Below are 114,779 nucleotides of genomic sequence, written 5' to 3' on the forward strand. Positions count from 1 at the left end.
AGTCAACTCTTCCAACCTCGGTGTTGAGCTGAGTAGTAAAAGACATCCATGACCCTCAGGAGTCTTTCTGGCTGTGGTGATTGCAGGTACATGGGCAGGCAGTGGTGCGGCTCTCTCCTCTACCTAGGATTTCAGTTTAAGTCGGCCACGTGAAGATTTCCAATGTCATTTCTACACAAACATTCAAAGTACTGCCTTCCTTGTCAATTCTGACCAAACACAATATGCTCAGATGTCAGGGAATTTTTCTTGCTGTTTTGGCCTCTAAATACTATCTGGTCTGAAGGCAAAACTGCTATTGCTTACACAGGTCCTTTACGCACCTTCATGAAACCAAACTACCAGTGAAGTTGGTATGTCTTCCCATGTGGAAAGAAACAGCAAGTGCTGTGCTAAAGTACAACCATGTACTACTTGAACTTTAACATAAATACCAATATTTAGTACCCTGTAGGCACTAAAAAATACCTACACTGGTTGGCAGGAAGACTTTTGATTATCACATATCAAATCAGAGAAAAACACAGACAGCAAAATGAGAAATGAGAATTTCTGTATATCTTCTTCAGAAAAAGTTGGAAGCCAGTCATATCCTGGGATAGACCAACATATTTAAATCAATAATGCTGTCCAGTGGTATTTCCACTACAGAACATGACAAAGAGCACAGGAATTTTTTTCCTCCAATGATATCACATTATTTATGCTTTTGCTGACTGAAAAAGTTTAACTGGGAAAACAACCATGTACAGAAGTACAACACCTTATTTGTATTTTGAAAAAAAGTTGGAACAATTTTGAATTTAAATTACTGAAGGCTTGGCTAGAGCTGACCATGCCTTGTGCACAAAGAATCAGAGAAATATTTCTAATTTTCCCTCCCTTCCTTTTTCATCTCTAGAGGCTTCTAATGTTTCCAAAAAAGAATCTGGCCCATTTTGAAAACTGAAGCCTGGGATAAACTAGGTTGTAGCAGAGCACTAAGGATTATACCTACACTGAAGAGGTACTAAAATGAATGTGTTGTGCACAGTTTGACTGGGAGGGAGGTGCGAAGCATAGCATATAAGAAGCAAAACATGTGAAATACTGTGGCAGTGACAGAGGGAGAGTTTAATTATCTAGACCTCAGAGTAGATTAAGGAGAGGAAGCAAAGCTTGATCTGGTAGAGGACTGCTTTCTAATTTAATGTGTACATAAACCAACAAGGAAGGGAAGAATGCCAGATGTGGTATTAAGCAACACAGAGAATATGATTTAGGACATTAAGGTACAAAACCAAAAAAAGAAAGGTAGAAGATGCAGTTACTGCTAAGCTAAAAGAGCTTCTGCAGCAGCACTCTCTATGCCAGCTTCAAGGTGTACATACCCTCCAAAACAGAGGGGACAGGTACAAGCTGCCATGGCTACACATCCTTGCTGGAGCAATAGCTGGTCCTACAAAAAACCCCTCACCCCACTACACAGCTCTGCTCCAGTGCAAAGTGCTGGTACAAGCAGCGTGCCCTCCCAGCCCAGTGGCAAACCTGGTCTCTGAAGGAGGCTACAGAGACCTCCTAGATAAACTATGGTCATTTTACATCACCTCTGCCCTCTCTTGGTCTGCTGAATAATCTGCAAAAGCAGGCATGCAATGCCTGCAGGCTTGGGGGCCTGTTTATGTTTTAGCTGCCTCTCAAAGGTCACAGAGCTGTCAGGAGTCACCTCAGTTGCACACCAGAAATATCCCTCCCAAGGCAACTCCCTCGGTGCCCTCCCTGCATATGGGGAACCTCCCAGCAGGTCTCTGGTGTGTAACACATTCATGTGCGAAAGAAGAAGTTTAGCAGAAGGGAACTTGAGCTTGTAATGACAGTGGGATGGACACAACACAGTAAATCAAACACAGCCATGTAATCAAACACAAAAATGTACAGAGGTGTCACACAAAAAAATAGCATAGACATACAGCAGTTATAATCTAGGAAGAAAAAGGGATTTATTTCAGAACTTGCTCAGATATTTTCTTCATAAGGAAATAAAAGCTTTCTTCCAAAACGTATTCTGGCAAGTTTCATGTTTCTATGTGATTACCCTACAAAACATTGTTTAGAACCCCTAACACGAGGCAGCATCACCACTGTGCTGTGCTAAAAGCCTTGGGTAATTTATGAGCTATTTCACGTCCAAGGCCAGATTCTGGTCTTGCAGCACACTCTGTAAAAGTAGCACCACTTCCACTTCAGTATAGCCAGATCCAGGGAAGTTTGCCACCCAGGCCCCAGCCACGGTTTCAGTTTCCTCTCTTGCACTGTTATTATATTACTTAGCAGGTCTGCCAATGACATTGCATTCAAAATGGAGCAATTATAAACACTGGCAGGAAACGCTGGAGTAGCAAATGCTTTTTTAAAAATGGCAAGGATGTGAAGAAACTCAATGGAGATCTTTCATCTGACATATGAAAAGCAGATGACCAGGGGTGGAATCAGTGAGGCCATGAAAGGGAATGAGTGAGAAGTCAGTGACAGATGAGACTGATGCTGCACTGAGCCTGAATTAATATCCTTTGCCTGAGTATTTACAGAAGAAGTTGAAGGTCACATCCCGGAAACAGGGATCCATTTTCATGAGGGGAAAAAATGAAATGTTAAAAGGCTTTATCATCCAATCTGGACAGGTAGTTAGTTAATTAGAACTATTAAAAGTTGACAGGACCTGAGACTTAGATTAACTGCATCTCTGAATTTGGAAGGAAATAGCAAGGGAAATTGGCAAACCTTTAGTAATACTGCTTGATAGCTTCCTGAGGATGGTGTATCTGGAGATGCCTAGAAAGTAACTACTCCAAAACTTTACCTTTTAAAAATAATAGTATCTGAAACCAAAACAAAACAATTTTTTTTTCTTTTTTAAGTCAAGGGAGGATTTAGGAGTCCATTCACCAGTAATACCAGCTGCAGCCACAGAAGGATATTGGAAACATTAATACAGGATGGGGTTATGCAACATGCAGAAATGGCCATCTGAGGGAGGAGAGGCAGCCGGATTCATGTCATGTCTGTCAAATGTGCAGCAAGTCCTCTCAATACATTTCTCAACAGAGAGTCAAAAGTGAAGTGATGGGCGTAATTTATCCAGATGGGAGAGATTCATTTGGTGCTGCACCCGACACAGTGAGATTGCTCTGTAGAATCAGTAAAGCACAGTACAGAAAAAGCACAACAGCAAATGCCTTCCAAATTATCTGTGGGACAAGAAGCAAGGTGTCAGCAAAACAGCACAGTTCAGGGTGACTAGAGGGACAGGAACAAGGCAGTTCTCCCAAATTTAAGCACCCTACCCATTTTTATTCAACTTTTATATAAATGGCCCACAGGGGATATAATTTTTAAAGTGGAAATTTTTGCTGATAGCACGTAAGTGTAAAATCGTACACAGAGCAAGCAAATATAAAATGATTTGAATAAATTAGGCTTATGGACAGATAAAGGGCACATCCAGTTCAGTGCAGCAGAGTAAGACATAATGACTGCAAGGCACCAAATATAATCATAGGCAGGAAAAAGGAAGGAGAAGAGGGAATACTGGCCAGGGGAAAGGATATAAGGTAATTACTGATCAAATACTAAATGAATGCTTAGCATAACTGAGGAAAAAACAAAGGCAAATTCTTCATGCTTAAAAAGACAAACAAATTCTTCATACTACATACTGAGTTGTCTCTTCAGTAAAGTTGAATTGAGACATCTTTTCCAGCACTCTAATAATGCTGAGATAAAAATTCAAGAGTTTGTAAGTAAAGAACTGGATTGTCTCAATAAAGATGCAACATGATAAGACTTATAAAATACATTGTCCCCTCCTCCCAGCAAACAAACATGCAAAATTACTTTCTTGCATTTTGAATGTTAATTTGGGGTCTATTTCTGTAAAAAGAGAAAAAAAAACATGCATAAATAAATTGAAAGGTAGTTATTACCGGTGAAAACAGCCTTTTTACTGCAAAGGTTATGACATTAACCCAGGGAAAAATTCATGAATATTCACAATCACCATTTGTCATTAAGAATGATAAAATTAAATGTGGAGTAGGGCTTTAGAAAACTCCTCCAGCCTACTAAATTCCCTCTTCACTACTTGCTATTATGCTAGCATATATCACAACTTCTTTTTTTTTTTTTTTTGCATGCATGCATTTTAGCACATTCCTGCAAGTTTTCCTTATCCACCTCCACATGGAAAAGAGAATGAAGATAGAAATCACAAAGACCTGTAGAAACCTGCTAAAAAATGAACAACTAAAAATTCAGCCAAGGTTGTCTTCAGGTGTTTGTAACAAAAGAAAAGAATTCCCTCAAAGAAACACAAATATTAAAAGTGTACAAAATTACTGGGTTTGCTCTTAAATACCTCAGAAACTATTTTGTTTGCACATTTGCACCTGCCAGACTTACTACAACCACCAGGTGCCATGTAATGAGTGTGCAAACACAACAGAGAGCCTTTTGCAAGGAAATAAAAGGGCTAGAAACCTGACTGGGGGAAAAAACCTAGGAAGCAGATGTTTCTCAACCAGGAGCAGCCACTGGCAGGTAGAAGAACTGAATAAAAAAGATGAAATTAGGTGAGATGCTTCAAATGCAAACTCCATAGGCAAATGGCTTGCTAATATTCCACCAAGCAAAGCAATGGCAGGGGTGTGGAGCACAAAAGTGGGGGTCTGCTTACTGAGCAAGAGCAAATTCTGTGGAAGGTGGCTCTAATGCTGGAGGGAAGTGAGGAGAAGCCACAGCAAAAAATGAAGAGCCACAGTGAAAGCAGAAACCATCTGCATTCAGAGAGCAAAGTGGTCTCCCACAAGCAGCAAGAAGTCCATGTGTGGGTACATACACAGAGACACACAATAGCTCCTGAAACATTTAGGAAAGCTCCACTGTTTATCTGACATATCCATTGATACATTCACTGACATATCCATTCACCCTCATACCACAAAACCCAACGTGCCAGTGGAGGCCTGGCTGTCAATCAGCAAGGAGAATAGCTGTCCCCAGTGCTAAAACATCCCAGGCCATTTGCATGTTTACTGTGCTCACTGAGAGGGTGACAGAGCCAGGATAATCCACAGAAAGGGAACAGCTACACTGCCAGAGAGATGGGGAAGAGCACCAAGGCATTCAGATGAGGACAGGAAATAGGGAGTGCCTTCCTACCTGTGCCTATGTTTTAGAAATAAGGAAAAGCACGAGGCAGGCAGTTTAAATTCTGGAAGCCTGAGCTGTGTCACATGAGCTGAGACTGGTTGTCTGGCCTCCAGGGGCCACAGTGGCCCAGGTTTGCTCACCAGGGGCAGGGGTAGCTCCCTGCTATGGTGCCCAGGAGAGCAGCTGGAGCCCTGGAGTCATTGCTGCAGGCTGCTCTCTAACATGGCCAATAAAGGCCATCCTGATGATATAACATCTGTCCCCAATGGCTGCAGAGGCTCAGCTCCCCTGGGTAATTTTGTGCTGTTAGCTGCATGTTACCTAGCCCCACCATCACCATCCCCTGCTCCAACCTCAGAATACCTGGGCTGTCTTCAGCAGGCACATTTCCAAATTATCTGAACAGCCCCCTTTCCCCAGAGAGAGCGAGCAGTGCAACCAGATGTCAATTTCTCACCCTACTTCCACATACTGCTGATGATCAGGCTCACCTTCAGTAGCTTGCACTCCTGTTGCATTCACATCTTCCCTCTGGCCTATTAATATATACAGCCACTTGTGCTCATTGGCATGGTGACTGTGCTTATGTCAGTCATGCTTCTTTGTATTCTCCCTGCCTAGCCACTCGCTGTTGTGCAAAGGATGTGTGCATCAGGCTCAACACCTGCTAGAAATCTCTGAGCTCTCTGTGCCTTTCCACCCTTTCCAAACACTCTGTCCTCACATCAAGTATTTTGCATTCTTTTTCCAATCTGATCCTCATTTTTATTACTTTCCTCACACTTATTTTCCAGCTATCCAGCTTTCCTGGTATCTCTTTCTTTGTTATGTTTGCTGTATTGCTGCATTTGAATGGCTGCCACTCAGAGCCTCATTGATGGACAAAAATTTTAAAAATGCCTAAAAAATCCCAGTTCTCTTTCCTTTTTTCCTACATCCCCTTGCTTCCCAGAAAAAATAAAATTCTAAAACCCTGCAAGAGCAAAAAGTGAAAGACGAGCAAACTGAAATTGTTGTCTGGCCTGTCTGATTCATCAACATGATGAGCACTGAAAGCACTTCACACAGTGGTAACTGGGGGGGGTCCTTGCTGCTGCCATTGGAGCAAGAATACCCTGTCCCCTCCAAGGTGCCTTCTTGATCCCTCTCCCTGGGACCAGCATGCATGCAATGGTACAAATAAGCCCAAATCCTGCTCCAAAACTGGATTCAGCTTAAAACCAAACCTGACTAAAACCAAACTTGTCACCTATTTCCAGCTATAATTCAATTCTTACTGTGGTATAGGTCTAACCACAAATATATTCTCAGTCATAGATAACCAGAAATCGGCATTTCAGTAAAAAATTCTGGCAAAACCTTGACAAAGCTTAAATGCCCTGCAGAGACACCTGAGATTTTGGCAGTGTTTAAGCTGGTAAGGTTTCTGGGATTCAGGGAAGAAATCTTAGGTTACTTAGAGGAAGACTCCAATTGAAAACATAGCCCCTGCTGTGTAAAGCAGATGGTTTGGGATGAAGCAACATCAGGCAAACATTTGGGCTAACTGCAGTAGGAAATTAAAGTACATTTTAAACCCTTACCACTTGTTTTGTCCCCTGAATTCTGTGTTCCTTCTTTTCCTGTATTAATTTAGATCCTAAATGGCACAGTGCTACTGGTATGAGTTTACACAGTATATATCATTATGGTATTTAGTACTATTAATGTTTAAACATCTTATTAACTCCCAAATAGAATTTGCCTTCCCACAACAAAAACTAGAAGTGCCTGGCAGATATATCCATGTAAATCTTCCCCCTTCACAGCCATTCTGAACTGCCCAGAGAACAACATGGAGACACAAATCACAACACAGGGTTCAAAGCTTAACTTTCAGGAATTCACTTTGCACTGCTCCTATCACCTTGAGAAGAGCTGCACCAGGCCACCTGCCACCATTCATCATTTCCTTTTTCTGAAAGATTTTTCTTTGCTCCGTTCACTTGCTGCGTTATTTCCCAGAGGACTGCTCCTGGATTGACTGGGCTTTAATTGCTCAGCCCTGCCAGGTTCAGGGTGGAATTTCACCTTCTCTTCTTCCCCTCCCTTGTCCTCTGGAGCTGCCACAGCTCTTGGTGATTTCTGGGGAGCAGTGATTAGCAATTCACTAAGCTTGTCCCTTTATTGCTGTCCTGGAGTGACTTTATGATGCTGAATTGGATGTATCCACATGCCTTGATGTGGACACACATGATGCAGGCCAGCTGGTTTGCATATATTCCCTCTATCCCCTCGATGCTTTCAAAGAGCTGTCTTCCTGAGATCTGTATTATTTTCCAATCTTCCTTTATTTTAAAATTATAGTGTTGCTATGACTTTCCTCATCACTCCTTTCCTCCTCCTCCTCACTTATTAATGGACATGCTCTTTGTAAGCATCTATCTTCCTGCTGATGCATTTATGCACTCAGTTCTCATTCCCCAGACCAGCTTTAACCAACTTTGCTGCTTCCCTCCATCCTCATCCACACAGCTTTTTCCAGGCTGTACTCTTGCTTTCATCTGCCTGCTTCTCTGTTGACAAAAGGGTACCTTATGCCCTCATATACAGAAGTCATCCTTCATGTGTCTACAACAGGTAGAAATTTGCTGCCACATGAATCTTTGGCACAAAGCCATCAGGAAAGCAGGTAAGGTGAACAAGGAGGATCTGCATTATCACAAGCCCTGATACCTCAAAAGCATCCATCAGAAGTTGCCTGCATCCTTTGCTATTAATCATTCCTCAGACTTCTCACAATGAGGCTGCGTTGGAGGCAAGGGCTCTACAATGGGTTAAAGGTGCTCATGTGAAGAGGGGCTGAGCCATCTTGGTTTTGCCTCTTTCCTGTCTTGTCAGAACAGCTCAGCACTGCCAAGAGGCCAAAAACCTGGGCAAAGTTTCCTTGCACTTCCCTGTTTCTGACTAGTTCCAGTTATCGCTACTTACTGTTGCTCAGTGGGTATTCGTTTCACCTGTGCTCACCTGTCCCTGTGCTGTGCCCTGGACTCTTCTGCCCCAGAACACACCGATTGTTCAGCCACTTCCTTTTATTCTCCCACTGCTACAGGCACAGCATGTCTCCCACATGACCAAGCAGGTCCAAATCAAAGGTACACCAGCAGTATTTTATGTTCTCACATGGTCTTAAACTAGTGGTCTTCTCTAGTTGGAAACACAACTCGAAATATAACTTTGCCACTATTTCCTCAGAGGGAATTAGTTCCAGTGACTGTCTACAAGAAAGTGAACTGTCCTTTGCCAACTCTTCCTCTTTTTTTTTTTTCTGGCTGCTTTGCCCTCCCTTGAAGGTATATCATGCCTGCTAAGTACACAAGAAAAACACAGGGATAAGCAACAAGAACAAGGGGATGCTGAACCTAAGTCTAACATATGAGTTTAATGAAGAGCTTGCCAGCTTCTTGCTCTTAATCCAAACCTGCAAGCTCCTTTATGAAGGGGGAGGGAGCACAACACACACTGCTCATCACCAAGGCATCTGTGCCCCAGGGCCCCCCTTGTGCAGAGCACCCTCACTTCCTCACAGTAACACAAGAGTCTTACAGCTGCGCATGAGAACTTCAGGATCACAGCTGGATAGCCCGGACCTGGTGTCATCACATAAAGCTCCATGTGCTGTGCATGTTCAGTGGAGCAGGGAAATAGCCAGTAAGGAGTAAATGGGAAAGAAAGGCATCTGCATGAAAGAAAAATTCAGCTGAAAGACCTGCAGAAGGCAAAAAATACGGGCTTTGGTTGCATAGTCTCTGCTGATGGGTTTGCACAAAGGACCTCAGTGTGCAGCAGGTATTCCAGCTCTGTCAGTGTGCAGATAATTAAAAACAATAATGAAAGGGAGGTTTTCAGTGCCTGCGCTCTAGGCACAGACACAGCTCCTGAGCTGCAGAAGCTGAGTGGTCCCTCTGCAGCAGCATTTGCATTACTGCTAATCTGTAATTGGGATCCCCACTTAGCTCTCTGACTCTTTCTGACCATTTTCAGACCTTTACCATTCAAGTCAAGAGGCTCCTTCCTCTAGAAATTACATTAAGATTTGAAAGCATGTTTCCTAATTTGTTTTAACAGGCAGCAATGATTTCTGTTCATATCTACATGAGTGCATTGTTTTCCCAGCATGCAACTCAAAAATAAAAGAAGAATCATATCTACTTCATAATTCCCTTCTAAAACCACATACATATGAATTTAAAAATATTGATATTGTTACAACTGTCTCATCTAGCAACAGGAAATAACAATGAGGCCTTGCTTTCTCCCTCACAGAGTAAGGGCCAAATTCACATAGGAATCTAAGTGAATCTGAATTATAAATAAGCTACCCCTTACTTTAGTTTCTATCTTCTTATATCCTTCTGATTGCTGTCTTTCTTGCTACACATCTCTTTTCAGACCCTCATCCATGTAAATTATTCCATGTTAGACTATTTCAGATTCAGTTAGAGCAAGAGGATTAATTTCAGAGCAGATGTGTAAGAAAGTGTAAATTCTACACTGGTGTGAGAAGGGACAAGATTTTCCCTCAAGGCTTTGTCCTCCTCCTGGATTTACACAGAAAGGAATCCCAATCCCTTTATCACTGCCCGGAAGAGGCTGAGGAATCTAGAAATACACAAAATAGTAGCTTAGATTTATTCAGACTAATTTCTTAGTTTGAGTCTGATATGAGCATTGCATGGACTTGCCCCTTCCAAATTTAAGGCTTTGTCTGGAAATTGCGAGAGATGTGCTCTCTTAGGGAGATAATTCTGGAGTTAAACAAAAAACCCAAAAGGATATATAAAGATATACAGCCCTCAGTACAACTTAGGATATCCTTAGATCTCTAAATGCAAGCCACGTGAATGTCCAGTGACACCTAACTTCATTTTTATTCCCTCAAATGGAAAGCCCAATGACGAGAGCTGCTGTGTAGCTACAGCTTCCACTGAGTCCCGACAACACTCCTGAGAGCAGAAAAAAAATCAAGGCATTTATTTAGGTGACTCCTTACAAATGGATGCTTGTATTTTCAGTTTTGCAAGTTCGAATCTTTGAAGGTCATATAAAAATATGTGAAACAGGTAATAGCTAAAATCACCCCAACATTTACCTAGCTCCTGAATGTAATAAAATGTCCATTACTCAATGATCAATTTTTGTTGATGCAAATTCAGCGTGGAGAGAAACAAACACAACTTCAGAGATGCCAGTGCAACTAGCTCCAAGAAAAATTTGGACCTATAAATCCAGTCAGAACACAGAACCCTACAAATATTTCAGACTTTCTTCAGCCTTACTGAAAAGACCATTCCCTCTGCTCCTATGCTTTGCAAGGCAGCAAAAGATAGATTGCAAACCCTCAGCCTGCTGTCTCAAGTGAAAATTCTCACTGCAATATTTTTGAAATTCAGAAACTTCAACCATTTAATATGCTGGAACCTTTCCCCACTGGGTGACTGAAAATTATCACCACCTAATGATTATTCAGTGACATCTGCAAAATAAGTTTGATGTTTTTGGGCCAGTTTCTCTTGGACAGATGTCAGTATCATAAAGTACGCTATCGTTGGCACTAATTGGTATCACTCTTGTCAAACAATCTGCAGTATGGCAAAAAAAAAGTAGAACTTACATTAAATTTTCCTTTTGCTTATGCAAGTATTTCTTCATGTCATGGACACTTTCTCTTACCCCAAATGTTCCTGTACCTTGGAAAAACAGAGGATTCACCAAGGAAAAAGCTCAGGCCCTTCAAGCAGCATTAAACTCAGTATTTTGTGTGTGGATCTCCACAGAGAAGACACAGACACTAAATCTCATTCTAAACTGTGTTTGCTCTCAGTAAATATTTCTTTCTGCAAAACACATTGCCATGGCATTGTGCAAAGCTGTATAAACAGTTGTAATTTTGTCCTACTTTTTGATCCTTGCAGCTTGTGTCCAGGTTGCTGAATTGTTCAGTTGTCAAGGACAGGCTTAAAATTTTTATGCATCGGCATAGCATGTGATGTAAGCTCTCATGCACCTGACATGTCACACATGAATAAGTCAGGCATGCCTTGTGATTCACTGTTGGGTTTAAAGACAAATAAGGGGAGCTTTTCTATGAGAACAACACAGGGAGTTCAGTTTTGCAATGAGGAATTCAAAATATATTTTAAATCTCAGATTTTGTTTTAAAAAAATCTATGAATCACTGAAAAGCTGTGTAAGTTTTCCTGCACAAACAGATGCACCCAGGGTCCTTTGCCATTCCTCAATGTGCTGTAATCTACTCCTGAGTGACTTAGATTTTACTCACCCCTCTGCTAGTTATGGTATTCCTTGTTCTTTCTATGCAAGCCTCATATAATCTTATGTCACACACTAAAGTGCTGTCACTGTGATGAACTCTTGATTTCTCTTAGGACCTTCTAAGTCTGCAGTGGGCACGGTACTGCAGGACAGGTTAGAAATCAAAAACCACCAACATTTTAGACCAGTCACAGCCAAAGAACACTTACCAGCTCTTGCTGTGTCCAGGAGCAGAGGGCAGCTGCAGAGTGCTTAACAGCTGCAGAAACTTATCAGTTTAATTTTGCCAGGTAAGCAGACAATCAAAACATGCAGAATAACTATCTACTGTCCAGAATTCCCTGGTTCATATTTGTCTACATCCCAAAGCTTCAAACAAGAGCATTAGCTCAGTTTAGACCTGTAAGCAGCACCCTTCCCACTGCCTTCACAGAAGGCGTTCACATTTAATTGTGCAAGATGGCAAAAATAGGGCCTTAATTTGTGAGCCCTTGATAATTTTTCACAGGCAGGCCTCAAATTTGTCCTTCCTAGCCTATTGGCTTCAGTATGAATTATATATGAATTTCCAGGGGCAAGATAAGGGCCACAGTCATTTCTCTCTTGGTTTCCAGTCATTTCTTTTCATTTATTCCACACCAGCAGTTACAAAAAGTGGTCTGGGGATTGGTGTGCTGTTCTGGCAGTGAGTAATAGGGAGTCTGGGTTTGTTAATATGGATAGTCTTCAAAATAAACAGGTAAACTGAAGGAGGAAAATTATTATGAGGGGAAAAGAGGGATTTATGTCTAGCTCTGACAAACTGCTAATACCAACCTCTCTCAACCAACAACTAGTCCACAGCACTTTGTTCCAAGTTCTTTTTCCAGAGAGACATTTCAAGGCAAAACTCCCAGAGAGACAATCACTCTCCCAGAATAAGAGACATGAAGGATATTAGAAAAACTGAAGGCTGATTGAAAGCAAAGATTTTAAAGGGCAGCCAAATTCCTTCCTATGGCAAACTGGGACATAGCTGTCATAGTGTGCCATTTTTTTCTTTCTTATTTTTATTTTTAATCTCCTGGGCTTCTAGTTCAATACCTTCTTTTAAAAAGGGGGTTTTTTGGTCTAATCAGTGAATATGAGGTAAAGACACATTCGTGTCCTTCAAAAAAGGTAGCAATGCAATGACTTTCCAATTACCCTTTAATTAAAATATTAATTAATTAACAACATGTATTTATGGAATAATTATATAATTTCACACACCATTGATCATATTTTAAATGAATTCATTTAATTAAGTTGACATGTACACTGCATGCTCTCAGTAGAGTTTTCCTGAGAAACCAGTGCATGTCTGCCTCTAAGGAGATTCAGACTGCATGAGGGAAGTTTACAATGGCCCACAGTAGCATTCAGCACTGAAATGAAGTCACTTCATACTTTTAAGTAAATTTAATACCACTGACTGTATCCCCAAAGGCTAAAGTCCTCTATCTGCATAAAAGGCACTGGGAAGGCAAGAGCAGCACGAGCTTTCTCACTACCAATATCCCTCATTCTGACCTGGAGGGGCTGACTTTAATAAACGGTTAATCATTATCCTCTTTGCCAAGGCTGTTAAGCAGCTTAAGAAGCTTGGCATTTCTGTGGTGGGACTCAGCTAAGGCTACCAAATCATTTCTCACAGCCTGCTGAAAGCCATCACATGCAGATAGCACCGTGTGCTGGGGCAGCATTTAAAGAGAGCTCTGTGCATGTTGGCACACTTCCCCTTGGAGTCATCACTTTTGCTCTGCCTCCTGCGCTCCCACAGGCTTGTGATAGGTTGTGGCCCTCAATCAGCGATCATTGCCTTGGTTTTCCTCCCAGCATCTGCAGTCTGGTCTGCCTCTGGGCTGTGGCCTCCTCCATCCTTACTGCTTTTCTAAGGTTAACTCAGGATATTCAAACATCTCTGTTCACAGTTTGCGTCTCTGATGACCATTACAATCTGGTTCTGAAGGAATGATTCCAAATTACCTGTGGAACTCCTAAATTTTAAATCTTGAAATTTTAAATCTTTAAATTTTAAATAGAAAACCAATACTGTAATTGCAGAACTTCATGCTTTCCAACTGTAATAAACCTCTCATTTTTGCAGGGGTTTGTTAACTGTTTCTTACTCCCTCACTTAAATCAGTTTGTTGAATAAGCCATATTAAACAAAGCTACTTGTCTGGTGCTCACAGTCCCTTTCAAATTCATAGAAGGCTATTTGCTGAACTGCATTTAGGCATCCAGTGCTTTTCAAAGTACCTGTTCCTTCCTTAGGAGTCCTTAGCTGCTGTTCTGCAACACTCTCTACTCACAAACTCCCTCCTCACTGCTGCCCACAGATGACACCTCATAGAGTTCTTGGCTCTTGGTCCAGCTCTACTCTGTTTGCCCTTTGCAGCCTTGTCCCCACAAAGCTGATGGGACTTGCTGCCAGATCCCAGTATGCACCCATACAGTAACAGCAGACACATCTTGCTGCATGTATAACACAAATCCCACCAAATTCATCAAGCACGTTCAAATCTGTAGAGATGCTGACTTTAACTGATGCTAGTGAAGTAACAGGAATTACACTCACAGGGATTTTGTCCCAGTAATGTCACTGAAATGGGCTATTCATGAACGTGAATATCAGAAGTTGAATCTGAAAAAAGACAGTATAATGTCTGGATGTTTACAGTCATACATTTCAATCCTTTATGTTTCTTTATGTCTGCAAAGCAATTTTTTAGGTCATCAGAGTCTAAAAATTCAGCTGTCATTCTTTTACGCTTTTGTTCTTATTGAGAGTTTATCCATAATTTAATGAAAGTTTCAAGGAATTGAAGAAGGGAAGAAAAGGAACCCTTGAACTCCCCTAACCAGCCCCATTCACTTATCCCAATTCCAGTTTCTCATGACATCCCTAGTTAGAATGAAGGGACTGGCTAAAATTCTAAACAGTCTCTTAATGTTGCCTGTATTCTTTAGTTTCTGTTCAGTCACAGCCAAATACAATAAAAATCTGTATTAAAATTGGTATTTAACACCATAGGTGGTATGGAATTTTTGTTCAATTTTAGTCCGTACGCACCTGAGAATAGCTAGCCAAACACAGAAATAAATTATGAGACTAACAACACATGACAATATTATCGTTATAAAAGTGCTTCTCACAAATGGGCACCAGCTTCCAAATCACTCATTAGAAACCAAGATGAAGCTGATTCATAACTAAAAACATCCAGGAAGATTCTGCACTAGCAAGGCTTGCAAGAGCTCCAATGACTTCTCTTTCCATTACCTCAGACTCTCCCAGTTTTAAGAGTGAAAACCTGAGTTAGTAACAATCTGCTGTAACAGCAGTAATCTGTGCCTTCTGACATCCAGGTAAGTCTGATTTCCAGACATTTATACCAGCAAAGAAGGTAGACCAAGCCCCCCACTCCTTTTTCTTTCACACATGTAAAACTGTGCCCTTAAATCTGTGTTTAGATACCCTGACAAGTGGCCTGAGATTAAACCGTGGTAAGCAATCGGGCACTTTTTAATGAAGTCACCATCCTTTTAACTTTGTTAAAAATTATCCCTGTACAAAGCTCTTCACACTGCCTCTTTGCAAAAGGCCTTTTCCATCTCTCCCTGTAGATTTCTGAGCATTTTGTCCACAACCAAATGCACCTTCCCAGCTGAACAATTTTCAATCCTGCACAAAGCACAGCACATTTTATTGCTCTCAAGGCCAACCTTCCTTTCTGCCAGGTCTCTGTTTTTTTCACAGCCTCTGCCTCCTGATTTCCAGCTAGCTCTTGGACTCTCCACATTGGCTGGCTGGGACTGGCCCAGTTTTTCATCTTAATATAATATCCCAAAACTGCATTTACCTTTTTTCCTTTACTCTCTGTTTCAGCCCCCTTGTCTTCAGCCTGGCCCTGGGTGGTTGTTCTCCATTTACCAATTTGTTCACTATGTTTTCTCTCTCAGTTTCCTCTCTCTGTCTTCTCTGTAAGTCCTTAATCACACCTCTGTGTCCTCCCTGTTTCACCTCTTTCCCTTTCTCTTCCCCCCCTCCAGTTCCAGCTCTGCAGGCAGGGTTTACGAGCAGGGATCTCTAGCAATGTCCTACAGGAATATGCCTTGGCACACTGTCTGGACTGTTCAAGCCCTAGTGCACCCCTGAGTGCCACAAAAAGCTCTGCACAGAGCGGCAGAACAGCAAAGAAATGCTTTACAGCCACTTTCTTGTATGCTATTTTTTCCTCTCGGCATCTAAGGAAGATTTAGGGGATGGGGGGAGGGAAGAGCCTAGATTTACAAACAGCAATCAAGCAGGTAAATATTCTGCTGTTTAGTTGCAGCCAAGGGAATATAGAAAGAGCGCATTTAAGCAAGAACAAGCCAGAGTCCTTTATGCTCACAAGTGAGGTAGCAATTTGAAATTCTTTGGGTATGTCACTCAGTTACCTCAGTACCAATAACATCATACCTGAAATCCACCTAGCCTTCTTTAGAATTAATTAGTACCATACAGCCCAGGCTGGGTTGGTGAACTGAGTGCCTGCTGAGAGATATTCTGAGTTAGGGCACTGACACCATCAGGTCCCACCACTGAGACAACAAATACAAGAGATTGTAAAAATAAATAGCCACACTGTTCTCAATTACATTTTCTTTGCTAGCTGATTTTAGGAGAGCACTGATGCCAGCAAGATCAAAACTTGGAACAAATTTTAAGAAGTGATCATACCTATGTAAGAGAGAGGCACAGCTCCTCATCAGCTCCTGCAATGCATATCCCTCGCTGTCCTCACTGGGAGAAGCTAGGTTGGTTCAAGCAGAGATAGAGTATTTCACTGACCTGTACAGCCAAGCCTAGTCCACAAGGCTCAGAATCATGCCCAGGATCTTCCTTCCTTTGCAGTGCTGATTCCTGATATGAGAGAAATCAACAAGGAATGAGCATGTCTTCCTGATGCACCAAGATTTCTGCATAATTCCCAAAAAGGGCTCTGTTACTTATCATCATGGTAGAGGCTTAACCCTCTCACAACTCCTTTCAACCTTAATCTACCAGCAGTAGGCTCAGTTTAGACTTTGAAAGGAAGAAAATATCTATTTCTAAAGATTGATCCTACCTATATTATGCAGCTTCGCAAAGTAGGCAAAAGTAGAGTCCAGCATCCAAGTGAAGTGAAGAGCATCACAGGAAAGTTCAGCTCCCGGGTAAATGCCAGTTAGAAACACTATTTACTGCCTCCCAAACTAAAATTTTGAATGCTCTGCTTTACATAGCATTGCACTGCAGAAACAGGCAGTGCAGGACTGATAGCTATAACTGAGCCCTCACCAGTGACTGAAGCATCCAAGCCTTCCTCCCCTTCTTAATCATACTCTTTGAAATAAGTAAAGGTTTGCATGAAGACCAAGGACGAGAGCTGTTTTGTGTTGAAAATACCTACTGTGTAATTGTAACACCCTGGAAACTACACCTCCTAGTTACATACACTTGTGTAGCAAAAATGTGTGTTTCCATATGGAACTTGAGAGCCAGTGAGTTGTGACTGGCACTGAGGGTGGCAAATCTCTTCACAAGCAGCTCTCCTGTCTGCCTGCATCCACAGCAACTGAGCATCAGAACAACTGATTACTGAGATAGGGAACCTATTACTTGTCTCCCTCATAATGAATTCAACATTTCTCAGGACAATGACCATTTAACTAACTGTTGATTGTATAAATGGTGCAACACAATCCATAAATCATTAACATATGAAAAGAACAAAATATACACCCAAGTCTATGACTTTTTTGGTGACAATACAAGCCACTTACACAAAGCTCAAAAGAAAAAAAATCTATCTGCACACTTAAGGGATTTTATGCAGGGATTTTTTCCTTAATAAGTCATAGTAAGAAAAAGAATGTGCCAAACCCTAGTATTTTAATTAAACAGTGTACATTTCTCACTGGGTTTGTTTGCTTCTCTGCATATGGAGTCCTCTAAGGTCCTTAAAGCTAGCAAACCTGAACACTTTTAAAGATGTTCCCGTGCAATATGTAATTGAAATTCCTTAAAATATTTAGAGAGTTCTAGAAGGGAATGTTCTGCAGCAATAAATTACTGTAGTGTCATGGTAGCAATGTACTGAGAGGGCAGAGTAGTTTTTGAATTCCTATTCTTAGCTACTTATAATTTTTTCTAGATACTGAATGCTTTTAGCATTAACCCCAAATTTTACCTTTGGAATACCTTTTTTTCCTCCCCATCATTTTAAAATTTAGCTCAGCATCATAAATCAAAAGCTGTTTTCTTCTAAAACTTCCAATTTGTCATGCCATAGACTGAATGAAAAAGCTTGGGTTTGTCTTTTTAAAGGAACAAAAGATTGAAATATCTGCACCAGGAAAGAATATTTCTGTACACCTTGAATGCTTCTGCCCCAACCTCTGACTTCTTCCAGGCTCAACCAGGATGTGCCTTGATTTCACAAGGGACACACAAATATCCACCCAATGAAGCTCTGGGGTAGTACCATAGAGCACTACACATGGTCAGAGTCAATCACTTTATAGGATAACTTGCACTTACAAGACATATAATTCATAAAGCAAGGACCTCTAACATCCCTTCTCATTCTGTATTTCTCAGAATAAACCAGTATTGGGCCATACAGAATATAAATCTTTACTATTGTTTCCTACATTTTTGATTGAAGAGACAAATCTTAAACACATGGAGTGGAAACTGTTCATCCCACATTTTCATATCCTGGAACAGAAGATCACTTCCCTATTCAGACAGCTTAAAATCGTCATAGTTTGGGACCATATTTTAAGATATTTAGGTGCCTTGCTCCCATGCAGCTTCCTAATGAAGTATTCAAATACAAAAGGCCTTCCCAACACTTGAGAGGTCATTCTGTCCTTTCCCTGTTATAAGTGTTTCTTAAGCTTCATCTTTCCTTTATCTCATTCTAGATGTTCCTTACTTTTTTTTTTGTAGGACTTTCCAGGGCTTGCTAGGATGCCCAAGGGTAATTTCCTCTTTTCCCTCCAATCTGGTTTTATGCATGTTAAGGAGTTCTTGGGCAGACCGCTGCCCTTCCTGGCGGGCACTGCCAGCAGCACTGACATTGTTGCAATAGGGTGTTGAAGCAAAGCCACGGATTCTCTGTTGGGTGAGCTAGCATCTATTTTCCAAAGAGATGCTCTGAACTCCCTCAATGTATACTCACAACAGACACTGCTGCTCCACCAGGCTTTACCTTTCATTTAGAAGGAGCAAAAACACAGGGTACCCGGCCAAATTAATGAAGTGGATGGGTTGGACTTAATTATATTAAAAAAAAATAATCTCAGGCGTTAAGGAGTTAAAGGGCTGAGCAGAAACAAATACGTTAATTTTTATTAAATTTTCATTACTTTTTTTCCAAAACAAACATGCTATAAAGTAAATCTATATGTGTATATGGTTAAGAGCGCCTGCAGAACATTACTTTAGCACAGTCAATAGCAGGGGAAGGGAAGGGAAGGGAAGGGAAGGGAAGGGAAGGGAAGGGAAGGGAAGGGAAGGGAAGGGAAGGGAAGGGAAGGGAAGGGGAAGGGAAGGAAGGGGAAGGGAAGGGAAGGGAAGGGAAGGGAAGGGAAGGGAAGGGAAGGGAAGAGGAAGGAAGGGAAGGGAAGGGAAGGGAAGGGAAGGGAAGGGAAGGGAAGGGAAGGGAAGGGAAGGGAAGGGAGTTCCTATCTGTGCCAGTTCCCTACGAGGCTGCCAGGCACAGCAAACAGAGAACACCCCAGCACACACAGAGTGCCACCCCGGCAAGCCAAGCAGGCCGGCCCGGCGGCACTGGCAGGCTGGAGCAGGAGTCGATGCAGGCGGGGAGAGCGGGCAGCGTCCCGCACACGGCAGCCCCGCGGAGCCGCGCTCCCCCCGGGCTGCGGCGGGGATGCTGCGGGCGGAGCCCATGGCAGCGCTCCGGGCGCGTCACCAGGACCCGCCCTCCCGGGGGCGGCGGGCCAGCTATTACCTTCTATTGCTTCCAATTCCGCTATTTCCTCTTTCCCCGTAACCCCCCGACCCTTCTCAGTACACCTCACAGTACCCGTAACAACTACTCCTAGAGGAAATTTTAATTACAACATAATTTGGAACTGTTGATTGTTTATTGTGACAAGACAAAGAACACTGGAAGGGAAGATTCATTGAGAAACACGGGCCGAGGAAAAGGTTGCTTTGAAAAAATTTCTGGCGCATAAAAATCTACATTAGAGATGGAAAAGAGAAATCAAAAAAAAAAAAAAAAGGCAAGATGCCTGCACCTAGTATTGCTCTCAGAAAATTGTCCATGCTAAACAAATTACAAAGGAATTGAGAAAGCTGCAAGATGCACTGGTTCCAGATTAAAAATAAAAATATAAGAAAAGACAACAACAGTGCAGGAATTTTCTGGCACCCACCCCTAACCATTTCAGGCATTTATTTCAGGGCTGGAAATACTGGAAACAGATATTCTTCATGTGACTAAGAGTAAAAAAAACCTACACCATGACTTAAGAAGAGCAAACAGTAGTACAGACTGGGATGCATATTTAAGGGAAAAAGTAACCAAGGAGGATGGAATGATAAAATTGTGATAAAAAAATATTGAAGGGCGAGGTATATCAATTAGAAAAATAGGAAAGAAAATATCTGCTCAATTTAAAAGAATGGATGGATAATTCTTCCTCCCTAGCTCATTACCAGCATCTGGTACCGAGAATAAATGCAGCAACTGTTTTCATAGTGCAGGGTCTTCGTTTCCTTTCTGTGAATAAGAAGTGTAAGCAGAAACCCACACTGATTTTAATGTGCAGATTCCATGTGTAGGAACTAGAGTGCATTTTTAATTAACCCTGTAAGGAACAAACCTGTCAGACTGACAACAGCAGAAACAGATTAGAGAAGCTATTCAAAGTCATAGATGAAAATGATGAATGGTACTGAATTTATATTTGGGAGATCAACTTCATCTTAAATAAATCCAGATTTTAGATGACAAGTCAAGTTTCTACCAGTTATGGGGTGACTATTTAATGTGGTGACATCCAGAAGATCCAGACACATTTCAGGAACTTCAGGACTGTGTCCTCTAACCACTGAGCCATTAAGCAGAATCTGAAATTTTCCGTCTGTGTTTGCAACAGAAAACTTTGACACCCATCACAGCAGGGTACAAGTAGAGCTCAGTCATTAAAAAAAACAAGCCTTGAAACAAAACAGTCCAATATTTTATCATGCCTCACTCTATCATTGTTAAATCCCTTTAGGAGTATAATATTCCATAGGATGCTTCACAATCAAAAAGAGATCCCAGCTGGGGCTTTTATGTCAAGAATATCAACTCCCCATGCAAGAATTCAGTGTAAGAAATTTCAGAGGAGGAAGAAGAAGCATGCTGCAGAAATCTCAGGAAATGGCCTTTCAAAGTGAGGCAAGATCACAGCTTCCCATTCTCCTCCAAGTTAATTACTTAACCTCCTAGAAAAAGCAGCAGAAAGAATTGCTTACACATGACCTACAAAGAGCAGGCAACATAAAAGTTGAAAAGCAAATTAGAACTGAGAGAATGCTTTTGCTTAGATGCTGGGCAAGAGTGGTGGGAGACACTGAGTTAGAGTGTTTTTACTGAGGTTAGCACAGTGGGACACAGATTTCTGAACTGGACCTCTGGACACTAATATAGGCAAGATGGAGAACAGACAGATGCCAAGTTTCCATTTCAAAAACAGTTCAAACACTTTAATTTACCTGTACCATGCTATATAGTTTAGTTCCCCTCTGCATGCTCCTTTGCATACAGTTTATTTCCTCCTTCACACTCCAAATTTTCTGTTACATCTCTAACTACTGAATCTTCTTCATCTGCCTGTGAGCAGACAGAACATTATATTCAAATTCCTGTTCTCATTTAGTTTAGTATTTCAATAAAGTACACCTTTTTTTTTTCCCAGGCTGACAAGTGTGGAGGAGTGGGCAGCACCATGGAACGTGGCCACGCACCCAGTGATTTCAGGTAATTTGAAGAGAGAAAGCTATTTAAGGGGGGAGAGGGAGAGAGAAGAAAGGAAAAAGCAAAAGGCAAAAAACCAAACCAAACAAACAACAAAAAAGCCACCTTTCTTATGATTTTCCTCCCTGTCAAAACTGAAAAACAAGCGTCAAAAGCCTTGCCTTGTGTTCTGTGTCAGCGCTAATTACATCCCTGCTGCTGCCGGCCAGTTCCGAGCGCTGCCTCCCAGCGAGAGGGAAGGGCTCCATCTCCCCGCAGTGGGCAGACCCTCCTCTCCCGCGCCAGGAATGCCTCCGAGGGGGAGTGCGCTGCTGTTTTGACAATCCCTTTTTTTGCTGCCTGGCAGAGCTCCATCTCATTTCAGCAAAGGCAGTATTTCCACTCTGTCCTATATTCTGCCCTGGCTTCACAGCATCCCACGTTCTGACAGCCTTTTCCATTTTCAGTAATCCCTCTTTTTCAGTCTGTCTTACTGAAACAATGGAAATATTAGACCCTGAAAACATTACAGAGCATGGACACAGCACCCTCACTTCTCTGAGTCTCACAGAAAATAAGCAGAGCGATGCTCTCCTCCACAGAAGTGAGTGGCAGATTCCAGCCCTTTGATAGCTGTCGATTTTGACTAATCCTGGTGGGTACATTTAAATCCTTGTTAAGGGCTTCAACATTCATTAAAAATAAATCCAGTAGTTATTTGGCTGTGTAATTATTATGGATAATTTGCAATTAAGCAATTGGCCTCTGACGAAGGGATAGATAATTGACCAGCCTCGTCTGGCATTTTAGAATGGGGTGGGGGGTAATTAAGTAAATCCAGTCAGCTAAATGTCCTCCTTCCCACTACATCTTTTCCCACCTTTAAATGCAAACCAGACCTCATGCAGCTGTGAGGCCATGGGAGTCTAAGCCTATTAAAGAAATCTTCTAATGACTGTAAAACTAACACTCATTGAAATAAAAATATTATCACACTATTTTCACATTGTGCAAATGGATCCAAAAATAATTCTTAGTGCAATACATGGTGCACAAACTTCTCTGCTTGACAAGTGCAACATTTAATTTGCACTAATTAGTCCAAAGCGGGGGCAGTGTGAAATTAACATGATTCATTAATTCTGTGGTTTATGTTTTACATACCATGTGTTTACATTTTGAAACTACTAGGTTCTTTGCTACCCAACATGCCACACTTCTGAAATTAACAGGTTCAAAAAGTTCTCTCCACATCTCTCTGGGTGAATTCAGATTGGATTTTTGGATTTGCACCTTGTCTATTTGTTTCAAAACAACGCATTGCTTTAATTTTGCATGGTTTCTTCATTTGCCCTAATCTTGGCCTTAGCTTCTTTCTGACAAAATAATCTTTTGGGTGGCTCAGGTCACTGTGGGATAAGCATGAACAGAGCACCAGGTGAAGAAGCAATTTTCAAGAAGCAATTTTCAAACTACTGTATGTTCAAAAAAAATTTAATAAATCCTTCCTATCAACTAAATCTGAAGTTTTCATGATGCTGCTCCAATATTTGCTCCCATAATGATATCAGGAGATGTTCATTAAAGATCTAATCCAGAGCCCCATGAAAGTCAACAGACAGACTTCCACTGGCTTCACAAGGCATACACCAGCTTCTCTTTCTGCTGCAGAACACAGGACTCCAAGAACCATAGTGTTGACCAAGCTGTCTCACAGAACAAATTATCTTCAGGTGAATTGTGTTGAAAAACATTTAAAAATATACCAGACTTAGCTAAATATTACATTTCTACAAATTAAGGAGCAAAAATTGTATTTATGTTATTACACATACCCCCAATGTCAAATGTGGCCCATTGTTTCCCAGGATACAGGTTACATTTTCTACAAAGACACAGAGCAGCATTACACTGAGAATTAGGTTTAATATTGACTATATTATGAACTTTGTTTACTTGTTGTCAATAGTGATTGGTAATGAAGTAATGATGCCTGCCCCTGAGAGCTTTAAAAATCCAGTAGACAGTAAATGTTATCTGGCCTCACACAGATGTGGTGGCTGACCTACCCCTACATATACCTCTTCAAATACAGCAAACAGGTGTGCTAAGATTTACCCATCTCCCCCAGTCATGAGAAATTGAGACTGTTTTCTGTACCTGAAGGTGCTGGACATGGTACCTTGAGGCATGGAAGAGCAGCTCCTGTAACTGGTGGGCAAATGACAGCATGACAGTGTGGCAGAAATAGTGCCTGGGCTGGGCTACACAACAGCCCAGCAAACACACAGACACTGAGCACAGATGTGTGGTGGAGCCAAGAAAGTAGCACAGGCAGAAGCCTGGCCACTCAGGGAGTCAGAACCACCTCAGCAAAGGCAACAGGTGGAGCATTACAAACTGTGAGCTCGGAAGGTAGGAAGTGGTCACCGGAGGGTCCTCACAAAAAAAGGGGAATTCAGGAGGAAGACTGTCTACAGTGACTTTCAAAGTGTAACAGAAGACAGAGATTTTAAATGATACAAGCCTGATAAAAACGAATGCCTTCCATATTATCTAAAGTAACCTGATAATGTTTGTAAGAACCAACTGAGGCAGAAATTAGATTGTGGGAGATTCACAGTTAACCAGTGAAAAAAAAAAAAAAAGGAAAAAAAAGCCTACTTACAAACAGCCACTTTGAGTGCAACTTTAATATTCTGTCTAAGTCTTCTGATTTTTTTTCCCCAGTATAAAAACTCTGGTTTTTTGGTCAGTAACCAAAGTCAAGTAATGAATAGGAGTAACAGAAATATTTTCTTCTCATAAAGACAAACTAAGCTCAGTTTAGTCTCACATTGCAGATCAGAATATGGCCATGTCAGTTACCTTGTTTAGAGTGGCAGGGACAGACCAAATGCATGTACATAGCTTCATTGTTAGCAAATGTCTCATTACGACAAAGCCATAATTTAAAACCAGAAAACTGCTTATTCACAAATCTTCCATTTGGCATGAATTTCTGATTGGCTGTGCACCTTTAAATGACTTATTTGTGTCAGTCTGTTTCAGGCTATATCTGGAGCACGCAATGTCATCAAGAAGTGCTATTTGATTACAGTGCAGTACTTTGGGTGGCTTTTAGAAAGCAATAAATTATAGCATTACCATGTACTGTGCATAACATCTCTGTGCCACTTAGCAAGCAGGAGGCCAAAATGAACACTATAACCTTGAAAATACATGATTAAAGTGCTGCCTCGTGGATTGATATACAAAATGGCTAAGTTTAGTGATCCTTCAAATCCTGGTTCCTTGGTGAGCACAAAGGATTCTGATGCGCTCTGCTTCTGCCAGCCACTGCATAGGGCATAAAAGATGTGATGCCTTCAGGAGTGCTTGGGCTTCTTGCAGTAAGGAAAGGCACTGAGAAGAAAATTTTTGTCTTTTGGTAAGGTGGAGACACTTTCCAGCATAAATTTATGCCTGTTCTTAAAAGCTGTAGTCAGGCAAATGTCCCTACAGATAAACAGGATGGTACTGAAATACCCTTAAAGCTGGACTGGACCTACACAGAAAAAAGTGGTATCAGTTTAGAAGGTAGGCAACTTCACTGTTACAATCTCACTATTTCAAATACAGAGTTTCTGTGCACCTTGAAATAAAACACAAAGATTTTTCTAGCATTTTTAGGAGATTCAGCTGCCCGTACCTTATAAGTAAAAGGAAATTTAAACTCAAAACATTGTCATGTAAGAAGGCAGCACCATCTGATTTTTAACAAAGAAAAGGAAAGTAGCATTTTTTCTGATATACTTTTATCAACACTTTTGCCAGAATATGAAACTCACTAACACTGTCTGTGTCCTGAAGTCACTTTTTGTTTGAGTGACTCAGCCATTGCTGCCTTCAACATGTTGTTTCCGTGGGTATAATAAACATGAATGGCCTACAGCCAAACACTTTTGATATATATTAAATAAGCTACATGGCCAAATGGTACTGGGTTTGTTTTCACATAGACAGACACAGACTACATTTGTGCACTATTCTGATTCTATTTAAATTTGTGAAAAACTTTAATGTCTCTTGAGGTACCCTTTTACCTTTTCAAGTGTATCTTTTGATTCCCTAAAGCACCTGCTTAAAAATGGATCTCCATCTGCATATGAAGTGCATATTTTATGGGCAGTAGGCTACTACTGCTGTATCTGCACATCTATGGGTGTGTGCACCTGTCTATTTGACTGCTAGCAATGCAGAGATGGTCCTGTGTCAGGGCCTGCTTGAGACTCAAACAAGAAAAGGGCCATATTCAAATCTGGTATTTGGTGCAGGGGAGAGCAGGGCGTTTGTAATTCTACACTACCCCCTTCTACTGGGAAACTTGTAAAATCTCACTTGCAGTCCTGGAAAGGATTTGCACAGCTCTAATAGAAATGCTCAACTAAGATAGATGGGTCTGAGAGAGTCACATGTCCTTCCTGAGCATAAGTTATGTTACTAAATGAGCATATTGATTTGGGAACACAGCGTCCTGGAATTCAGAAAATGTCAGGCACAGTCTCAGTGCTTCACTCCTTTAAAATCAAATCAATTTAGCCAGCTTACTCTGGGGAAGAAATGATGATGTCAGATACATGCAAAAACCAGGGTGTCAGGCACTCCGAGTCCCACTGCCTCTGACTGTTTTGAAAGGAAACACTCAAAAGGAAATATCTGGGTTGTCACATAGCTCTTCCTTGGGGAAAGAAACCACCACACAGGTAACATGGATCTCTGCTTATGTGAACGCAGGTGTCACATTTCTCCAGAGGTCTTTGGAGATTCCCAAGGTGGAGACAACCAATGAGGTTGAGAGGGAAAATTATATGATCACCTGTGATGGTACTAATCCATCCACCTTACCCACAGGGTACATTTGAGATTAAAGGCTGAGATAGCCCCTGCCCTTGCACTGTGACCTCCAGTCCTGTACTCATAATAATCAAGCGTGCCAATCCACAAATGTATGGTCAAGGCTGCAGGTGTGAACAGCACATTTTGAACAAGTGGGACCCATCAGCATGAATAAGTTTGTAGATGTTAGCTGTGTATATTTAGTTGATAGAGTAGATAGAATATTGACACAAGTTGCTTCTGGGGAAAAAAGTGTGCCAAAACATATCACACCAAGTGGACATTTTCCTCCTACCTGACTTGACAAAACATACAAGCATACACAAGATGTAAGGAAAAGGAGCAACTAGAAAGTTTCAGGGAACAAAACTGATTTATGTTCCTTACTAGAAGTACCAAATCATCTTGTTCTGTCTGGTAGACACAAGACATCACGCTGGGCTTTGATTCCTGCACCACAGGGACCAGGTGCAGCATGGGAGCCCCAGTGAGATACAAACTCCAACTCTGCCATACACAAAGAGTGGAAGTGGAGAAGCTCTGCTAGTAATCAGCCCTGCAGAGCATGTGTGAGCTTCCTGACAAAAGAGAAGTCACCACAACACAGGCCTGATGCAGACCACCTACTCCAACCTTCCACAGCTCCTTATGCAGACTCCCTGAACCACAGGCTTGACTTGGTCAATACTATTACAGACATTTTCTTCCAGGCTTTGCTGTCCTTGAGTTAAACACCCCTTTTTATGTTGAAAAGCTCCCTAAAACTAGAGATGACTAAGGCATCACTAGAGAGATCCGAGTGTCACCGAGACAGAGCCAGATATATCAAGATGCTGCAGCCAGAGAAAGAGACAGCAGGACCTTGTCTGACCTGTACACTTTGAGGATGAGGTGGGCAGGCTGTTATCTACTGCAAGTGAAAAGTGCACAGCCACAACTTCCGGCTATTGTGAGCTAGCAAAAGAGGGGAAAAACATCTTGAATATCAAGATGTTGTAGTTATCAAGACAACTACAGTTTCTTCACTAGATTTCAGCAGAGAAAATCTGTACAGACAGCCTGGCAGCTGCCCTGCCCTTCTTCTCTAAGGCAATGATGAAATATAACCACGCAAATTTCCTTGCTAGTATAAACTGGAGGATTCATATTATTCCTATTTGAAATAGGATTATGCAAAGGAGAGCTGGATTGCAAGTTGTTTGATGGGGAAGTGGGAAAAACAGTTCTTGGTCCCAGCAGACCAAAAACTCCTTCGAAATAATATAAAAAAGGTGACGATGTTTTCTCTGGAAAGCATTATACATGGCAAAAATCTATTTAGCATTTACAGAAACTGAGAAAAAGGGAATACAGGTCCTAGGAACTTAGTAGGTTTAGTGAAGAGAATGGATGGCAGTCAATAATCAACAGTATACATGTGTTGTGTCCACAAATACAAACAACTCCCTCATACCTCAGCCATTGCTTTCCATTTGTTCCTTTTGCCCCTCAAAACCTCCCTCGGCTTCACTAAATATAGAAGGCTTGATGCACAAGCCTTCTTGTGCAACAATAGCCAACATTAGGGCCAGCTTTCTGCTTCCCATTTCTCATGGCAGTAGGAGTGGTATGGGACATCATCCAGGACCCTGATATTCATGCCCTCTCCATTTCCTGTGTGAGTAATAACCCACAGTACCATCACCTCTGCTGTGCTTTGTGATGCTTCTCCCTGTCACGGCAACTAAGCCCCAGGCAGAAAACTGCTGTCTCCCCACTGGTGGGAATGGGGAAAGAGAATCAAAATATAAAAGCAAGAAAATTCATGGAGTATTCTGCAATTTATAGAATGCTTTGTTTTGGAAGGAACCTTAAGCATCACCTAGTTCCAACCCCCCTTCCATGGGCAAGGACACCTTCCACTAGACCAGGTTGCCCAAAGCCCCATCCAACCTGGCCTTGAACATGCAGCACAAATGCAAAGAAAAGCTGGACTGTAGGTTTTTTGATGGTCAAGTGGGAAAAGCCCTTCTAGGTCTCAGCAGGCCAAAATCGCCTTCAAAAGAATATAGCAAAAGGTGATGATGTTTAATAGCCAAAGCAAAAGCCATGTGCCAGAAAGCAAAGCAAGGAATTCATTCATCACTTCCACTGCACAGGCAGGTGTTCGGTCACCCCAGGAGAGCACGGCTCCCTCACACATGGCAGCTATTGGGGAAGACAAACATCATCACTCCAAATGACCCTGTCTTCCTTCTCCTACCTACAGCTCTATATGCTGACCATGATGACACCCTTTGGTGTGGGATATCCCTTGGGTCAGCTGGGGTCAGCTATCCTGGCTGTGTCTCTTCCCAACTCCTTGTGCACCCTCAGCCTCCTCGCTGCTGGGGTAGGTTGAGGCACAGAAAAGGCCTTGAGATTCTATGTAAGCACTGCTCAGCAGTAACAAAAATATGCCTGTTTTCATCAACACACTAAATATTCTCACTCTAAATCCAAAACACAGCTACTAAGAAGAAAATGAGGTCTATCCCAGCCAAAACCAGGGATTTTGGTTTTTGGACACTCCACATCTTCCCTCAGCTAAGGGGAAGGCATTCCCCAGAAGAGGCTTCTCTCAGGAACATTCTCAGTTCTGGCTGCTCAGGCACACAAAGATGTTAAAAAATATCATTAAATCAAAGCTAATCAGATGGCTCCCTCTTTGTCTCAAGACACTGTTCAGACTTCTTCATTTAAAACCTTTCATAGATTCAGCTCAATCTGCTTCACAACTCTTTCTTTCCTAATTCCTCTACTTATCTAATATCGCTTTTTCTTTGTCATTTCCCATGCCCTTCTGACACAGCCTTCGTGTAAGTTTTCACCTCATCTCACCATTGATTTTCAAGCCCTGTCTGAGGATGCACTCCTTTTCTCCTCTGTGTCTTAATTTCTCTCCTTGAAAAGCAAGATCCATTTCAGCTCTGCTGCCTCTGTGAAGACAGGGAACAACGTGAGCATGCTGGAGTCACACTTGTGTCCTAGCCAACGAGGGCATTGCTTAGAGGATAAATTGAGACGCCACAATACACTTGTTCTCCTCTGAAGCTTTATATGCTCCTTGGGTGGTCTTGTGCTGGACCCTCCACACAAGCCCAGATTTTACACACTGCAGGTAGGTGGCTTTTGATGCTACATTGCTTAGATCTCATGTTGAATATGATAAATCATTCCTATTCCTTAGTCCTGATTATTTTCCCTTCTATAATGCTTGATATAAGCTGGCATTACCATAAAATACAAAATCCCCAGGACTGTATTTAGTATTTCTTACTTTTCATGCCCTTCCCCCACCCACATCCGCACACTGAACCTCCTTTGTAGGCAGTCATGGATTTCTATCATCTGAGGATCAGAGCACTATGCATCCATCAAGAAGGGTAAAATATTCACAGGAAGAGACTACAAGATGAGGAAGAGGTCCAGAATGCATAATATGTGTCAGAGGAACAGATGTACACAGAAAATAAAGTTCTGCAAACTGCAATAAAAATTTCCTCTGTGAGAAGAACTGCGCATTTTTCCATGGCTGTCATAGATTTCATGGAACCAGTGAAATCCAGTCATTTTCAGAAATCCCATGAAATTTACCTTTTTACCTGAATCCACACAAAATCAGAATTTTTCCGTAAGAGTCCTCATAAAATTGACACATTTTCTTAGAACACTCCATGAATTTATACAGAATATTGCAGTTTCTTTTAGTCTAGTCTCTCATTGCACCTCTTAAAATTACAACCTTAGCTACTGAATTTTTACATTTCCTTCTTTTCAGAAAAACAGATTGTGCCAAAATATAATAGGCATGAAAATACTCTCCTATAGGAAGGAAACCAGAAGCCCTCATAAATGTATTGTAATTAGCACTAAAAGTTTTAATCTATATACAGTGAATTCTTACCAGCTCAAGAGCAACCTCAACTGAACATTCCTCTTTTGACTATGGAAAAATTGACATTACAGAAACTGTTATGTACAAAAATGTACTCAAGTTTCTAACTAAAGTAGGGTGCTCCCTACTTTACTTTTTTAGGGAAGCAGATAAAGAATGAAGTGACCATTCTGGTACCTGACCAACAACAGTGAAGAACAGCAAATGAGGAAGTGCCACCACAAAAAAGAAACTTCAGGAGGTAAATACAATGTGTTTAATTTATTCTCTAAACATACTATATATTTGCTTAAATAAATTCTCAGATCTAACAAAGAGGAGCAGGCATTCTGCATCAGTGTCAATTAAGTTCCCAGAGAGACAGCTGAGCCATTTGTTCTGATTGAAAACAAATCAATACAACAGCTCAAACCCACCTGTACACAAGTTGGTGAGCAAGCATCCCAAATCACAGTCCACCTCAGGTCCCATTATTGCAGTTAGTTCCATTCACTCTTCAGCAACACTACTGTCCAAGAAGGAACCAAAAAGCAAGGTTCTTTCCATGGTCTACAATTAAGCCTTGATCCAAAAGCAACACAATCATTGATACCAGCAGGATTTAACCCTGGAAGTTGATCTAAACTCTGGAGATTTCATGCAAGGCAAAATAAACAGTTTAGGAGAATTGACAGTGCTGCTGAGAAACTTCCAAAGGACACAGATGCCAATGAAGACAAGGAATAGAAAACATAGTAGCAGGAAGACATGGCCTAAAAAAGAGCAAATTAATATGCCGTTAAATAATAAATCAGGGATGTTCAAATTGATTGGGCACAATGTATTTCAACTCAGGAATCTTACATAGGCACTTTAAGAGCTCTCTGAATCACTGGACAGTCACCTCTTGGAATGCAAGAATAGAAGATGAAGTACTGAAAGACTGGGGAAAAGTCACAGAATATCCAGCTCTGCAAAGCAGGGAAAGCAGAACTAAGGAGTTAAAAGCCTGCCAATTTGTCCTCAATCCTCAGAAAAACACCAGAACAAGTATTCAAACTACTTATAAGTGCCTAGAAGATAACATGGAAATGAATAGCAGCTAGTATGGATTTCTAGAGCATAAATCCTGTCAAATCAATGTAATTTCCTTCTGCCATATGGGAACAAGCCTTGTGGCAGAAGCAGAGCAGGAGATGTCACGTTTCCTGATTTAGTAAAGCTTGCGGTGCTGTCTCAAATGTCACTCTCACGCACACTAACAAAACATGGTCTGAACAAAATTGCAAGACAGGTATGAAAGCGGTTGGGCATAATGCATAGAGAAAGTCATCACTTGCCCATAGTCAAAGCCATCTCACAGTACAGGAGGACTAAAATACTCTGCTGTGGATATGACTGTGTTTCAGTACTTCCATAAATCACCTGCCCATGACACAGCACACTTAACTGTGTTTGCAGACTATACAAACATCATGCACAGGACAACTACAAGTGCACAGGTTCAGAGTTTAAAGAGATGCTGAGGAGTAACTATGGTGTAAAGAAAAGTGGTAACACTTAATGGGGGATGGAAAGGAAGAGTCTACAAGGCAGAGATGGTCTAATTGCAGAGCCCCAGAAGAAAAGCAGTGGAAGCGATGAGAGTTCCAGAAAATGTGTCCAGGCAAAAAGATTTGAAAATTCTAGAGTCTTTAGAGGAAAGAATTTTTGGGAAGGCCATTTTAAGACTTTGAATGTGCAAGAGTTTGTCACACACAGGGTTCTTGCATGTTACAAAGTTTGACAAATAACAGCTTGAATTTCCAGCAAGACAGATGCAGGTCAGACATTAGAGAAAAACATTTATAATAACAAAGATAGTGAAGTACTGGGATGGAGCCTGGGAAAACTATGAAACTATGAAATCTGGAATCTCTATCACCAGATGTTTTTAAGACTAGCCTAGGAAAAAAAAAATCAATTCTTAAAGGAATGACATAAATATAACCCAATTCTGCAGAAGGGGGACTTCTTGAGGCCCCTTCTAGCCCTACTTTTCTAAATGTCAAATGTTTTAGAGCCTCAAACCGCCAGAGTATATAAACACACAAGTAATCCCATTGACTTGAAAGCAAGGACACATGGGATTTAAGCATATATATATATATGTGCATAACTTGCCAGATCAGTGTAGCCAAAGGAAGTGTCTTGTGAAGGTGACTGCATTTGTTTAAACTGCCCTAGATATATATCAGTATTATATTTAAAATGTGGTTTCCTGGATTTCACAGACTGTCTATAGAACACCATGGAATTGTGCTACAGCCTTTTAAACAATTGTTCATTAGCATGAACCTTGTAAAACAGTGTCTATATTCATTGATGATGGCTGGTGGTGAGAAAATAAAAGGAAAGAAACAGGCATAAAAGGTCCAAACAGGGAAATAATATGTTGAGAATGCCAGTATTTTCTGCTCATAACAGCACTTTTTTGGTAAACCAGGTTGCATACAGACAGTTCCAATATGTAGTATCTATAATGTTGAGGACACTAGATTATAAACATGTACAGAAAAGAGGAAAGCTTCTTCAACTGTCTCGCACACCTCCTTCCATATGTTATCACCAAATGTTTTATTGTATGCCAATTTTCAGCAGACATCATGGGAAACAATATTTACTTTGCACAAAATTCAGTAAGATCTGCTGTAAATTATTAACCATCCTCCCTCTCTGTCTCTACCATATTTGTATCTTTTTCCTAGCGGGGGAGGATGGCGTGTGGGAGTCCAACAACATCAAGTGCCATTTCACCACAGAAGATAAGTGTGGTTCAATGCTACTTCATTTGACCATTGCACTGGAGTTGAGACTGGCACATACATTCCAGAAGACTAAAGGACATTTTGGCATGCTTTAAGAACTGGTTGGGCAGGAAAAACACACTGGAGACTGAGCCTTCGCCTTGCCCTTGTTGCATATTACCTGCTAACCATTTATTTTGTCCTTGATTTACACAAAAAATCCTTCTATAAAGATAAGGTTCACATATTAGAAGCACCTACAATTATATGTACCTCCATTTTTCTCAGAGATGTCAAGAAACTAGAAAATGGAAAAAGGGAAACATAACTCCCATTATTAAAAAGGAAAGAAAGACCTAGGGAACTACAGGCTGGTCAGTTTCACAACTGTGCCCAACAACATCATGGAGCAGATCCTTCTGGAAACTGTGCTAAAGCACATGGAAAATAAGGAGGTGATTAGTGACAACCAACATGGCTTCACTACGGGCAAATCATGGCTGACAAATTTGGTGACCTTCTATAATAGGGTTACAGTATTGGTAGATGACAGAAGAGGTACTTACATCATCTGTCTCAACTTGTACAAAACTTGGTGCTGTCCTGCTCAATATCCTTGTCTCTAAACAGTAAAGACAGGGGTTTGATGGATGGACCACTCGATGGATGAGGAACATGAGGAACTGGATGGATGGTCACACTCAAAGAGTTGTGGTCAATGATTGGATGTCCAAGTGGAGAGCAGTGATGAGTGGTATTCCTCATGAGTTGGTATTGGGAGCAGTGCTGTCTGGAATCACTGGGAAGGGATGCCATCCAGAGGGACCTGGACAGGTTTTAGAGGTGGCCTGTACAGACCTGATGAAGTTCAACAAGGCCAAGTGCCATGTCTTGCATCACAGTCAGTGCAGCACCCACTGTCAATACAGACTGGGTGGAGAATGGATTGAGAGCAGCCCTGAGGGGAAAAGCTTGAGGATATTGCTTGATGAGAAGTTCAACATGAACCATCAATGTGCACTCGCAGCCCAGAAAGCCTACTCCATCTTGGGCTGCATCAAAAGCAGTGCAGCCAGCAAGGCAAGGGAGGAGCTCCTGTCCTTCTGCTCTCATGAGACCCCATCTGGAACACTGCATCCAGTTCTGGGGCTCCCAGCCACAAAGGGACAGGACAAGGGGGCATGGCCTCACAGAATTTCTAGGTTGGAAAAGACCTTTAAGATCATCGAGTCCAACCGATGTACTAACACCTCAACTAGATCATGGCACCAAGTGCCACATCCAGTCTTTTTTTAAACACATCGAGGGATGGTGACTCCACCACCCCCCTGGGTAGATGATTCCAGTATTTGACCACTCTTTCTGTGAAAAACTTCCTCCTTAATTCTAGCCTGTATCTCCCTTGGCGCAGCTTAAGACTGCCTCAAACTGATACACAAAGAAAATCTTGGATATTAGAAAGAAATTCTTCACTGTGAAGGTGGTGAGGCACTGGAACAGGTTGTCCAGAGAAGCTCTGGATGCTTCATCCCTAGAAGTGTTCAAGGCCAGGTTGGATGGGGCTTTGAGTAACCCGGTCTAGTTGAAGGTGTCCCAGTCCATAGTGGGGGGTTGGAATAAGATGGTCTTTAAGGTCCCTTCCAACTCAAGCCATTTTATTAATCTATGAAATTACATTCCCTAGCAATAACACAACCTTTCCCAAACAAATATCTGATTAAAGAAAAGACAATTGTCTGACTTCTGGAGCCCTATGCAAACCAGCTCTCCTGCACTGGGAGAAAAGGGGGTAAGTGGAATTTCAGACTATGGGATCCTATACATATGTAGTGCCTCCTTCAGCAGACTGAACTCTTTGAGTACAATTAGAACCAAAACCACCAACATGCTGTTCCAGATTAGGAAGGATATGCAACACAGTCAAAAGTCACATCAGCTACAACTGTGAAAAGAAAACACAAAATCTGGAACTGCATCTGGAAACTGGCAGGAAGCCATCAGCATTGCCAAACTCCTGCTCTCATGTGTATCTTGTAAAACCAGAAAAACCAATACATTTCTCAATTTTTTTTTCAGGTACAGGTCAATACAAGCTTCCCATGAAACCACGAATTCCCACAAAGATGGGAAAAATCTCAACTGCAAAGAACAACAAGCTAATCCAGACACAAATGGAGAGCAAATGAAATAGGACATGGAGAAAAATCCTTGCCTGCATTAAGCTCTGGCACATAAACCACCAGTTCCTTCCAACTGGTCTACCAGCAATTTTGACTCGGCTTCCTAATTCCCAGCAGGGAAAACAATCAATCAAACAAAAAATCCACCTCCTCAAAATGCCGAAACAATGTTCAACGCCTTTTTGTCAGGTTTATCTGAAAATATTGCCTGTGAAACATGCAGCCCCACGCAGAAAACCTTCTGCCACTCATGTCCCCCCTTCAAAAGATCTAACAAATGCTTAAAGCAATTGCCTGCCTTGTGCTCGTGCCCTGACATAAGAATTTCTCGTTTGCTTCTAGAAATTACTTGAGGGTTTGCTATCCATTTTGGAACAGTGTACTTTTAACATATTTTATTATTATGACTTATAGGCAAGATGTGAAAACAGAACAGCTCACAGGACTATCATTTAAATCCACTGATACTTCATGTTTCACACAGCTAATACAATCCTTTGACCCACCAATCCAAATAGCGTTTAAAAGCTTGAATGGCAAGACGCTGTCTGCTCAGGGCTGCTGATACAGAAAGTCCCTGTATAAATCACAATATTACAGAAGTCACGAAAGCTGTGAATTTTGGTGTCAGCTGTGAAAATATTCCATCTGCTTTCTGTCTTGTAGAAAAATGTTTAAAATCTGTCTAAGTACAGGAAGTTTATTTTTGCTTCATCAGTGCAGCAGAAGTAAGCAGTGTAAGACTGGTGAATAGTGCCTCAGAGTTCTGATATTGCTCCAGGTGCTTGTGAGGCTTCCAAAACAACATTTTGGTTTTCATTCAGACATCCAGTTGCACTACTATTTAACTTCACACCCTTAATCCAGACTGAGCAATTCAGAGTGCTTTTCTAATAGCTGCACTTGAAAACATAGCAAAAACAGTAACGGGCTCCATAACATCAATGAGCTAAAGCTGACCTTGACAGCATATTCTGGGCAGAGGGCTGGTGTTGTGAATACATCTGTGTCAATAAGCATTTGCTTCCCTTATATGTTGGATCCCTGTTAGTAATAAGCCACTAAGTAAAAAGCCAGTCAATTCACCTAACACCCATTTGCAGATTCCAGAGTTAAAGCAGCCAGTTTCAGGAGGCTGGCTCTTTTTATGTAGCTCTTGACAGGGACTGATTTTATACTTTCACTTTATTTCTCTTTTTCATTTAGGTCATTCATCTCTTTAATGGAAAGTCTATAGAAAAATTATGATAAAAAATTACACAAGAGATAGATTACTTTTTAAATGCCCATCACTACTATTACCCCGTCCCAGCCAATGTGACATTCAGCAAAGAGCCCCATATTCATTTTATTTATACTCTGTCACCTTCCTGAGATTCCAGACAACTGGGATCTCTATACAGTATTGGTTAGACCTAGTATAAAGAGAGAGCATGAAGCCAAAATAAAAAGGAAAAAGAAACAGTGGTGCAAGAGAATTTAAAGATTTCCAAGGACTAAGCTTTTCAAAGGTGCCTAGAATAAATTCTGAGCTGTTTTCAAAGGAGATGAAAAAAGACCAGTGCCCACAAGGACCCGGTCTGCTTACCCCTTTTTGTTTCCCTTTCACCAAAAATCTCCCTTCCTCTAGCACCTCAGCAAAGACTTAAACATGTGCTCAGGTGGAGGGGTCATTTCACAGCTCAAGGCGATGGGGTTTGGATGGAAGAGCTTGATAGCACCTTCTAGGGCAAACACCTGTCAGGGGACTGTCTGGGTTCAAAACGAATTTTTGAGTGATTATGATAATTAAATGAAAAAATGAATTACCTAGGTAAGCCATGCCAGTCCCAGGCTCCTGTATGACCACAAGACCTTCAAAACAAAGTATAAACTTCCTCCCCTTCAATCTGCAATGCCTCCCACAGGAAAAGCTCACTGTCACACACATTTTAATCCATGGGTGGAGGTGCTGCTCTTTCAGCTTGTTACAGCAGATAACTCTCCTGTTTCCAATCCTCTATTATCTGCCTGTCTTTTCCCATACCTCCACCCACACTAACAGGCTCTTTGTTCTCCAGGGGATTGTTTTTGCAGAGGGCAAAGAGTGACTGGAATAGGGAGCAGACACCTACCACAGCCGCTTTTCCTTCCCGGGTGATTCCCAGTATTTTATTTTCCTACTGCACTTTGTGTGCAGGGGGAGCAAGGGTAAAGAGGCCTTTAAAAGATAGTAGGGAACTGCTGTGCTGGTTTCAAGATGGAGCGTGCAATTGCTATTTCTGATTGTGTTAACCCAGGCGTAATTATGTAATTATCCACAAAAATTTAGTCAGAGTTTTGCATATCTAAATCATTAACTTTAACAATTGACAGACTGCTTTGATTAGTATTTTCACAGACTAGCATAGCATACATTTGTCAGCTTTCCTATGATTAGTTGTAATTTGGAATTTGTTTATGCAAAATGTTTTTATTGCTCATTTTGGGGGGAGGGAAAAAAAGGAAGGCAGAAAAGACATGTTTATCCTGTCAGGAGATCCTACAGAACTTACTAGGGATGCTGCAAATGTATTTTTGCTGCGCTTTAATGTTATTTATTTGGTGAACTGATACAGCAAACATTGGCTTGTACTTGTTAAGGAGAACAAGAACTCTGGTTGAGCACCTTTTGCCATACAAAAATTTTTAATCAAAGTTTAAGTAAATGAATTCAGAAGCACCTAGCACTTTATGCAATGCCATATTTTAAGCCTATTGCTTCCCAAAAACAATACTGGTGCATCATGCAATCAGTGTGAACACTTTAAAATGCTGCTTGTGTCAAATACTGTAACGCCAGCTCAGCCTTTTCATTCAGCATTGAAATCGATATCATAATTTAAGATGCAGTTTGTTAAGCTAAGCAATAATTAATGATTTCATCCTGCACCTGCTGGTGGATCAGTTTCTGCCTTAAGCTCTCTGAAAGAGAAATCCAAAAGCAACAGAGTTTATCCTTCACAAAGCAAACCCCACTGTAGCAGAATTGTGTTGACATGAGGAACCGCAATGACTTTGAAGTACTGTAGTGCGGAGTCTGGTCATTCCTAAATTACCCAACAGAGATGAAGTGCCAGAAAGGTTTTCACTTGCTTACTCTGATTCCCAAGCAAAGACCACCTGTGACAAAATGCATCTTAATTCATACACTTCCTCCAGACATTTTGACTGGATTAGTTGCACCATTTTTCAGTGGCTGGTGGGCACAGCTTTTTCTCTGGCTGGCAGGGAGTTCAGGTAAGAACACAGTCCTTGCCTTGCACTACCATTAGGACTTGCATATCCCAAAGCACTAAGACTCTGTGTTATTGTCTTTCATGCAAAACATTTTAAAAATTGAGTAAACTCACTGATTTTTATAAAAATTCTCCTATCCAGCAACCTCTACCTGACTAGTTAATCATCATTCACATGATTTCTCAGAGAGGCAAGGAAAGCATGTTTTGACTTCATAACCAGTGAAAGATTATGATTCACAACTTCATCTGCCCCGTGATAGCTGCGGTTTGGTAATTACAGTTAAAACTTATACACTTTCCACAAGATCCTCAGAGACCACTGTGATGGACACAGCATACATTCCAGCTTTGCAGATCCCACATATGTGTAATAACTTCACTTAGTCAGGCTTCAGTTTTCTTCATCAGAAGGGGAGGTTTGCTTAGAGACTCATGAACAATTAATGTGAAAGACATGTCAGATGGATAGTTTTTTAAAAATTCCTAAATAATTCCATATATATATATATAGCACACTCTCATTAGTGGATTATCTGAGCCTCATCATTCAGCATTCTCTGCTCAGGTATCTGATGGCTGGTTTTAAAATCTCACTTCCTAGGTCTAGCTGACTGCTGGCATATTCACTGCATCAGCTCTCAAATGCCTGGCTCGCTGTTTGGAATTCATGGGGAGCAGCCCCGTCTGTCTTTGTAGGAATTTTGGCTGTATGACTGAGTACATGAAAATCAGGGAAGCCAGAAGAAAAGAATGATCTGTTACCTGAGTTTCTTTCACCATTTGAAATCCATTGAAAGAGAGGCATCTTTGTAGCACAAGCTGTTGGCAACTCCACTCTCCAGAGCGTATCATCAGTCCAAAGCTTGCAGTCTTTTATTCTTTTAATTTTAATTGGTAGCTCCTGCCTAGAAACCAGTTGGGAATTGAATTGCCTGTGTGTTCCCCGTGCTCCAGAGCAATTGCCTGTATATTCCATGTGCCTCCAAGCAGTTGCCAGCCTGCTCCTCATTCTTCCTAGTGAATGCCAGTAATATGTGCACTGGTGTGTAAAATTTACAGTACTTGATTACGTCAGGAAGAAGCACAGCACAAACTGTGGTACGTTTCTATTTTTACCTTAGGGATATGCACTCTGTCCCAGCCTTTGGCTTCAGCATCATGAGAACAGCTCATCTGCGGGCTAGGGAGGAGAAGCATCTTTAGAGGACGTGGATTTGCACAATCTTACAGCTGGCCCCAAAGAATCTCCCAAAATTCTTTTATCAGCTATTTCTACACCTCACCTGTCCATCTTGCAAATGCTGACATTAAAGCAGCTTTGCACCACTGTCATCCTCACAGCAGGATTAACATCTTGCAGAGAGTTTGCTGCTGCAGAGTCACTGTTTCCTCATGAAGCTGAACAGATCTCAGGCTCTGTGAGGAAAGGAACACTGCAGCACTACAGCCCTGTCATCTGTTCCCCTTGAGCCAGGTAAAGGCAGGAGTAGGCTAGGCTGGGTGGCAGGGATGAACAAAAACCATTAATTAATTAGCTCACCTGTCCCTCTTACAGCCACTTGTTTATGGACCCTATTTCAAGATGAGTGGTTTCTTCTGCATTAAGTGGGATAAATTAGCACAAGAGAGTATAGGAAGGAAGGATAGCAAATCTGACTCTTCTATAATGTGCTCTTGCTACCAGCACAACTTCCAAGCAAATGAAAAAAGAATAGCAGTGACTCACTTCCTCCAAGATTAGACCACGAGTGAAGAAAATGCTGCTCTCCAAATCACCAGTCTGTGCAGCGCTCCTGTCAAATCTCCCATTACCCATCACTCTGGGTCTAGCCTCCAGGCCAGACAAGCCATGCAGAATGAAAAGGATATCTGCAGTGTTTGATTATCAGGAGCTGCAGTTTTTCACAAAATTGAAACTGAAATAAGACTGCATTAAGTGCCTGTTCAGAGACTGACCACCACATAGGAGTCTCTGTGCATCAGACACTTCTGCAGCCTAAATCAGAAAAGTTAGCCAGACTCTTCAGTCTTTTATCCAGGTTGAGGGGATACTTTTGTCTTCTCCTCACTTCTTTACATCCTTCTCTTCATGCTACATTTGCCTGTGACTACTCCAACAGCTCATCCATTCAGTGGACAAGGCAAGAGCTACAGATGACATCCACCTGGAACTCTGCAAGGCCTTTGACAGAGGCCCACAATATCCTCCTCTCTAAACTGGAGACATACAGATTTGATGGATGGACTATTCTATAGATAAGGAATTAGCTGAAGGGTCACACTCAGAGTTGCAGCCAATGATTTGGTGTCCGAATGGAGACTGGTGAAAAATCGTGTCCCTCCAGGGCCTGTAGTGGGACCAGTACTGTTTAATACCTTCACCAATGACACAGAAAAAGAGACTGAGGGCACCCTCAGAAAGTGTGCATGTGACATCCAAGCTATGTGGTGCAGCTGAAACACCTGAGGGATGGGATGCCATCCAGAGGAACTTGGACAAGCTTAAGAAATGGGCCTGTAAGAATCTCAGACAGTTTAACAAGGCCTAGTGTAAGATCCTGCATGTGGTTTCAAGTGATACCAAACACAAACACAGACTGGGCAGAGAATGGATGGAGAGCAACCCTGAGGAGAAAGACTTGAGAATTTTGCTTGACCAGAACCTCGACATGGGAATGAATGCTGGGAGCCCAGGAAGACAACCATATCCTGGGCTGCACCAAAAGGAGCATGGCTAGCAGGTCAAGGGGGCTGATTCTCCCCATCTACTCTCCGGTGAGACCCCACCTGAAGTGTTGCATCCCACTGAGTTCGGGAAAAACACACCCCTGATGTGGGTCTGGAGTAGGGCCATCAAAACAATCAGAGGGCTGGAGCACCTCCCCTATGAATACATGCTGAGAGACTTGAGGTTGTTCAGCTTGGAAAAGAAAAGGCTCTGGGGAGACCTTACAGCAGCCTTAGAGTGCATGAAAGGGTCTTATAAAAAAGATGGGAATAGAATTTTTAATAGAGCCTGTAGTGATAGGACCAAGGGGAATGGGTTTAAACCAAAAAAGGGTAGATTCAGACTAGATATATTAGAAGAACTTTTTTACTGTGAGGGTTGAGAAACACTGGAACAGGTTGCCCAGAGAAGCTGTAGAGCCCTCACCCATGAAAACATTCAAGGTCCAGTTAGACAGGGCTCTGAGCAACTTAATATAGTTGAAGATGTTCCTGCTTATTATAGGGAGGTTGATCTATATGGCCTTCAAAGGTCCTTTCCAATCCAAACCATTCTGTGATTCACTTTTCTCAGGTCTAATTCAGTTGCCTCCTGACCTACCCTAGGTTCCATGACATTAGCATCCCCATAATGCAATCATTTTCTTGTCCTGATGATAAGCCAGCCATACACTGCCTTGCCTTACTCAGTTTAGGAACGGCCTATTAGAAATCCTTTTCCACCCCTCTGACACTCAGAGCTTTCCTACTTTGGTGTAGTCAGAAGGCCTCAGAAGCAGCAGTTCTCTGCAGAGTTCTCCCTGAAATGTGAGCTCCATAACATTGTTGGTCATATTTTCCTTTATCAAGCAGCTCCAAAGGGCTATATTTAAACAAAAGTACTGCTATAGGAGATATCCTACTCAGACAGTAAATCTCAACTCTTAATGTAATCTGAAGCTTCTAGAGCCATTCATTAACTGTTACTTCCAGTCCAAGTGCAAATGCTTTCCCTTGAAACAGTTTGGCTGTGGGTTGGTTTAGGTTCAATAGTGTATAAAGATAGTAATTCTTCATTCTGTATTGAATTACACAGTAGTCCCTTGAATAGGCTGGCATGGGTTGTGTGAATTACTGCTACTTCACCTCCCAGACTCCTTCCTTTTACAGAGTGGGGAGCTATTTCACCCTGCTTTGCAGAGCTAGCTACCTCTATGCATTCATCAGGATGAGGCTCCTTTCATTTCCTGCTGCTTCATCCCCCTTTGCTCACAGAAGAGCATCTGGCATTTCTCTAGGTCTGCTGCTGTTATGTTCCTGCTGCTCCTCCCTGTGACATGAGTACAAGGCTTGCTGAGAAGAAGCGATGGTACAAAAACAGACTTACTTTCTTTCACCCATCTGCCTACCCAAGTAAAGACTAAGACTGATTTTTCTGTTAGGCTAATTTCAGAGTGACTAGGACAGGCCCTGCAATTAATTACAAGATTTCTCTTCATTTTTGTGTGGTGTACTGCACACTGAACTAATTCAAATTTAGTATCCTTTTTTAGCCATCCTTTTTAAAGGAAAACATCTTTATTAGCTTCTTACTCCTATTTCTTCCTCCCTGATCACCAAATTCCTGTTAAAGTACACCACAGCAGACTTAAAATGTAAAGCAAGGCACCTTCACAAGAAGTCTGGAGGAGGACCGTATGGTTCAAAACATTGTTCTGGCAGTAACGTTGTTCAGTAGCCATCCAACTACCTCCCATCAGTGGGAATGCTTAGATGTATCTCAAGGAGAATCTGACCTCTGAAAGAAGCATACTGCCCATTTCTGTGTGAAACACACACTGTATCCTATGAGCAAAGAAAGCAGAATAACCTTTGAACCACTGGCATCTCATACCTGGAACTTCCAAATAGTGAGGGAGTTAACTTGACATTGCCAGCCAAGCTGCTCTTAAATGAAGGAACACTGGACTTTGAACCCTTTCTCCTAAGAGCCACGGCTGAATCTCCCAGCTTCTAACATACTGACAGAATTGTCTACTCTCTTCTCTTTCAGACATTTAAAAGGAAGTGTGTTTTCTCTTCCATGAAATTTGGGAAAGGAGGGATATGTCCCTTCTTGCCAGCAGAAAAAGCAAGGGCTGTCAAGACACCTAAATCTGATCATCTTCAAGTGCCCTAGCAGGGCAAGGTTTTGTTGGGTGGCTGCAGTATAAAAACCACATCAAAAGGAGCCATTTAAACCCATGTAAATCATGTTCACTGACGTGTAACCGCATCCATCACTCCTAAGTGATATGCCAATCCAAAAAGTGGGACACCAGATCCTTCCATCGTGCTCAAAATGAATACTAACTTACCCTCCTGGCATCTTCAGGGAGTTGTGTGCCTCTCAGTTTAACACAGGTCACGGAACGTGACTCCTCAGCATTAGCAGAGCCCGGCACAGGACGGCAGCAGCAGTGTTTGCAGCGTTGTTCAAACGCTCCTCACTTGACAGTGCCCTTCATTTATAGTTAACGAGGATGTGACAGCCTATTCTCCCGGCATACCATCCAACCACACGCAAAATTCTGCATGTGCCTCACACTGCAATCCTATTTTTATCAGAATAGACATGTGCACTGAGGCTTTAACCAACAGCTGAGACAGGGTTTTAGCGTGAGATTTTCAAACCTGTCTCAGGTATTTAGAAGCACAAATTGCACTGAAAGACTAATTGAACTGTGCTTCTAAATCCCTCAGGTGCTACTGAAAATCTCTCTCTTAATAACTTGGAATCTCCTAAAGAGTAAACCTCATCGAACTTAGATGGGTATGCAGATCCCAGGGTTAAGATTTTGAAAAACGCTCTGTACTGGCTTAACTCCCATTGACTTCAGTGGGAACAGAATTAAGTTGACATTGAGCCTTTTTGAAAATTCCCCTCCAGGTGTGTTCTCTCCCTTTGAATTTGAATAATCTGTTAACTGCTGAGATTGCTTTTTGATGTATCAATATGAAGAATTTTACAGGAGTATTTCACCTTAATTTTTGGTGAAATGAGACTCAAAAAACTGTAGTGGCACAAAAACTTTATCTGCTAAACCTACAGAAGGAACTATGTTTATTTTCTGTATGTGTTTTGCCGCTATTATAATTATTGTTCTTCAGCAGGAACATAGGAACTGAAACCACAGACTTTATTGTGGGAGGTGCTGTGCATGGTCTGTTAAAATATTTGTACGATACACAGGCAAGCTGTCTAACTTACTACTAATAGTCAGACTCCAGAGAAACCAAAGAATCATAATGAATATCCCCAGCAGGTGTAATTATACAGCAGCATTTCAGTTACTATTTCACCTCCTTGCAGACTTTATCAGGAAATGGGGATTTCCTTCAACTCCCTGAATGTTTTAGTTTACCTTTTAAATTAGCCCTACTTACAAGAATGTTTAAAGGATCTTCTTCTGTTAATGTTGATGTGTCCCTCACTACAGTCTCACAGGCTGCACTCTACTCACTGAGATGCACAAAACAGAAACTTTTAAGGGTACAAACTGTATTTGCTTTCAATTTGAATAATACATTATGGCACAAACTCTGCTTCTGCAATGCTAGTTTTAACAATATGAATAAAAGGAAATTGACAGTAAGGAGATCTCTATTTTGCAATAGCATCACTGAGAACAAACTCTCCATGGCCCAGATTCCTTATGAGAAAAAAATAGCTGTGCTAGTACTGCTTGCAAACAGCACAATAACCACTCCTTTGTTCCCACCAAAGATACAACAGCAGAATCCTGTATGAGAAGTCATCTGATATGTCAGCTCATTAAATTAGTCAGAATGGGTGAATGGGGAAGAGGAATATACCATTGTAAATGTATGTTAATTAACAAACTCTATAAGAGAGGCATTTAAATGTATGAAAATGAATATTAATGAGATGAAAACACCTAATTATTGTGCATCTAATGGTATTATCCAGAGCATCCAAAAGAAAATGCCTACTTGTCATGCATCTAAGGCAACAGTGCAAACCTTCAGACACAAAGATTCAGTGTTTGTAGAGATCATATTATGACTTTCATTACAGACCTTACAAAATATCTGCACTGAAACTTGAATTTGGAAGGATTTTTGAAGTTTTATTTATTTTTTTAAGGTCCTATTTCACCAATTTCTTAAATCATTGTTGCACTTCAGAACTATGTGTTTCTTTGTAGTGTTTCTGAAACATTTTTCTGAAGTGCTTCAATGTCTCTGCCTGCACATCTCCATTTTGCGAGAATATAATTAGGAATGGTGGACTGCAAACTGGCCTGCAATGAAGTTCTGAGGAATTTTTCACGAAATTGGATGAAGCCAAAATCTTCATTGTAGATTACATTCCTCCCTTCGCAGACAGCTACCAAAGGAGAATCCTGAGTCAAAATTAGTGTGAATTCCTGGAATTAAAGACTGCTTCATAATAAATATGCATTAGGAAGCTGAAATAAAATTATACAGGCCACTTGAATTCTATTATTTTGTAATTACTCAGTGGTTGTCTTTACAACATCAATGTTCTTTTAATGTATGTTTTCAATGTGAGGTTTACTTGGGGTTTGGATTTTTTAGAGTTATGGCAGATAGGAAGTCAATTTCTTGATCCCAAGTAGGACAGAAGGAGTTTTTCTTTTTAGACAAGATTCTAAAGTAGCAACTATGCACATATTCCACATATTCCCTGTTCACGATTCTACTGTGTATGCCAGGAACATATACAGAGAAGAGGATATTTTAATGACTACTCTTTGCACGGTATTTGCAGTCCCAAGACTAAAATCATTTACACATAGAAACAATGAAGTCTTAATCCCACCATCAAAGCAATTAATGAAAATAGAGCACGTTAACTTAGTATTTCAGTCAGAATTGATTCCTAGAAGATAGCACTCTCCTCTCTCACAACTCAGTTATTAATACATATATAAGTACCAATGTGACAAGCACTTCAGATATACCTTGACATATATATTTACTGTCACTCAAAATGACTCACAATCCATCCTATTTTATAAAATATCTTATCCACGCTTCTAATTTTCTTATGAGACTGTCATATGGAACTGTGAGAAAAATGTCCATGAAACAGAGATCTATAATTCTGATGGATTTACCTTATTCATTAAGCCTTTTATCACATCAGAGAAAGAAATTAGTTTGCATTACTTATTTTTAACAAGTCCATGCTGCCATCTATTTACCACCCACATTGCTGTAGTTGCTTCCAAACTGATTGCTTTACTGATAACTCCAGCAATGTGCTTGGTATTGAATTCAAATTTAATGCACTGATTTGAAATGACCAGATTGTCTCCGGTTCTCATTGGCAGGTAACTGCTGCTCACCTCCACAAACTGAAAAATTCAAGTAACAGCATTAGTGTATTTTACATTATTGTATGTGTTAAGTTTCTCAGAGGGATTTCCCAGCCTCATACATAGAAATCATCAAAGCATTTTTGCTACCACAATTAGCAGTGGGCAGAACAAATCTGTCAGCAGTATCTTGTACTGCCTGGAATATAGTCGAATTTCTAACAGAAAAAAAAAAGTTTCCCAGCAGTTTCAGTTTAACAGGGGATTGAGTTAACAACCCTTGAGTTACAGTTTGTACAGGGAGGAGAGCCACCTAGTAGTGTCATGGTAAAACTATACAGAGGAGTCTTATCAGCATCTGGTATGTGGTACTAGCTCTATTTCTTGCCCATACTCTCGTGCTATGCAGATTACTTCAGTAAAAGGCACCAGTGTGCTTCAGGTAAGCCAGCTCAAGTTAAAAATATTAATAATAATGTATTTACTTGTAAGTAGCTATACTTTGTTATTTTTCTCTCACCTCTGTTTGAATCCATAGCAATAAATTGTATCAATACAGGCTGGTGCATTTTTTATATGTGACTTCTTTACAAGGAACTAGAGTAACTGTACAGTGAGGGCAAGGCCTTTTAAAAACTTCCAGCAAATCCTTGCATTTACTGGAAAATAAAACTGTACGGAACAGGGCAGATGCCCTCAAAATGAAAAGCAACAATACAAGCTCTGTCAAAAGTAAAATTTTGGCTCCAGAGAAATTACCCACTTCAGGCACTGGAAGCAGTCCTGCATGACTTTGACCTGAATGGGAGACAGTCACAAGCTGTGGTAGCACACATTTTACAGAAGACACTTGGTCCCTCATTCCCCCTCAGAGAGCAGAAACCATAAATCATATCCTCTGTAGGAAAATACAATGTAAATTCAATTTGAACAAAGCCAGAAATATATTTGTAAATGTCCAATTCACGTACAAAAAAAAAATTATCCCTTTTCAGAGGGTTTACAGTCAATATTAAACTAGTGAGCACAAGAGCTGAAGATATTGATAGCCAGTAATGCAGATGAGATTGCTGTTAATTGTTAACATCTCCTGGGCTGCGCTTCCTATGTCCCTGCACAGATGATGAATAAAATTATTTACCTATTCAAGTAATGAGAGCTAGGCATTTTGATATCCCCATACACGGTAACTCAGACCTCCTCTGAGACCCCTACCTGTAATTAGGAACAGATGTAGGATCTTGTTCCTGAATTGATAAAAACAAATTTCAGCCCTCCTATGATAAATTGCCTAGTGGCACAGTAATGAGAAGAATACCTCTGCAGAAGAATTCTCCTTCAGACACTGGATCTAATCAGCTTCCCTCTGGCTCAAGAACCCTACTATTTTAGATCCAGTGCTTTTCCATCACTGTTTTGGGACACTCACTGAAACACAGGTGACACAGCAAGTGCATAACAAGAAAGTGACAAGCAGTGTTTATATATGGCTTCACCTCTGATAAAGAAAACCATGTATCTGTGCCCTTCAAAACCACAGCAATTCTCTAATGCTTCTCCATGATGGAGTAATTTAAAATTAAGAATACACCACTTCGTATGCTTTCAGCAACAATCCTCACAGCTCAGCATGTGCAGCTGGGGAACATTCTTCAAATTATTTCATGGGGGAAACTTAAGATGCCATTCAGCATAACATACTCTATTCTCCAAATGTCACACTACTGCAGGAGAACATGCCCACCACCAAGGTTTCATAAGCTGAAAGTAGCTGCATTTCTTACTTTGCATCAGCTGGCTGAAATAACCCAATGGGAATAGGTACTGCTCATTCTCTTGCTCTCACACACAGGGACCAAGAGCTCTGTATTGTCCCAGCAGAGGAATGAATGTTCTAAAAGGAATTTGCCATCTATCCATGTTGCAGGCTGATCCTTCCCCAGTCAGATGGCATCACATCTGACTACCCCATGTGCGCTTGTGCTGGCCCCATCGGATACTCCAACAATAACAGGACACAGGGGGCCTAGGGCAGGCCCAACCATTCACAGCACTAGACCTGGAGAAGTTCAAATAAGCTGCTGTGCTCATTTTCATCGAGTGACAAGTAAAACTGCCTTCTTTCATGTTCCTTTCCTGACCACTAAATGTCCCTCACTTGATTTACCCTCAACCAGCAAAGCTTATAATTCCCACTGGCTACTGGCATAGGTGACTAAAATCATGCCTTGAGAAAACCCAGCAGAGCTGCAGCTCCTTTGGTCTGTAGAATAGAGACCGAAATTTGTATTTACTGAGGTCACCTCAGTACAAGAAAGCTTCACCGCTTTCATTTAAATCTGACTGAAACAATTCAAGTTAAACTGATGTGAATGCCTTCATACATCTTTATTTAAAGATGTTAAATGGGAGTTTACTTGATTTCAAACCTAATCCAAATCTAAAAGAAGTGACCAGATGAAATAAGACTGTCCATGCCACATTTTCCATTGGTTTAACTAAGCAGGCTTACCAGTAATCTTCGTGCAACTCCCTCATGTATACATGGTCTGAAAATACATTCACTCTCCAGCATTACCCTGCTTCATGACAGGAGAATTTGCAGCTGGAAGGGGCTCAGGGGAACCTCAGTGACTGGAAATAAAAGAACTGTGGGGGAGAATCATAGCTGCTGTGCTCACCAGCCCTCCATGGACATTGCCTAAATTACCGTAATTAATATAGGGGAATATTTCTGCGCTCCTCGGTAGTTTATAAATGTTACAAAAAAAGGAATGTTTTATATGTCCCCTGACGGGTTTTAAATGTTAATAAATGATGTGCAAGGAGGTATTTTACATCTCTCTATTTAACAGTGAGCTGACAGCTGCAATTATAGGCCAGTCTCTGACCCCAGCATTAGGAACCTGAGGACTAAATGGAGTAACTTTGTTCCAGAATAACACAGTGCATTGGGATGCTGACTGGGCACTTAAACATCCAAACACAGAACCAAGGTGAGACATTTCTGACACCCTGGAATCTCCCTTTTGCTGCAGTGCTCACTTGCCAGTCCCTGGTACCTGCTTACTTTGTCACCAAAGACCCAGTGCCACTCTTCCAGGGGTAGCTTGTCATGTTACAGCTACAGGAGAGAGAATGGAGCAAGCAGGCAATTTGCTGTATTGCTCCTCTGCTGTGGACTAGAAAAAGAGCAGGAAGACTCAGCAGGACAGCAGAAGAAGACAGGAGTGCTGCATGTGTCACTGCATGCTCTTTCACTTTCTTTTTGGCCAAAACTCTATTACTACTGAAACTGCAGCATTCTCTCTGGAATGAGGTTTCTGTGCCTGCACAACTACCTGCACCAGTATGAAGAGTCTAGAAGGTGCATTTCTATCCTTTCAAAAGGTAGCAAAGTGACTGCTCAGGAATGTGTGTCCCAGCAGAAAGCCCCTCTAGGTCTCAGTAAGCCCTAGCTCCTACCCTTCCCTTTGCTCTGCCCAGCCCTCAGCAGAAGAGAGCTCTGTGAAGTTTAAGGGAGCTTGAAGCAATATTTTAGCTACCTGTGTTTCAGGTTAAAATCTTTGTTGCAAAGAAACAGCAGAGGAAAAAATCTTTGTTTTTTGCCAAGGCCCTAAATCTGCTTACAACACTGTATTCCTGCACATCTCTGTATTTTCACCTTCTTCTCCCTTTTACCCAAAAATAACCTTTGGTCTTGATCCTTAAACTGGCTGTGTTCACTGTTGTTAGTGTGCACATTCATTATCCCTGTTAAGCACCGAGGTACTGCCTAAGGCAGCACACAGCTGTTTTGAGGCACTTTAGTCCATGCTGTATGTGCTGTTTCACTCCATAGGAACTGCACCCCACTGACAACAAAAGGCAACTCTGACACTGAATGAAACCAAGCAGAACTGTGAGTAGCATCTTGCATTTCCACTACATCCTCACAAAGGCTGAGGAATGGGGTTTACAATTCTATTCCAACAATGTAGTATTTTGCCATTGACAACCTCTTGCTTTCTTTTATTTTAGAAGGGCAGAAGCCAAAAGTGTAATATATTTTATTTATTAGGAAAAAGAATTTTCTTTATTATTTCCCACCTTTTTTTCTTACATGAGGGGTTGTAACTAATTTCTTTCCTCCTCCACTTTCTAGTGGTGGATTGGGACAGGCTTAGCTCAGCTATTAGAATTACAGGAGTTTTTTATTAGTGGTCCACAAGTGCACCTCTGCAAAATTAGAAGAAATTTTGAGTGGAAAGAACAAATTTCATTTTCAGGTTTGGACAGAATTAGGTTAACATTTTCAGGGCATTTGTGCTGTATCAAATTATAGGCAAGCACCATTTAACATCCTTAATTCATATATTCCTTCTGTTTTGCACAAAGGTTTCTCAGCTGTGTTGTCTTAGGCATTACAATCTTGTAAAAGTCAGCGTCTTTAGTACAGAATTTCTTGGACTAAGTTATAGCTGTTCATCAATTCCAGTCTGTGTTTGGTTTTGCATTTCTTCTGGCTTGCATTAACTCATATATAAATGATTATGACCGCCCTTTCATTCTTTAGAACTTTACTGTTATTGATTATGGACGGGTTTCCAGAGCTTTTGAACAATAGGGACCACCTGTTATTACAGAGTTTGTCTTAGGCATCATGTTCATCTCACTCTAGATAGCATATGTCAAGCACATTCATATTAAGTCAAATAACATTGCTTTGGCTACTACAGACATTATTTACAATGAAGCATGACAGTATGTTATTATATTTGTCTGTCTAGATATTATAATTGCCTGTTAATTAAATTTAGTTAATAAAATGGGTAGAAGCAGCACTGCCATATGGCTAGTCATGTCTCCATGAACAATGGCTATAGGTACTGAAACTTAGCTTGAGAATGAACAACCACAAGTGTGTGGTAAAATCTTCCAGTGTCTAGAGACACCAGAACTCAGGCACAGCCAGGTACTGAAAGCTGTGGCACTAGGAGAGACACCTGCCTGAGCCTGGTGCCCTTCAAAACCAAATCCCACAGGTGCTGGAGGTTATCCCCTCACAGGACCCCTCACACAGCCCAGTCTCTGAGAAGCAGCACATACAGCCCAGCTACTTTTATACCTCTAACTCAAGGTGGGGGAAAACAATATTGTGCTCACCTCCTTGAAGGATTGCCAATCCCTGCAGCCAGGAGATGAGGTCATACAGTAAGGAAGGCCAACAGCAGTTCAACAGAGAGTGCTGGATCTTCTTAGCTCTAACTATTGTGCAGCCCCATCTAACCAGCTGCTATTCTGCTGTCAGCCACAGCCAATAGTCAAGACCAAAGAACAGAGATTACACATCCTGTCTCAGTTGCAATCTATTTTTTATGTTACAGCACTTCAGTGACATTCACAGGATATGTCCTAAAAGTGTCTCACTCCTGCACAATCAAAATAAAGTCATTCAGCAATGGCTCATTTGCTGAAATATAAACATTGCACATGGCTTGTATTTGAAAGAGTAGGATTTTCCTATAGGGAAAAGTTATTTGCCATGGACTTGACTAATTTTGCAAGTTCTCTGTTTATTAATAAAACACAATTCTTTCACATTTACAAATACAGTAATAATACTTACCATCTTATGGGCTGCTGTGAGACATAATCCACTAATTCTTCTGAAGTGCCCAGAGATCCTCCAAAGAATGCAATTTGAAAATAAAATTGTCATTAGTACATGTGAGAGATGTTTTATATTAATCTCCACTCTCCATTACACAAATGACTGATTCTGTGTACGAGAGCAAATCTCACCAGATTTTGGTATACCTCAGTGGTGCCAGGAACCACATTACTCTTACCCATATTTCTGCTTTAGATTCTTTTCTCTAAAACAACACCTAAGAATTTCATTCAAAAATAGAAGCCTCACTAGGGAAAGTAAATTTGTGCACTTGTCAAACCCACAAAAATTATATAATTCCATAATATGAAAGTTGTAACAAGTGAATTCACAAAGTAGTATCAGGCACTGCTATATACATGCTGAAGGTGATATTGTTGTTTGGACACAACTATTTCTTTTCATTGGATTGCAGGAGAATCCACACCAACTAAGATCACTAGACACATCACCTACATGCCTGACATTAGAAGGCATTTATAGCCCCAGGATGCAACAAATTATAAATTTAAACCTACTTCAAACTAGATGGAGTAACTTCAGACAAGTTGAATGCCTCCATGGAAATATTTTCCCAAATTTTGCTCACCCTTGAAAATGAGTACATTATAAATCAGGAGAGCTAAGCTGGATTTCCATGTCTGCCACAAGACCTCAGTATGATCCCAAGCCAATACCAGACAAAGGATTTTCTGGCATCCCAACCACAGGTAGGGAGCTGTACCACCTGGAAGCATCCAATCCAACTTGCAGCTTTGAGAAACTTCTTTCAATCCCTCTCTGCCCCTATAAAGTGGGGGTCATGTTTCTGTCTCTCATATAATGTATAATTGGGGTGCTTAATGCATTGGGACACTAATCTCAGCCCTTATGAACAAAGGGAGAACAAGCACATGAGGACACCTCAACAGTGACTACTGTGTATCTACATGCTGCTCACAGAGACAAAGAAAAGCCTCCCCAAAATACACAATTTGAAATGCCAGTCTGTTGAACCGGCTTGCAAGCTTAAAAAATGCCCCTCTGGGCCCCCATTCTTCTTGTCCCTTTGTAATCTCAACACACATATTTACTACAAGGACACCAGGACCGGAAAGAAGGGGCACCTGGTCCACAGTTTTTGCAAGAAACTCAGCTCGAAACAGGTTTCTAATCCAAGAATTGCATTCCATTTTTTATTACACCCTTTATGCATTCCTAGACTTCAACTAGATTAGAAGTGGATGAGCCAAAGCAAACACATGTGCACATACACACAGAGTGCTAGGTGCATTTTTCTGTGTGAGAGAAGAGTTTGCTTTTCCAGTCTTTCTGCATCTGTAAGCAGGAAGGCTTAAAAACCTTGTAAAGAAAGTCTGTTCCCATGAGAATTCCTGCCTCACTCTCTGCAGATTCAAAGAAGCAATCTCTGCCTACTGTGCATGGGAATCCCTGTATTTTGGCATGGTTTTAACACCAGCATCATTAGAAACATTGATTTATTTTAATTGTCACCTTCTATCCTACACTGCCGAATGCAGTCAGAATGTCAATTCTTTATCAATGTGAGCTGTTGACATGGAAACAGATCTGCTGAAATGGAAGCAGTAAGAAAAGATGTGTTACTCCTCCAAGTTATACTTAGAAGTGGTAAATCTGTGTGTGCCAAAACATATTTAAATACTCGATAAACTACACAGAGGAAATAAACTATTTGGGGTGACAGTCATTTTAGTTGTTTACATCATAGACTGCATTTAGAAAATCTCCAGTGTTACTATGGTAACAGCTTTTGCTTAAACGTAGTTGTGGACGCACTTAAGGTATGATCTAAATTAACTGGAGATGGCGGAACAAAACTGGGCAGCAAGTGCTGAAGGAGTGACTGGCTGCTTTGTATCAGCCTGTCCTATCTGCTGCAGCACCAGCAAGGGTACAGCCAGAGTACTGTGGAGCACAGACACCTTGCCTCATCCTCGTCCGTGCTCTCAGAGAGCACCTGAAGCAGCTGACAGACTGCACCAGGTAGGCTTTAGAGATAACAAAGGAAAACAGAGCTGCTTATCATCCCCACACAGCTTGGTGCATCCCAGAACTGCTTGTTCCCTCCCCTCTGGCCACCAGATAGGTAATGGGGAGAGGAGGCAGGCAAATAAAGGAGCCTCTAAGAGGTGCTGAAGGCCTCTTTGCACGTCTGGCATAGTTTGTGGCTTTCCTCTTTGAGATCTCTCCCAGGGAAGGAGCAGAGCTGCAGAAAGGCAAGAGTGTGGCACAAGCCTTCTGCCAAAATCTGCGCCTTGGAATGGACACTGCCTCACAATTAACTTCACACAGCTAAGAAACTGTCCTAAAAGATGCAGTGCAGACCTTTGACCAGCACTACATTTCCACTAGAAAGATTAAATCTCTCTGCTGCTAAAGCTAGTTTCATAGTCATAGGGAACAAGGCCAGAGGGGCAACTGTGATCTGCTGTTCTTAATAGGGATTAAAGGAACCTATGGTCTCCTGCACACCTGCCTCCAACCTGAAAGCGAGCGGTGAGATGGAGATCACTCAGGAGAAAATTGAAGGAGAGGCTCCTCTGCCCTCTTGCCAGATGCCAGGGCAAGGGGCAACAGAAGGAAAAGACACATTTGAAGCAACTTCTCTGAACAGGATCATGGAGGCATTGGAGCCCGACAATGTTCAAAGCTCATGGATCCCAGCAATGCTGTGAGGCAGTGCAGTTTTGAACTTGCCTAGAGCAACCCACCCCCGCTCCCACTTCAACTGTGGTATCAAGACATGCAGATTTTTTTTCTTCTTTTCTTCCCTTTTCCACTTTTCACATTTCTGCATGATTTTAAACCACCCAAAAGCCTGTGCATCAATTAATGAGAGAAGGAAGGACACACACCATTAATTACACACCGGCCTGTGACATGGACATAGGATATGGCATAACATTCTAAAAATAGGAAGGCCTTCCTTGTTTAGGTCAAATTTTATTTGAATTCCCACAATAAAGCAGCTGATATTAAACAATGAAGCATCACTGTTTAGCCTCAACAGGTGTTCCAGACAGATCTGCTATAACTTAATCCACACAACAAAATGCAAAGCCAAGGAATGTGTGTTTATGTGAGCGTGAGACTAAATAGTGCTTCAAACTTCTGCAGCATTTATCAACCCAAATTACTCTACATACATATACTAACTTAAATGCTTCCATCTGTATTGTTAGCTTACTCCATCTGTATTGTTATCTTGTATTTTGGTGAGATTCATGAGGTGTTGGGTTAGATGCTGGGCCAAATTGCTGATATAACTCCCTGCAGTCAGATGAGGAGACAGGTTGCTGGCTGTCATAGCTGTTCACAGAATTCTGCTTTTCTTAAATAGGGATGAGGGAACAAACCTGGAAAAGAAAAGGACCTGTACTGCATGTCTGTAGGTACAACTGCTCTAAACAGCTTGGCCTTCTGAGTGGGTTAGCAGAATATTTCTAGGTCACTGAGGCATGGATATTGATGGCATACAAACTCCTTGGAATGAGGGACATCGTCTGTCTGAATCTGCTTGTAGGGGAAGTGGAACACAATGATGAAGGAGGAATAAAAGCATCTTGCTTACACACAGTTTTCAAACAGGAAGTAGTAATTTGCAGATGAGAAAACAGTTGTAGGAAAAAAAAAAAAAAACAAACCAGAAACTCAAACCACTTTTTCTCACATGCACATGCATCCACAAAGCCTCCTACCTTCTTCTTCATCCTCTGGAGAGGCCTGTGGCTGCAAGAAATACATATTGCAGAGGGACAAAGAAAAATTTACAGTAGAACCATTAGTGCATATTCCTACACTTTTGAAACCTGCCCCAGGGGCAACTTGGCTTCTAGTTAGAACACATAAGATCATCATATTCAAAGCCTCATCTGAAAACATAAATTATGATCTTATCCCATGCTAACAGCAATAGAAGCAGCACTTTCTATCTATGTCTCCATCTTCAACATTAGAAACCAAAAGAACTGTTTTCTAATGTCCCTTATACATCTGAGGAGCAGATGGATCTTGAAAGCCTCAGTCTTTTGATCCTACATAAATTGGATGCTTTTGACAATGTCACCCAGAATTTTCACATCAGTCCAAGGAAAACAATCTAAAAAAGAGGATAATTTTGATTTTCCTCCTGACTCAGCAGAGAAGATAATTATAAATGGAAAATGAATGTTCTTGAGGGTAAATATATCTGCTGTAATGCTACTGCCAACTGAATTAAGGTTTGCCTGCTGCAGTAAGGTGTATGCTAACTTGGCTGGAGGAAAACTAAGACTTGTCAGTTTTCAGACGTCACTAGTGATCCTTTCTATGTTATAATTCACTATTTTAGAGTATAAAAACCAGGGGAAGGGAAGGGAATTATTTCCTCTGCCTTTTGTTACAACTGAGAGCAGCAAAAGAATACAGTAGCACCACAAGAAACTGAGGCAAGTGGGTTCTTTTCACAGAGCAGTTGTGGTTGGAAAGCACCTCTGAAGATCATCAAATGCAACACCCCTGCTCAAGCAGGTTCATCTAGAACCCACCTCCACATCAAATCCAAATTACTCCTTCTACTGACTGGTAACATGAAGCAGCTTATTTTCTCAGGTGCTCTTCAGTCTAAACACGACTTCCACCTCTGGAACTGGAAGAATTCCTCATGTCAAGCAAGCACAGACAAGCTATCATCCAGCAGTGATAGCTCAACACTGATTGAAAGTCTCATTCATCAGGGGGAAGAATTGCAGGGTTTCTTTTTAAATTAACACAAAGGGAAAAAAAATATATTTGTCCAGACCCAGTTGCTTTTTCATTCCTCCAGCAGCTGCTAGTTTGAGAGAATTTTAAAGAGTTGCCCTTTATGAAATGAATTGGTAATCACAGCCCTGTGCCTCACACACAGCAGACTGGTAACAGGATAAAGCCTTTCACCTCAAAGGCTGTGGTACAAATTCAGCATAATCCTCAACTTCATAAACACCATCGCTACATGATGGGCATTTGATTGTTATCATACAACAAATCAGGTGTTTTTCCTTGTAGGAAAGTATTCATGCCATAGACAACATACTAATTATTGTCAGTAATTAGCAGCACTCTTGGCAGTGGCAGTAAAGAGACCTGTAGAAAATTGCCCATTTGTTCATCCCTTGGGGGTTGTCATCTCAAGGCAGGGGGTCAGGCCCTTCAGTCATTGTGGTGCTTCTTGTAGCTCTTTCCCACCCCGGGTACATTTTGTGGGCAGGCAGAGTTCAGCCTCCAGAGCTGCCAATCTCCACTTTTATTACCGTTAAATTACTTTTGTTTCAAATGCTGGAGGCAACTTTGAATGCCGGCTCTAATTAGATTGTAATTGTTTGGAGATCTGAGCAATTGTGGCAGATTTGGGTGGAGACTTTGGTGGCCTTTAATATTTGTGCAAATAGGTTTCACAAGCACAAAACCTGCAGCTGCTTGTAACACTGGGCATTTTCTTAAAAAATTTATACTATTGACCATCTAAGCCCGGCAGGAGAAATTTTGGATTTCAGTGTGTGATCTGCAAAATCCTTGTCCAAGCAGACAGCTTCACAGGTCAGGCAGTTTTCAAGAGCCCAGGATGTTTTGGTACAAACAGAAGAAGGTGAGTTTAATTAGGAACAAATATTTTTGTACAAACAGAAGAAGGTACACTGACCTAAGCAAGAACCCACAGCAGAAAAGATAGATAGATATAGATATAGATATATTGCCATATTTTCAGAACTAAAAAAAGCCACACACTAAAAAGAAATAAATTACAGATATACACAGGAGTAAATCCCACCATTTTGCCTTAGAAGCCTTATCTTTCCCTTAAGAGAAAAATACTCATGAACAATCCAGAAACTCCATGCCCTGTTGCTGAATACCATTATTGCTCTTCCTTTAGGAAGCCACAGACCCCCTCAACACTTCGACCCCCTCTAACATAACACAGTCCAGAGATCTGCAGGGAAATCCTAAGGATCTGAGAGGGAACATTTAAAGGCCAAGGAGCTTCTGCTAGGAGACCCTGTGCTTTCACGTAATCTCCTGAGGTCTACCTGTCATAATGACAACATTACCTCCTCATGCAGCTCCAGGGAGTGCTGTGCAAATATTGGATTATCTGGTTCAATGGCCAAACAAAAAACAATCATGGGCAGAAAAATTTTCAGTTGAATCTACCTGAAATAAAAGCTAAGAGGGTGGTTTGGCTAAGGGAAAGAAAAAGCACACCAAACAAAAAAATACAACAGAAAAGGAAATGTTTTAAATGTCTTTAAATTAGCAAATATTTACTGCTCCCTATTATTTACTCTGCTCCTTATTTTTTACCTAGAAAGAAAAAAAAATGCCCACAAAATTAATTTTTTTTTAATATTTCCTTTTAGCCTTTTCTTTGATTTGGGGAAGGTTTTTTGGTAAGAAACATCACCATATTTCATGTCATACCAGAGCAGATCTGCCCTCCCTGAGAGAAAGTCTTCAACTTAGAACCCTTTGCTGAGCTCTGGCTACAGGAAGAACTGTAGAGGCTGAACTCCAGACATCCAGCGACCACAGTTTGGTCCAAGAAGAATCAATTTTCAGTAAGAAAGCTCACCAGTTCCATCAGTATGAATTAAAAATGTGATTGATGGAGGTCTTTTTTCCCCACAAAGAGGACCAAATACCATCCTTTGAAGGATGGACAAGCAGCCTCGCCATAAGTAGTGACCCCTTCATTTAGTTCTCCTGTAAGCTCCAGCTGCAGTACCCATGGGAAATGAAGGGTACAGATGGATTCCACTGATGGCAGTAAAGTCCATGAGATACCACAGGCACATTTCCACAAGTTTCAGTAGCTTGTTGAAGCTTGTGCATCTGGCAGAAAGCACACTTGGAAACCCCTGTTTGTCTCAGTTATCCTACCACTGTATGAGGACTGGTGGGGTTGGTGGCTGGCTCGTTCCCTTCCACAGAATCAGCTAAATTGGACTCAAGAGCTTCTGCAGCCAAATTGACTTTACTAAATACCAAGAGATACCCTCTAATATATACACCAAATTTAATTTGCTCAAAAGGAAAAAAGAGAAAAAAGTTCCTAAGTCCTCAGACTTTTGCATTCAACACATATGTACTAGAACTGTCACCAGTAAAAACAGGCAGTAACAGTCACTAGAGGAAACAGATATGTAAGTGGATATACAAAAAAATTGAAGCAAAATTTGCTCAGAATGACAGAAGTGGAAAAGATTCAGAAGTATCATAGTCAATCCTGAATCAATACAGTCCAGTTCCCCAGACTTTATTAGGCTGCTATTGACTATATCAGGGTCAATGCAAAGAAAGAGAAAAGCTATTTAAATACAGATAATAGCCAGAAAAAATTTTGTAAAGCAAACCTCCTTAAGGTGGATGATAAACAATCCTCTCTAGGTGGCCACTAGAAGAAAAACAGAAGTATTTGAGAATGGAATACTCTTGGATGACAAGTTTACCTCAAGTCCAAATGCAGAAACAGAGAAGCAGACAAGTGTAGTTTCTCCTCAAGCCTGTTCCAGGCTCATGTAAAGGTCAAAGATTCCTTGTCCCAGTTCAGTACACAGCTATTTGCTGGGATCAGGGAGCACGTTAAAGTGAATGCATGGAAGAAGCCTTCATCAATCCCGCTAACACGCAACAAGAGCCCCGGCAGTGGAAGAGCAGCCCAGTCCTGTCAGAAATGGCACTACTACCTGTTGTAAAGGACTAAAAGAGTCCTTACATTACACTATGGCACAAGCAATCAGCAGAAGGTCTAATAGATGGCACCAGTACAAGACCCACCTAGATATATAAATCTGCCCTGAAGGCACAGAACTGCCCAAGAGCATGTCCATTCATCTAGCTTCAATAGCTTACTGCACACATCAAGAGACGCACAAAGGCAGGTATCTGTAAAGCCAGACCATGTCTAGCATGTCTGGCAATGCATCTAATATTGTAATTCTACATCTAAGGACCAGATTGAGGGGAGCCTGCCTTTAAGACATCATTAAAACCTTTACATACACTCACACAGGCTCGGGGGACCTTGCTGCCTCCTCAGCCATGTTCAACTAGAGAGCAGCAGTTGCAAGAAGAAGAACATCTGCTCCTCAGAAACTCTCTGTATTGCAGCTGAAAGCAAGGTGCCTGCCTTATTCACCACCTCTTCATTATTCTCATTTCTCTGACAGTCAGCTGTATCTGTTCACAGAAACGCACAATGGTTTTGTGCCACACAACTCTTCTTTCAGCAGAGTTAACTCTAGATTTACATCTGTTTAAAATGAATGTGGAAACAACTATAGAGTCCAAACCTTTAAAGGTGAGGTTGAACAATTCATCTTTTTACTTCTGGCAAACCTACAGAAGCACACCATCCCTAGCAAGATGAATTTGGGTGCTCACAGGGAAAGAAAAAATGAGTGCCTGTGTGAAGACAGAAACAGATAGTGGCCATCTGATAAGCCAGCCCTAGAGCAGGGCTTGGAGCCAGCAGGCAAAGCCTGGTATCTCTGCCCCGTTGTCCCAAACACACACACACTGCAATCGAGGTCCAGGGGCCTGCACAGCCCAGAAGCAAAATCAATGTGTACCCTTTGTTCAGAGAGTGCACAGAGCAAAGGAACTCTGCCTCTCAGACAGAACTCGGGTAGATGCTACAGAAGGGAAAAGATAGCTCTTGGCAGCTTCTGCTGCTGACCAGCAGCCATGCTGAACCCCTCAACTCTTCTCCTGAGCCATGCCAAGAGTGCCAATACAACCTGGACAGTTGCTGGTACTGTTACTGGCAGCGCTGGTACCCACACATACAGGGGCTTGAAGCGGGACCCAGGTGCTCCAATTCTTCCCTCAAACACCACCCGGCCGCAAGCAGCATCTGCAGCAAAACACCGCCTTGAGCACGGCACAGGAACACACACGGTCTGCGGGGGGGCGGCCGAGACACGACCGACCTTGCGTTTACTCAGGTCAGGCTCCGGCGGCGGCGCTCCGAGCCCGGCCGCCGCGGGCGGAGGCACCGCATCCCAGGGATCCCCATCCCGCCCTCCGGAGCACGGCGGCGAGCCGAGGCATCCCTCGCCTCTGCGGGAATGACGCCAGCTCTCGCACGCGGCAGCGCCAGGGCTACGTGCGCCAATTACCGCCACAAAGGAGCTTTTACCGCTCTATTATTAACCCGGGGGCGGCGGGCGCCGCTCCCGCTCCCTCACGCCGGGGACAACATGGCGGCCGCGCCCCCCGCGGCGGGAGGCGGGCAGGGGCGGCGCGGCGCGGCCCGCCCGGCGGCAGCACCTGCCCGGCCGCGGCGGCGGCTCCCCCGCTGAGCCGGCGGCAGCGCCCGCCCAGGAATTACGAGCCGGCGGGGGGATGTCGGAGGATTATGGAGGAGCCGCGCGTCGGCTCCAATTAGGATCAACGCGCCTGCCGCCCCCGCGCCGCCGCCGCAACGGCGGGGCCGCAGCGCCCCCTGCCGCCGCTCCCGCGGGGACAATCGCGGGGAGCGGGCGGGCTTGGCGCGGGGTTCAGCGACTTTCAAACTGGAATCTCAGGGTACCCCAGCCCCCTCTCACGGAATGGTTTGGTGAGAAGGCAGCTAAACGACCATCTGCCCTCCAACCCCCCGCTATGGACAAAGGACATCTCTCACTACATCAAGTTGGTCAAAGCCACATCCAGCCTGGCTTCGAACGTTTCCAGGGATGGGGCACCCACAGCCTCTCTGGGCAACCTGTTCCAGTGCTTCACCAGCCGCAGAGTAAAGCATTTCTTACTTACATCTAACATAAACCTATCCTCTTTCAGTTTAAAACTGTTGCACTTTGCCCTGTCACTGCTGCTCTTGGTAATAAGTCTTTCTTCATCCTTCTTACAAGCCCCTTTAAATATATTGAAAGGAGTTGAAAAGGTGTCCCGACTTTGTTGAACTCCATGAGGTTCACATAGGGCCACCCCTCCAGCCTGTCCAGGTCCTTCCCTTTCCCTAGGCAAATCCACAGCACCCTCTGCTTGCTGCCATCCACAAACCTGCCAAGGCGGCAGTGGCCAGCACTGTCTGTAGCAATAAAAAGTTCAGTTCCAGTCCCAATACAGACCCCTGAGATCCCTTGCAACCAATCCCCATTTGGACATTGAGCCATTGACTGCGCAATTACTAGGATGCAGCCATCCAGCCAATTCCTTGTCCAATGAATCATGCTCATGTGCAGGAATGACTGGCTTTGGGAAACATGAGGTTGTTACCCCGAAAGCTTCAGCTGGAGCCCTTGACATGCTGACCAGGGCCACCATTGGCCAGGGCACAGCTGGTTGCGTGGGCACAGGGTGGCCAGTCCCCAGCAGCATCTGTGCTCACTCACTCTGTGTCTGCCTACATGAGAAGAATACATTCCCCTCAAATTACTCAGCAAGTAATGAGCAGCAGCAGCAGCCACTACAGCAATATAAATCCACAGGAAAGGATTTTTTCCCTCCCTTTTCTGAGATAAAAATCTCAGAGCAGCAGAGGCTACACCGTTGACTAGGCTATTAAAATGATATTTATGGGGTAATCACTTATTTTAACTGCCAGCAACATAAAATCTATCATGAAAAAAAAGACTCAGGGAATTTTATAATTATCATTTACATTTTCTTAAACCTATTTAACAAATCAAATTTTCAATCCCTCCACCCAAAAATACATCAGAAGGAACAGAGAAAGAAAGAGGCAGCAAATGGGCAGTTGAATTATCTCCCATGCAGGGCTGCAGGGACTCTACTCTGTTTATCCAAAGCCAGTCCCTCCTGTGCACAAGAATGGCTCTTTAATTGGGGCTGGGATGCCTTGTGCAGGTCTGGTGCACCATGAGCAGTATTTTATGGTGCCCCCAGCGCTCAGAAACCCAAAGGAGGAGACTGTGATATAGGGAAGAGAGGAACAGATGTGCAAGCAGTCAGCAGAGTTGTTTTGCAATGAAATACACTGCTTTGTGCAGTGAAAACATTTTCATTTCTGCAGGAGGGTTGTTGGCAAGGTAAGAGCAGCATTCTTGCACCTGTCCCAGGCCATGGTAGGAGTGAGAAAGTTTCACTCAGGATCCTTCTGGGAGAGAGTCAGGACAGGACTTTTCCTGGATCACTTAATGTCTAGTGGAGAAGAGATGCTCTTAAGGAGGCTCTGCAGGCTTGGTGCAACACACAGGCTGTGCCAGAGAGGTGATGGTTTTCCATATAGCACCCTCTGAACACACACTTGTGACATTCCCTGAGTGCTGGTGTTGCTCCATATCTGCACACCCACGCGATATCCCACCACCTCACCCTGCTCCTGGCACAGGCATTCCAGCTCTGGCCTTCCACACAGGGAAGCTGGAAGGCTGTTGAGGCACACAGGTGCAGCCCCACAGGAGATCACCAGCAGAGCAAGATTTACAGCCAAGGTTTTGGCCAGTGCTCCAGTCTACACCAGATCACAGACTATGTGCAGCTGTCTGGCAGCTGATGGGCTGGGGCTTGGCATCCTCAGCCTAGGGAAAGCAAAGGGAGGGCAAGGCAGCAGCAATGAGAGTAGGAGTTAAAGACAATCCATCCATCCATCTGTCCACCACAGGGACCACATGTTTTGTCCTGGTTTCCACTATCCTTCCTTCCCACTACCCTAAATACTCTCAGTGCGACACCCTGGGCAGTCAGGTCTCTCAGCCTTTGCAAGGGTGAGTTACAAAATAATCAAGTAAAACGCAACAAGTTAAAACAAACACATGATGAATCTTGCCTCACTGGGGATCTGTTACACCTTTGGATCCTCGCCCTCAGCTCATCTGTACAAGATGGGCACACTGAACTGCTCATTGGTTCTTGGTAAGAAATTCATATTAATTCACTAGGTCTGCAGAACACAAAGTTCGCTATGCCACATGCTTGATCATACTTAAATTTAAATTGAAAGAAAACAACTATCTCCCAACTATGCAAATCAGCTATTAAGAGTGCCAGAATGATCATAGTATGTTCTCAGTGCTAGTGCATACTTTTTTCTTTTTGAAAAGCACCCAGATTATTTCTTGCACTTAAAAATATTTTGCTATCCTTTTAGTTTCAGAAGAACTTCCTGAGTACGCTGTGTAGGTAGCAGCATGCTGGAGAGCAAGAAGTTTTGAATTCAGTATTACTAAATCAGTTTGGCATTTGTGGTAAAAAGGTGTAACTTCCATGTCTCTGTTTACATGTAAGCATCTGAATATTCTGAGCAGAGTTTAATGGCTGTGTGGCAGCAGGGCTCTACAGGTCGAATGTGTCCTGCAGGGACAAGGCATGGAAATGATTCAGCATGTGGTAGATTGTGCCATCAGTACATAGTGGTGGTGAAGTTCTGTCATTAATAAAAATATATCATTTACAGTAGCTGAACCTACTTCAGGTATCAGACAGAAAAGAAAGCTCCTTATTTCATTCATTCCTACTTCTGCTGAAGTGCACATTTGTCACAAGACAAACTTGGCTGTTTTAAAGGCATACCAAATCCTTGCAAAAAGGGATTTCATTCTGGAGAGAAGAAAATTGGGCAATACAGCTGTAAGAGTCATAAAGCAGAGCAGATAATGACTCACTATTTATCAACAAAGACACAGCCATGAGCAGGATGTGATGGTCTGGGATGGGCTGATGTCACAGCAAGGAGTGGGAAGACAAGACAATGAGACTATTATGACTATCTTTAACTACACAGTACAATCAGATACTTTATTACTATTATTAGTCACTGCAATTCTGTAATTTTACAAACCCACTCCATCCATGTACAAAGTTGTGAAAAATTTATATAGCAGATCATTAATTTTTCTTACAAATTCCTTCTCATTTAGTTTTTCTAAGAGATGTCTAAAAGTTTTGGAAGAAAAGCTCTGAAGTTATCCCTTATGGGAACAAAACAATTATGGTGTAACCAGTGCAATCCATTCAAAAGAATGAATCAGCCTCCTGGAGAAAGGAGTAGCTCAAAACACTGGCCTAAATGAAAAATCCTCCTCATTCTTTTTATTTTCTTCTCTTGCTTTGCATACTTTGGGCTTAGATTTTCAACCTTTCCTTTGCAATCACAGCAGCTGGAAACATGTGTTTTTACAATGCAAAATGAGAATCCAGTTTAATCACACAAATTCCAGAGCTAAAGCTTCAAGGAAAGTTCTTACCCCTTCAGCTTGTGATTTGGCAGTGCTAAAGGTATAGCCAGACAGTTCTGAGGGACAATCCATAAGAGGTAAGTATTTAATAAGCAACCTTTGGCAATACTAATGGGCTTCATAGGAGCAAATTTTCATCGCTCTAAGAAGAGCCGAGAAGTACAATCTCTTGTTTTGTTGGGTTTTTTTTTTTATATTTTCAATTATGTAGTAGAAAAATGAGGCAGACTATAAAAGCAGGCAGGTGGAATATACACATCTTAGCCCTTAAAGAAAGAGGCAAAGGGCTGTCCAGGGCCACCCTCAGCCTTCTGCTCATGCACCAAACCAGGCACACAGAGGTGCTAACACTTTTTTTGGGGATCAACAAACCAACAAAGCCAGTATCTTCCAGGCCTTGCCCTCTCTTTGTTGGGGATCAACAAACCAACAAATTCCCTCCAGGCCATCACCTGGGTAGCGCTCCTTTACCAGGGCCAAATCTTGGCTCATGCCCAAGTGAGCAGTCACACCACAGGGAAGGATGGGTCCTCCCACTCTGTCAGGGACCTGACTCTTAAAGACTCACTTCCAAGTGAGTGAGGTACAGTCCATCTGATGAGGAACATTATCAGCTCTAAGTAATTTGTGCTGCCCACTGCAAAAATCTAAATGAGGCTACTACAATTTGCTTTTTCAATTAATTTCCCCACAGTTTTTTTAGATTGCTGCTGTTATCTTTCATATTCATTTCTATAAGCTGTTTCCAACTAGGTGGCTGATATACATGAAGAAGTTAAAAATCAGTAACTCTTGAGAGGAAGTGGACACAGAAGGTCTATCAAATCCCACTGTGCAATAATCATGATTGAAACAGAACAAAATCTTAGATGCTTTTTACCCAGTGACTGAGAAATCATCAGCACCATAAGTTTTAAAGCACAGCCTGTCAATACAGCAAGTTTCTCCCTCATACCCCAATGACATCCCCAACAGAAAATTAAATCACAAGCCTGGGGAAGCACTCTGAATTCAATGGCCAGTGCAGGGCATCAGGAAGGGAACAAAAGCATCCGATTTTTCTCTTGTCTTTTCCTTCTGCAAGCCCACATATCTTCCCATTATTTCCTTTCCTTAGGTATTATTTTCTGGAACAACAAAAATCTGTAAAGCTGAAGCCATTTTTATTAACTTCTGGAGTCACATATTACATCTGCTCCAACGTGTTCAATTAATCAGCACATCTCTACATCACATCCCCTTTAACTCTGCTTAGTAAGTCACTGGCAACAAAATCTGTTTTACCATGCCTTCTCCAAACTTCCCTGTCCCATCCAACTGCATACTGGCACCACTAGCTCTGAGCAGACACTTAGGGCATCACACAGGAGAAGAGGGAACGGAGAATTTTTCCCTTGCCAGGTGTTTTGAGTCTGCTTGATTACAGCACAGGGAATGCTTTATGTCAGGGGTACCTGGTGACACTTTCTGTGCAGCCAACCTGTGCAAGCCAAGGGAAGCTGCAGCAGTGCACCAAAGCAGCTCTGTCCCACTCCCTCCTGAAGCACTTGGTCTGGTTGGCAGGGTGGGCATCCCAGGACTGGGAGCAGCACAGGGGTCATCTGGCTCTGGTTTCAGAAAATTCTGTTTCATGAAGCACCAGGGCTGTCCTACAGCACACATTCCCATCCCTCATATCCTGTCCTGACACCAGTAATGTGCCCCAGCCAGCAGTGAAAGCAGCAGGTTTTCTCCCCCCTGCAAAATTAACACGTGGTGGCACCGCACACATCCCCAGGTAACAGCACTCCTGGCCTCTGCAAGGGCCACAGTCTGCTGTGAGGGCACAAACTGCTGCCTGTGTCTGCTCTGCAGGAAAGCAGCAGGCACAAAAAATGAGGTTTTTCCTCCTTTTCAATTTAACAGTCTCTTGGTACTACTCAGGTAATTATACCAGTGTGTCTCTTTGTAAGCTTTTTTTATTGTCCCTAGTATTCCCCCTAGCAAAGAACTAAGGAAAACATCAATTTTCTAAAAGCACTCTGGCTCAAGCTGGTCACCAGTGATGTAATGTGGCCATCCCTGAAGTCCAGAGCGAACAACTATAACCAAAATGAAGTTATTTCTTGTTTCCAGAACAATTTCTTTAGCACTGCTAAGAAAGGTCTGAAGAATAGAAAATGTACACAGAATCACCTTTTTTTTTTTTTTTTTTTGCCCTCCATGACTACAAGACAACATTTTTGAGGGTCTATTCTAAAAGGTATTTTGGTAAAATGCTTCCCCAACAAAACTCAGTGCCTGCTATCTGGCCTCTACCAGTTGAAAAATGCATATTCTCAGCCTCAATGCTTCCAGCAGTAGCTTTGGATTGGTGATGAGGACATTATTTTCACCCCAACGAGTCATTGTAGCACTTATCTGCAAATGATGGACAAAAGGGTTTTGTAGTGAAAGAAGCAGAGCAAAGCAGCATTATTTAATGCTAGGCCAGTTGTTAGGCCAGTTTTGAGATGTCCAGTAAGATAATGACACAGGTTTTTTTTTTTTACTCATCTCTTAATAGATATTTGGAATTTCAGTTCCTTCCAGAACAGGTACAAATGTTAATGCTAAAGAATAAAATACATCAAAGGGCTCAAGTTATTTGACTGCCAAAAGATCTGAATGAAGCTTTTTTTTCTGTTTTTAAACAAGCCAGACATCAAGCTGATCAAGGTTAATATATGTGAATAAAACTTTTTTAACTGTAACAGCTTAATGTGACCAGAAACAGTATTCTGTGGTACCAGTACATTCTTAATTATTTTTGTTTTCCCTTTTAATAAGCAGATTGCTCCTGCTCTTATAGAGTGCAAATAACTCTGGTGAAGTGAAATGAGCCTACTTCTTTTAATAGTTCAGCCATATATTTTCAGACTCCTTAGTGTTCCCTCCAACTTTTAGAACCATTCCTCTGAACTCATCCCGTTCATTAAAATACTTTCCAAAAAGCCCAGGTAACTCCCACACCTCATCCTGTGGCAGACAGATTGGCCACTCTGAGGGTTACTGACAAGTTTGTAAACGGCCCCTTGGGTATTTTCACCATCAAATAACTTTGGAAGACCCAGGACGAGCTGGGAGATGTGAATTCCCCCCTTCTCAAAACTGCTGTGAATGAATCTTACAGTGTAGGAATTGGGTATTGACCCATTTGTAAATGAGGATTCACAGTGACTATAGTTTCCACAAATCCTTACCCACCCTTGGGAGCATGTATGGCTGGTGTAGCTGCTGCCCTGGAATCTGCAGGTGAAATTACACCCAGTCATTGCCATCCATCCCACCACCTCTCTGCAGCCTCCCTCCCCTGCACAAATGGCACCAGTCTCACCCACAGCAACTGAGAAATGGCATGGCCGGCTCCTCCAGCCTTCCTTTGTGCCACTCAGGAAACAAATGTCTGCCTTACACAGGGCTCTACGTTTTAACTCTTTGCTCCCTGTGCCTGGCAAGTCTCCAGTGTGCTGCTCTTTGCTCTGGGTTTACACTGCAATGCATTGTCACTTTCTGCCTGTGGGCAGGAGATCTCCCCTTCAGTCCCAGTTAACTCTAAGGGCAGAGAGGTACATGGAGAAGTTACTGTGACAGCCACACAGCCTCAAACTCTTCTCTCCCCTTTCTGAGGGGAGAGAATTCCCTTCACACTCACTCAAGAAATTTTTCTTTGCTGGTCTCCCAGGCTTAAAGGCACATGGTTTGTTTTCACAGTAACAGGATACACAGGAAGCCAGCCCATCCCATCCATGCCAGTAAGGGCGTTTGGGCCCTTCAGCTTTTACTCTAAGGAGCACCCTCATTCTGAGCCATGCTCACCCAAGACCCGTCCCTTCTACCCTCTCCCAAAGGTTTTTCTAGATGGTGGAGCTCCCTCTGGTAGTGATACCATCTTATTCATCACATGCAATAAGTTTTCAGCATCGTTCAGGGCAGAAGGGCCAGGATGAGGCTGGGTCCACACTGCACAGCAGTGCTGTGCTGCTGTACTTTGGCTTTCCTCTAGGACACAGAAAGCTCCACCCAATCAAAGTCACACTGCACCTAAAGCATCTCCTGTGGCAGCCCTCAGGGCTGGATTGTGCTATGCAAGCATACCCCATTTTCCTGGTGTTCTACTCCATAAGCAAATTTGAGTTTGACAACATTTTTAAACAACAAACAAACAAACCACAAGGAAGAATAACTATTTAGGCTTGTTAAGGGCTCAGTAGTGTTTCCTCCTCCTAGCGGATTCTTAGATTTTTTAAAAAAGAAACCTCTGGTAGGTATAATGGGTTTAAATGCTCTATTACCCTTTCATATTCTTTCTCACCAAGTTCTTGTGGAAAATGTAGTGTCTTTAGGCACTCAAAATGCTTTCCAGACAACAGTCAGAAAAAAGCCTTTGCTGAGCTGCATTTTCTGTAGTATTTGCATAAAAATACAGTTCAGTTCTCACTATATGCTGCAAAAATTGGACTCTTATTTCCATTAAGTTGGAAACTGTCCATATTGCCATATGTAGCCATTTTATCTTTCCTCGTTCCTTTCTTATAAAGCACAGTCCTTGATGCCAGCTTGCTTTATGTTTTTCCCATTCACAGGGAAGTGAAAAAAACCAGCATGATTCCTAAAGAGACAGTAGCAGAACAATAACTTTGCTCACAATCCAGAACAGCAAAAACCCACCAAATCTAACCATTAAAGCCCCCCCCACTACAAAAACAAGGTTCAAACTGTGTTTTCCTAGTGACAGCTGCTTTGCAAGTGGGCTCTTAAAATATAAGTGACAGCAGTTTCCCCATGTCTCACAAAGTGAAGTGTTTAAAATAAATACTTGATATTCAGTCATTTTAAAAAACAGAGCTTCCTATTTCTGGTTTTATATGATACATTGTACTTAAAATCTGTGTGACAGTGATGCACTTCTGGCAGCAAAGTGGAATATCTGCAAACATTGGCAATAATCTGGTATAAAGTTGGTTCCCTTGCTGTTCAGGCTGATTTCATTCATACAGACACAGATCATAGCATCAGCTTTAGCAAAGTTACAGGAAAGATAAATTCAGCCCTTTTAGTTTGTGTTTACAGAGTCATACATTTTTTATAGTTCTACAGGCAGAGAGATTTCTGTTTAAAGCAGCATTTTTCTGGTGAAGACTACAGCACCATCACATGATTTCAAGGTGATTATATATAAATGAAATAGATAATTCAGAAGGCACTCCCCTGTACTTGTCACAATGAGTGGGTGGCAATGATGCAGTGAGTGTGCAAAAATGTTGAGCATTTGAGAAGAGTTGTTTTTAATAATTGCACTGATTTTGGCCTGAACGCCAATTTTGTGTCCAGCTTTACCATCAACAGACTGTGCCAGCTCCTCAACTAGTCCCATTTTCCCTGGTTTTACACAATTACTGCTACTCAGGATTCTAGTCTCATGTCAATCCTTATGCCCTGTTTGCACTAAAAAAATAATTATTTAAGCCTTAAAAACATCTCACCTCTGATTTCTTCACTTTGACCACACTGATGTTAGAGAACAGAGCTCAGAAGAAAACACTTGCATCTGACTCATTTCACTGTAACACCCTTTATCTCACAGAGAAGGGGTTGGGGGTGGGAAGGGGGGAAAGTGGGACTGGAGTTTTTTTTCTGTTAGATTTTTGTTTGGTTTGTTTTGTTTGTTTTTAGGGATGAGGAGAGATGCCTCCTGAACATAAAGTGCAGCTGGAAAATCAAGGGCTCAGTTCAACATCATGCACGTGTCCAGGTGTGGGGTGATGCTGATTCCAGCAGCATCATACAGAGAAGTCTGCTTGGTTTTGGACAAGTCTCTGCCAATGACTGTGGTGTCCCTTGCATGTCTGCAGGGGAGTCCCCAGCTCCTTGCTGCTGCCCTAGGCAAGCCACCAGCAGGCACAGGCAGGGAGGTGAGCTCCAGGCTGCCAGTATCCCCTTGTGCTGGGATAGGCAAGAGCTGAGCAGACAGAGAGAGCATCACTGCTTTGGAAGAGTTGGAATGGTTGGATGAGGAGGGAGGGAAAATGTTATTTCCTGAATGAGTCACCTCAAGTTAAAGTCTCTGGGTTGTGTGCAGCAGCTGAGGCTGATGCAGTCACTCAGTGAGTAATAAAGGAGATGCCAGCTCCTGCCGGAACTCATTTTTTGTTCTGACACTCAGGGAACTCACTCATCTTGGTAATTCTTTGCAGCTCTTGCTTGTCACACATGCTGGGTGAGGAACGCCTGTCCCAGAAAGGCAGATATCTCCTCACCAAATGGGGAAGCAAAGCCAAGCCCAGAGGAGAGAGGCTCAGCCATGATGTTTGTTTTGGGATTTCCCATGTCAAGTGCCTGTACAGGTAACTCCCTGCTCAGCAAACCCTTCCCTCCTAGACTCTCCCTCAGGCACACTCACACACAGGAGGCAGGGGGGAAAGACAGACTTTACCCATGCCAACTCTGAAGTCTCATTTGCAAGGAAAATAGCAACTTGCCCTCTAAGGTAATTAACAGCCATTATGTTTTGGAGTATTTTCTTGCTGCTGTTCACCAGCCACCCACTTTCCCTGTAGGCAAGAGCCAGCCCTGCTTTTTAGCACTTTCCATTGTGCCATGTAAGAACTAGCAATCTCACCCAGAACCTTCAGCAAATGATGCTTGGATCCAGTGGCACAGTGTGAACAGAGAGCTGCAAGCAGTGCCATTTGGCTCCACTCATTTTGGCATACTGGAATCCTGTGGGCAACGTTCCTGCTGCTGGTACATTTTTAATTTTTTAAATGAAAATATAAGTGAAACAGCACACAAACTGCAAAGCTTCCCAAGCAGGCACATTGCCAGTTCTCATTGGCCAAATTGGGCAGGGGAGCAGGAACATCCCTGCAGCAGCAAAGGCACTGAGAAAGGCAGGGGCTGGATGAGGTGGATTTCCCTGAAAATAATGGGTGAAAATGGAGGGGGAAAACAAGAAAGAAACAACCAACCTCCCCAGCCAATCAACAAAAAAACACCCCAAATAAAAACCTTAAAACCAAACAGAAACAGGACCAAGCATAAAGTACATAAGGAAAGCTGTATGGCAGTAAGAAGAATTACACTGAAATTATGTCTCACTAATGCCATCATCTTAGTTACCCTTTCTGCTTCCTTCAACACTTATCAGTCATCACATCCTCTCAGTGATGTCTGATCTTCAGCTGCTCATCTTCCAGCAAACTCTCACGTGGTTAACTACTGGGAACAGTCCCACTCCAGTAAAACTGAGCTACTAATCTTAGTAAGAGTTAGCACCTAAATTACTATTTCAGGACTAGGGCCCTGGCACATGAAGCTTTCCAGGCAGCAACTGCCATAAGCTGTTCAGAATCTAAAGAGAACTATACCAATTGTTTAAGCAATTTTAAAACCAACCCACTGGATTTGTGCCTGGTTGCACAATGCCAGGGCTGGAGCCTTTACCCCAGCCCAGCCTCCAGCCCCACTGCAGCCCTTGGGCTTGAAGAGCACCAGCCCTTCCCAGGGATTAATTGATGGAGCTTTTGAACTTTGCCTTTATCAGCAAACACCTTGGCTGGGAGTTTTGTTTAAAGGTGTTAATTACTTGTGTGTTGTAATTGCAGCACAGCTACAAGCTCGTCTTGGATTTCTGCCACACTGATGCTCGTGGCCTCCATTTAGCAGGATCACCTGCACCCTGCCCCTCTCCTGGAAACTGGGTGGGGAACATGAACTCCAGCACAAAGGAGTCAAAAGAGGATTTCTGGTCACTCAAAAGTGATCAGACAGCATTTTAAGAGTATTTTGAATCTGCATGGTCAAGAGAATGAGCAAGATCCAAGATCCACAGGTGTACTATACCAGCAGAATGAAAGTGGCCTTAAAAGAGGTTAAGTTATGCCAGATAGATCACTAACCCTGGACTCTAAATAAATACAACATAATACAGAAATCATTCACAGAGCAACAGAGTGAGAAGTTGAAGCTCACCTTGGGTGCTCACAGGTGTTTGTGCCCAGCAGAAGGTAAGTCCCCTCACTGCCTTGAGGGGGCTGTCTCACATGCTGACAATCAGTTCACCATTTCCATGAGGGCAAAAGGACAAAGTCCTTCCTGGATGAGGCTTGAAGTGACTGTACAGCCTCAGAGACAACAAGCAGCTAAACCAGATTTTGCCATAGGGCTAAATAACAAAAGATCAGTATTTAGCAGGTAACTTAGGTAACAGCATCATCAATGTTTCTTTTTCACATGACAAAACTGAACTCAGAAGAGTGAAGAAATGTACATTGAGTAATTTCTCCAGCTGTAGTGTGCTGACTTTGTCAGCTATTCCCTAGATCCCTGAAACCTCCATGCAGAGTGTTTCAAGCTTGTTTCCCTGACAGCCAGAATCATGAGCACTCAAGGGATGCCATCGGCAAGGAAAGGTGAAGGAGGCAGGTGAGGGATGTCACTCGGCTGCTGCAATGAGCCTGCAGCCCCCCATGCTGCTACCACAGCTCCAGCCTCAACACAGGTGCTCCCTGCTCTCCTCCACATCATCCTGGCCTGCCAGGCTTACATCTCATCTCCAACACTTTAGGGTGTGAGAAGCTCCTTCCTTCACCTAAGGGTGAGCTCTGGTCTTCCTTGCTTATGTGTCATGCTCCCACCCCCTAAGTGTGGGCTGGGCAACAGCCTGGCAGCTTGGGGAAGCACAGGTGCACTACTAAAGGCACTGGGGTGAAAGGCTGCTGCTTCTTGTTTCGTTATCCTTCCTTCAGATGAGGATATTTTTAAAGTTTGGGAAAGGATTCAAGTCAGATGAGAAAAAAAATCCCAACCACTTCTAGGCATATTTATAAAACAAGTAGTTGTTCTTTTTTTTTTTCCTACTGGTTTATTTTTGTACAGGCTGTGCTTCCATAATGGGATCTTTTTGCTTGTTTTATGGTTTGTTTTGTTGACTTTCTCCTTTCCTTAAAAGAAAACCAATGAAAAAAATCATCATCCTAGGGGCTAGTAATTTTCAGGTTAGATATGAGGTAAAATTAGAAGCAATGACAACTTTTTGGAGGGTGTACAGAAACAGAAGTGCTGCTCATTTCAGCTGCTGCACGGCTGCACATTTGTGGCAGGCTGTGGTCTCGCAGACCACATGCAGACATAACAGTCTGTATTTTTGGTATGCAACTGTAGATCACACTCTAATGCTCTGCCTTCCTCTCCAGAGCTGTTAAATGGAGCCAAGAGGATTTCTCTGCTACAGACTGGACTCATCAGTAAATGGGCAAGATGTTCTTGGGATAAAGACTAAAATTCCCACTCCCCATTTTTATGTCGGTCCTTCCAGCAGCGTTCAATCACAAACTTGCTTTTCTGGGAGCCTTGCTGATGAGCAGGTTTTCTGCCCCAGCCATAAAGCAGACCTGACAGCAAGGAAGGACCTACAGCCCTGCAGTCCCTGGGGGAAGGCCAAATGATGGCCCAGCCACCCTAACTCGGATTATTTCAACAAACCAGCCAGTTGCCCCTTGTTGTGGATTTGCCGCCACCTGCAGCAGCTGCACAGGACAGCCCAAGCCCATGGCTCAGGGGGTGCCCTCAGCCACCACACTGTGCCTGGCTCCTGCCACCCCAAACACACTGCCAAGGCTTGGAGCAACCTTTGACTGTCTTTGATGAACATCACACATTTTCAGGCAATGAATCCGTGCAGTGACAAAAAATACAAAACAAGGGAAATAAAATTGCATAGGCTGTTGTTTCAGCTCAGGGTAATGACTCCAGCAGCATCTGCAGGCTGACACACCGCTTAGATTAATGTCGCTTTCAAGAATGTGACTTGATTTTTCTTTTTAACATATGTCTTTACCAACAAGCCCCTCACCTTAGCACCGAATAATTGACTCTGCCTTGAAGACACTAGAGCTTGTCACAATGCTTTGAATATTGGGCTGCAGCTCTCCTAAAGCCAAGGGAAGCAGCCAAGGAGACAATAAGGCTTCACCTGCCTGCACCATGGTGGGTTTGGGTGTGCTGGACCACCAGATGCCCCGGTGAGGACAAGCAGCTCCACACCACTGCTCCCAGACTTGACTGCTCTGGCTTCCCAAAACATATCAAAGCTCAAGGGTTTCCTCCACATTTGCCTGATGAAAGGACACATGGGAAGCACTGCTTGTCATCCAATCCCCCACAATGCTAGGCCAGACAGCTCTTCATTGTTTGCTTCCTTTCTAAAACTGCTTAGTATTTTAATTTATAATTTAAATACACTTTTGGTTCACTAGTAAAAGTGACCAAGTGCAGTCATTGTATAACAGAACCTCATGTTCATTTTCAACCCCACACTGCTGCGGTGTGTTTTAAACTTTAAGGTCCCTTCCCCAGGTGTACCAATACCCTCTTCCCCTGCCCCCCTCGTCCCTTGCTGAGTGAGTCCTGTCAATCAGGCTTAACATTCCAACAAGGTGTCATGTGGTTGGTCAAGTTCAAAGGATGCCCCTCAGGCCCAGAGGTCATTGGCCTGTCTAGGTGTCCCCCATCCCTTGAGACCCCACCCCTCCCACCTGGTTGGTAGCTCACCTGTCCCCTCCCCTCCCCCTGCCCCAGGAGCTTAAAAGGTGAATCAGACCATGCCGGCTGATATTCTGTTGGAGCTCTTCCCAAGATGCAGACCTCTGTAACCATGGAATAAACCTCTGGATATTAAACCCTCCAGCAGAATCCTCTCCTTTTTCTCTTCACCATTGCCTGAAGCTTTTCTCCTGAGGTAAACGGAGTCCCTATCAAGCCTGGACTTGTTTAGTGCCCAGCTGAAACCACCAGCAAGCTAAAGGTGTCTCTGGGGTGATACACCACAGATGCCGCCTTTGGCCTAGCAGCAAGGGTCAGACTGGCCCAGGCACAATCTAACTGGTAATATTGGGATTCATATTCCAATACCACACCAACCATATTCCTGCGCAGAAGGGAACCCAACACCAACAAAAATTTTGTCTACAAACTACCTTACCACCTTCTCCAAAGAGACATTCTTCAGTGGTATTTTAAGCACCAAAAAGGAAAAAAGAGAGGAAACTCTTTAAAGTCAGCAACAGAAAAGTAAGATCTGTTCAGATAAACATAAACGTGACGGCACAATTTTCTTTCGTCTTCTTTCTATCAAATCTAAAAAATTATTTTTAATTGATTCTTGAGGCAGTTTTTGAAGTTCAATAAACGCTTCAGAAATCAGTTGGGAGTCCACAAATGTTAATAGTATTTAGCTCATTTCAATAAAAATGGCCTCATTAACATGCCAGCTGCTAAAATGTGTGATACCAACTGTGTCCTTCTGCCAGCCTGCAGGGAAGCATTCCTACTTACTACTCACTTTTGCTTTAAGAGACCATTTAGAAAACATACCCATTTTACGGTGTGTGTGCGTTCAGACAATAATTACTTCACTACTGCCCTACCCTCAAAAATGGCTTTAAAAGTCCCTGGCACCTCTTCCAACAAGCTGAGCTCAGGCTGGCTTTCTTTGAGAATATTTTTCCACAGGCAAGTAAAACCTCATTTGCTTTCCTATCCATCAGCACAGAAGGAGCCAGGTGAGCACTGTGCCTGTCTGAGGCAAGAAGATTTTTATTATGGCTCTGCTAGGTGGAAATGAATAATCTTCACTCAGCTCTGCTGTTGTCAAGTCACAACACTGGCTGCAGCTCCCTGGACTGTGTGTAAGCAGCCAACCTCCAGATCCAAAATTTGAAAGTCACATTGCAGTTAGCATGATAGCAAATGCTTGTTGCCTTCACCCATCTACACAAACTAAGGATGACCCACATTTTGGCTTTAGAAACGTCTTTTCAACTAGTGTTTATGTACTGTGGTTAGATTTCTGAGACTCTTGGAATGAAAGCCATTAGGAACTTTCAGGAGTGGGGTGATGCCTGAGTTTGAATGGGCACAGCATCCAGCCCAGGTTCGGGGCAGGAATAACATTTGGAAGCTCATTTTGATACTTAATTTCCTGCTTTAGGGTCCTTAAGCCAGCTACTGCTGCTGCCACCCTCCTGCCCAGCCGTGGCACACTGAGGGCTTGAGACACTGCTGTGGTGCTTTGAGGACACACTAATAGTAGCACCATTAATGACGTGCCAAATTAAACCACATCATTAGGTCACAAGGTAAGTAAGACTGCATGAGTATTTCCAGAGAAAATGCGGGACATTAATCAATGAAGTACTGATCAAGTCAAAGACATTAGCAAAAGCCAGCTCAGAAATGTCACCAACAAGTAGTAATGCCAAAAATGTCCACATCTAATACACATCTCCAGCACAAAGTTGCATTAATAAGTCAAGATCCCAGCTCAGGAAAAACAACACTGGCCCTTAAGAGTCAGGGTTTGATTCTTGGCTGATGTGAATGCCTCTTCCTCGTGCTTACATTTGTAGGTGTGCTTCCAGCTGACGCCATACCTGCCAGCAAGCCGCTCACACAGTGAAACGGTGCTGGATGTGCCAAGCAAAAGTCATTCCACCCAAACCAGCTTGGACAGTAGCACACGTGCCAGCCTGCCAAGCCCTGTCCCCTCTCCATGGCAGACAAAAGTATTGTGTGACTGGCTGTGCCTCAGGTGTCCCACAGTGCAAGCCCAGAGAGAGGCCAGCAAACACACCAAGAAACCCTCTTCTCACTGTTTTAAAACATCCCAAATGCCTTACCATGACCATTCAATCCCATAAGAGCCAGCATAAAGGCTGTGAAATCCCCATTGTGCTCAGATACACCTTTGATGGGGAATCACAGAGGGAACTCAGCCCCCCACGGCTCAAGAGCAGCTGTGCAGAGTGCAACCCTAAAAAGCAAGCCAGGGTCTGCAAAAGGCAGAGCAATGATAAGCAAAACTAAGCAGCAGTAAGGAGCCACTGCAGCAGCAGGTTGTACATGTGGCTACCCAGAAGCTGGGCCCACAAGTCCTTGTCATCCTGCAGCTCCTACCCTGGATGCTGGCCCAGCAGGATCTGAGTCCATATTACCAATGAAAGTGGATTTAAACTAAAACAAAAACACGAGTCACCAAATGGGCTGATTTGGGTCTCCTACCTCATGCTGCAATGGAAAAACAGAAAGCAGGACTCTGAACCAGCACAACCTATTTGACTATTTCCTGAGCCCCTTGTGCAGGTAGAAACAGTGTCATACATTTGCCTTTATCCTCTTTTTTACCTACCTCTTCCCAAATGCCATCTAGGACTGTTAAAAAGGATTTTGCACTACTCACATTAGCACCCTGCTGGGTCAGAGGCACAAGAAAAACCTCTCACTCCAGCACCCTCAGACCCAACACTGTTTCAGGCTCTGGCAAGCACCAGGGAGACATCCTACCTGCACCCCAGATGTGCCCCAGCCTCTGAGAAACCTTGCCAGTGAAAAGACAAAGTAAGTGCTTCAGCTCAGTGCACTGCCAGAATTTAAGCAAAGTACAGCACTCTGGAGCACAGGGGGGACTGAAAAGGGAAATTTGTCCTGCACCCATGGTGAGTACACAGCCAGCAAACCCCATCTGTGACTCTGTAAGGCCCCAAATCCTTGGTGCCTTTCAGTGGAGATCTGACTGCTGTTTCTCCTTGTGCTGAAATAAACCTCACAGTCCTGTGGCAGGCAGGGTGACACCCCAGTGTCTGTCACCACCCTGCGCAGGCGGTGCAAGGGAGATGGAGGCATCAGCCCCTCCCACAGTGATCAGAGCTTCCAAAATGACTGCACTGCCTGTCAGCAGTCACTCTCAGGGCATCTCATAAAGCATAACTAAAGAAAAAGTGAGACAGACCACAAGCAGAAAATGCCACAGGAAGGCTGAAGAAGTTATAAATGCCCAGTTCTTCTGAATTCACTGTGAGATGCTGAGCACAAAGCCTGCAAAGATCCTCCAGTGCCACACAAGGAATCAGAGTAAAACAATGGGGGGTAAAATTATAGGGGGTACACTTCAGGCAAAGGTTAAACCACAAACAGCTCCAGAAAGTGATTGCAGATATTCACAGGAGGCCAGCCTGCCTGAGACCATGTGGTGTAATTACGTCTGTGTTGTCCTTGAGGACATCTTTGATGGCCAGAGCATGGCCACAGGTCCATGTGCAACACAGGACTTCTACCATAACCCTGGGCAGTGGCAGCCCACAAAGGCAGGGGAGAGGAACACTGGAGAGGCTCCTCTGCCTCTGGCCACCCAAACAGAGGTGAAAGGTGCCCTCCTAGAGGCAGTGGTGGTGTGTGGAGCACATGAGGCTGCCTGCTACATAGTCCCACCAGGGATTTCAGCCACCCAAAGACAATTTTGAAGAGCTATAAACATTTTGCTCAACAACTAACTTTATTTTTAATTTCACTTACCAGCCTCTGTGAAAAGGCATCTCAATAGCTGCAGTATTTCCAACTTTCCCAGCTAAGCTTCTTTTAAAGTGCAGTTACAGGTTTTTTTTGGCATTACAGACTGGAAGGCGCAGGCAGCAGGTCGGTGTTCTCCAGACCTACATGCTCACAGACCATTCCCTGTAAATCACTGCTCCCCCCGGGGCACCCACCACAGACCCCTGAGTCCCGGGGGGGTGGTGCCCCAGCCACCCCTTCCCCTCTTGGTTTTGCCTTGGGTCACCCGTATTTCACTGGAGAGGTCAGAGTGTGGCAGCACCGCCGCGGCTGAGGCCCTTCCCGGAGGGAGGGAGCACACGGAGCTTTTGAAGAGATGATAAGAGAGCACCGCAATTAGGCGTTTGTGTTTCTCAGGCAAATTTGCATTTTAAATTACATTTTGGCATAATTGTGTTTCTTCTTTCTTTTCACTCTGACTTCTGTTTAACTTTTATTATTTCCTAAGGATGGTTTGAAATGCTGTATAAGACCACAATTAAAAAAAAGAAGAAACTATTTTGTATCAATTTATTTTTCTTTCTCAAAATATTCCTTTGAGATTAACCATTTTGAGGGGGACGGGAAAGTCAACTGAGATGAGGAAGAGCAAAACAAGCATCACCCTGAGGAAGAAGCTGTGGGTTCTGGCTCATTATCCCAAGTTCAGCAGAAAGCAAGGGGGGGCTTCAGCAAATATTTCACCACAGCCACCTCCCGGCCCAGCAGACACCCTGACCCCACCACAGGGAATAATCCCAATTACCAGCCCTTTCACTCCAGAAGTTCATGGCTTGGCCCTGAATGCTAAATCTAATTATCTCTAGGTCCCATTATGGAAAGATACCTTGACAGCTCTGCTGTCAGGACAGATTAACCCACAGCCACAGACCCCTGCATCCCCTCCATGCTGCTGCTGATTGTGTGAAAAGTCAAACAGCAGCAGTGTGGCTGATCTGTTGCTCTCATTTCCCATCTCTCCCTCACAGCCCCTTTCCACTCACCAAATACCCAGGGCTGCCCTCGAACTGGGAGCAGGAGGCTTGGCCCCTGACAGGACTATAAACATGCTGACCCCCACAGCCAGCTGTCCATGCCATGGGAAAGATGTGGGAGTTAAGAGAATTGCCTCAGTTCCCTCAATACACACACACAAAAAATGTATCTAGATCTCTCCAGCATGCCCTGAAGGGCAAAGAAAAGCCAGTCAAGATGCACTTCAATCCATAATAAAACAACACTGCTGCTATTGTCAGGCCTCTGAATGGAGCCGTGAAGGTTAGATGGGCCTGCATTATATTTAATGCTGTCAAATGCTGCTGGAACACAAAGTCTGGTTTGTGTTATTGCTGCACTCCCTGCCTACAAGGCTCTCCTGCAGTCTGAAAGAACCTCCAGCACGTAATGGGCTCAATTCTAGTCAAGAAAATGATGGGGACTTTGTATTTGAATGTCACCTCCAATATGTCATGTTAATTTTCCTTTTTTAAGACCCTCATCTGGATGCTAATGCCAGATGATTATGTTGGTATATGAAACCAATGAAAGCAGGGCTAAGTAAAAGGCCACCAATTCATATCCCATCAGGACAGTGGTCGTGGGTTTATTGGCACAGTGGTCCCAATTTTGATCCAAGTTAAGCTGATATAAATTAAAATTTAAAAAAAAAAATTGATGGCTGGTGGGGGAAGGTCCATGGCTGGCATTAATCTGCACATCTCCTCCAAAAGCAGTGCTTCTGCAGAAAGTGACCCTGAGTGGATATGTCCATCCAAGCCAGCCAGGCCACAGAGGACATCCCAGGGGCTGTTGTTAAAGCAGGGGTGAATGCTGCTTTTAGCCTTGTTTGCAGAGCTTTTCTTTGTAAGCTACTTTAGCTGTTTAATACACACTGTGTTTCTGACAGAAGGGGAAGCAAAATTAGGTTTTCCTCCCTCTTCTCCCATCCTCCAGCCCATGCAGCAGTTTCACTATGTCTAGATTTTGCCTATAAAAAACTCCACTTCTGGGGTTTGGATTTTGGGGTCAGTTTTTTTTGGGAGGGGGGAGTTTTCTCAATCTTTTAAAGGAGGGGAAAGAAACAACTCAATAAATCAGTGCTCTTACTGCATTGGATTAAGACAATATCCTTAGGATACCACTATTAATTAATGATCCAATCCTTATAGCTCCTCCACAGTAGGATATAAGTTGGCAGAACAGAGAAGCTCCAGATGGAGGAAAACTTCTGCATCAGATAAGGCTTTGTGAGCGACAAGTCCCTGCCACTCATGTTTAGGGACATAGACATAAGCCGCTTGTTATACTTCAAATCAGCTAAAAATACCCTAAATAGAAACATTTTTCTTCTCAAAACCACCTGTTACATCAGAGGCATTCAGAACATTCTGATTTGTGTGTAGGAAGCACCTTGTTTTTTTCTAATGAAAGAAAAAGTTTAGAGCAGTAAAAAATAAGAGGGGAAAAGGATGAACTGCAGCCACAGCCCAGCTTCAAATGCATCCCACTAAAAGTTCACAGAATAAAAAGTTACACAGAACTAACAGACCACCTGCAAGCTCCCACTGGGTGAAATTAAAACTGATTGACTCATCTTTTTTCTTTTTTTCCTGCAAAAGCTGGAATTTATTCTCACTTTTTGGAGAAAGCAGCTCATGTGGGTTTGATGCCAAGTGCACTGTAATAATCACAGCCCTAATCCAGAAGACATAGGCAGAGCACAGAGCTCTTTACAAGAGCTCCAGTTCATGGGCAGATCTCTAAGCCAGCACCTGAAAGGCTCCTTGAACGAGTAAAACTGTCTGCAAAACCTTTCCAAAAGAACTATTTTTAGCAGATTAAAATGAGGGCAGTAAAATGCGAGACAGACTGTGACCAACAATCCATTCCCACATGAGCTGTAGCAGCCAAGCCACCACTCTGGCCCTTGCTTCAGCATCACAGGGACATGCACAGCTGGTCCTGCGCCTTTCAGTTGTTCAAACATTTTGGACTTTTTCTGCATAAGGGGGGCCCTGGGTAAGCCAGGATCTCAACTTACACACACAGGTCTAGAATTCACATGCACTGACCCCCAACAGTGAGTCAAACCCAAATCCCCCTACTCGCATCTCCTGTTCCCAGCTCCCACAATCCCAGTTTACTTAGGCTGCAGTAACCACTTAAACCCTCTCCTTAAAATTACATAATCTTCTGTGTTACTGAAGTGGCTTTTTTTAAACTGATGAAGATTAAGTATTTAATTTTGCCTCTTAAAATCTGTGCTCTGTATCGTCTCATGGTTTTAAAATGCCTGGTAGGATTAAACTCAAGACTTCTCCATTAGGACCACTAAAGCTTTTCCAATTTGAATCTGTAGTTTTTTTGATAAGACAAGAGGATATCATATTAATCACTGGAGTCTGTTATTTTTAAACAGTGCCCCCCACCTCATCTTCAGAAAAGAAAGGATAATTTGAATTTTAGATTTTAAACACTGATCTCACTTGAGACTCCTTCTATAGTGATGTTATGCTTGCTGTCTAATTAGAAGAGATAGATTAAGTATTAGATTTATCATCTACCTTGGAAATTATCATAACCATTATTATAATAGTAATGTCTACATCCTGCAGGATCCAAAAGTGCTTAACCAGATAAAGAAATCCTGTTTCCATTGCACACATGTAACAGCACTAGCATCTGGAACATCTCCAGGCTAAAAAAACCAAATCCAGCCAGGATTCCATCTAGTGTGTATTTGTGCTAGGTGTAAAGTACATCTGAGGGGTCCTCACTCTTTTGAGTTTTCAGTGTAATTCATAGGTTTAGAAATAAATGTGTACAGAAGAAACTGTAGTGATCCAACCTCTACAAAGAAAAAGAAAATTAAAAAATAACCTTGCTTGAGATGGGTTTAGATAATTTAGGTGCCCCAACACAGAGCCAGACTCTAAAATTTCTGCTTTAGATGTTGTGGAAGTCTGTATGCATCTCTTTAAAAAAAAGCAGTGCCCCTCAAGCATCTTCTGGAGAGACAGAAGTATTTCAGCCATGGCAGAGATCATGGATAGATATCAGAAAAAGGTTCTTCACCCAGAGGGTGGCTGTGTGGTCACACAGCATGGAGCCTGTTTAAGAGGCATTTGGACAACACACTCAGGCCCACGGCGTGACTCTCAGGGATGTTCCTGTGCAGAGCCAGGAGCTGGAACCAATGATCCCTGTGGGTCACTTCAGCTCATTCCATGATGTTGGTGTCCTTCATACACCAAAGCCCAAACGGGGCTTTACCAAAAGTAATAGCAGATAAACACTCATGTGCCCAGAGGTGCTGGGTAAGTACTGCCTGTAAAGCAAAGAGAAGGCAGTGCTGGTAGCTACTGTGGCAAGGAAAGGGCCCTGCAAGGGTTTCTCACCAACCTCATCATTGCTGATCCTTCAGGTCACAACACGGCTGCAGAAATACACCACCTCTGCCTGCTGGTTTGCTTTTCAAAGCCTACATTCCCATATCATTTCCAAAGATAATTTCAAAGACTCCTTAACTCAGCAACTATAAAACCCCACACCTTTAGAGTAACAAACCTCAGTAACACCAGGCAGGAAGACAACACAGGCAGGGTGAGGTTAACAGGGCAAGTCCAGGCTGCCTTCACAAGGCTGAGACAGCTCTCCACCAGAAGAGCAATGCCTAAAAACTACTGGCTGCACCTGGAAGGTGGGTGCTCAACAGGTGTCTGTTGTAAAGAAGAGGGAGAACCTAAACGTTGCACTTAATCCTCTTAATTCAGAGGAACGTGACAGAGAAGGTGGTTTATAGTCGAGCATGTAAATCAGGGCAGTTTGCAGTTGTTGCTGGCTTTATAGAATCATGTGCTAAAATCAGTAATTCTTCCTGGCCAGGAGGAAGATTATCATCTGTTGTAAATTGTCATACTTCAAAATAGCACATTAATTGCTGTGATAATTTACACCAGCTGAGAATCTCCCCTGGGGACAGTGTTTATTACTCAGCTTTGTGTCTCAGACAATAGCGGTCCCTATCAGGGATGGGGTCCTGTGGTACTTTCATCGTACTCATAATAATGGAAAGAGATAGAAACCTTCTGTCTTTCCATTTTGGGTAACTAATGCAACAACTGAATTGGATTTAATTGCATAACAGTGGAAGTGAAGCCTGGAAGCACTGATGGAAACCACCTTTGAGGGTTTTCTTCCCCTTCCCTCCCCCCAGTTACCTTTTACTAGATGATCATCCACATATTTATAACACTGAAAAAAACACACACTTATGTTTCAGGGCATAAATAGTCAAGCTACATTTTTCCTTTACAAAACCAACTTAAAAATGCATGTAGGGAGCAGATGAGGAGGGTGCATTGGGGCCAAACTGCTCAGCATTTGAATTTACCCAAATAAATAGTGAAAACATTTTTGATGCTTCCTCGAAATATGACCTCTCAGTTGAGTTCAACTTGATAAGGCCTTTCAAAGCTAAAGGTAGTTGAGTGGGTAGGGCTGGCAACGCCCTGGCAAAGTTACTTTGGGTTTTCTTTTAAAGGCAGAGCCCTGTGAAACATAATTAATGCAGCAAATGTTTTACAGAAAAAAAAATTGCAACCCAAATAACCAACCTACACTGATACCCCAAGAAAAATGCACTGGTGGGGGTTGCTGAGCTGCCTCTCCATGCATCCTTCCCTCCCTGCAACCTTCCCTGGGTCCCACACTTGGCCTCACAGCAGCCAGGGGCAGGACCAGCTCAAGGAGAAATGCTGGCAGGGCTGGCAACTCCCACAGACCCCCTTCATGTCCCAGGCAGCGGCTGCCCCACGCTTTTAGTCACACAAAGGTTTTCTGTAACCAGTTCTCCTGAAGCAGGAGAGCACTGGAAGATCTGCAGGAGCTTTTTGTTCACGGCATGGCCCCTTTTCCCCTCTCCTAATGCAAACAGGCTCTTAATCTAAACAGCAGCTCAGAAATGTTTAGAGCAAATGCATTCCCAGTGGCTGGCAGAGCTGTCACTGCCTGCCAGGCAGCTGTGGGGAGCAGGGAAAGGAGCCAGGGGGGCTCCCAAAGATGGCCAGCACCTCTACCTTTTAAAGATTTCCAGCTTTTCTGGAGTGATGGAGCTGCTTTTCCTCTAACCCATGCAGGCTGGGCTTAGTCAGCCTGCAACCTCACATGCTGGCAAGCAGCCCCCTCCAGAGACAGACCTTCCACCTGCGTTGTGTGCTCCCATTTCTGCCACACTCCTGGATCTCAAGAGCAAAACTGCTGCCGAGTGAAGTGGTGCTACTCAGCTTCAGCACAATATTTGGACACAGCCCCAACCCAGATCTGTTACCAATCTAAACTCTGATTTCATAGCATGAAATATGAAAAAAAAAATCAGAGGAAGTTTAAGGCATGCTATAAAATACCTGATATCAAGATAATCTCTTTCCCAATTCAGAAAGACAGTAGCAGCCATAATTTGGCTCACCCTCAGTTCCCTTCACTGCCATGGTAAAGAGCCTTCCCCACCCCCCAGCATGTGGAAGATTTGTTCTTGAGGCAAGCTGGGGGAGAGGACCCCACAGGGCAGTGTTCACTATTCCCATCTCTGTAAAAAACATCACATCACTTGGAAAACACGCTGCAAGGAACCTTTGCTTTTAAAAAATTCAAGGCAAACAAATTAGCCAGTACCCCTAAGTGGGTAATCATCTCCAGAGACACCAACTACCCAGAATGGCTGATGTAAAGTCACTTTTTAAATGAAGATTCATGGGAAGCAACACAACTGCATTCACCCACTTGCTTTAGAGCAAGCCATTCTGTAAATCCTGATCTCATTCCTGTAATGATGATCTTGCACTGCAGGTGACAAGGACTAAGTTGCCCTGCACCTTCATTTTCAGGACTAATCAGGTAATTATTAGAGGTTTCATTTACTGTTTTCAGAGCAGCCCAGCCTGACAAGAAAACTGGAAATACTGGTGACATTCACCAATACTGGTGAGTTTTGGGGCAAGGGAGTAGGAAAACCATAACTTATGAAATAGATTTCACTCCCAGGAGCCACATCGTGGGTTAAAGACAGCACTTCACTCAAAAATATGCCTGTCAGGGATCCCCTGCCCCCCTTGCACCAGCACAGACTCTTCTAGTTAATCCAAGTGACAAGAAGGGGCAGTTTCATCTCTTTTCCCTCAGCACAGCACCACCAGTGCCTGTGGTGCTTTGCTAGAAATGGCAGATCGTGTATCCCAATGGAGCAGGTACCACCCGTTTTCACTGCTGGAGCAAGGAGGGTTGAGGCTGATGAGTGATGCAAAGGGCAGCATCACCACCTCCCTTAGCCACTTCCAGCTGAGCAGGAGGCTGTGGGAGCAGCCATTCCCTCAGGTTTGTACATGCCTAGTAACTAGCAGGCTGTGGTACTCAGCAAATTGTCAGTCTCAGGCTTTTTACTCATGGTTGTTGAAACACAAACGTCATTCCCTGTGGAAAGCAGATGATTTTGGTCTCAACCTGTTGGTTCAGGTTTGTACTCCTGGCACTGCCTTAGCAAAGAGCTAAGAGGGAAGGAGGGAAGTGGCTATTAAGCTGCAGAGGCCTTTGATCTGCTCTATTATGTTTTACAAGGCTTTAGAGCTGGACAAAAGTTCGGACCTGCACTTATCTTGGGAGGTAGAGCAGCAACAAATGCAGCGGGCAAACTCCCCCAGCTCATCCCGTGGGCATCCTTCGGTGTCCTTGAGTTTGTTTTAGAATGCACTATGGTCAACCTGGGGACACGGAGTGGGAATTAGCTCTGGGAGAGCAGGGCAGGTGATGACTCTACTCCATCCCAGCAATGCAGCATTTCTGTCAGGGAAAACACTCTCACCCCTCCACAGAGGAAGCTTTTGGGGGCTGCAAAGGAAGGAAGAGCAGGATGAGGCAGCAGGGCTGCCAACAAACCTGCCTCTGACTGACTGTTTCTTTGCTTGGGTGGACTTTGCCACCACATGACTCGTCTTGAAGCTTGGTTAAAAGACAGCATGCCTGACTTTGCCCACGTGTAGCCCATTCATCTCATGGGGTCGATGACACATTTTAATATAAATTGAGTTAGGTATTCTTAATGCATGGCAGGGTTTCATTCTGTGTGCACCTCTAAAGCACAAGTCTCCTCAAGAATAACTTTCTGCTAAATAGAAAGTAAGTTAAGTATTTTCAAGAGACTGCATGGCAAAGAAAAAAGTAACAGAAAGGCATCTTCAAAACAGCCCTGGCTACTGGGACAGCTATCTGTGCACTTTAGAAAACAAGACCTCCTGTAGGCCAGGAGAAATAATTTGGTGAGCACATTGCAGCAAAGAGGTCAGAGAACATGGCTCTTTTCCCTCCCTTTTGTTTGAAACAACTACAAAAGCAGCTGCTGTTTTTCTCCCACACTGGCTGTGGTGTGCTCAGCCCACAGGCATGTTCCAGAGCTGCAGAGGATCCCACCAGGGCCCGTGGGAAACCAGAGCTCTGCACCTCTGTGAGCCAGTGCCAGAACAACCAGCCTGATGCACACAGCACCATGTTAGAGGCTGCTCCTCAAAGTGTGGGACTAAGGGATGGGGTTGTCTGCTGCAGGGACCATAAAGTCACAATGAGTTTGGAATGGATTATAGTGGCCTTACAAAAAAAAAAAAAAAAAAACAAACCCACAAACTCCACTTTTTTGTACAGGAAAGACAAGGAAAGCTCTCTCTGCCACAGGGAGATGCTTACACAGAGAAAACTCTATCTCTAATGTAACATGTTCACAGAGCTTAAGAGAGTTCTGTAGCATGCAAAAATACCCCAACTATGGTTATGTTATAAACACCTGGAAAAGCAGATTAGATCAGTCTGTTAAAATGCTCAAACAACACCCCAGGTTATTTCTAGTGCAATTACCATTTTCTGCAGCAGCTCATTAATGGAGATGTCAGTGACACTTCACTGGCATGTCTTGCAACAGTTCTTGGTGACCCTCACTGCCCCTTCTCACACCAGTCTTTGCAACAGCAGCAAGTTTGCACTGAAGCATCCATTCCCCTACTTTAGATTCCACAAAATAACAGGAGCATTTGAAAAGGGCCTGAGTTCTCTCTTACTTGACAGTCTCATGCTAACATTATTGAGGATGACTCTGACTCAGACTGTAAACTAAAGCAATAAGATATGAGGTTTAGCAGGGGCAAAGCATGTCCTACAAACAATAAAAATCCCAGCAAGCTGTCAATTAAACCAAGAAAAAAAAAATCCCTTGCAGACATTAAGCATACTCGTCATGCCTCATCAAAAAGTCTTACTGACCTTGGGAAAGGGAAAACATCCTGTGGCTGTACCTGCCCTGGCTGATTTCCCTGGCAGGGAAATCCTCTGCATGTGCCTAAGCTACCCATCCTCAGAAAGGCAGCACAGGTGCCTATCTGCAGTCAGCCCTGCTCCCCGTGCACTACAGTGCCTTGAGGACAATGTTCCCTGCCCACCCACTCCTCTGTGGCCTCATTTCCCATGCTGGAGAAAACCAGAGCAGCACCCAGCTCAACAACCCTACCCATGCCCAGCACTCAGCTCAACTCTCCCAGCATGCCAGTGGAAAACACCTGCTCTAGTGTTGGCCTGAAGTAACCCATTTGTCTTCTTCCTATTTAATAAGGCAAAGGACATATTCCCAGACTGAAGGGCACTAATGTTTGTTGCCTTATATATCAAGAGCTTCCTTATCATTATAGTGCAAGGATTCCATACTACCAGAGCTTCATACCTCCTTGATGCTTCTCATAGGCTCCTCCTCTGAGCACTGACTATTCCTGGTCCTTGCAGTAGTCATCTGACTCCTGATCCCGCCAATCCACTCTTTTATACCGTTGTTCTTATTGGCTACAGGTGCAGCCTGTTAAGATCAGGCCTGCTTCTAATCTTTAGTAATTGCTAAAGCTCGTTGAGGGATAAGATGACATTCTATACCACCTTCATTTACCCCTACAGATGTTGAAAGCCTTGCTATACATCCTGGGAAGGAGAGCTGAACTCTCCCCATTTTCCATCTGAATTGCATCCACTAGAGCCATCTCTGCTGCCTCAGAGGTGGGGGTGAGAGGTACTGCTTCTTGTTTCTGCTTGGTGGCAGTGAAAAGAAAATTCTCATACAAAAAAGAGAACATATCCCCACGTACAAATAAATACTTGGCTGAAGTCTCTGGGTAAGATACATTTGTGGAAGTCTTTCCAGTGGATGTAGAAATTTGTTAAACATTTCCATCTGCTGAGGAGTGTGGCCATCAATTTGTCCTTCTAAATTCTTAAGTGCCATTAGTCTTCCAACATTGAAAAATGGGAAATTTTATTTGTGGGAATATCCAAACCAATAAATATTGCACAGACATCACACACATCACACATGCACGGGGCGAGGGGGGGGGTAGGGGGGAAGGAAAGGGTGGCAGGTAATGCACAGGCTTGCTCTTGCCAATTAGTTTAGTACTCCTAAATCCCAATGAGGGGTTTAGGAGTACTCACAAACTCGTCATGAAAATGGCCTTTTAGGCAGGCTGACATCACCCTGATGTTTTTAATTACAATGACTCTGGGACTAATTTCTCTGCTTATCTGCCACTGTCCTCCAGCACTGGTTCCTGTTGATTAAATCTGCCTCACTAACAGAGTACAACTTCGGCTGGAGAGATTCAGTTTCCTGGTGATTGGGTGTTAAGGCTTCATTGCATTTTCAGATAAGTTAGCACAGACAAGGGAGAGCAGGTCCATAGCATGCTACCTCCTTTGTCCTGATGTATGCTCAGAGGGTGTTCCTGTCCCTCTCTCCACATAAGTAGCCCCATGTGTCCTCATGAGCCAGAAGTCAGTGGAGATGGATTCCAGAGGGGACCAGGACCCACAGCTATGTTGGGGTAAATATCATGTTGAAAGGCAAGAAGATCATTAAACACGAGGTCCTCTGCCCTCAGTGGCAGAAATAGCTCATCCCACAAGTCCCTCTCCTTTCCACACACAGAAACCTCACAGGGATATGTGAGATCCCACAGTCTCAGATCAAGCATGTCATGCCAGTCCAGCCAGTGAAGGCATCACCATTGGACTCGGCAGGGTGGGAGAAGGTTTAGGGACTAATAAGGCCCCAGCTCCAAACTGGAACACAGCAGCTGTACCCACACAGCCTGGTGTGAAAGCAAAAGCAACATGAATCACTGGCAGCCCAGTGTCCTAGCAGCAGCCAACAAGCAGTAGTTTTTCTTCAAATCCCTCAGAGATTCTCCAAGTTTCAGAGCACTTTAAAAAGCCCTTATGAGTGTAGAGCAGGATTTGGGCTTATTAAATTAAGTGCAATTCATTTTTTGTAAATCTCTGGGAGGATTTCACATCAAAGCCTGGTCTTGAGAGATATTTTCAGTCATTAATTTTCATTGGTTTCACTGGGGAGGTGTACACTGCATACAGCTTAAACTGTTTGTCTGAGCCCCTTTAAGAAAGCTACATGGAAGAAGAGCCTCTCCTGACCACAGGTGACCCCTAATTTGATGCTCCTATTACATGGGATCTGAAGAAGTCTGTATCTCTGTTTTGGTCCAAGAAGCCCCTTTTCAGGACAACACTATTAGTTTTTATGAACTTCTCTTTACATATTTAAAGTGACTGTAGCTCCACTAATGGCTATAATTGTTGCAGACACCCATTAATTTTGATTTATTAACTTATTCAATATCCCATATTGTAGTCTTGCCCACACTGTAAGTAATTCACTGTTTTAATATTGTGGGTCAATACTAATCATATAATCTGTAAGCTGTTTAATTAATAACAATTAGCACCTCCCATCAAGAGCTCATTTTCCTGAATGAGCAGTGTTAATGTAATTTTTCAGAATCATTACCTGTACCCACTCCCAACTGACTATTCAACATGTTTCACCAGTAAAGACACTTAAAGCAGCTACAGTAGCTTGTCTTTTTCCATGATTTTACCAAGAATCTTGTCATATTTACTTTTCTTAAAGCCTTGGCCTTCCAGCTGAGTAATGTCATGTGCACCTCATTTTCAATGTAATAAAAAAGTATTGATACAGCATATGACTGTAGGAAAAGAGCTTACCAACATAAACAGCAGCTCAAAAACCAAAGGGTAAATAAGAACTAAAATGGCCTCTCCACAGACGTGTGTGAGTGTATATTGCTTTCCTTCTTGTGATTTTTAAGCTGACTTCTGTTTTTTTTCTGAGCCTGACGCTATTTTTTAGTATCAGCCACTGGCATTACTGTGGTGTTTAACAAGGAATGCATGGGTATAACAGTATTCAAGTCCCTTTCATAAAAGTCTCTCCAACCCCTCTATGATGTGGCCACTTAGTCTTACACATCAGCAACAAACACAGAAATTAATATTCAAATTAGTCAATATCTATTTGTGGACCAAATACTCATCTTCTATCAGTTTTTCACCAGGGGAACAAAAAATCTAGTTTCTGAATTCAAACTGAAAAAAACCCCAAAACCTTCACATTAATATGCAGTGGCTTGCCTGGTGACATTGCAAAGGCAATGAACTGTCATGCATCAACAGACATGGATTGGTCACACTCATTTTAGCTTAGGAGCTAAGCAGGAATGGAAAACAACTAACAGGGAGTGTGTTGGAGGTAGGAAAGAAACTCACCTGCACAGTGGTTGGCCAGTCCTGGCAGCACATCCTTTGAAAATGCTGAAAGATTACATGGGTTTGAAAGAAGCTTAGATGAGCTCCTACCAAAGAAATCCCTCCAGCACCATTATAGAGCACCTTCACTGGGGAAGCTTTTGCTGGAAAACCCCACTGTAGCTCTGCTTTACCCCGGGTGCCCACCAGGGCTTTGGCCAGAGGACAAAGCACAGCCAGAGGCTGCTATACCCCACCTATTGCTGGGCGTGACTCTCCACCAGCAGTGGGAGTCATTTAAAACCCCGCATGGCTTTTAAATCCAAAAGTGAAGGCAAGGGATGAAAAATCCTGTCAGAGGATGCTACCTGAAGGGCTCAGAAATGCACTGCTAGCACAAAACACCCCAGCACCTATGGAAGCAAAATAAAAGACAAAATATACACACAGCAAATTTATACTACATGATCATAACCCAAATGATTGCTTCTCATCAGGCCTCCTACACGATTTCACTATGAGGAAGGTATCTACTAGGTGTAACCAGCTTAAGTCACTTGCAAACCACATATCACTTTTTTTCCCACATTAGTATAAACCCAGACTTTCCATGTGGTCAACAGAAATGCACACACAGGACAGCAGCTCTCGTGCTCTCACTACCTCCTGAACCACGCCAGGAAATGTGGTTAACCCCACGCAAAGTACGGCAATGCTAGCAGTGACATACCAAACAACACGACATGGGAAAAAAATATCAATGTTACTATTTTTATACAAATAAAGTAATGCAAAGAGAGGTGAATGACACCTTGAGTAGAATGAGGAACTCCACAACAGACCTGAGCCAGGTCGTTTATCCATTCTTCTTCTGTGTGGTTCCTGGCATGGGATGGTCACCACTCTGCACCACATCCTCACCTTTCCTCCCTTGAAGCTGGCTCTGTTGTGGTAGGTGCCCATTCCAAGTTTGTCCTGTCCCAAAGGAAAGGGAGGCAAGGGAACAATTAATACAAATACAAAGTTCAGAAAAATACCAAACATGGGGGCTAACATGTCAAATGCTGTCAAAGAGATATTTACCCCAACATAGCTGGAAAAGGTGTTGCAATGCAATCCTTGACAGTCACTTTATCTTAATCTTCTATGTTAAAAATTAAAGACTGTATTAACACAATGTCAGACTAACTTAATAGTACTCTTTTATCAAGTTGATATGATGGAAGCTAATTATTAAATGAGTTAATGTATGTCTTGTTATTGTATCTACCATGACTGATAGAGAGCTCTGTCAAATACTTATTAGACACTCATTCCCTCTACACCTAGCTGACACTAACATAGCCCACAATGAAACACCCATGCTCCCTCACTGTCAGGCACAATCACAACACTACCCAATGAGCCCATTAGATATTCCTTGGTCCAAAATGGGAGCCTCATTCTCCATGTGCCTTATACTGACATTTCTTTACCTGGTTCAATGTCAGCCTTTTCATTAAAGGTGGTAGCAGTAACTCAGATACAGACAAGATGCTCAAGAAACTCTAGGCATCATCAGGCTCTAGAAACTTCACCAGAACATCCTCGAAGCTTCATTGCAAGAAGCTGAACTGGAATTGATTCAGACGTGGCTTTTGGTCACAGCACTGCCAAGGGAGATGTTTCCTTCGACCACAAGAGGTCTTTCACTGCCAAAGGATGAATGTCCTTCATCAGCAGGCAGTTGCCACAAGGCCACAAGGTACTGCTCAGAGCAAGCAAATTTCCTCCCCATTCCTGGAAGTGTTGAAGTTCATGTTGGACAAGGTGTTGAGCAACCTGGAAGGTCTCTCTGCCCATGACGGAGAGGAGGGTCGGAACAGGGGAATCTTCACACTCACTTCCAACCCAAACTGTTCTATGATTCTTGGGCCACACTCTCATTGCTTTTCTGCACTGCCATTCTGTCCATCCAGCATCAGCATTCAGCTGGATGCAAAAAACCCATAAGGAAGCCACCTACCTACTCTCTTCAGCCAGACCCACTGGCCACTCCTTTTGGGGTTAGGGTCAAACAGAGCCTCGAAGTAGGAGTGGAGAATGCTGTTGTACTGGAACAAGGCTACTGCTCTTGGGACCAGAAAGCGTGGAGAAGAGGAGGAGGAGCAAGATTCAAAGCTCAACATACCTAGTTTGCTTTAGGTCTTCTCAAATTGCTGCTCTTTCACCACTAAAAGAATAATTGCCAATCAAACTGACAAGCAATCTAATATTGCATTCACTTCAGACATCAAAAAATACATCCTTCCTTAGCAGGAACTTCTCACAATCACCTAAAGCCAACAACAGAGTGGGGCAATTTCAGACAGGCAAGCACTTTCTGAGCACCTGCATGAGCCATCCTGCTAACAGCCCAGCCTGCCCCCTCACTTTGGCTTTGTTTCAGGGAGCTGAAGGTGAGATAGCAAAAGCTTGGCTTCATCATTCTCTGATGGAGCTGGCTTCAGCTCATGTCCACTTTCAAACCTCCTGGCCAGGGCAGTGTGTCTGCAAGCAGCCCTGAAGTTCTGATGGAGTGTGAGCTTGCAAATGGGATTTAGCAAAGCGCCTCTGAGTCTGTTCATACCTCTGGAAATATCCCAGTGGGCTTTCAGAAGAATCTGAATGCTAGGAAAATGAATACTTTGAGTTATTCACACACTACTCTCACTTCTCTGGAGAAGTTTTCATAACTTCTAGCAGGCTTAGGACAAATCTTCACCTGGGATTTTGGTTTCTGTATTGTAAGGCGGCCTTGCAACATGCCAGGGAATTGTGAAGTTCTTGCTACTGGGAAAAATCAAGAGTGGAGCAACTGGGTATTTTATTTTATTTGCTGACTTACTTGGAGGAAAGGGCAGAAGTCAGAAAGTATAATATTAAATCCTGTCATAACTTCAGCTCATATACAGTCTCAGGAAAAGGCTTAGTGCTAAAAATGGAAGAAAGTTGTTTGCTCATAAACAAGTCAATTGAAAATAGATTAAAATATAGACTGTATCAGAAGAGCTTCCCACCTGCCTGTGAACGCCTAAGGGAAATTACCTGAAAATGCAGAAATTGTTATATAGATCAAACAAAAGCACTTATCTATAATTACTGGACTTATCTGTTTGTCCTGGGACTAGCAGCAACAGCTCCCATTGTCAGGAATAAATATGGTGCTGTGATTTGTATTCTCTTCTTCTATCTCTTCCACCAAGATCACTCAGAAAGGATTCAGTTTATAAAAAAAAAAAAAAAAGTTTCCTCAACTTCACTAAATAAAGGCAGATTGAAGAGATTTGGCCAGATAAATGAGGGAGGGAAAGAGAGCAAGAAGAATAGCCAAAAGCTCTTTAGAGTGGATTTTCTTTCCTTTTAATAACTTTAGAGCGGGACCTGCTAGTATCTCAAAGACCTTGGAAAGTCACCTGGGAAACTCCTCACATTTCTGCTATGTCCTGGCTCTCATCCTACTTATTCAATAAATAATTATTAAAGTTTTAAGTATTCACAGAGGAAACTTCCTGTTGCTTAGACTGAACAGGCTCCTGCCAACTTGACAAAGCCAACACCGCACGGATGATACCGAAGCCAAAGGATAATTATCCGGTTTATATGAAGCTGAAGGAAGTGAGTGCCCTGCTGGTTCATAATCATTTGCTGTTGGCCAGTAGCCACAGGGACTTGTCTCCATCACACACCCTCAAGTTTACAGCTTTCTCCTGGGAAAAGGTGTGCCTGTGCAGCTCCCACTCAAGGGTGAAAGTGGTTAACCATGCCCTACTAACGACTAGAGTTCAGGAGGCAATTTTAAATACAATAGAATAGAATACCAGAAATGTGTCTGTCATATCCTAGGGATGCCCAAAATGCATCCCAGTGGACAACATAGACATCCAGACAATCTGTGTCACGTTTGGCCCCGCAGGCAGATGGAGACCCCTCCTCTGTGAGCGGTCACACCTCCAAACACTCACCACTCTGTGGCTGCTGAGGGAGGACAAGTCACTCCTGCCTGAGCTACTGCCCAGCACCACTGTGTCCCAGCATCACCAAGTGCTGAGGTTCCAGGTGACAAATGAGATGCCTGTGCATTCCTGCACCCCTGCATCTTCCAATACTTGCTTTCCAGTCCTGCAGGCTTCAGTGCCCAACAAAAGACCAGGCACAGCCCTTGTGCCAGGGCCAGGGTGGGAGCTGTTTGCCATGTCTATGTCACATTTACAGTGCTGCCAGGAGATTCTCATGTGCAAGTGGGCAGCAGAGAGGGCAGAGCATGAGGCTCAAGCTGTGGGGACAGATGAAGCTGAGAGGGATGGGGATGTTGGAGGGATGATGTGGGGCTTCCCCAGGGGTGTAAACTGCACAGGCTTGGTGATCAGGGCAGCTCCCAGTAACTTCTAAGCCATGAAACTGTCATTTCAGAGAGGATGTAATTGCTAGAGGAATTACTTAGTTAATCATCAGGGGACAGATCCATTATAAAAAAAGAAAAGCTCTATCAGCGGGGCTCCCAAAAAAATCAATTACTGGAAATGGTCTGCTGAGGCTCCCTGGAACCAGTATTGGCTTAACTGATTATTTCTAATTTAATACAAATCACACACTCCCCCTCACACTTTCATCCACCCACTTTCTGGAAGCCAACGTGATGCCTGTGCCTGGATAAAATATTCAATGAATCCTGAACCAGTGTTGCTACAGCCTTTTAGAGACCTAAATTCAGCTGTTAGGTATTTCTGAAGACTTGTGTCTTTAGGTACAGCACTAAGCTCCTCCTCCAGCCCTCTAGACAAGAGCAGATCCCAGAAAATGCTGAGCCCATTATCCATTTCCAAGGACAGCACCTCCATCTTTCTTTCTTTTTCTCCAAAGATGATAGAAAGTTGGTACTAAGGTGCACCAACAGCAAACTGTGGTGCTCTTCTGTGGAAAAAGGTCCAAGCTCTGGTCATCTTCCTACCATGTTTTCAGAGGAAAGGTGTAAGCAGATAAACACGTGTCTGGGCACTGCAAGTCTTCAGACAAGGGTTAGGACAAATTTCTGAATCAAACACACTTACAGGAAAAAAATTAGGTTTCCCACAAAGCAACTCTTTGCAAACCTTTGGAAAGCTTGCTTTTTCAATAGACCATCTAAAATCACAATCCCTGGAAGAGGAGAAGGAAGAAATGAGAATTTTTGGCTATAAAGGTTTGTGCTTTAAATCTCTCTCTCCCACGAGTCCATCTCATGGTCCCTGGACAGATTTTCCATCACAAACTGTCCCACACATCCTACCAGTAACCCTGGAGGTGATGCCCCTGCCTAGCAATGCAGCACTGGACCACCTAAGCCCAAGAGCCTGTGGAGAGAGGGAGGTGAACCCCCCAGGTCCCTTTAGGGAACCCCAGTTTCCCAGCCTGCAGCCACCATCCCCTCCTGCCTCCACCAGCTCTGAGCCCAGCCTTGGCTGCTAAGGAGGAGCATTTCATCGTGCACTACAATCAGGGAGCTGATAGGGAAAAAAACATATGGGAAGGAAACCTGGATCCTGATAGCTCTGGAGACTTTCTAAGCAAGTATTTTTGTTATTGTAAGGAAACCAGCTTCTGTCTGCAGCAGCTGTAATGGGTATTTGGGCCAAGCTGTGGCAGATGTAAAAACCATTAGTTTACCTCTGCACCCTTCCATCCCATGGGTCTCAGCCACTCACCCCTCAGTCTTCTCACCTTGCTTTCTCCAGCTTCACTGCAGTTCCTTACAAAACAAAGTGCTGCACACTCTGAGACAAATTACCACAATTTAGCCTTTTTTGTTTTGTTTTGTTTTTTTTTTTAACAATGGCTACATTCAGAGGCCAAGTGTATTTGTATGGTGAGAGTGCAGTAGGATGTGTGATGTCAATGTTTTCCCTTTCAAAAGCAAGTGATAATGAAACTAGCCTCTTCTTAACTTCATCTATTTTTTGCTAGCTTTGGGGTTTTCTTAATATGCAATAGGGAGTCTTTTAGGAAATGTATTCTCATCACAGCTTTTTTTTTTGTCCTACAGTAACCCTTTTTAAAATGCTGAGTATATGCTTGCTCAGATAAATGTGTATCTGAACACACAAGCAATTATCCTATTTTCATATAATTAATTTTTTTCAAGCTTCTATGTGCATTTCCTGCTCATCTGACCATGCAATAATTAATTAGCATTAATTATCTTAGATTATACCTTCTCCATCTACACACAAATTCAATTAGAAAGGCAGGCTTTTTACAGCCCACTTCAGAAGAAACACCACAAGCAGCGAAAACATATCCATGGTGAGGACATATTTCACACCTGCCAGAGTATTCTGAGAAACTATTACTATTTTTCAAGAAACACTAAAATCAAAATCAAACCCAGAAACCCACATGGTCTCTGCTGCATCCATGCCAGGGACTGCACCTTTCCCCTTCTCCTTCACTGTCCCTCTTTTCCACATCCATGGGGATATTTTCCTCCCAGAAGAAAGGTTATTTCCTTCCTCCAGATAGATGTATTTGTACTTTGAAAGCTCTCCCACTGTCTGGACCAACCTCATGGCTCTCTGACATCCTCTTGTCCATCTCCAGCTGGTGCTTGCAAACACCCAATTTAAAGCCCTTGTGCTCCTCACTCTCATTTCCTCCAGCAGCTCTTTCTCTCCACTTCAGGAGCCAGCAATTACAACTGAGGACCAATATCTAACATGGCTGACAAACTAAAGGGTTTCACCTCTGTGCTGCTAAAAGCTGAACATGTGTTTTTCCATACTGGATAGGCATTCTGGGTTCCTTCAGGAGGGACATGCCCACTCAGTCCAGGGAGAGGCAGTTGGGAAGACCTTTTTGGTAGTGTAAGACATTTTCAGCCAAACCATTTCACCACCTTTATACCAAGTCCTGCAGGAGTGAGATTGGAGGATGTTGTGGTAATCACTGCCCTCCTAAATTATTAGGAATGAGGTGGAAGGGAAAATTATCACTCCTGGATAGCTAATGCTGTCTGGATGCTACAATAAGCTAACCATAAGTTAACGTGAAAGGAAGGAGCAAAGTACAAAAACCCAGACAATGCAGCTTAACACAGAGAAAGGGAAGTGGTAGCACAGTTTTCTTTAGAAGACCAACCACATAAGACAGTGCCCCTGGGACTAAAGCTTTTGAAGTACCAGCACAAGGAGATTAATCATCTTGCCATTTAAAAAAAAAAAGAAAAATATAGAAAAAACACATCTAACCTGAGACTGTGCAGATGAGCATCATACTGATGCAAGAGATGAATCATCTGCCACCTGTGCTGACTCAGAGCAGCAGCATGGAAAGCAGCTGGTGCCAAAGGCTGTGTTGCTGAGCCCCTGCACCCCCACACTGGAACAGACACCCCTAAAGCCCCCAGGGGAGAGGGAGGGAGGGAGACAGAGATGGTGGGGAGTGTGTGCCATGGTGTGACATCTATGTGCCACTGAGTCAGACCCTGTTCCCTGATAAAAGCTTTGGGTGCACGTGCTGTACACATGCATATGTGCATGCATATAAACCTGCATATACATGCAGGTATGCATGCATGACTGCCTATGCAGTCATTTGTACACCCAGTACACATAACTTGGCAGCTATTGGCACTGAGAGGTGTTTGTGACTTCTGAGAAACTGAGCATCCTTCAGCCACATGTCATAAACCTGTCACCTGAAAAGGGAAAGGAGTTTCTCCTTAGGGCATGTAAGCAGCTTCTTATCCCAGCCTTGCCACCAGGCTTGGTCCAGTCACTGTCCCCTGTGCAGTCTCTGAGTAGGGGATTAAGTTCCCTGGAAGTGTTTGGTGGTGCTTCTGGGATCTCTGCTTCCTTGGAGGGGAGATGGCAGTGACATAATGGCCCTTTTCCCCTCCCTTATGAAGCCCCTTTCTGGGCAGGAGCCATTTCCTCCCCAACAGATGCTACAAGGAGCAAACTTGGCCTCTAGGTACAGTCCCCACACCTGCCCATGCAGCTGGAGGCTCAGCTGTGGCAGGGAGAGCACCACCAGCACCCCTCTTTCCCAACAAAGCCAAGAGGAGATGGGAAGGGAGGTGGGAGAGATGCATGGCAGCCACTTTTCCTGGGTTTTGGTCTGGTCTTTGCACAGCCAGGTGAGGAAGCAAGAGAGCCTGAAAAGAGAATGTTGAGGCTGTATTTTGGAGTCATGAGCCTGCTGTTCAACTGGTGGTCCTAACTTTGCTCCTGGAGCACTTCAGAGCAGCTACCAAAACATCCTTTAGTTCTCCAAGGCTTCCTTCATTTGCCTGAGGATTTTTAGCATGTTTCTCCCCGGCAGTGCAGCCATTGTGCAAGGCTGGCACTTGTTTCTCTCCTCAGAATCTCTTGAGAATGCTTTTGGCAGATGAGATTAAACCAAACTGCCCAAAAGCACCCAGCAGTTCTCTTCCCACCACTCACATGGGGAGCAGCCCCTTGGTCAATCCTACTCCCATGCACAGAACTGAAGGAATGAGGAAGGATGGTTTTCACATGTCGGTGGAAAGCAGGTCAAACGATGTGCCATCAGCTGGGATGTATCTGCATCCTGTGGCTTCCCAGCCTTCTCCAAAACAGGTGTCTTCCACAGAGGAAATGTGCTCACCAAAGCAGCATCCCTTGAGCACAGCTTAGGCACATGTGATGGCGCTCCTCGACTGGGGATGTGTGCAGCCCTCTCTCAGGAGGCAGGCAACAGGACAGCAATGGTTCATTACAGACAAAAATGAGGTTGCCTATAGAATTTAGTTGTGTAAAGCAGCACCAAGGAGCTAAACTTTGCTGGGCAAATGATTTTCCTCGCACTAGGTAATGATTTGTATACAGGTAGATATGCCAGGACATGGTTACAGTTCATTATCTCATGGAGCCAGAGCAAAAATTAGAAAATACTCCCTCAGGACAAAGTCTCCCAAATCCAGCTCGGCAGATAGCATTTGTAAGAAGGTTTTCCACATCTAAAGATCCTTCCCACATAGCAGACGTCAGGATGCAAAAGCTGCCCTCAGGGTCGGCATCCCACCAAATCCTACAGGAAACCTCCTGACACCTTCACTGCTGTGCAAATGAGAGCCTTACACATAAGCATTCAGGAGGCGGAATTCATGTCCCTGCACATTTTAAATCCTCTGGAAATGCCTTGCCCGTGGCTAAACGGAGTAAATGAATGAGTGTTCAGTGCCACCGCAGGCTGTGCCAGCAGCTGGCACCCCGGTGCGTCTCACGCCGCGATGGCAGCGTCAAGCAGCGCCGCTGGCAGCAGCAGCGTCTCACCTCGGGCAGCCGGGAGAGCTTGTGCAGGGAAATCTTCCGTGAGACTGAGAGGCGACTGCGGGCGCCAGCGCTGCCAGGTGTCTGCAGCACAGAGCCTTTCATCCGGGCAGGGCGGAGGCGATGGGGAGGAGGGTGGGAGGCTCGGGAGGAGCCCCTGTTCCCCCAGGCAGTGCCTCCCGCAGCACTGGGATATGGCCCCGAGCGCCAGGATTGCAGGAGGGCATGATGGCAAGAGGGGGCTCTCCCTGCTCCGCCGTGTTTTCTGCCAGGAGGAGGAGTGCAATGCTTTGAGGAGGAAGAATCTCCCTGTTCACATGAGAACAACTTCTCTGCCCCTCAGTCTCCCCAGGAAGACATAAGTTTATCCTTGTGCCAAGCCCAAACCCCAGCTCTATGAGACCTAGCTGCCCCCGTGTCCCTCATGCTGTCTCCTTGCACCACAAAATGATTTGTGTCTCTCTGGGCTGCAGAATGCTGGCATCTCCTTCTCCCATGTCTCCTTGGAAAACAAATCCAATAAGGGACAGAGGATGAGGATGGAGGTGGGAGCAGCACACTGGCATCTCCCACATCCAACAAGGCTCACCCTTCCTCTCAGCTGTCCCTGCTATGGACTGTACCAGCCCAAAAGCAAGCTGTTGCTGTTCAGCCCCAAGGAAGATCAAGCCCTTCCCACACTGCCCTCTGGTAACCATAACATTTTGTCAGAACAAGAAAAAAAGCCAGAGAAAAACCCAAAATGTCCCAATCCAAGCACTCTCAGATTTTTCTAAATAACAATTTAAATGTCTGCCAGTCTATCAGCCGATAGCAGAAAGCAGATTGCAAGTGTAACAGGATGCAGTCGAGTCAGACAATTCCAGGGAGAGCAGCAGAAGGCTTAATATTAGGACTATTGGCATTCACAGCCTTTGCTAATGCTTCACGACTGTGTGTGCTGATTTGGGCTGGCTTTGCAGTGCAGAGAACAACACTTTCTGTTCAAAGCTGAAAGAAACCATCAAGACTTGATGGTCTGACTATCTTGGTGACGGCTTCCCTGTAAATATATTTTTTCCACACCTTAATGTGAAATAAATACGTAAACAAAATTAACAAACAAAAGTCAATTCCCCAGATCGCAATCTCAAAGAATGGACATTTTATAGGCAATTTTTCAACCAACCATTACCTCAGGAGAAAAAACACACCTGCAGGACTCAGAGGGATTTAATGCCATTGAAATCCTGCAAAAAGCACCAAAGAGAAGACAAGAGGTTTCTGCTGCCTAGGGCTACCCTTCTCTTTAGGGAAATCCACCTTCAAATTACCCCTGTTGCAAGTGGGAGCTGTGCTGCTCTCTTCAATTTGCTGTGTTAAAGCCCAGGCAGGCTGGGTCACACTGTCACTAAGATTGCCCCCCTGACTTTAAAGTGCCTGTGGATTTAAATTAGAAACATTTCTCCACTCTTTGGAGGCGAGTTTGGCTGCTCACTGATCTGCACCAGTTGATGCCCATCCCTGCTCAGGCTGCTCTGCCCCTGAGGCTCATCGTGTACCAGCACAAGGTACTTTGGAAAGAGGTCCCAAGCCCTCACCTCTGGGGAAGGGGCACCAAACAGAGCAGGCGTGTGGGGATGGCCAGCACATAGGAGACTCCGGCCACACGTGTGACACTAATCAGCACGTGCAGACAGCTCAGTGCCTATAGCACCTAGCAGCAGGGAGAGTGTCAACACCTTGTGGGTGGCTTAGAAGTAGATGTTAATCGTTAAATCTCATTTAGTGCTTCCCATGGGATGAGGCCTGGCATACTATGAGTGTTTTTTCTAAACCCACTGGCAGAAGAAATATCCAACAGTTAAGTGGGGAAAAGTGGGGGGAATTTTTTTTTAAACCTGAATAACCTTGAAAGCCACACAACAACCAATTAATCTCTTAGGAGGAATAGCCCCAGACCCTCAGTGGCCTGCAACATCCCACCCAGAACAAACCAAGGTTTGTTTCGCATTTCATTGGGTAGTAGTGCTCACAGCATCCTGCATCCTGCTTTCCCCACACTCAGGCCAGCCAAAATTTGTGCTACCTTAAAACGGGGCTGGTTTTACAGTCATGTGAAATATGTTTTCCATGAGGAAAAGGAGATGAATGCTGGCCCCTTGCTTTCTCAGCTGCCCTGGGGAGAGGGGGGATGTACCTTGAAAAGAAGCTTTCCAATAGCTGCATTCTGTGGATGCTGCTACAGCTGTGGTGATGGGCATGCCAACCAGTTCCCTATAGAAAGGAAAGGCTGTTGCTTTCCTGTGGGACCACAAGGTGGACTGAAAAGGTGACTGGGAAAAGGGATGAGAAGGAGAAAGGATGAGAAGAAGATGAGCTCAGAACAAGCAGGTTTTTTCTTTATCTGGCAGGTTTCATTACATGTCACATTTCATACCCAGCTCTCAGTGCTCTGCTGAGGGGCAGCTCCCTGCCTTCACCACCGCTGTACCTAAAGACAGAAAACAAACAAGGAAAGCAAGACAGGGGGCAGGCAATGAAGGCATTGTTTAAAAATGCAAATTCCTTGCAGCTGCATATTCGACTGAATATGCACACAAGGTCTCTGCACTCCCATGCTGTTCTTCTCCACTCTTCCCCACCCCACAGATACCACCATAGGTGTGCATGGGCCAATAGGGCTTGGAGGCATCACTGAATCAGGCTGTCACCTCTATACACAGGTGATGCATGTCAGGCACAGTGATGCCATGAGCAGGCTTCAGACGGGGATTTTTACTTCCTCATTGCTGCTGATTTGCATGTAGCAAAACCATGGAGTTGTGAGAAATATATCAATGAGTTTAAATGGACTGAAATGCCAAAAATATCAATTCTAGGTGACATTCAGCTTCCAAACCAGAACTTGCCCTCCTTGCCCCAGGAAAGACTGTCCTTAGTGAGACTCAGACTCTGACCTGCATTGAAGCCTCAATGACACAATTCATTGCTCAAAAGCTTGGCCAGAGAAAAACAGTCTGAAAGAGCCAGCACGCTGTGGGGGATAAATATTATCCGCTGAGAAAACATCATGTTCAAAGTGCAAGAAGAGCAAATGTGAAATCAAGAGCTTGTTTTTCAACATGCAAAGTGTGGGTCTCACCTAAGTTTGGAGTGAAGGGGCATTATATTCATCAAACCTTTAAGTTATCTCTCCTGAGAGTACTTATGCATACATATGTTTACATCCCTGTCACTAATCTAGTGCACAGGTGCACATGCACAGGCAGTTGTACCCTTGGGATCAGCATCTTTGCCCTCAGTGCAGCTGACCTGGTGAAATCTCCCAGCAGATGCCCAGAGCTGTTACAAACATCAGCCTCAGCAAACATCAGCTCTGCTGCCTGTTGGTTCTCTCTAATGCAATTAGGACAGATTAACATGGGTGACTAGATGTGAAAGACAACTGCACCTCGCCATCTCCATCCCACCCACATTTATTAATTTGAGTCCTGCCCTTTCCATAAACTTGCTGCTCTCTTGACCTCCCTCAGATGGAGCACCCTTTTTTTTTGCTGCTTGAAAATTAAGAAAAGCTCTGGCAGGGAAGCACAGCCAGCTGAAATAGTGAAAGCCACAGGAGCCCTACAGCAACAGCCCACAAAATTTCTTTGATAATCTGGACGTGTGGGAGCTTCACGAGCTCCCTAGTGGGCTAGCAGCCACCTCTCTTGACTCCTCTGTCAATCCCTGGTTTCAAAAGCCCTGAAAGGACTGTGAAATTAATACCATTACAACTCTTTTGCATGGGACATCTTGATTTTATCTGTTCACTTTGGAATGCCAGGCATCTGCTCCCTGCATAGACCTCCAGCAACAGGGCAGACATCTTCAGGTTTGTCTCATGCTTTTGTGTCACAGTTTGTGTCACAGTAACAGCACAAATGACTTAAAAGTGTGATCCACTGACCACACAACCATCTTTTCTGACTTCTCACACAGCACAGCTTTTAGGTAAGCAGCTAAAGCACCATGGTATGTCTTTTAGACAAACCCTTGATTGAAACGCTCTCGCACTTCCCCTGCTAAATTATTCCAAATTTAAGAAAAAAGTGTCACTTGCTCTTAACAATGAGAACCTTTCAGGCTGAATTTCTCTAGCTTTAGCCCTCATCTATTGCATTTTGTTTTGTCTTCGTCTGATTCTAGATTCAGACCACCCCGGCATCCTAGCAAAGAGCAATGTAAGGTGTGCTCCCTCCTTCCCTTGTGACAATGTGTTCTGTAACTCCCTAAGTGAGGACAGCCTAGCAAATGGCACCTCTCTACTATTTATCTTACTCCAAGCACACAGATTTTATTTTCTGTGTGGTCCCCAACCACAACATTATTGTTCCTCCTGAGACTCTTGAAAAAAGTCCATCATTTTCTTGAGATGATGCAAACATGGGTCTCTGAAGGACTGTAGGTGGTTTCTGGTTCATCCTTGGCCTGTGTGGAGGTTTCCTGACAGGCCTTACCCTGCTGAGCCTTGGGTGTAATATCTTCTTCAGGCCACTTGTTTCAAGTGCAGAACAATCTTTACAATCAGAAATTACTGCCCTGGCAATAGATGCACATTGCTGCCAATTAGCCCAGGTTTTCCTTGCTTTATTTAGAGGATGTGAAGGACACTTGATGCTCAGCATTTTAACAGGATTTAACATGGAGCAGATGACTTACTGTGTTCTCACAGCTGCCAAAATCCCAATTCAGCAACTCCAAACCCTTCTGCTTGGGGGAGAGCTTTGCTGTATAAACTGTCATTCCTGCAGATGACCTCTGAACTCCCTCATCTAATATATTCCTGGAAGCTCTCCAGCTGGCTGCATTTCTCCATGCAAAGCTTCACCAGGCTGTGAACACCAGAGGGTACCTCCCTGTGGGGCACGCTCTGCCCTTGCACAGCACCCTGGGCTGCTGGCTCCAGAGCAGCCTGTTCTGCTGATGCTGAGCCTGTGCCCTCCTGGGGAGCTGTGGGCAGGGGGAGGTGCCCATCACTGCCAGGGGGTGACTGCTCAGCAGCTGCTTGTGCTGCACCTCCCTAAACATCTCCCTTCCCACCAAGAGGGCTGTAACAACCCTCCTCTTTATGCCCTCCTCTCTCTCCTCCTTATCTGTCTCCAAAGTCATTCAATAAATCTTCCTCTTGCTTCCTCACAAATGTCAGATGAAGAACAGCCTTTCCTGGTATTTGTTGCAAAATTTAACCCCCGTTTTCTCTGCTTAGTTTTCCTAGATCAGCTGTGCCCTTCCATATCTGTCTTTCCAAGCTGTAATCTGTCCCCCAGAGTCTCTGTGGTGCCTGTTAAATCCTGGTTTGCTTCTGTGCTAAATACCCAAATACTTCCTGTTTATTTTCTGTACTTCTGGCATGATTTCTGAAGGAATTAAAACTAAATCTGTTTATCTTTGCTAAATCCCTCTGCTGATAAGGGTATTAGTGTTCTTATTTACAAATGGAAGAGAAAGGCAAAGTAGGACTGGAAGTAAAAATCTTATAAAGTGAGTCCCAAATTTGAGATGTCCTGAAAATATCCAGCAGTTGAATTTTCTAAAAATGCCAGAGAAAATATCTTCTAAAATTCGTGCCCCTTAAGGTGCTTCAATTTAGAGACCTCAAATCAGTGGCATCCCCACTCCCTTGGTACTGAAGAAAATTGAGGATCCTGCCACAGAGGTGGAGAGCTCATCCACAGTTTTTTGAGGAAGGAAATATGATAAGTACATTGCAGGCTATGTGCCAGTCAGAGTCCTTGGTCACAGATAGCCTTCTTCTATCAGAGCAATTACTTTTTAATATGTCTCCTAATTTTTCAGAGATGAAATTAGCAAGGCAGACATCACCCCACAGCTATAATTTTTTTAAAACTTTTCACCAGGTTTATAAAATCATTCTTTTCCTTGTCTCTCAACACCTTATTAAGGGAAGCAGAAGACAGGGCAGGTTGCCTCCCCCAGGAATCAGTACAGCTATTTTTCACTTTGGCAGGGGCATTTTACATTGGAGGCAGTGGCTGCATGCAAAGGTGCATGTTGCCAGTTTAAGGCTGACCACTGAACATGCTTTGGATTCCAGCCCTCAGCCCTGCCCAAAGCACCTGCTGGTGCCAGTGACCAAAAGCAAACCCCACCTGCAACACCCCGCTGCCAGCCCGAAAGGGACACACATTGTTACATTTGGATGACAAAGGAGACCTTGTGATAGTGAAGGCTGCCCCAATGAGCCAGGAAGGCAGCTGCCTTTTCCTGAAAGAAGAGAGAATTTGTGGTGTTTTAGAGCTGCTCAGGGAGGCAAGGGCTTCTGCTGGTGCCTCACAGCTGCTGAGCTCTGACAGTCTGCTCTTCTCGCTCTTCAATCCCTGAGATAAAAACGTACCTTTTAATATAATGCAGTGACTGTGACTCTGATGGATACTTGCATCTTTCAGCAGAGCTTCCCTTCCCTTTTTGAAGAAGGGCAGAAGGACAACTGTATATAACATCCCCACTTTCACCTGAAGAAAAAGGACTGAATACACAGCTCCTTCCTTGAGCTGCAAAGCCCTAGGCTGCTGCCAGTTTGTGTCCAAATGGGTGTTCCTTGGGTGTCGTGCCCCTGAGGAGATATGGTGCTGACTCCCTGCCTAAATCAGTAGCAGGCATGGAAGAAAAACTCAAAGCAAGCTGACAGTTCAGCTAGGACCACAGACAAACTGTTCTGCCAGAGAAGGAAATCAAAAGAGACTGAGACAGCTACAACATTTATCTTCTTTATACATTGCTTCTAGATTAGAAAATCCACACTACAGAGATCACCGGCACGCACGCATTTACATTGCTTTGGAACACTATTTAGCTGCTTAAATGCATGCTGCAAAGCAGCCAGCTTTGCATGTAGCTTTCATTTACAGGGTAAAATTGATTTAAGCAGAATTTAATTCAATATAATTGTGCCTGCACTAAGGATATGAACAAACACGACACTTCTGCTCATGGGCTGAGAATTTTTGAGTCGCAGGGTAATGGCAACCCCGTTATAAGGTTTGGGATTTTCATCTGGATGCACTGGGAGAACGGCAACCAACAAGTAAAGTCCTACTGAGCTTGTTAAAATGACTAATGATTAAAAATGAAAAGGTAAAGCTCTTTGAGTCATGCAACGTTACAGCCCCTGCCTTTCCCAGCTCCTGCCCAGGCACACAACTAAGGCTCCTTCCAAAGACTGGCATTTGCTGTATCACATCCCAGGTGTCTGTATATCAGCCTGTTTAACTGTTTCATCAGTCCCTTCTAGTTTTCCCTTGGCACTTTTCCCTTTGCAAGACTCTCATAGGAGCCAGCTTTCATTATATGCCAGGAGATCACAGGCTGCACTGCAAGAAGTGGCACATATCCTTGACTTCTCTCAGTTAACAGCAAAACCTCTTCTTTCCTAATTGAGAGATGAGCTGTAGAAAATGACCAAATTCCTGATACCTAAAGCTGTATGTTAAAATATATACATTGGGAAATATCTAACTGAAAGGGACCAGTACTGATTACTGAGACCAGGGGACATCAAGCTCACCTGGAAAAAAGATACCTTTCCTCAGTGCTACAGACACAGGGAGACTGTTTTCAGATGCCTAATTTGAAAATGTGGTTTCAGGAGATCAGTGCTCAGTCACTCCTTCATTTTCTACCATGATGTTCTGGGGAATATGAAGTCAGTTTCCAGGGAGAAAAGACACCAAGCCCCTCTCAGGGCACAGCAGCTGTAGGAATTTATCCTGTCATCCATCCTGTTCAATTTGTAGTCAAGCAAAAGTCATGTACAGGGACAGATGAGAGAGAAGCCCTTGAAAACAAGCCACTGTTCAAACTGGGACACTTTCTGGTAATGCTGAGAAGGCAGAGTGAACACTACTGATTTCCAGCACCAGAAGCACTAAAGTCCTGCAAAAGCCTCCTGCACTCTGCTTCACACAGGCTCTGCTCACACTGCTACTCAGGGCTCATCATATGCAAGGGTCCATCACTGTCACCAGCAGAGACCAGGAGGAGCCCAGAGGAGACTCCATGGCCTCCTCCACCTGCCTGCTCCCTTAACGCTGCTGTGGAGCCACAGGGCAAGAGCTGCCAGCAAGCGAGGTGATGCTGAGCAGTGTAGCAGAGCCCACGGGCAGCACACAAGGATCCACACCAGGAAGCCACCCACAAGGCTGTGGAAGGCTTTGAAGATAAGGAGAAAACCAAACACCAGTAGAGAAGGCAGGGGGAAAAAATCAGTAAAGGATTTGGCAGCTGTAGCATGCCTTTCCTGCCCAATCCACTCAAGCCCTAAGCTATTCATGCAGCTGCAAAATGCTCACAGTTCAGGGGTTATCAAAGGATTTTAATTCCTCCAACAATCAGAGGATGGATGGATACAGCTACCAAATGTCGCTCTAGCCCAAAAATTCAGTGAGAGATGCACATTGTCACATACAGAACCTGACACCAGGGCAGCAGTCCTGGTCACATCTCATTGCTCAATGGTTCTGAGGGGGGTTAAAAGCAGAGCTTTCCTCCCCAGAGCTGGACTGACTGATGGTGCAGCTTCGAGCCACCTGATGGCTGCGTAATGTGCTTGACAGAAGCAGCACAGCTCACCACACTGTGCTGTGACAGGCATTTGCCTGTGGGAGAACATCCACAGCAAGCCTGACTGATGGAGTGAGACCGGCTGCCGTCTCTGCTCACAGGGAGGTGTTTTGGGGAAGAGCAGCCATGCACTCTGCTCCTGTCCCCCTGCGTGTGTTGGTCTGTGGTACTGGGTTGATGCACTTGTTTTCCCAGCTTTGCTGCCTTTCCCAAAGTGAACACAAATGGGGAATGCTGGCAGGCTGGAGAGGGAGATGAGCAGAGCAAGAAGAATTGATTTTGATCCTGAATGTCACCAACTCAGCTGCATCTAGGATCTGTATCACACTGCTGAGTGCACTTTCTTTGCAGGTCAGCTTCTGGCCCTTTCTTGGAAGGCTATTGCCAGAAGCCAACAAAGTCAAGTCAGGAGTAACCACAGACCTGGTTGTCCAGCCCTCAGCCCACACTTTCCCCTACAACCCCTCAGTAGAGCTTCTGATTCTCTTGCATAGAAGATTAAAGAATTTACTCCTACAACGATGAAAAAGCAAGTTTGGGAACCCAAAAGGACAAGCTGTACCTTTAGAAAGGGTTCTCCTGCTTCACCTTTGTTTAAGCCTCCCTTATCCCTTCTCATCTGCCAGAGGCTTCCTTCCCCCAGGGAATTCATCCCAGCCATGATCCTGGGGGCAGGAATTGCCCCTAGCATATGTCTAGGGTGCCAAAATTCAGGCTTTCCAGCCATAAATGCCTTAGCAATCACAAGGCTACAGTCACCTTAGAGCCATAAACACTGAAGAGCAGCACAAAGACATCTACACCCACTGGCAAAAGTCAAGGGTTTAAAAGCTGAGCCATCTACAGCTCTTAGGAAACACACATCTCTCACCAACACAATGACAGCACTGGGCAGACAACTCATCCAGTGTCCCTGCAGGCATCCCAGCCACTGGGTACCTCACTCCCAAACAGACAAACAAAACTCCTACGTGTTTCCTCTGCAACAACTCATCTCTGCAGTCCTGGAAAAGTCCCCTGCTGTCCAGGGTAGGAATGCAAAGACATGACAAATAATGATCTTTGATTAATTCAGGGGAAAAAAGTGAGGTGGCATCCTGTCATCAACATGAGTCTGGCAGGGCCACCTCCTGCTGCCTGCTGGCACGGCTGCAGCCCCAGCATCAGTGTGATCCCTCAGCTCTGAGGCTGGATTCTCAAGCTCATGGATGAGCTGATGTCTCAGGACCTGAAAAAGCCCTGCTGAAAATATAAACCAAAGCAAAACAACAGCTCACTGGACTGGTCCTGTTGCCTTTCCCTCACCTTGTCTCTCTAGGGCTTCTGGTGGATGCCGCTGTGATCCAGACATGGGCCCATGAGAAATCAGTGTCCCTCATGACAGACAGAGACAAATGTCTGTGTGGAGAAAGGACACAAGAGATTTTCTGCAGGCCCATCACATTACAGCAGACAGTTCTCTGGGCCCCAGAGGTTTGCTCGAGGAGGTGAAATGGGGTATCTAGCAAATTTCTTTCCTCTCACCTCACATAGCTTTTCACACTTTATTATAGGGGCAAGACAACGTGAATAAAAACAACACGAAAATTTGAAGTCTCACTAGAAACAATTGAATTATGGTCTGAAGTGTTTGTTGCACAGAAATTCAAAGTCAGAGTTCAATTTGTCCCTGCAAGCTATGTGAAGTGGGTAGCTAATACAAGCCCACTTATTCTGCAGTGTAAGGCACAGGATGAAATATTGTCTGCACTGTACATCTCTCTGGATGTTTCATTTGGGGCTTTGAGGAGGTCACGTACATTACATTCCCTCAGTAAGTCAGTCAGGTTTGCTCACTGCAGCAGGAATCTGGCTGTAACTCTTGTCCTAGCCCCCCCCCAACATCCTTGACAGTGAGAAAGTTTTCCTCTAGCAGAGGGGCAAGGCCCACGCTCTTTGAAACTGCTGGATTAATTGTGTGCAATTACACACTGTACACACAAATGCTCTCATTGCAGGATGCTTTTCACCTGCGGTTTTGCCCATGAGAAATGGTGTGGCTGAGACAGTTCTAGAAACACCTCCAGAGCATTGTTTGAGCTAACTGCATTTCAGCACATTTCCAAAGAAGCTGCATATCTGTTTTTTACAGCAGATACTTGCTTTGAGGAATGCATACAGCTTAAGTCTGGGAACGGCACGTTTGAGAGGTAAAAGACTTTTTGCCCCCAACTCTTTAAGGGTGAAAAAGTGTGAGGGGGTTTATGTGACTTCTCATAGGGCAAAGCAACATGGGTCAAAATGTCTCATTCAATAAATACATTGAAGCAAACAGAACTACTCCAAGGGAGAATTTAGGTTCATGTCCCTCCCATCGGGCTGCTAACAGATACCAAGTAACATGCATTGTAGAGCACGCTACATTTGACAGGGGCATGCAGGACAGAAGGCCATTGTCTTGGAAACCAAAACATCCTGGTTTGTCAAGATGTAGCAGGATGGCACCGGGTCACTCAGGAGGTTTGTAGGCTGAGACAGCTGAACACAGGCTGGCGGTGCAGGGGAGGCTCGGTAAATGTGCCTTGTGCTCCGGGAGGCAAGACTGTACTGCTGGTTCAGCAGGACTGCTCCAGAGTTTATTGAGCCTCGTGATTACAACAGGCTGTCATTAGGGCAGTAAAGTTGAAAGAGAGAGTGAGTGAGAGAGAGCAAAGTATAGGGAAGGGAACCACACCTATGTCAGGAAGCATTTAAAAAATGCATGCATTTCTCACATTCATATGTGCAGGTAAAACATGCATGAGTGGTCCCTTATCTTCAGCACAGAAGCACAGTCAGAAAACAAAAGAATCCCAGCTCAGTTTCAAACTCCTGCCTGTGGCTTTTGGGTTTGGTGGTTGTTAGAGGGTTTTACTTTTTTTTTTTTTCCATTTTACCCACTCAGTTACCCAGGTTTGCAGCTGCTTGCTCATGCAAAGGGAAGATTGGTCTTTGCTCCAATGCAGCAGCGTCCTGCCAAAACCCGCCACCTGCCTTTTCCAGCCACAAAGGGCTCACGGGCACGGGAGGGATCTGAACCATGCAAAGGAGGTTCACCTCTCCCAGCACAATGCAAATTGCTGGAGAAAAGCACAGAGAGAGGCCCAGCAAACCCTGTTAGCGCCGAGCCCTGGTTGGGCAGAACCAGGGCACAGAGGATGGAGGTGTCTGCGGCGCCCTTCGAGCAGCTTAGGGATGAGAGAGCGCTCAGAACCCATTGAGAGGCTGAGCATGGTCGCTCCTTGTCGTGTCAGCTGGATGTGCCACACCAGCGGATAAAGCAACCCCAGGTTTAATAAAACAGGCAAACCTAAAAGGGTTTTAAATGCTGATTAAAGCCTGTGGAAATCGAGCAGGTGCTGTGAAAGCACAAAAAACGGCACAATTGAGGCAGACCTTAACCATTTTTTTGCATCATTTACTTTTCCAAGAAGAGAGAAGCCTGCATCTGTTTGCATAGATTTAGTCTGCACGAAATGCTGCTGAAGTCAGCTCTGCAGAAGTACACACAAAGGTCTTTGTCAGAAGCCCCAGGCACTTTCCTGCAGGATAGGGCTAGCCAGCCCAGCACCTTTCCAAAGGCTGGGGAGAACGAGCTGTCTCGCAAAGGTACTGAAGTGACACTCTGCTATTTTAGCAAGTTGCAAGGGCAAACTTTTACCTCTAGTGTACTTCTGCAATGTTTCACAGAAATTAAAGTAAAACCAAAACTCAGTGTACAACCTGTGGTATGAAAAACAAATTACTCAGTGATGACCTGAACTTCCTAGAAATCACTCTGATCTGCATCAAATGCACCGGATTTGTCATCTTGCCGAAGCCCTTTTTCACCAGCCTGCCTTTGCCAGGCAGGGGACAGATGCGGATTCAGCATCTCTTGAGCACCACTGATGAACGCAGCGCTTGCAGACCTTCTCCTGGCACCCCCTGGGGTGAAAGACACACCGGAGAGGGGGAGAGGGCCTATCTGGAAAGCTAATGCTCTCCTAAAATCCTCCTGGGCCCCGCACCTGCCCCGGACCAGCGGAAGGAAAGCAGCCTGTGGGCTGCTCTGCTTGGCGCAGTGGTAAGTGGAGGGACCCGCGGCAGGGGCGGCCCCGGGCTCCGTCCGGCGCTCGGCGCTCGGCACTCCGGGCGGTGTTTCGGCGGTGTGAAAGCCCAGCGCCCGTTCCCAGAGAGGCGACTTTGCATACTTTTACTTCGGCTCCCCGCAGCTGCCCCGCTCGAAGGGCTCCAGCCCCGCCGGTGACAGGCGGCGAGCGGCGCACGGAGGGGATGGGAGCGGGGAGCTGTCCCCGCCGGCGGGGGCTGGCAGGCTCGGGGGACACGAACCTCCGCTCCCAGGGCTGGGACCGGCAGCCGGACCTCCTTCTGCGGCTCCGGCTGTCGCGGGCACGACACCGTTTGTCCTGCGGCGAGCCCCGAGCCTGTAGTT

The 114,779-nt window shown here is 43.6% G+C and overlaps 1 long non-coding RNA gene across 2 annotated transcripts; it reads right to left on the reverse strand.

Moving 5' to 3' along the window:
- Nucleotides 1-2,116: 2,116 nt before the first annotated feature.
- LOC135446709 (uncharacterized) lies at nucleotides 2,117-89,625 on the reverse strand. Of its 2 annotated transcripts, XR_010439871.1 has the most exons (4): nucleotides 89,554-89,587; nucleotides 16,364-16,435; nucleotides 15,992-16,063; nucleotides 2,117-3,227 (listed from the first exon to the last, which is right to left on the reverse strand). It is a non-coding gene; the product is annotated as an uncharacterized LOC135446709 (long non-coding RNA). The 2 variants fall into 2 exon arrangements; XR_010439870.1 differs by lacking the exons at nucleotides 2,117-3,227; nucleotides 15,992-16,063; nucleotides 16,364-16,435 and adding exons at nucleotides 55,191-55,613; nucleotides 56,784-56,884 and having other exon boundaries at nucleotides 89,554-89,625.
- Nucleotides 89,626-114,779: the final 25,154 nt, after the last annotated feature.

Source organism: Zonotrichia leucophrys, chromosome 4 (assembly GCF_028769735.1).
Source record: "Zonotrichia leucophrys gambelii isolate GWCS_2022_RI chromosome 4, RI_Zleu_2.0, whole genome shotgun sequence".
NCBI classification, from domain to species: Eukaryota; Metazoa; Chordata; class Aves; order Passeriformes; family Passerellidae; genus Zonotrichia; species Zonotrichia leucophrys.